The following is a 144,179-nucleotide window of genomic DNA, read 5'->3' as shown; positions in this document are numbered from 1 at the left end:
GATTATGGAGTAGACTGGACATAAACGACACACTTCAGGTGTCACTGTCTCCCATCAGCCCCAGATGGGTCTATCTAGTTGCAAGAAAACAAGTTTAGGGCTCCCACAGATTACAATGTAATAATAGAGATAAAGTTCACAATGAATGTAAGGTGCTTGAATCATCCTGAAACCATCTTCTCCTCCCGCACTCTGGTACGTGGAAAAATTGTCTTCCATGAAACTGGTCCCTGGTGCCAAAAAGTTGGGAACCACTGCCCTGTAGGATCGTCTCCAGTTCTCTTTGCCTCTGTGGATTAATAACATTTTAATCTTGTTATCTCCATTTTAGTGGAGTTTTTGAAATAGAGATGATAAACATGTCTGGTCATTTTATGTTTAATTAGAAGTCCCACATTAATCCCTGTTACCCTTAAAAATCTGTTACCCTTAAAAATGAAGGGCTCAGTTTTCAAATGAAAAATTCGCTCTCGAGGTCTATGTCTTCATTATACCACTAGAGGGTGCTGCGACATCTGCAAGATGAAACGCCTGGCTTCAGAAGGGAACTGGGCTGATAGATGTTTTAAAGCCTTTTCTCTCGTATGGACAAAAAATATGAGCTTAGACATGGTCATTGTGTTTTTTAGGAACTATTTTTTTTTATTAGAAGTAGAACACTTTTTAATAATATCTTTGGAGCCTAAACCATGAATGAATATTCTTACAAATATTTGCTAGATACGAAATCTTAGCTGAGTCACTTTACTTTTCTAAGCCTGAATTCTCTCATCTGTAATAAGATAATATATAATATATCTCATGTTTTGTAGGAGTGAAGTATTTATTACATTCCTCGTAGGGACAGAGTGCGTGTACAAAAAAATGCTAAAAATGACAACTTCATTAGAATAAAGAAGCTTTTAAAATGATCACTTCAAAGGTCAAGGTAATTTCTGGCACCATTTTGTTTAAAAATGAATTATTGGTCAGGCGCGGTGGCTTATGCCTGTAATCCCAGCACTTTGGGAGGCCGAGGCAGGCGGATTGCCTGAGGTCAGGAGTTTGAGACCAGCCTGGCCAATATGGTGAGACCCCATCTCTACTAAAAATACAAAAATTAGCTGGGCATGGTGGTGCGTGCCTGTAGTCCCAGCTACTCGCGGGGAGGCTGAGGCAGGAGAATCGCTTGAACCCGGGAGGCAGAGGTTGCAGTGAGCCGAGATCGCACCACTGCACTCCAGTCCGGGCGACAGGGTGAGACTTCGTATCCAAAAAAAAAAAAAAAAAAAAAAAAAACAAATTATTTCTTCTCACTCTCATGCATATTTCACTTGCATGGTAAAAGAGTTTTTAAAAAATAAGGTGAAACAATGACTACATTTTCTAAAAATTGAAAATGATTTTCTGTGAATGTGCTCTGGAGTCTGAAGTGTTCTGTTGCCAGTGAGTCACTCGAACTTGATCTCTAGAAATGGAATAAAATCTTGTACGCTCATTAGGTCACACCATAAACATTTCTGGGGGTATCTGGTCAGGTCTCACTAATTTCTCCTTCTGTAGGTTTTACCTGTGATCCTCAGAGACTATGCATCTAACATCTGCATTTTTACGATGAGACACTGTCTTAAGGTCTAGTTATTTAGTTCTTCCTTAAGTTCCCTTAAAACCATAGTATCCTTGAGGTAAAAAAAAGAAAGAAAGAAAAAGAAATGATGGTATCCTTACAGTAAATTCCTTAACCTGCTTACCTCAGCTTAATTTGGATTCTATTATTTAAAACCAAATGAACTTTAATGCAACGAACTGTTAATAATAAATTATTTTAACAGCACCAGAATTTCTTTTAGAGATGGAATTGGTATTGTCTGGGAAAAATACCTTAAAAAGTAGCTTAGAGTTTATGGTAAAATCCCTAAGGAATAACTTGGCAAGAGAGAGTGAACTCCTACAAAAGAAAAGAGTGGGAATTTGAAAGTGGGGAAGGGCAACACAATTTATGTGTTTGTATGTACTTGGGTTCCACATCTGGATCAGGGAATAGAACCAGACTAAGTTCCACATCTAGATCTGGAAGGATTGGACAGTATGAATATGTACATTCATTCCATATATGTGGAATTTTGATAGGAGAGTGTACATATAGATAGATATGAATATAGATATAGATCAATATCTACAAGCTATATCAATGCAAGAAAAATGAAAGGTGGACCCAGAGAAGGCCAAAGATCACTATAAACCAGCTTCCTCTCCTATATCTGGAGAGAATTGGAGGGATTTAGAGCTATGACTACACACATGTGGTTTTACTTTGATTTCAAAAGATAAGCTACTTATGACATTGGAATTACACTTCTAGGACAAATTTAAATAAATCAACTTTGTGGTTTAAAAACATCAGCTGCTGGCCAGGCATGGTGGCTCACGCCTGTAATCCCAGCACTTTGGGAGGCTGAGGCGGGCAGATTACCTGAGGTCAGGAGTTCGAGACCAACCTGGCTAACCTGGTGAAACCCCATTTTTACTAAAAATACAAAAAATTAGTGGGGTGTGGTGGCAGGCGCCTGTAATCCCAGCTACTTGGGAGGCTGAGGAAGGAGAATCGCTTGAACCCAGGAGACAGAGGTGGCAGTGAGCCGAGATTGCGCCATTGCACTCCAGCTTGGGCAACAAGAATGAAACTCTGTCTCAAAACAAAACAAAAACAAAAATATCGCTGCTGATGATTTATAGCCATACCATAATTTCATCTAGTTCAATTTATTTTTTCTAAATGCTTCAGTTAAATTTAACTCTTCAGCAATGATCTCACATCTCTGTGTGATTGACCAAACCAACTATCTTCTTTCAGCACATGTTTACTGAGCACCTTCCAGGCACTAAATTTAGGCTAAATGTTATTTCCATTCATAGATATTAACATCTAGCTGGAGAAATAGACTATCCACTGCAACGACAGCAAGTAATTTCAGGTTGTGATAAGTACCGTACAAGAAGCAAATAGGATATAACTTTTTTCTTTTCTTTTTTTCTTTTTTTGAGATGGAGTCTTGCTTTGTCACCCAGGCTGGAGTGCAGTGGCACCGTCTTGGCTCACTGCAACCTCCATCTCCTGGGTTCCAGCAGTTCTCCTGCCTCAGCCTCCCAGGTACCTGCCACCATGACCAGCTAATTTTTGTATTTTTAGCTATAGAGATGGGGTTTCAGCATGTTGGTCAGGCTAGTCTCGAACTCCTGGCTTCAGGTGATCCACCCACGACGGCGTCCCAAAGTACTGGGATTACAGGCATGAGCCACTGCGCCCATCCTAGGATGTAAATTTAAAGAACAGGGCTGGGTGACCTATTTTAAATGGAGTGGTCAAGGAAAACTTTTTGATGAGCGTGAGATGCGCCCGGGCATGGAAGGAGCATTGCAGATGGAAAGACAGGATGAGTGAAGGCTCTGAGGTGGGAAAGGTCTTGAGATATTTGAAAGTTGGAAGGTCACCTTTCAGAAATGCCCTTCCCCTTAGTCAGAGGGGAAGAGTAATCTGGTGACGAGTTGGGAGATGAAGCCCTTCCCAGAAATGTTTCCATCCTAATGAGCAATTAGATCACCCCTTTAGGCATGGTGGTAGACACCTGCTTTTGTTTGGTTTGTTTGTCTATCTTTAAAGCACTGTTTACGCCAGTCATACACACTTGCTGTAGACATTACTTCTTCCCTGTGTCTCCCAGAACACAGGCTCAGACTTGAAACAGTTGACTTTATGCAAAATTTGGTACCTATCTTTTGTACCAAATGGACTTTTATTTGGCTATGTCCTGAAATGCATAAGAAAACTGCTACCACAAAACCATATGCACTTACTCTGCTGAGGTTGCAAGATGAAACATGTTCCAACATGTCCTTATTCCTTTTCTGCTTCCAGAAGCCACATGTGAAAACTGACCTCGTTGTGTTTTAGACACACCTCATAGCTCCTGGAAACACTAAACATGAGAACGATCACACCATAACATTCTCTGTTTTCCATGAGACAGAGAGAAATTACTAGATGAAACTGAAGTCTTTGCTACAAAAGGGAAATTAAAGGGATCCTCTATGTACAACAATAACTCATTGATGGAAAGGATGTTATTTGGCTTTTAAAGCAATTTTATAACAGTTGGCTTGCAGAAAAGCAAAGACATTAAGAATCTCAAGTTACTAAAAGGAAACCTTATTCTTTGTGTGGGAATGTTATCACCACTTCCTCAATGCCTTACTGGAATTTTTACTATCTGATATATGGTAGTGGAAAAAGGGCTTTTAGATAGTAATCAAGAATTCTGGGTCTGCTCCAAGATATGTGATTTTAGGCAAGTCTTCATTATTTCTGAGCCTCATTTTTTCCATCCATATAATGAAAGGCGCAAATTAAATGTTTTCTGAGATTTCCTCTGGTTCTAAATTTGACGATACTATGGAAAAGCAGGGTGAAGCAGTAAATAGAGAGTTAAGATTGGATTCAGCAGAGCTCATTATGAGTTTCAGCTTTGATCACTTAGTAGTCATTTGAGAAAGATTTTTAACCTTTCTAACGTCAGTTTCCTCATCTCTAAAACAGAATGGCAAAATTAGTACACAATTTCATTACAGACAATTGAGGTCAAATGAGATGTCAGCTGTGAAACTTTGCAAACTGTAAAAAGTCAGTATAAATGTGAGTTTTATTACACAATTAATGATGATGATAAAAATTAAAATGAACAGTACTGATAAGGTTTGGATCTGTGTCCCCATCAAATCTCATGTTGAATGGTAATCCCCAGTGTTGGAGGTGGGACCTGGTGGGAGGTGATTGGATCATGGGGGAGGATTGCTCATGAATGGTTTAGCACCACTCCCCTTGGTACTGTTCTCATGGAAGTGAGCGAACTCTCATGAGATCTGGTTGTTTAAAAGTGTGTAGCACCTCCCTCCTCACCCTCTTCCTCCTGCTCTGGCCATGTAAGATGAACCTGCTGCTCCTTTGCCCTCCACCATGATTGTAAGTTTCCTGAGGCTTCCTGAGCCATGCTTCCTGTACAGCCTGCAGAACCACAAGCAAATTAAATCTCTTTTCTTTATAAATTACCCAGCCTCAGGTATTTCTTTGTAGCAATGCAAGAATGGATTAATACCAATACCAACCAACGTTTACTTGTTATTCTAAAGGCTTTGCATATGTGGTCTTTTAATCTTCACAACAATCCTATAGGATAGTATGATTACTATCACGATGTTCCAGAGGAGGAAACTGAGGAACTGAGGAACACTCAGTCACCCGCGAAAAGGCCACACCCTTAGTGGCCAGCAGAGCAAAGCAGTTGACTGCAAGTCCCAGCTTGGCTTCTTGATCAGCTCTAATCCTAAAAACCAGATGCAAAGGGACTTTATAGACTTGATGTGACCACAGATGCTGATTAGCTCCACTCCTATAATTTCTTCAGTTATATCCTAAATGGAAAAACATATACTTTTTTTTTTTGGTAAAGTTATCCCAAATGACTTATCTATTCACAACCCAGCAGCATGCAGCACAATATATACTTAAATTTTTCCTAAATGTTATATGCTGAAAGAAATCAGAATGACTGTCAAACAAAGCTCCTATTCAAAGAGATAATTCTGGAGGGAAATGCAGCAAGCTTAGACATACAGCTTCAAAATCTAAGAAAACCAAAAACCAAACTCAACAAACAAACAAACAAAACCCCAAGAAACTAAAACAAGTGCCCAAGTTGAAGTTTTTGTATGTACATCTTTAACCTCTGTGAAGCCATCCTACTCTCCTCTCTCCTCACCTCTGCCCCACTCCAGGGAAGCACTTAGCAAAAATGTCCGTGTCAATCCAATTCAAGCCTCCTGCACAAAGTCTGTGCTAATGACAGGCATGATTCTATGGCAGAATCTCAAAAACAGCAGACAACAATTTAATTAGCACTAAGTCAATAAATCTGCAGGTACCCAGCAGGTCAGTAAACCATAAGTCTCTAGCAATTATCAACCAAAAGATTATTCCCATACAACCACAATGCCCAACATTTGGCAATACCCAACATGGAACATTTATGATTTTCTAAGACTGACATTTGATGCACCAAAATTAATTCTGCTAGAACCCTTGATTTAGAAAGAAACAAATAGATATCACACAGAGGAAAACTCCAGTTGACCAATGGGCAAATAATAGGCAATTCACAAAATAATTTCAGAGCCATTTTGTTAAGTTTTTTTCTCAAAAAAGCAACTGCATGAATATTTTACACAGAAAAATATTAATCCTAGTGGGAGTGGGTTGAACTTGTGTTACTCATATATAAATTATATATAACTACTCATCATATAATTCCCCCACTTGAATAATTGCCTACCTTAAGCAGCCCTTGGAATCTGCCCCCAAATCTCATTTATGATTTGAAACGCTGCTTTGGGTTAAGAGGTGATGGAAGTGCTCTGATTTCAGAATTTGTGAGTTTTGATCAAAGAATCTAATGAGATAAGCCAGATAAATATGCGTCCCAGGCTCCCAGCTTCACTGCCCTCAAGACACACACATCACCCCCAGACATGCATTAGACTCACAGCAATTCAAATCCAACAAAGGTAGCCCAATGCTTGAGGACTTTACCCATCACAAGTCAACATTGGATTTCTCCCTGCAAGGTCAATAAAATAACCCCACATTTTCAAGAGTGGTAGGCTGGTGGAATGCTATTTTTCCTGTGTTCTCATTGGATTACTCTTGCTGACCAATCCTTTTAGGGCCTTCACTGTCGACTCCTGCTGACTTTGCTCATCAGTATGGATTAGGTTTGGCTTTGAGTGATGGAAAACTCAAAATTACATTTTCTCAAACAAGCTAGCAGCCAGAGCTTAAGTAGGTGTGGAGGGGCTGCTGCGATGTTCCAACATGACCCAGAGCCCTTCCGTCTTGTTCCTGGGCAGGGCCTGGAGGCAGCCTCATGGTCCAGCCTGGGAAAAGCCACATTCCAGGCAGCGGGCTGGAGGAAAAGATGAGGAAGTGGGAAAGGGCACACGCATGCACTATCTTTAGAAAAAAAGGTCTCTGTGAGGGTTTGAAAACGTGTCCATGAACCCCTGGACATTCCATCAAGAAATGGGGAACATGCACCTTCCACTCAAACCCGGGCAGCCCTTCAGAGCGTGGCAGAAGTGAAGCTGTGTGATTCATCAGGAAGGTAGGAAATGAAACCTTTGCCATCTCTCTTAGGATACTCATGCTAAGACCCTTCATCTATCCTGTAAGAAGTCTGACCACCATGAGATCTCTACAAGGAAAAGATACAGCAGAAGAGAGATGGGAAGGGAGGAAGCTCTCTGAAACACCTATGTGTCTCCACCCTAATATATGCAGCAGTGCAGCAGTTTTCACCGATGTTCAAGCTTTTGTATGTGTGATTTAGTAAAACACAAAGTTAAATTCCAGAAGACATACAACTGTCAAGCTTTACAGATACCTACATAGACACTGAGCACTAGCCCCAGTACCATTTGCTTTGGGCAGAAGTTACTCTTACAATGTTTCTTTTTTGCCCAAGTCTTTCCAGATCCCTTTTTTGGAGAATCATTTTTATAAAAGTAATATGTAAATCATGTAAAACCTTCAAAAAGTATAGAACTGTGCAAAATGAAAAACAAGATTATTTTCCTTCTAAACCCCCATAAAACCTCAGTTCCCTTTACCTACAGAGAACTGCTATTGACAGTTTCTTGTGAATCCTCTCAGAAATTTCATTCGATGTCCAGACTACATATGGATGTCTCTAAAAAAATGCCAAACAACTAATGTGGTATGCCATAAATACTGCTATAAGCCTTCTCTCTTTTTCTATATAAAACATATTTTGGAAATTTTTCCATATTAGCAGGTATAGATAAAACTCCTTTCATTCATATGCAAAAGTTATACATGTTTAAATTGCAAGATTTAATAAGTTTTGACTTCTGGATAACACTCATAAAACTATGACCACAGTCAAGACTGAACACATCCACCCCCACCAAATGTTTTCTCACGCCCTTCCTCCTGCCCCACTGCCTAAGCCAGGCAATTGCTGACTGATCTGCTTTCTGTCACTTGAGATTGGTTTGCAATTCCTAGCATTTTATGTAAATGTGATCATACACTAAGTATTCTTTGTTTTTTGCTTAACTTCTTTCACTCAGCCTAGTTATTTTGGGATTAATTCATGTTGTTGCATGCACCAGTAGTTTGTTTCATATTTTTTCTTACTAGTATTCCATTACATGAATACACCACAAGTTGCTTATTCATTTACTTGGTGATAAACATTTGGCTTGTTTCCAGTTTACTTATGATATATAAAACTGCAAGAAACATTTGTATATAAGTCTTTGTATGAACATATGCTTTCATTTTTTTTTTTTTTTTTTTTTTTGGTTGCTAAATAACAAGAAATTGAGTGATTGGGTCATATGGGAGAAAGATATTCAATTTTTGAAGAACCTGTTAAACTGTTTTCCAAATTGGTTGTACCATTTTACCTTCTCACTGGCAGTGGATGAGAGTCCCAGTTCCTCCCTATCCTTACTTTATGGATATAGCCTGTCCTTGGTAGGTTCAGACTTTTAAATTTTAAACATTCTAATAAGTATGTGGTCTGAAATCACCTTAATTTTCACTTCCCAAATGACTAATTATGCTGAGAATCAGCTCACTTGCTCATCTGCCATTTGTGTAGCATCTTTGGTAAAGTGTCCATTCAAATCTTGGGCCCATTTTTAAAGTGCATTATTTGTTTTCTAATAATGTGTTTTTGAGGTTCTTTATATAATCTGAATGCTATGTTTTTGAGCTTCTTTGTATAATTTTCATTATCTTAACACCATTCTTCAAAGACCAGAAGGTATTTCTGATGATGCACAATTTATCAGCTTTTCACCTGTGGGTTGTATATCTAAGAAATCTTTGCCTAACCCAGGGTCACAAAAATTTTCTTGCATGTTTCCTTCTAGGAATTTTATAGTTTTTGTTTTACATTTACATGACATTACAAATAGGCCTTATTCACTTTGAGTTAATATTTGTGTATATTGTGATGTATGAAATGAGGTTTTTTAAAAAATAAAAATATGTAATTTTTCCAACACCATTTATTAAAAAGACTATCCTTTCTCCACTAAATAGCCTTTGCAGCTTTGTGAAAAAACAAATGACTGTATGTGTGGGGGCCTATTTCTGGACTCTGTTCTTTTCCATTGATCTGTCTATTTTTATGCCAATACTGCACTGTTTTGACTACTCTAGCTTTAACATTCCCCTTGAAGTCAGGTAATGTAAGTCTTCCAACTATGTTATTTTTCAAAGGTGTTGGCTTTTTAAGATAACTTATATTTCCTTATAAAGTATGTAAATTATTACATACATTTACTAGTACATTTTAACAAAAATTTCTGCAGACTGCATTGACTCTTTAGATCAGTTTTGAGAGAATTGGCCAGGCACGGTAGCTCAGGCCTGTAATCCCAGCACTTTGGGAGGCTGAGGTGTGTGGATCACTTAAAGTAAGGAGTTCGATACCAGCCTGGCCAACACGGTGAAACTGTCTCTACTAAAAATACAAAAATTAGCTGGGCATGGCGGTGGGCACCTGTAATCCCAGCTACTCAGGAGGCTGAGGCAGGAGAATTTCTTGAACCTAGGAGATGGAGATTGCAGTGAACTGAGATCGCTCCAGCCTGGAGTGACAGAGAGAGACTCTGTCTCAAAAAAAAAAATTTTTTTTTGAGAGAATTGACATTATAATACTATTGAGTCTTTTGATCTACCAACAAAGTATATATCTCCATTTATTTAGACCTTTAATTTCTCTCAGGAATATTTTGACATTTTCAGTTTACTCGTCCAGTACATCTTCTGACAGATGAATCCCAAAGTATTTGACATTTTTGTCACTATTGTAAGTGGCTTTTTAGAATTTCAATCTCCAGTTGTTGCTAGTACATAGAATTGTAGCTGATTTTTGTATAGTGACCTTATATCTTGCAACCTTGCTAAATGCACATAGTAGTTCTAATAGTTTTTTTGTAGATTTTTACCGCATTTTTAACAAAATGTCATTAGTGAATTGAGAGTTTATTTTTTCCTTTCAAATCTGAATGTCTTTTATTACATTTATTTATTTTTCCTTATCATACTGATTAGAACCTTCAGGACAATGATGAAGAGAAGTAATAACATAAAGCTTTGTCTTGTTCCTATTCTCAGGGACAAAGCATTCAGTCTTTCGCCATTAAGTAGGGGTGAGTCTAGGTTTTTCTTGTCTGATAAAGGTAAATTCTTTATCTGGTGGATGAAGTGCCCTTCTATTCCAAGTTTGTTGAGAGTTTTTATCAGGAATAGGTGTTGGATTTGTGAAATGCTCTTATTGCATCAATTGAGATGATAGTATGATTCTTACTTTTTAAATTGTTGATATATCTACTTACATTGATCAGTTTTAAAATGTTAAACTAACTTTGCATTCCTGGGAGGGGAAACTCATTGGGTCATGATCTGTTATCCTTTTTATATATTATTGGATTCAGTTTAATAAAGTTTTGATAAGAATTTTTGCATCTATATTTATGAGGGCCATTGGTTGGTAGTTTCCTTTTCTAGTCATGTTGTTGTCTGGTAGGAGGGTAATGCTGGCCTCATTGGATGAGTTAAGGAAGAGTTCTATCTCTTTCCTTTTCTGGGAGAGTTTGTGTACAACTGGTGTCACTACTTCTTAAACATTTGGTAAAATTCACCAGTGAAGCCATGTAGACCTGAAGTTTTTTGTTTTTTGTTTTTTGAGGAAGGATTTTAATTGCAACTTCAATGTCTTTAATAGAGAGCTATTCATATTATGTATTTTGTGAGTGAACTTTGCTCATTTGTGTCTTTCAAGAAATGTGTACATTTAAGTTGTTGAATGTTTGTTAGCCTGAAAGCATGAAGTTTTTAGAACATTCTTTTTTTTTTCTTTTCTTTTTTTTTTGATACAGAATCTTGCTCTGTCTTCCAGGCTGGAGTGCAGTGGCATGATCTCGGCTCACTGCAACCTCTCTCTCCTGGGTTCAAGTGATTCTCCCACCTCAGTCTCCTGAGTAGCTGGGACCACAGACACACACCACCAGCTAATTTTTGTATTTTTAGTAGAGACAGGATTTCACCATATTGGCCAGGCTGGTCTTGAACTCCTGAGCTCAAGTGATCCGCCCACCTCAGACTCCCAAAGTCCTGGGATTACAGGCATGAGCCACCATGCCCAGCCAGAACATTCTTTTATTATCCCTTTAGGATGTATAGAATCCATAGTGATGTTACCTCTCTTATTCTTGATATTAGTAATTTGTGTCTTTTCTCTTATTTCCTGATAAGACTGGCCACAGATTCTCATTTTAATTTTTCTCCTTAACAAAACAGCTTTTGGTTTTATTGATTTTTCCTCATTGTTTTATTGTTTTCTATCTCATTGATTTCTATTCTTTATTATTTCCTTTCTTCTGCTTACTTTGGGTTTACTTTGCTCTTTTACTTCTTTCTTCAAATGGAGGCTGAAGATACTGAATAAGATGTTTCTTCTTTTCTAAGGTAGGTGTTTGGTGCTATAAAATTTCCGCTAAACACTGTTTTAATTGCATCTCATAAATTTTATTTTTCAAATATTTACCATATCTTTTTGGGATATTTTAATTGTATTACTTAGTTTCCAAATGCCTGGGGATTTTCTAAATATCTTTTTCTTATTTATATCTAATTTATTTCCATTGTGATCAGAGACCATTCTTTGTAGGATTTTAATCTTTTCATATTCATTGAAATATAATTGATGGCCCAGAATATGATCTATCTTGGTAAAATTTCCATGTACACCTTGAAGAAAATCAAAAGATTTCTCTCCAAAATGTTGAGGATTATTAAGTTAAAAAGATGGAAAGCTCAGGGCAGCAGTGTGCCACAGCGTCTGTGTGCCTGACAGCAGGACAGCAACCCTTCCTTACCGGAGATGGTACTTGTTTATCAGCCTAGAGAAGGTACCAGCAGGCACCAGAAGAATCAGGGAACAGATTTTACCATCTTCCCACATTTTCCCCCCTTTCCCACAAGACTGTAACTGCTCCCTGCTTTGTCTTTTAACTGTAGTGGACACAGGGCTCTTTATTAACATACTATTTAAGCAAGGCCTCTTATATCTACTAAGCTAGGGACAGGGGTTACAAACAAGTCCAGGGCAGAGTTCCTTCCCTCAAGGAGTTCACAATATGTGTGAGAGACATGTACATTCACAGTGGCCATGCAAAGTGATAAGTGGCTTTTGAAAAGGTAATGTGTACCCTGCTATGGACCCTGAGGGATGGCAGAATGACAGACAAAGCAGAAGATTCCAGAAAATCTCCAAAATAATGGAAACTTTGACTCAGCCCAGAAGGACCTCCTCTTAGCAAATCTCCTAGAGGTCATTCTGTTTAGAGTTGCTGTCTGTTACATTTTCTTCAGTCCCTTTACCTAATGTCTCCTTCAGCTCCCTTAGCCTTGGCAAAAGGCAGGGAAAGAGGAGAAAGGCATTTCCATCAATGGAGTCATTTTGCATCACAGGGCACTACATGTGCTGATGTGGATAGAATGGTCCTTGTAAAAATACCCTAAGAAGCTAATATCCAGTCAGATACAGGGAGTCCACAGCAATTTAGTGTCCATACTTGTTTCAGTAAAGTCTGAAACCAGGTACGACATATGAAGTCCACAGCCTCCATTTGTGTACACCAATGCCTTCCTTCCACAAAGCAGGTACTTAAAGTCTGAAACCAAGTACAACATATGAAGTCCGCAGCCTCCATTTGTGTACACCAATGCCTTCCTTCCACAAAGCAGGTACTTAAAGTCTGAAACCAAGTACGACATATGAAATCCACAGCCTCCATTTGTATACACCAATGCCTTCCTTCCACAAAGCAGGTACTTAAAGTCTGAAACCAAGTACGACGTATGAAATCCACAGCCTCCATTTGTGTACACCAATGCCTTCCTTCCGCAAAACAGGTACTCAGTGATCGTTTGCTGCTTGGAATTCCTATCATCAGCTGAGGTGAATCAAACAAAATCACTATTCAGAGACCACTAACCCATGAGGCTATAAAGTAAGTCCATTGATTTTTGTTCATCACCTAAGCTTCCACAATGGAAATTAATGAAACTGAATTTTAAATGAATGAATTTAAAATGAATGAAATGGACATTAGTGAAATTATCTCCTTTGGGAAGGTTCACCCAACATAAGCTGCAACTTTGGAAATAAAATGGCAAAGATAACAAAATAGCTGTACTGGTTGTGTGAAAGCAGGCAGAGGAATGAGAAAGAAACAGGCTAACTGCAGAAGGAGACAGTGCTGATCTTGTGCCTGTGCCAAAAAGGGCATCCTCCCTGGCAAAAAAGGAAGGAAAAGAGGCTGAGAGCTCCTTATGCCTTGAGTGGATAAAGGCGGCACAGATTATCTTAAGTGGCTCCAGAACTAAGCAGCAAGTGGAGGGGCTCAGATTGGGACCAGTTCCAGCCAAAGGGCTCTTCATCACCGCCAGCTGCCACACAAGTGGCCACTTTTGGAAACAGGCACCTGATCAGGAACTCCCTTCCTGCAACCTACTTCTCTTTTGCACATTGAGGAAGTATTCACTGGGCACCCATCATGTCTTGGGTGTTTTGCTTTGCCTGAGGGACATGCCCTTGAACTGGAGTTCCCCTCAGCCTACTTCTGGGTTAATGTGAATTTCCTCTATTCAGTACATCCAAAACAACATATGGACATGAAATGGATAGTGGGAATAAGAATATAGCTGCCATAGGCCGGGCATGGTGGCTCACGCCTGTAATCCCAGCACTTTGGGAGGCCGAGGTGGGCAGATCACTTGCGGTCAGGAGTTTAAAACCAGCCTGGCCGACATAGCAAAACCCTGTCTCTACTAAAAATACAAAAGATAGCAGAGCATGGTGGCATGCACCTGTAATCTCAGCTACTCGGGAGGCTGAAGCAGGAGAATCACTTGAACTCAGGAGGCGGGGGTTGCCAAGATCGTGCCACTGCACTCCAGCCTGGGCAACAGAGCTAGCACTGGTTTCAAAAAAAAAAAAAAAAAAGGAATATAGCTGCCATTAAACTTGGTTTGTTTGCATTGAAATGCATTTACTGATCTCATGGATGGTGGCTGTATCAGTCCATTTTCACACTGCTGACAAAGACACACCTGAGACTGGGAAGAAAAAGATGCTTAATTGGACTTACAGTTCTACGTGGCTGGGTGGGGGAGTGCCTCAGAATCATGGCAGGAGGAGAAAGGCACTTCTTACATGGTGGTGGCAAGAGAAAAATGAGGAAGAAGCAAAAGCAGAAACCCCTGATAAACCCATCAGATCTCATGAGACGTACTCACTATCTCGAGAACAGCACAGGAAAGACTGATCCCCATGATTCAGTTACCTGCCCCTGGGTCCCTCCCACACACATGGGAGTTCTGGGAGATACAACTCAAGTTGAGACTTGAGTGGGGACACAACCAAACCATATCAGTGGCTTTTATAAGAAGTAAAAGGAAGGCTTTAAACTTAAAAATAATTTACTAATAAAATATAATTTTATTAATTTTGCAATTGGAGTTCCATTGCTAAATAGTTTGAAAATCACTGATCTATGCAAACCTCCTGCCTCATGTAAGAATCTTCTTCCAGCAGGCTTTATCAGTCAGTGGTCATTGGTCTTGTTCCTGCAGTGACAATGTAGCCCTTCTGTTTTCAGAGGTTCTTATAGAAAATTTTCCTTTTTGCCTTTGTTTCTTCATGTGTGGATTATTGCCATCCTGCCACTCATTGTGGTTTCCATGGAATCTTGTGGAGGTATCTGTTTTTTGGCTCATACACCTGTTATTACAGAAGCTCCTCTACTTTTATGATCTAATTAGGCTCTGCAAAACAAAGAACCAAAAAACTTAGTGGCTTAAAAGTAAAGCAATGTATTATATCTCATGAATTTGTAAGTTGACTAGTTAGTTTTCCTGATGGTCTTGCCTGGGATCATTGGAACAACTGCATTCAGGTGGCTGATGAGCTGGGGGCATAGCTGGGGTACCTTGGTTCTCCTCTATGTGATCTTTCCTTTGGTAGTCTGAGCTTCTTTGTAGCATACTGATCTCAGATTAGTTGGACTTTTTACATGGCAGCTGACTTCCAAGAAGGAGAAAGCAGAAACTGCCAATCTTAACTCCTGGGCTCAGAAGTTCCAGAGCATCGTTTCTGTTACATTCTTTTAGGGGCAGAAATCAAAGTAAGTAAAGCAAGTTACAAGATCTGGCCAGGTTCAAGGGGAAAGGAAATAAACTTCATTTCTTAATGGAAGGAAATGGCGCATGCAACCAGTGGTAGAAGGAATTGTTGGTGAACATGTTTGCCTACCACCAACCACACCTTAAAAAGTTGTAAATAAACCAATTTGTCCCACATAAGTTCTTATGGCTACAAGAGGCTTGTGATTGTGGTTCCTCAGTGCATTATCATCCATTAGGACAGTGAATTGTTCTTCTAAGAGCTTTACAATCAGAGCCTTTTCCTCCTTGATAATGTAAGTTCCACTTGGCATCTGTTTCCAGACCGGATGAATTTTCACTATAATGAAAATATTCTGGGTAGGCATCCCCACTTCAGGGTGAGTGCCACTTGTGTTTTGAGGAGTTTTCTAGCAAGCAACTTGTAGATGCAACTTGGCCACCCAACTGAGGTCACAAATGGAAGCTGAATTGCAGCCTTGTTCTACTCACAAGTCTTGTTCCCCTATATGGGATGGAGTCTCCCAACAAAGAACAGCTGCCCCATCTGTGTTGGACATGTCACCACTGACTTTTGCTTGTGATGGACATGTCACCACTGACTTTTGCTTGTGATGGACATGTCACCACTGACTTTTGCTTGTGATGGACATGTCACCAATGACTTTTGCATTATGCAGATCTGAAAAGACCTGGGCACCTACAAGTGTGCCTGGCCACCCTAGTGCCTGGCTACTTTTATCATGCTGAAGCTTTGGATAATCTTCCAGGCTTCTTCTTCATTAAATTTTGCCACGCTCACTGTGGTTTTTTGTTCTGTTTTTTTTGTTTGTTTGTTTTTTGTTTTTTTTCATTTTGGTAGTTATTCTTTCTCATCTTTTGCTAAAGATGATTTGAGCAGCAGTTTTGACCCATTGCTTTGCCATACTGAATTATTCCCATAAGCCAAAGAGAAATGTCTTATGCACACATCATTTTCTTAAAATTTTTTCTAATGCCGTATTTCTGCTTTTGTTTCATTTGTGATTGTCTGCTTCTTCAATCTAGTATTTTTTTTTACCAGCTTTATTGTTTTTGCATTTATTGGAGACACTGGAGTAAATGTTGATAAAGTACCTAAAAACTAAGTGTAAACATAGCAAGTACACACTAGAATAATGGCTAATGCCTGAGGCAAAAGTATATTTGAACTAAAAGGATGGTGCATAATTGTTACTGCGTGTCTTGTTAGCAGACGGTGTTGATAGGTTTTTGCTCTGGAAAATAGCTTTGCGCCTGTGATGGCTTGTAAGTTACAAGTTTTTAAGTATGAGAATTTCCATCTATAACTAGAAAGCTTTGGAGAATAGTCAGGTTTTAGGAGACACCATAGCATTTGAGTCACTGTTATATAAGCAAGTAATTGCTTTTAGAGTGCTTAAGCAGGCATGCTTACAGTCAATTTTTAAAGTTATTGTGTTTTTGTAAAAATAACAGTTTAGGAGTCTTGAGAACCTTAGTGAACATAGTTAAGCCACCCCAGTCAGATGACAGTGTATCCTTTCTCTGAGAAGAAGATTCTACACCATTTATAGCAAATAATCTTTGGAGTAACTTTCATTGTAAAGCTATTTTTCCTCATTATTGCCCATCTCTTTTCATGCTACAACAAAAGCTCATCCTCTCTCCTAATTTCAAGTGTAACTAGGTCTGGCATTGCTCTAAAGGAGCCACATTTCTGGTTTACTAATTACTCTCATGAGATCACCACTCACGGGAACCTTTATCCTTTCTTCCTTGGTGCCCCCATTGGTCCCAGAACATAATTCTGTGACACAGAGCACAATTCTGTCTTCATTCTTTTGCATTAGTGAATGTATTTGTTACACATTTGCCTGCTTTTTCTAGATTGTATGTTCTGTTGAGATGGGGCTGTGCCTGTCATTTTTGGATCCCCAACACCTAATTCAGTGTCTTAATAAGTGCTTAATAAAAATCCACTAATAAACATAAGTGTCCTTAACTATTTCTCCTAGCTTTCTATTGTACCACTTACTCCTCAGTTCTCTGGCTGTCTTTTAGGTGCTCTCTTGGCTCCTGAGAAGTGGAATAGGTCCAGTTGTATATTTTAGTGTTGACAGCTATTTTTAATTTGACCAGTGTTACTTTATAAATGAGGATTACCAGTGGCTGCTCCTTTCAACAATACTTCCATTGCAATTGCATGCTGAAAGAATTGCTCACAAACAGAATCTCATTTGTTTTTCCCTATAAGTTTGTGACATAGCCAGGTTTGGAAGAAAGAGGGTCTCTCGCTACAACTTCCTGGTGTGTGACATTGGAAGTTCCTTCTCTGTGGGCTCAAATTTCTTGTCTTTAGTGAGAAGTTTGTATTAGATGATCTCTGTTTTCTCCCAAATTGAATAGGCTCCTATTCTGTTGAGGTTTCACGTACAGAAGAACTAGGACTTGAATTTATCTTCGTCTTCAGGCTCCTGGATCAGGGATGTTTTCATTGCACCAATCAGCTCCTTTTCCTTCCTCCCTACATTGTGTTTATGCAACCAGAAGCAAATCAGCTTTGGAAGTGTGATGCTGTGGCATTTTCCACTAAGACTCTGTATTAGTCTGTTCTCACACTGCTAATAAAGACTTACCCAAGATGGGGTAATTTATAAAGGAAAAAGTTCTAATTGACTAACAGTTCTGCAGGGCTGGAAAGGCCTCAAGAAACTTACAATCACAGTGGAAGTCAAGGCAAACATGTCCTTCTTCACATGGCAGCAGCAAGGAGAAGTGCAGAGCAAAGGTGGGGAAAAGCCCCTTATAAAACCATCAGATCTCATGAGAACTCACTCGCTATCACAAAAACAGCATGAAGGTAACCACCCCCATGATCAATTACCTCCTACCAGGTGCCTCCCATGACACATGGGAATTAGAGGAACTACAGTTCTGGATGAGATTTGGGTGGGGACACAGCCAAACCATATCACACCCCATTTTCCTTTTCTTAATCTTTGATAGCCACATTTGCTTAGAGCAAATGTTCTTTTTCCTTTCTTAAGTTTCTCCCCTTTTTGCAGTATTCTGCTTTTCCTCTCATTTCATTTATGTTTTTGTTATTTTTCCAATTCATGAATTGTCCTTCAATTAAAAGCTTATAAATATTTTCTGCAAACTTCCTGAATATGGCTCTCTATTTCATCATTCAAGTCATTGATGGAAATGTAATGCTTAAGATTCCAGAATAAGTGAAATAAAGCTGCCTGAAAGACTGTCCTTATGCTACTCTTCTACAAAATATCCTGCATTTCACCATTCCTGCAACTCCTCTCCGTGTGTTTCAATACAGCTGTGCAAAGCCTCACCGGTGACAGGGAGAAGTTGCATTCTAGAGTTGCCAGTTGTTCTGAAAGCCTGGGAAGAAAGTGAACAACGAAATTACTGGGATAACTAGATAAGAGTTTTACAAAGGGGCTTGTACCAAAAATGAAGTGTAGGTACTTGTGTGTGAGACCATGAGGGTGTCTGAGAGGCGGTTGTTCTGAGGGTGGGAAATTGTGGAGAGAAGTCTTGGCAGGAGATACACATTCTGCAGTCATAAACATCAGGAGGAGGCCGGGCGCAGTGGCTTATGCCCGTAATCCCAGCACTTTGGGAGGCCAAGGCAGGCAGATTGCTTGAGGTCAGGAGTTCAAGACTAGCCTGGCCAACACAGCAAAACCCCATCTCTACTAAACGTACAAAAGTTAGGTGGATATGGTGGTGGGCGCCTGTAATCCCAGCTACTCTGAGTCATGAGAATTGCTTGAACCTGGAAGGTGAAGGCTGCAGTGAGCCAAGTGAGCCACTGCCCTCCAGCCTGGGCAACAGAGCGAGACTCCATCTCAAAAATAAATAAATAAATATCAGGATGGTGAACAATGCCCTGGCATCTCACTGGAAGGCTAACTAAAGAGAAAAATAAGGACTCGGGGCAGAATCCCAAACAACTCTGACTTTTTTGAGAAAAGAAGCCCACGACAGAAGCTTGAGCATGAGCAGATAACTGCATTCAGCATCTGTTCTTTCGTTCATTCAACAAAAATGTACAAAGCAATTTTTAGGCCCTGCGAATTCAACAGAGATAAGAAAAGCATGCTTGCTCTCCTCAAGTTTGAATTCTAGAGGGGAGACAAACATTAAACATGTAATCTGCCTGTGTACTTAATCACTGTTTGGATGAAGAGGCACAGAACTTGCATAACAGGTCATGGCAGAGCAGCTGGAACCAGTCTAGGAGATTTAGGGAGGACTTCCTGCATAAGCGAGGTTCCATTTGACCTCGGAAGGGTGAGTAGGCATTACCTAGGTGAAAGGAGAGGGTGATCATGTCATGTACATAAAACTGTACTGTATGTGGAAAGGAGAATGAAGCATTCAAAGGACCCAGAGCCCAGTAGGTTTGAAAGGCAGAAAGTGGGCAGGAGAACAACTTGAGAAGGGGTTGGTGAGTTAGGATGAACATGCAAACTAAAGATTCTTCTCTTTATCCTATGGGCAATGGGGTATCTTTAAGCAGGAGAATAACATGATCATATTATGACTTTAAAAGGCCTGTGTGACTGCGGTGTATTATATCATGTATTATACCTCTTTATGTGCACTTCACAATTAAGTACTACCTAGAGGAGTACTATGAGTATTGTGCTGAATAGACACCTATTCGTGATGAAAGAAGGAACAGCAGGCCCTAAACTGGCCTTAGTTTCTTACAGCTTCCTCTTGCTTCTACCAACATTGAGGTTTCTTAGCTATTTTCTTTCTTCTTCTTCAGCCAATATTGGTTGAAGAGAATTCCATTTGCAACTATATCCTTAGCAACATATGCACTCTTTGTTAAAGTAAATGCATTTCTTTCTTTTTATTTTCTGCATAGACATAACACATAGTCAATACTCAATTTTCTTTCCTTTTAAAATAATTATTTATTGAGCATCTGCTGGTTCCAGGCATTACACTTGTCTTTGGAAGGAGCCGAAATCAACAAAATTCACTTCAACACAAAGCAATAATTGTATTTTATGAAGTCTGTAGGCAGCACATATTTTTAGGAACTCTCAAAGTGTTTTCCAATAAGAATTGAATTGCAAATGACAATTAAGTTTTTAAAGCAGTCCCCAAAATCTTCTTACTTTGATTGTTGTTACAAAAGAACTAGTTCAAGTTCCTTTCTGTGTGTGTGTGTGTGTGTGTGTCTGTGTGTGTGTGTGTGGTAAAGAGGTTGTGTAATGCTGCTCCTTTTCCACATATGGAATTTACAATCAAAGTTTTGACACAGACGGGGGTTATCTTTGATCTTCTTTGATTTCCTGTCTTTGCTCTGCCATGCTCTCATGTATACATGCTATATATGTCATGGTGGTATGCTCTCTTTAGACCCTAGGGATTCAGCCCTCTCCTGCAGCCTGACCTTGGAACCCCCACTTCCTTGCCTACGTGTAGCACTGCACTCAGGACTGGCCCATTGCCTGTAGATATATTGTCCATTTTGACAAATACACTCTTCTCACCTGGTGTGAAAACCACATAAGTGGCTGGGACCTAGGTGGGATTCTAGAAAAGAAGGAAAAAAGGAAGGAATTTATAGTCTATAGGGAAGGCAGATATGAACCAATCACCTAATTACAATTGAGATGCATATAATAAGTTTAGGGTGCTCCAAAGGCATGTGATGCCAGGATTGGCCAAGTCTTGGGTATAGAGGGAAGCCATCTCTGATGAAATGGCATTTAAGATGACTCAAGAAGGATGAATGGAAGTCTTTATATAACGTAGAGAGATTCCTATCAATCCATATGAACTCCTCTCATTCACATGTGACCCCCTGGTTCCAGCTGTCCTGGGCCTCCATCGTCACCATCCCCACCGGGCCAACTCCAGGACCAGCACACTGACAAGGAGTCAGCGACCCTGAGTTGGGAGCCCCCAGCATACTCAAAGCCCTTTGCATCCGTGTCTATAGCCTATGACCTTCTGATTCAGAATCAGATGAATCATATCACCCAGGTGTGATATCGTGTGGGTTCAGAATTGCATGTTAAGAAAACAGGCTTAGTAGTCCAGCCACCTTGGCTTCAAGTCTTGACCCCACCTAAGAAGCTGTATAACCTTGGAAACATTGCTTAACCTCTCTAAGCTGCAATTTCCTCATCTATAGAGTAGGGAGGGAAAAAAAGTGTGCCTCATATTGTTGTGTCAGTTAGGATGATTTGACTGCAGCAAGCAGAAACCTACATTTAAATTGGTTAAAAAATAAAGAGATGCATTATCTTATAGAAAATGTAATCTACCCCAGGGATGGAATAGCAGATCCCTGGCTGCATTTCTCTGTGGCTCTCTTGGTCCATCTTTCTACACAAAGTGTAGGTTTCAACCTCAGGCAAGTAGCAAGATGGCAGCTATAAAAATTAGATTTAGGCACAGTGTGCAACAGGGAAAAAAGAGAAGCTCCGCCTTCTCACAGCTCTCTCCTAGGAACGCATCCTAGATCTCTGGTACACGTCCCCTCAAGGTCCTGTTAGCCAAAAGTTCGTCATGTGCTTGTTCCTGAAAGAGAAATTGGCCAAAGGAATGGGAGGACCCTCAGACAAACCAGAGCCATTGTACAGCGGAGAAGGAGGCAACCTGCTTCTGGGGAACAAGGTCAGGGGAAGGTGGAGAACCAAACAGAATTGGGTACTATAGAGAGAAAAACAGGGTCGTGGATGCTGGGGAGGGTCTGCTGTAGAGTGTGGGAAGGATTCAGTGAGAATTGCTCATAAATTGCTTATTACTGTGCTTGACTTATATAAATAATTAATCATTAGCTTGGTAAAAGGGCAAACTCAAAGGAAGCTCCTGCAGCTCTACAGGGACCAAAATAACTAGTGCATCATCTCCACGTAGTGGCCTTTGCTGTCACAGTGTCCTGTGTACCTCCCCAAGAATGTCCCATTCTATAACAATAGGCCTGGCAGTTGATGGGTACCTGGAGATGGGGGGTTCCACTTCAAACGATCCCTAGTCAACCCTGTGGTGTGCTAAGGTCAGAATAAGTCATCATCTGGTAGCTGTCCGTCCCCCAGGGAACACATTTCAATGGAAGATACCTGGGTCTCCTTCAGGTTGTTGCAGAGCTGACATTCCAGAAACCAGAGGGCCTCTTGGGCCCTTCAAGGTATCTGAGGCCACCAACCTTGTGGCTTTCTGCTTCTAGCTTCCCTCTTTTGAAAACATCCACACCACACTACATAGCTCCCTGAGACACCAAGAGCACCCGCCAGGGACCCAACAGGAGCTCCAGTAACTGATCCACTGCGACAATGAGCCCGCCTTCCTTCTTTGAAATGCAAGCTCCAGAATTCTTTAGAACCTTCTCCCAGGCAAACCTAGGGAAATTCTAAAGGAGAAAGCCTGGTGTGGAAGGGGTGGGGGGTGGGTGTTAGTTCTGAACCATTTTAGTTCTCCTAAATGTGGTCTGCATGACTTCAAAGCCACGGCCCCCTCTTTGGGTCTTGCCCAATCCTCTCTCTCAGCAGTTCTCTTCTGCCTTGTTTTTCTAACCCATTTGGCGCCTTACCTTAGTTCCCATTCACTGTTTGGCTCCTGGGATTGCTGTCCCAGTTTGAAATGTTTATTTTGGCCCTGACTTTGCATTCTTTCAGGGACTTGATTTTCAGTATTTACCTATCTGTACATTGCACAATGACTCCCAGAGAGAAATACCTCCTTCCTCTGGCCCACCCTACCCACAGACTGAGTGTGAACTGTGGCCAGGCTCCCCTGAGGCACAGATGAGTCCATAACCAACAAGCATTCCTCCTTTCCTTCTCCTTTGTGAAAGTTGCTGTTCCTTAAGTGCCTTGCAGAGGCAGGAGAGAGGCCATTGGAGGGAACTGATTCTATCTCCTATGGGAATTACTGGTACCCGTTACCCACTTAACACTTCAAGTTATATCTTAAATATATGTTTGGTTTTTAGAAGTCAGGAAATGTAACAATACAGAATGAAATATTTAATATTTGGGGTGCAAGAAGCCCCAAGCTGATGTTAGTCACTCCTTCCTGGGAGATGGAAACTCCTCACATCCACTGGGAGCTGTGTCTTGTCCCCACCTCTTTCCTTATTCAACTTTTGGATACACAGATCCTATACATGTTTAATTTTTTTTTCAGTGGCTTTTGTGGTTGTCGTAGTGGGCATCAAAGGTATGGAAGAACATGGGTGTCCCATTTCTTGTGTGATTTGAGGGTTTGGGTAGTGAAATACACATTTGTTCTAACCAACGTTGCTTCTTCACTATTTCTTTTAAGTTGTTGCAAAAAGCTGGCATATGGAACTATTGGCTTTGAATTCTAGCTTAAACATCCCTGCAATTACTACTTTTGTTTTCTCAGCTTCACTCAGTAGAAAAACTCCACAGAATGAAAGACATGGAGGGAAATAAAATTAGATTTAAGCAGGGCACAGTGGCTCACGCCTGTAATCCCTGCACTTTGGGAGGCTGAGATGGGTGGATCACTTGAGGTCAGGAGTTCAAGACCAGCCTGGCCAACATGTGAAACCCTGTCTCTGCTAAAATACAAAAGTTAGCCAGGCACGGTGGTGAGTGCCTGTAGTCCCAGCTATGCGGCCGGCTGAGGCAGGAGAATCGCTTGAACCCAGGAGGCAGAGGTTGCAGAGAGCTGAGACTGCACCACTGCACCCCAGCCTGAGTGACAGAGTGAGACCCTACCTCAAAAAAACAACAACAGCAACAACAACAACAAAACCAAAAACAAACAAAAAATAAAATAAAATTAGACTTGAGAAAGCGATCAATTAGATTTTAAAGTAGAAAGTGACTGATGTCTTGAATTTTAGGTATCAATCTAGGTCCTGTTCCTTCCTTATACTTTGATGTGATGAACATTTATGAACCGCAGATAAGCAAAACCAGCTGCTTGGTATGGGGAATATTCACCTACTTTACCTCTGTGACAGACATTTTAAAATGTAATGAAACTATCAAGCTTAATAAACTATCAAGGCCATTAACAGGTGACGTCTGGTTATATACATGAACCACACGAACCTGAGTCAGAAATGCATATAAACTTTTGTTTGAGTTTAGAGGCTCTAATGATATGGAAACATATATAAATAACCATTTTTCTGTAGTTCCCACCAAGCCTTTACAGAAAAAGTTACCCCAACTCCTAAACCCCCAAACAAGAGCTTTTGAAATAATTTATGCAGACAGTTCTCTCAATAATTGTCAAGCCCAGATCATTAGTAGTGAGTACTCCAGTTGTTTTTATAAGGCTGATAAATAAAAGGTTTGAATCAACACACAAAACTTCCTAGAATGTATAAGATCTGTGTAACTCTTATAACATAAAGGGATATAATGATACTACAGAAAACCAGCAAAGGAAACAGACTCATTTTGGGATCTCATTTAATGTCCACATACAAACAGGGACACTGTCATGACTATTCTCAGGAAAATTCCCATGAGCCAATGAACGATTTTCCAGTATCTGCTCAGGGCTACGGTCCAGTGATAACGGGTGGTACATGAGGTGATAGGTTTATGTCAGTGTCAAGTTGATATTGACATTAGTTTGCAAGTTTATTTCAATGAGGTGGCCTTCAAGTTTGAGAGTAGGCACATGCTTTGGGTAGGATGTTCACTTTCCATCCCAGAATGATGATAATTTTGTTATCTCAAAAAATTGAATGATTTCTGGAACATTTATCTGTTTACCATGGCAAAACCAGGAAATGTGTCTATTAACATTCAAAATAAAAAGCATATTTGTAGCTAGAAAAAAAAAAAAAAAAAAAAAAAAACAGAAAAAAGCAGAGTTTCCTAAATTGAATACCTTTCAAACATTTATGGGTTCTTTATTTAATCTGAACCACTGACAATGGTTAGTCAAGTGGCATAGCCCTTTTTTAATTTTCTGTTTGAGAAGCACAGACTGAGAGGAGCCAAAAGTCTGAGAAATTTAAAATTACTATAAAACTGCCATCATTTTTCTTAATTAAAGAGTAGGCTAGTCTGATTCATAGAGACAGGCCTGAATTGGAGAACCCTGTATAAAAAATGCGATTTATGGCAGAACTTGATGGGATAGGAGAATCAAATTAAAAGCCTTAGAGAATTTTTAAAAAACTAATAAAAATGAATCATTTGTAACTCACTTATTATTTGTATATAAAGGCTACTACGAGGTTGGTTTCTCATGTTGTTTTGGAAAAAAGGCATTTGCCTTAGCATTTAAGTAGACTAAACATGTCGCTTCGTTAATCATCACTAGCAGTGTGGTCTGCCTGGAATGACTCCAAATTCCCAACTAATAGAGTCCAAATTAATAAACTATGTTGGCTTTGCCAATATTATGCTGGTTAGAGCTACCTCAGTTGCTGGCTTTGGGGAGGGATTTTTTTTTTTTTTTTAACATTCACAGAAAAAGAATGTACCAGTGTGTAACAAAATGGTTGTACATTCTTGCTATGGCCACCAGAGGGCTATGCACCATTACAAATACTCCAGGCCTCGCTACTGAAATGCAATTACAGGCAAGCAGTGTGGGTATCCTCACTGGTAAGAAAGAGAATCTCCAGCCTGACCCCAGACCTGCTGAATCAGAACCTGCAGCGATGTGATTCCAGGGAATTCATGTGCACATTAAAATTGGAGAACTTCCAGTCTGGGCGTGGTGGCTCACATCTGTAATCCCAGCACTTTGGGAGGCTGAGACCATCTGAGCCTGGGTGGATCATCTGAGGTCAAGAGTTCGAGACCAGCCTGGCCAAAATGGTGAAACCCCATCTCAGCTACTGGGGGAGGCTGAGGCAGGAAAATTGCTTGAACCCAAGAGACAGAGGTTGCAGTGAGCCGAGGTCGCGCCACTGCACTCCAGCCTAGGCGACAGAGTGAGACTCCGTCTCTTCTCTAGGTTTTGGGAAGAAAATATTTTATATTTTGTATCTGATCAGAATTTGAAGATATAAAAACTGGAAGCATTTGTCATCCAGTCTCAAGCTCAGTTTCTTGTCTCCCGATTTTTCCTATCAGCATTACAGCCCAAAAACTCTTCTTTTCGTAAAAAAGCCTGCCCTAAAATGTTCCTTTCGTGACATGTTCTAATCCCATCAATTACTGTAGCTGTGAATATTTATTTTGTCTAACGTATAGATTTTTTGGAGCTGAAAGAGTTCTTGAGTATTATCTAACACTAGTCTAAATTTTCTATTTTTACGGGAGAAACATCTGGGCAGGTAATTTTCAGAAAACGGTCCTTTGAGTGAAATTCTCTTCCCCTTCACACCCAAATCCATTTGCTATTCAAGAGTCAGGACCCACAGTGGATATAGACAGGACTCTGTGTCTCAGGAGCTGCCCTCCCTCACAGAAAGAGGTGGTGTTGAGCCGAATGAGCTGGAGGCGAGAGCAAGGCTTGCCAAGCCATGTGCACACTTCTTGGGGGAGAGTGTCCACCCGGTCCTACCTGAGTGTGCCAGGATTCCCCAAGGGACACAAAGATTTGGACAAGTTTTTCCTGTCCTTAGCACTGGGAGAGCCTAAGATAATCCTGGGAGCAAGGATGCTTCCTCTAAATGCCTCTGAGACACCTGAGCCATTGAGAGGATGTGTCCCCAGTTGTGTCATTTTCTACACCCAGGCTCACAGGAAGGAGATCCCTTTGCCTGAAAGTTTCCTGATTTTTAGGGTACTACAAAGAAAAATAAGCCTGAGCTCAAATAGGCCAACAGAGAAAAATAATAGTATATTTAACTTTGTTCAGAAGCCAAAGAGAGGACAAATCAATGCAACCATCAGATAACACAAGCAGTGGCACAGACCTGGTGGCGCAAATAGGTTCCTAAATAAAAAGTTAAAAAGAACCCTTAAGAACAAAACAACAGAACAACAGGTAAAAGAAAAAGACTTCCTAGAGCTTTTGAAAACCTTACCATTTCAGTGGAGGAATTAAGAAAATGGATGGTGATTGATGAGAATGGAATGAGTGGCCTGGAAGGTCAAGTACAATCAGCATCACAAATCACAGAGCAAAATACAGAGGTAGAAATCATAATGGAAAAGGTGAGAGATTTGGAAAATGGAAGCAGGATACCTATCATTTGAATAACAGACCTTGTAAAAGAGGAAGAATGAATGCATGGAGTAGAAGAAATAATTTTACACAATGTAGGAGAAAGTTTTCCTAAGCCTGCCTTCAAAGTAGAAAGGCTCAGAACTCTTAGCTGAATTCGTAAGAAAAACACACAGGTGGGCATATCTTGGTCAAATAAATTTCCAGGGGTTTTTCTTTTTTGGAAGAAAAAAAATAAAACTGTCATTGGACTTCTCAACTGCAACTCGGAAAACTAGAAGACTGTGAATTTGTAAATTCATGCAGCTGAGAGAAACCCCCAAGAATTTTATACTAGGCAGGCAGTTGTTCATCTGTTAAGGTGAGAGAAAGGACTATGATTTGTATATGGTTTGTGCCCTCCAAAATGCAAGTTGAAATTTGATTTTCAAAGCGGTAATGTTGGGAGGTGGGGGCTAGTGGGAGGCGTTTGAATCATGGAGGTAGATCCCTCATGAATGGCTTGGTGCCATTATCTAGGTAGTGAGTGAGTTCTTGCTCTAATGAGACTGGATTAGTTATAGGAATGGATTAATTCCTGAAGAGTAGATGGCTATAAGGACAGGGTGCCCCTCAGGTTTTGCCTCTTCTCGTGTATCTGCTTCCCCTTTTACCTTCTCCACCATATTGTGCACAGCACAAAAGCCCTCACCAGGAGCCAGGGTCATGCTCTTGAACTTCCAAGTCTATAGAATTGTGAGCTAAATAAACCTCTTTATAAATTACCCAGCCTCAGGTATTCTGTTATAGCAACACAAAACAGACAAAAACAAAGATATTTGAGAACATGCCTTAATTCAGAGAATAAATCATTGAGTACCCCACCTGAGGTAAATACTTGAGAAAAGGAGCTTTCCAAGGACCAAATGAACTGGATCAGAGGCATCGGATGGGGGAAGGTAAGCAGAAAAGAATGGGAGATGAACAACGTGTTGGCCCTATAAATATGTCATTAAATAAATGTTCATGGATAAACATACAATGTGTTATGTAAGTCCCAAATGTGGACCCTCAGAACAAAAAGATAGTAAGTGAAAATCTGATGTATTCAACTATTTTAGCAATACATCGGAATTAAGAATGCAAGAGGAAGTAAAATCATCTCAAAGTTTAATTAAGGGCTGGGGGATATGAGAGAAAACAGAAACGGGGAAAATGAAGAATTCTAAAGATTTCATTCCCTTAGGTGGTGAGCAAAATATGAAGGAATCAAGAAGAAATCAGTAGAAGAGACAGTGGAACTCAAAAGGAGACATAGCATCGAAATAATAGGACAATAGGGTCATTTGGTCTGATTTAGAGAACAGGAGAAAGCCAGGTCATTAACTGAATGGAATATTATTATAGAACTCCTCAATCAACAAGATAAGATATACAGCAACACAAGCAGACCAACAGAAACAAGAAGGGAAACAGAGGAATAACAATGTTAAATAGTAGCCATAAAGTAATAAGAGAGGTGTATTTATTTAATGTTTTCTTTCTTCTGTATTATTTGGGTTCATTTTAAGCTCAAAAATTTAAAATTTAAGGCTATGGGTGGTTTTTTTGTTTGTTTGTTGTTGTTGTTTTTGCTAAGTATGGCTTTTATTGCAATATACAAGTGTTCATGTACAGCATTTTCCTTACTTTGTAATTCCAAATATTTTCTAAAGAGTTAGAACTTCTAGGCTGGGCACAGTGGCTCATGCCTGTAATCCTAGCACTTTGGGAGGCTGAGGCAGGCAGATCACCGGAGGTCAGGAATTCGAGACCAGCCTGGCCAACACAATGAAACCCTGTCTCTACTAAAAATACAAAAATTAGCCAGGGATAGTGGCGCATGCCTGTAATCTCAGCTACTTGGAAGGCTGAGGCAGCCGAATCGCTTGAACCGAGGAGGCAGAGGTTGCAGTGGGCTGAGATCGCGCCACTGAACTATAGCCTGGGTGATAAGTGAGACTCTGTCTCAATAAAAAAAAAAAATGAAAAAAGAAGTTAGAACTTCTTTTGACCCATAGATAATTCAGCTTATTTTTAATTTTTAAAACTTTGATTTTTGAGTGTGTAGAATGACCATTTTGCTAGTGGTGTCTAATTTAATTGTGCTATGGCCAGAGATTGTTGTCTATATGAAATAGGTTTTTCAAATATTCATTGACATTTGCTTTGTGGCCCAAAATATAATTTTTATATGTAATGACCTTTAGATCCAGCTTATGTTTTCTTGCCTGCTTGATCTATCAATTGCTAAAGAGGTACATTGGAATCCCCCACTATCATGGTTGGTATGTAAAATTCTTCCTATATTCTCCCAAATTAACCTTTATATATTTTGAAGCTATTTTATTGAATTTGTATAAATTTAGAATTGATACATCTTTCTGGTGACTTGAAACTTTCATGAGCATGTAGTAATCTTCTTCATTGTCATTAATGTTTTTATTTCTGATGTCTATTTTGTCTATTATTAAAATAATTATCCTACTTTCATCTTCATAAATATATCTTTTCCTATTAAACCTTACTGTGTTCTGAAGTGTTAAGTTTACATCTTCTAAACAAAATATAACTAGATTTCTTTTAAAAAATCTAGTCTTTGAACTGCAGATATTAGTCCATTTATACTTAATGTGATTGTTATTATTTTGTATTTTCTAATTTTCTCCTTAGTTTATCTCCCTTTTACTCCTTTCTTGCTCTCCTTTGGATTAAGTTTTTGTTCCATTCCTTAGTATTTTCTTAACAATAAATTATTTCTGTTTTTAGTAATGACCCAGAAAATATAACATGCATGTTTATTTAACAAAATGTAAAGTTAATCAACATCTTTACCCTCCTCCCCAAAATTAAAGAGCCTCAGTTTTTTTCTCCCATTTTCTTCTCCTCCTGACACTTATGCTATTTTTCTTGTACAGAAATTTATGTATATATCTTAATTTTTGTGGTCTTATGAACATTTTTATCATAACCTTATCAGTCATATAAATTTTGTTTATTCACATTCATGGATCGTAGACTCTTTCTGAGATTCTTTTGTTCTCTTCTGAAGAAATTACTCTGGGGGGAGTCTGTTCATCATGACCTCTCAGTTTTTGCTTCTCTAAATTTGTTTTTCTTTGTCCCTTGTTACTAAAAGAGAGTTTGGTTACATGCAGTTCTAGCTGAATATATTTTCAGTACTTTGAAGATGTTATGCATTGTCTTCCTGACCTTCATTGTCCTTGCTGTCAATGGAATTGTTATTTTGTTATAGATTTTGACATATGCCCTAATTTGCCTGCCATAATTCCTATTTATTTCTGTGATACTCTCCCCCTGTTTGGTTAGCACCCCTTTCATTCTCAAGAGTATCCTGGTTTGGCTGGGTGCAGTGGCTCATGCCTGTAATCCTAGCACTTTGGGAGGCTGATGCAGGCAAATCATGTGAGGTCAGGAGTTCCAGACCAGCCTGACCAACATGGCAAAACCCTGTCTCCACTACAAATACAAAAAAATGAGCTGGGCATGGTGGTGCATGCCTGTAGTGCCAGCTACTAGGGAGGCTGAGGCAAGAGAATCACTTGGACCTGGGATGCGGAGGTTGCAGTGAGAAAAGATTGTGCCACTGCACTCCAGCCTGGGTGACAGACTCCGTAAAAAAAAAAAAAAAAAAAAAAAAAAAAAGTATCCTGGTATCCTGGTTTGGTCAATAAATTTGGCCAATAAATTATATAGTTAACCAATTGTTAAGCAGTTTATCCTTTCCCTCTGGATACCTTTAACGTTTTTTGTTTCGTTTTCTTTTGTTTTAAATAAACTTTGGTGTTCTGCAATTTTATTGTATGTCTTGGTGTTGAATTTCTTTTAATTTACTCTCTTTGGGATTGCTTGGGCTTCCAGAATCTAAGACATGATTTTTCTAGCAGTCCAAGAAAGTGCTCAATCATCATTATCTTTCAAATGCTTACCTTTTCTCCTTTTTCTCTGTTCTCCCCTTTAGGAAGCATTAGACGTGCTTTAATGTTGACTGATTTTACTCTACTCTCTATGTAGCTTAACTGCTCAGATTTTCCATTTCCACATTTGTCTGTGCTATGGTCTGAGTAATTTCACCAGCTCTGTTTTTCCGTAATCTATGATGTATCCAGTTATTGAGTTTCCAGTTTCCAGTTTTTCATCTTTAGATATTCACTCAGTTCTTTTTCAAGTTGATCTGGTCAATTTTCATTATCTATTATTAGTTGGTCGTTCTTTCAATTTGTCTTTTTCCTTTAAATATAGTACACATGCTTATTTTATATTTTTAGCAATTCCAACACCTATTGTTTTTGTCTATCTGAATCTACAATTTCTTGTTTCTGCTGAGTCTCACGCTTAACGCCGATGTGCTCCTTCCTCATTTGTGGGCAGGAGGTCTGGTTTAAATGGTGAGTTTTCTTCCACTGGTGTGGGAACACTATCACCTTATGGGCACTACCAGTTCAGGACTACTAGAAGTTTAAACATTGTCTTCCAGAACATACAGACAATAGAAGTTCTGGCCTTGCAGACTTGTTAGTATGATCTTGTGGTTAGAAATTTTCACGGGAGAGTTTTCTCCTGCCTTCTTCTAGTCTCACCACAACCAAAACTAACACAAGCATGTCTGATCATTGTTTTCCTCTTCAAGGCAAGTTCTTTCTTAGTTCAAACTGTGTGTGTCACCTACAGAGGTACAACTTTATGCAGTGAGTCTCATAGGTGGCCTCTCTGGATGTTCAGGCTTGAGGGCTTGAGGCTTCATCTCTTGGTCCCCATGTGTGGCCTGTTGTGACTAAGGCTCTAGGTTACCAGGCCACCCAGATATCTCCAGGCGAAATTCCAGTGCAAGTGTTGCTTCTTGGATTCAATATTTCTTGTCATTTCTGAACACGAAATCCCTTACTTTTCACCAGCTAAGTCATGTAATATCTATCTATCTATCTATCTATCTATCTATCTATTTATCTATCTATCTGTCTATCCATCTCTCTATCCATACACATATATTTATGTAAATATACATTTAGCATTTTAAAGTGAGATATACTTTTAAAAGTTTATTTGAATATCTTATCTGCCATATTACTAGAAATTGAACTGGTCGTGTATGTGTGTGTGTGTGCGTGCATATGTGCACAAAGCTTGTTGATTTGCTCAAGGAAATATTCATAGTCCTTCACAGTGCCTTATCTTAACATGTGAGTCATCTCACTGCCTCAGCTGGGCTGCCTCACCCTCCTCTATCTTATTCTGATACCCTGAAAGTGTTCTAAGATAGATTGATTTTTCTCATATCTTGTAGTAAGAATTCAGAGACTGCTCTCCAGTAGGCATGTAAAATTAGAATAACATGCTTCAGTGCATTTCTGGAGTACAGAATAATTTTATAATACTAACTAATGAATGGTGCAAAACACAGAAATAAAGGCATGAAAGAAAACGTAAGTACATGTCAGTAAACGAAAACATAGAAATCGCTAAGTCTTGTAGTGTACTTGGTTATTGATCATTGATGATTGATTGTGATATATATTAGATAACTAAAATTACACTCAATGTAAGATCATTTGATGAGCACTTTAAGTAATGAAAAGGATCTTCTGTCTAGGTGTGCTACATATATTCAAGAAATGTCTCTCAATTCCTATAGACCCACACTCAATGGCAATTAAAGCAAAATAGCAATAATTTCTTTAATAAAGTAATTAAGTTACACTTAAGGCTTTGTTCCTTACTCTGAATTTTCTTACTGTTTCTTCACAATGTTCTAATTTTCAGTCACTTTCTATCTAAAGCTACAACAGAGTCTTCTTATCAAGCTAATGGTGCCATCTGTTTTTAAAAATATAGTTCTATGTGTACTGCTCTGTCTTAATTTCAAGGAAATATTTGTTAATTTTTCTCCACTTTCTTGAATCACGTGTTCTAATGTGTTTGTCTTTGGATGACTTTATTCAGAAGAAATTTATAATTTTTCTTTGAGTTTTATTAAGTATTATTCTGCAGATTTATTTGCGTTCCATCATTTCATCACATGCCTTCTATAATTAATATTCCAATCTAGGAAATTAGGGAAAGACTGTTCAGGAATAAAATCAAATTATGTAATTATTCTGGGCAAGTTTTGATTTCTTAACTGATGTGTTGAATGTGTGCCAGGATAATTCACTGAAACATTAAAATGTGTTTCTTCTTTCTCCCCTAGCTTTCAACGATAATGCCAATCCCTTGCCTTTGGCACTTTTAGCAGTGCAGAAAGCATAAAATAATGGACAATATTGCTACCTCTCTTTTTCAAAAATTGGAGCTCACTGAGGACAATATGCTCTGTGCCCATAGGGAGAAGAAAAGGAAAAGAAAGAGAGAGAGAGAGAAAGGGAAGGAGGGAGGGAGGGAGGGAGGGAGGGAAGAAGGGAAGGAAAGAAGGAAGGAAGGAAGGAAGGAAGGAAGGAAGGAAGGAAGGAAGGAAGGAAGGAAGGAAGGAAGGAAGGAAGGAAGGAAAGATTTTTGTTGTTACTGCTTCTCTCTCTCTCTTTCTTTTTTTCTGTAGGGAGATCATGCAGTCCAAGTGCACTGGAGACCCATACCGTAATCTTTGATAGCACTTCTAAGGGGGACTTTGCCATGTATAACTAGACACCTGGGCTCCTTGGCAAAGGAGAAAGGTAACTCTGCTCGGGCTGAGAATAGCTCACTTCCAGGGACCACAGGCTCAGAGAACTATGTGATCATGGCAACTCTGCCGGGTTGAAGAACACATGTGGGTCCTCCCTTTTGAGTGCCCTATAGACTTCCTGGGCTCTCTGTATCTCAGAGAGGACAGGGGCCTTTGTAATGATAGAAGTGGAATTTTCTGCTGGTCCCTTTCAGAATAGGAATCCTAAATCACAATTACTTTAAGTTAAAATATAGGAATCATTGCATTACTTCTATATATGAATTTAGGTTTGCAAATGCATATTCTCTACAAATATCTGTTAGAGAATAGCAACACCCATTCCCAGGTTGGCCGCATACCATACTGGCCCCATTGTCATAGGAAGTTGTGAAGATCTTGAGACAAAGATACCTGCAAAGCACACAGATTTCTACCCATCTTTGAGGAAACATATGTGAAAATCTGTGTAAAGTGCTGGAAGTAATTATTATTTTTAAATAAAATATGTGTCACATATTATTTAAAGGACTTGCAGTAAGAATCTGCATGGAACAGTGCTGGGGTGTCATAGTTAAAAATTGCTTTAGAGTTTTACATAACTGAATTTCCAAAATAGAATTTTATATTACATTTTTAAAATAATTCCAGAGTCTCCTGGAAAATGTGCTCTGAATCTCAAATGTCACCAATTTCCCTGCACTCTATGAATTCTTTTTATTTGCCCGAATAGATGAAATTACCAGTTTGTTTGAAACATATTGTACACTAGATACAATTTCATATACAAGATAATTTCTGTATACATGAGAGGACTTCTGGTTTCTGGTCTGACATGTAAAGAGCTTGAAAGTTATTGCTCCTTAGCTGGGTGTGGTGGCACGTGCCTGTGGTCCCACCTACTTGGGAGACTGAGGCAGGGGGGATCATTTGAGCCTGGGATGCAGAGGTTGCAGCGAGCTGAGGTCATACTCCAGCTGCACTCCAGCTTAGGCAACAGAGTGAGACCTTGTCTCAAAAAAAAAAAAAAAAAAGAAAAGGAAAGGAAAGAAAGAAAGTATTAATCCTGTCTTTACAACAAGGGAAAAAACTGAATGAAGTGAAAATCAACTCTTCTTATTTCCATCAAAGAACTGAGGCTGCAGGGTCAACTGCAAGCCCTACAACTGGAGAGAAAGGCAGACAAAGAGAATCACAGCTTCCTGGAACAGAAGCCCAGGAGCAGAATAAGCCTGTGGCTGGAGCCAGTATCCGTCAGAATGCTGGCACTGGTAATCGATGAATTGCTGGAGGCTCAATGGACCAGCCTGAGAGATACATTTCTGGGGGCCCAGTCTTGGGAGGGGCACACTTTCAAGAGTTTTACCTCCAGGACACCTAACAGGTTGTCACTGTGAAGATTAAGAAAAAATCCCCTTGTGCTTCTTGCAGCTGGGACAAACATATAAACCATTTGAAATATACCCAGATCCTCTGCCTCCTGGGTTCAAGAGATTCTCCTGCCTCAGCCTCCCGAGTCACTGGGACTACAGGTGCCCGCCACCATGCCCAGCTAATTTTTGTATTTTTAGTAGAGACAGGGTTTCGCCATGTTGGCCAGGCTGGTCTCGAACTCCTGACTCAGGTGATCCATCCGCCTCAGCCTCCCAAAGTGCTGGGATTACAGGCCTGAACCACTGCGCCTGGCTCCTTCTGTTCTTTTTAAAAAGCCCTTCCCTCCTCAAGAGAAACATTTTACCAGAGTCTAACCAATCAAGGAGAAGGAAAATACCCAAGTGAGGCTCACTAGAGGACTGAGACCTAATCTTAGGAGTATAAACGCCTCTTCTCCCCCCAACACCTCACCACCACATCAACAGAGGTTTTATATAATAGCAGGGGAATATAGCTGAAAGAATTGCAAGCCTCAGACCCCATTTAAGGAGTCTCTAGACAAAGACCACTGGGGAGACAAAAACAAGGACACTAAGGGAATGTTAGCCACTGACACCACAGCTATAGCAAACAGTAAACACAGCCTAACTCCTGGCCAAATCAACAGAGAAGCTCAGGTTCAAGGCCTGTCTCAGCTGTTTGTACTCTATGCAGATGAGAGCAGCTTCCTAACTAAGCACTCAAGGACTATCTTGGAGATGAGAGTGGAGCCCCTAGGTTGATCATTTCTCCAATGTTTGGGTACAAGCTACACACAGGCTACAGCAGTAATGGCATGCAGAATTGCAAGAGTCACAGAGACACGAACCATCTTGAAGGACAGACACAGAGCTTCAGAATCACAGAATATCAGTGCTGACAGGAATCATTTAGTGCTGGTCCAACACTCACATTGCAGATGAGAAAATTGAGCTCCAGAAAAGATGATCTTTGGCTGGGCACGGTGGCTCACGCCTGTAATCTTAGCACTTTGGAAAGCCGAGGCAGGTGGATCACATGAGGTCAGGAGTTCAAAACCAACCTGGCCAACATGTTGAAACCCCGTCTTCACTAAAAATAAATAAATAAATAAATAAAAATTAGCCGGGCGTGGCGGCAAGCGCCTGTAATCCCAGCTACTTAAGAGGCGGAGGCAGGAGAATCGCTTGAACCTGGGGGCGGAGGTTGCAGTGAGCCGAGATTGTGCCACTTCACTCCAGCCTGAGAGGTAAGAGTGAAACTCCATCTCAAAAAACAAAAACAAAAACAAAAAACCAAAACCAGAAACAAGAACAGCAACAAAAAACCATGCAGGAGTCTTGGGATGTTATCTTAAAGCGAAGTTTATTTTTCATCTCCCACCATTCCTGTATATTTTCCTGGGGTGGAAGTTGTTTCCTGATCTCTGAATGAAGAATATATTTACTTTAAATCAGATGCTTCTCAATGTAGTAATTAGTGGCAAGGCCTATAGAATAAGCAAAGTTTCAAATTTGACTTAGAGTAAAATCTCACACTGTCCTTCCTCCCATTCATCCACCCAACACGGGGTTCTGCTGAGGTCTGGAATCTTCCAGTGGGTAAGGAAGGCCGGTCATTTCTCTCTTTGCTCCTCCTCCCACAGAAGTTTCTCACCGTATTTGGCTGATGAAGGGAAAGCAAGAAATAGGAGGAGATGGAAAGTTTCTACTTGAATGGTAATGTTTTAAGATGGTTTCATGCACTCCTAGTGTGAAAACTATTTTAAGTCCAAATCTGTCACAGCTGCCCCAGTACTTTTGTGGGGTTTTCTGAGAACCTATCCTGAGGGTCAGCAAATGTCTTCTGTAAAAGGTCAGAGAGTGAATATTTTAGGCTTTGCAGGTCACACAGCTTCCGTTGAAGCTACTCAACTCTGACCTTGTAACGCCAGTGAACGGGTGTGGCTGTGTTCCAATAAATCTGCAGTTACAGTAACAGCCAGCCAGCCCAGGGGCCACCGTTTGCCAACCCCTGATCCATCCAGTCTCGGGCGTTCAAGGTCCGTTGGCTTGGGCACATGGAATCTAGTTCGTGGTTGCTGAACTCCCCTTACCCCTGTAGGAAAGAACAGAGCAGCTCTAGCTTCTCCCCCACTGGAGCCTGGTGTTTTTCTAACGGCCACTTGAACAAGTTCTGGAATACATCCCCATTCCTTCTCTTCATCATGGGCTCACTACATCAGTCCTACAGGAAACTCTCATGAATTATTTGCCCCCCAACCAAAGACTCTGGGCATCTGGCTGATCCTTCTCCTGGGAATTCACTTTAGTTTGCCATCAAGTTAGCCGGCCAGTTTGGAATCTCAGATCCGCAGGCATGAGTCAAATCCAAGTCAGCTGCATCCATCTAGATTCAGGGATGTGAATTTTCCGTGGGTTCCTTTGAAGGCCCCTCTCTCTGCTCGAAGTAAGGAGCAGGCATGGTGGGTCTCATTATACTCCAGCAGCCTTTGCCAGATCATCTCCACAAACCTCTTCAGTCTCCAGCAACCCGATCCCTCTCACCCTTGCTGTTGGTGAATCTCTAACTTGCTTCAAATTTCTAGGTGGCCGGGTGTGGTGGCTCATGCCTGTAATCCTAGCACTTTGGGAGGCCAGGGCAAGAAGATCATTTGAGACCAGGAGTTTGAGACCAGCCTGGGCAACATAGGGAGGCCGCTATCTCTTCAAATAATAAAAAATAAAAAGAAAGAAAAATTAGGCATGTGGTGCATGCCTGTAGTCCCAGCTACCCAGGAGGCTAAGGCAGAACGATTGCTTGAGTCCAGGAATTCAAAGCTGCAGTGAGCTATGATTGTGCCTCTGCACTCCAACCTGGGTGAGAGAGTGAGACCTTGTCTCTGAAAAATAATAAAATCAAATAAAAATGTTTCCATGGGAGAGAAACATGGCATCTATTGTACTCGCACCTCAATCAAACCCAGACAGGAAGTGCCGTTTTCACATTGTGTGAGTAAAGCACCCATCACAGGACTGTGTTTCATAACTACCGGCTTTCTTGCTGCTTGTTCCTCCATCTGAATTTCAGCCCCCGCTGCCTGTGTCTCAAACTGGGATCACCAAGCTCTCTAAAATAACTTTTAATTTTTATTGTAACAAGAATCTAAAAAATGTGACAAACACACAGCACAAGTTAATGCATGCATATTCATTATCACAATGATATTCACAGTCTCCGTCTTTCCCCCATTGCACACGTTTACGTGGTGGGGAGAGGCTGGCAGAAGGGGAGAGGACAGATCTGAGGGGACAACAATGTGACAGACAACTGTGGGGAAAAAGGAAGGCTTTGGGGATGGGGAGGACAGGGCAGGCTGTTGCAGTGGAGACTTTGGGGAGCAGGAGCAGAAAAGAAGAACTTTGGGATGTTTGGCTGTATGTGTAATGCACTCATTTAAATCCCTTTCAAGAAAACCTCAAAAAAACATCTACATTACGCTTGGAGGTTTCTGGAATAGTCTGCATTTTTTTCTTCTTTCTTTGTTATTCTTGTTGGCTGGGAAGGCTGGCTGTAGCAGGCAGAGGTTGGCTTCAGGTCAGCCCGCCTTTATTCAGGCTGCATTCCACGTTGTTGGATAAATACAAGTATGGTCAGTTGATTTCAGTTGTACTAATCACCCATCATCTTCAGGTGGGGTAACTGGATGTTCTCATTTACCCAGAACAGTCCCTATTATTGCCTTTTGTCCCAGCATAATGAGTAATAACATCCCCTTTCACTCTCAGTGCACACTACAGGTGCACACCCCCACATCCAGCTAATTTTTGTATTTTTAGTAGAGATGGGATTTTGCCATGTTGGCCAGGCTGGTCTCGAACTCCTGACCTCGAGTGTAAGCAATGCTATATTCTCTGCTTGCATAATTATCTTGTCCTGTTTTGGATAATGGATGATACGGTCACTCTTCCTTTAAGTGACAGCTTTTGCCTTTACGGCAGTGCCTCTCTCTGCTTATCTGGCTTAAGACTAGAGAGTATCTTATGGAAAAAAATAGAAGTCACTATTTTTATTAACAAAAACAATTTGTGACTTGGAAGAAAAATTATTCGGGGAGGCCGGGCGCGGTGGCTCAAGCCTGTAATCCCAGCACTTTGGGAGGCCGAGGCGGGCGGATCACAAGGTCAGCAGATCGAGACCACGGTGAAACCCCGTCTCTACTAAAAATACAAAAAATTAGCCGGGCGCAGTTGTGGGCGCCTGTAGTCCCAGCTACTCGGGAGGCTGAGGCAGGAGAATGGCGTGAACCCGGGAGGCGGAGCTTGCAGTGAGCCGAGATCGCGCCACTGCACTCCAGCCTGGGCGACAGAGCGAGACTCCGTCTCAAAAAAAAAAAAAAAAAAAAAAAGAAAAATTATTCGGGGAGTTAGTAACACATTTGATCCCCATCATCTGGAGATGTGAGGAATAATTTAATCAGCCTCTGTTGCAAAGGAAGTAGCCCAAATGCTTCTCTTCTTCCCCAGCCTGGATATACTTTAACATCAGTGACTCAGGGAGCCTGTTCTGCTCACGTTGCTCCACACACGCAGTTCCCTGCATAAAGTGCTCCTGTCCCTCTCCTTCCCGACCAAAATATTTCTGGGAATTTCCAGACTTTCACTTTTCTACCAAACAAGCCTGACTACATCAGTACCCCCAAGACATCAGCTACATGCTTCACTTCCCACTCTCTCCTCTTCCCACGTCAGCTGCCTACTTGAAGGAGCCACATTCTTGCTGTAGCGGATGGAATCCCAAATCAAGCCCAATGTCTGCGCAAAGGTACTCTCACCCAGTTCTCCCAAAGCCGCCCTTCCTCAATGGAGTTGGGCAGAGCTGGCCTCCAGGGACAGCTGCAGGGAAAGACTCTCTCTTGGCCAGTTTGTTACTGAGTCTCACGGCAGCATGCCTGTGCCTGTGCTCAGAGTCCTTCATTTGCTGGCCCTTAATCCTTATTTCCACTGGGGTTCCAACCAGGCCAAAGGACTAGATAGGAAACCATATAGCCTCTGTTCTCTGTCTCCCATTTCTCTTCCTCCTTTTGATCAAAACAGACCTTCCAATTGTATCACTTCATTCACACAGATACCTGATGAAGGAGATGTAACCTTTTAGAAATACTCAAAATCAGCCTATCCTATCATAGAAGTCCTTTTTAATCATTAGAACTGTTTGAACATAGAATTACATGCTGGTTGGGTCATGGTTTGCCCACGATACTGGTGATATTCTGGGAGTAACTGGATCCGGGGCGTTAGAGAGGGTGTCCCTTCATTGGGTGAGAACTTAGATGTGAAGGCCACCAGGATACCTGCAATTCTGGGTTGGCCAGAATTCTAAAATTAAGTTATTTACTCTCCATTAACAAACTCGGAGATATGGAAAAGTAGACTTATTGTATATTGATTAGATCTTGATATTTATAAACTGGAAAATGAGAATGAACAAATGATGCGGTTTTTTTTTTCTTTTTTTTTTTTTTTTTGAGATGAAGTCTCACTCTGTCACCCAGGCTGGAGTGCAGTGGTGTGATCTCAGCTCACTGCGACCTCTGCCTCCTGGGTTCAAGTGATTCTCCTGCCTCAGCCTCCCAAGTAGCTAGTACTATAGGCACACACCACCATGTCCAGCTCATTTTTGTATTTTTAGTAGAGATGGGGTTTTGCCATGTTGGCCAGGCTGGTCTCAAACTCCTGACCTCGAGCGTAAGCAATGCTGTATTCTCTGCTTGCATAATTATCATCTTGCTCTCTTAACTAATATTTTGGCTTGCGACAAGACATTCCTTTTGGGCTCTTTATACTCTTGGCTCGTTGACTCAGACCTGAATATCAAACCCTCTTAGACCTGCACTTTATAACGGAGCAGAGGCTGTGTGCAGCGGGGTCTGTGATGAATGAACTCAGCCCCTCCTGTGTGGCATGCATGTGGCAAGGTGCCCGGTGTGCAATCACTCAACTGCCCTGCCTTCTCCACGGAGGTGGGGTTGTCCAGGTGTTTTATCACGTCCTTGTTTCCGGTCACACACTATTCATCAGGAGGGATCACTAACAGGATGTATACCAAGTCATGACTAATACTCATTCCCCCACATCACCTAATCTTTTATTTGGTTGCTGTTGCCATAGGATTAGCATTTCTTACCAGGGCCAGAGGCCTGCTGAGTGGAAGAGCTGATGCATTGGTGAGGAAATGAAGTTGCAACAAAGGCTACTACGTTAATTCCATTTGTAGAACACTTAGGGCTCTGGAGAAGCAAAGAAAGCCAAGAAAGTCTAAATAATTTTTGAATGCTTAGTAACTCCCTCACATTTAAAAATATAACTTTACTTAAGCTGTAGATATGCAAACCGTATGTGTTTTCCACATCCATTCCCTCCTCTGGAAATGAAGGATTGGTATACTGTTCCTGTGCTCTCCCTCCACCAGACAGTTCAATGTGCACCCAAGCACTATGCACATGGAAATAATGAATTCTAGAAAACGTAACTATCACACCAGCATGGTTTAAATGTGTTTCTGTATACACATAGTTGCATTTACCCAGCAAAAATAATAGCCAAATGTTTAAAAAATACATTTCCTCTCATATGCAAATAAACTAGGAGAGTGTGCTTGCTCTGATGGGGCACGGTGACAGTGACTTGAACTCTTCCAACTCAGCCAGATCTGGCCAAGTTGCACGCTGTTGCCTGCTCCTTCACTGCCTTCCTGAACCTTCCCTGTTGCATCCCTCCTTTCCCTTGTCTATTTCTAAGTCCGATCCTCCAGTTTTTATCTTCGTAGGGTAACATTTTGGAATTGTGGAACTCTGGAGAGAAGCTGCTCCACAGAAAGAGACAGAAAGAGAGAGGTTCCCTTTATCTCTGTTACCATCTGTCTTTCCTTTCCTGTTTTTCCTGTTTCTCCACCCTTGCTATCTCTTTAAGACCTTTAAAATGATTTTATTAAATCGAAATATACGAGGAAAATGCATATTGTGGTTCACTACACGTGCAAAAAGATTGAATCGTTAGCCACCTGGTAGGACTAAGAAATATTACCCTGCATTTTTTTCTTCTCTGCCCTAAAAGTTTCTATTGCCGTTTGGGTTACAGCACAGGGTAATGCAATGGGCACTGGAATTGGTCTTAGAAGATCAATGGTTGAATTCCTATTGAGGCTGTTACTAGGTTTGACAAGTCAGTTAGCCTCCTAAGGATTTCTTCCATGCTTACCCATTTCATCTGTGTCATGCAAATTTAAGGTACATGTAAATACACTCATAAATACACACATAAACACTTGTAGATAGACACACATATTTTAATGGAAGTATATAGTTCCTACAATCTTCAGTTCCTTTTTTTTGCTTTGTTCAGTGTAAATTAATAGACATTTACCTTGCCCCAAATTTTTAACTACCAGAGTAGATTTTTTTGAGGATATAAGGTTGTTTTACATTTTGCTTTCAAATAAATAATCAACTGTAGGAAAAGGAGATTTATTGTGTGTATAAACATGTGTTCTCCATGCAGGAGATATCAGATGTATGCTAACTCTTTTGTGTAAAGAGATCATGTCTAAATCCCTTGAGTGGCTGTTCAGCTAAAGTTTAGAGTCTCTTAATCTCGTATTTGATGCTAAACCAAATAGGCCCTTAGGGAAGAATTAAGAATAAGCCAGACAGTATAAAATTCTTATTTTGTTAAAGTTGAATAGTATTTGTTGCATTAGGTATAACCAGTGTAATTACTATGAGGGTTAGTTGAGTACACTCTCTGTACACATACACTCAAATGAAATGACCTAGGTACACAGAAGGACTAAAGGGATTAAATATTTCTATCTTATTATTTGACATTGAGAGCACCGCCCTTTTGTTGAAACAAAATGTCATTCAGATGAATAGATAAGGTCATGCCTCCGACATCACGATGAATCTAAATCAAGGGGAAAAATAAGTTGAGTAACAAATTTTTGCTTAAATGCCATCCAATTTTATTTTGTATTTTTGAGTCTTGGATTTTGCCCACAGAAACATTCTAATATTGTTTAAGTAACAGGGAATAGAAAAGGTTAATCAGTAATTAGCAAAGCTTTAAAAAAGTGAAAATGGACATGAGTCCTAAGACACACTATGATTTTTGCTTTTTGTTGCTGTTGTTGTTGTTGTTGTTGTTTTTGCTTTGTCTTCTAGGCTGGAGTTCAGTAGCATGATCATAGCTCATTGCAGCCTTGGGCTCCTGGGTTCAAGTGATCCTTCCACATCAGCTTCCTGAGGAGTAGTGGGGGCTACAGGCATGTGCCACTGCATTTGGCTAATAAAATTTTTTTTTTTTTTTTTTTTTTTTTTTTTTTGTAGAGCCAGGATCTTGCTGTGTTGCTTAGGCTGGTCATGAACTAACACTGTGATTTTTTAAACATGAGCTCTCCTTTGGGTTGGCATCATGATAAAATAAAATATGTTCTTTATTCTGAGGAATATAATTATTTATGAACACGTTTTTTTTTGTTAAAACACAGATTTAGCCTAAAGCCTAAGTCAAAAGAAAAACAACTTAAATATTCCTCCATAAGGCTAGTAGTTGGTAATTTTTTTTTGAAATGGGATCTCACTCTGTCACCCAGGCTGGAGTGCAGTAGTGAAATCTCAGCTCACTGCAAACTCTGCCGCCCGGATTCAGGCGATTCTCCTGTCTCAGCCTCCTGAGTAGCTGGGATTACAGATGTGCACCAGCACACCTGGCTAACTTTTGTATTTTTAGTAGAGATGGGGGTTTCACCATGTTGACCAGGCTGGTCTCGAACTCCTGACCTCAAATGATCTGCCCACCTCAGCCTCCCAAAGTCCTTGGATTACAGGCATGGGCCACCATGCTTGGCTAGTTGATAATCTTTTAAGGTGAGGTTGCATTTACAGTAATCAGTTGTGTTTACTGCCTTTGACCCACATTTTGTTTTCAGGGATTCGGTGGAATTTGTTCTTATATTTATTTGTGAATAAGATTACATATTTCACTGTTTCCCCTTTCTTCTCTTTGGCTGTTGCTGTGCTGCATGCTTTAGTAATTATTACCAAGCCCCACCCTCGCTTCCAGATACCCAGGTGACTTGTATTTGGTTCCGCAGCTCTGGTAGGGATGCGCTGTCTCTCCCAGATGCTACACAGGGTGCATTGGCTATGCGCGGGCTGAGCACCACCTGACTGCTGGTGCTGCAGCCCCTGCCACCCTCTCTGGCCCTGCTGGACATCACTGCCTCCAACTAGCTGCTTTCACTGCAGACATGCTAGAGCCCATATAGCAGATGCTGAGATACTGGAACCTCAGGGTTGGGGAGGAAACGCCGAGCTGCATAATATGCCTTGGAAAAGTGGGAGAGATTTCTTGCCTCCCTTTGAGGGCTGTGCTCCATTAAACTGGTCTAGAAGTTTGGGCATAAAGTTTATACTCAGGTGATCCGCCCGCCTCGGCCTCCCAAAGTGCTGGAATTACAGGTATGAGCCACTGTGCCCAGCTTTTTAAAATTATTTTTTGTATAGATAGGGTCCACCTGTGTTACCCAGGCTGGTCTCGAACTCCAGGGCTCAGGTGATCCTCTGGCCTTCACCTCCCAAAGTGCTGGGATTACAGGCATAAGCCACCACGTCCGGCCGGATTACTGATTCTAATCCATTGCATATAGCTATAGGTTCTCTCCTCTGTGCCTCAGTCTCCCCATCTGGAAAGCAGGGATAATAATAGTATTCAACTCATAGGACTTCTGTGAGGCTTAAATGAGTTAACAAATGTTTTATGCTTAGAAATATATTTATATAGCAACTACTATGTAATTATTAGCTATTATTATTTTCCCAGCTTTTTCTAATTCATGCTGTCATATCCTGGATTTCATTAGACAACTTAGTAGTTTCCACAGGTGACCTAAATTTGTTTTTATCTTTCTAATTTTTGCCTCCCTACTTCCTGTGTGAGGATTATTTTTTTTTTTTTTCATCCTTCCTGCTTTTGTTGAGCACTTTTGCAAGGATTCCTGACATGGTTGGTTTCTCCGTTCACATAGCTGCTGATCTCATTCAGTTTTTCCTCCCTGCTCTGGGCAAATGGGAGGGTAGGTGGTGCTTCAGGGGCAAATCAAGGACGAGCAGGAGTGAGTCAGGATCCAGGTGAGAGGATGTAGAAATAAATGATCCTGGAAGAGAAGAAGAGGCGGCGGCTGAAAAGAGAGTTCTCGATGCTCTCCACAGCCTCCTCCAGATTCACGGATGGAATGAGGCTTTCAGGACCCCTTGGAGAGCCCGGAAAGGGAAGTCCAGCACTGCGCCCAGCTCACGCAGATTCGGCTTCAGTGCGCTCTGGGCACCCTCAGCTGCCGTTGCTCTCCAAACGCCGCATGCTTCTCAAATTCTGGGCCTTTGTGCAGTTGTTTCTTCTTCCTGGATTGAGCCTCACTTGTCTCTTTGGGAAAACCATACTCCACCTTTCAAGACTCAGCTCAAAGCTTGGGCTTAATCATCCCCTAAGAAGTATCCCTTCCTTCCCGGTGTCCCCCTCTGGTCCCTGTTTCTTGGCCCTCTGTGCTCCCCTCTCATCAGGAGCACAGAACTTAGCTTGGGCTCTTGTGATGATGCGGGGATATTTCCCTAATGCCACTGGGAGCGCATGCAGGCTGGGACTTGGCACCCCTGTCCTAATAAAGGGTTTGGGACATGGTACTTGCTCAGCGGTAATTACATGCTGGATTCAATGAAAGAAGAAGAAAGATAAAGAGATACTTGACAAGAGGAGAGATTGCCAATGTGAAAAGAAAGGGCAATGGGACGCTGGTGAATTCCAGCGTAGTGAGTGGCTCGATGTTATAAGAGGTGAGAGTGGGAGGAGGCAATGGGAAGGTTGAATTCAATGGCTTTCCTCCTGTGAATGAGAGGAAAGGGCCTTTCACTGAGAACTGGGCCACTCGACTGGGCCTTACACTGAGAACCTATGTCTGCCTGGCTGGCGCCCTCCTCCACCTAACCCCCCACGGCTTGACCACGGTTGCGGCCAAGTCCACCACTCTCCATTCACCCCTCCTGATTGACCCTGCCTCTCCCAGTAGCATGAGGGGTGCTGAGAATGGTGTGGACCCAAGTATGTAAAAGCATGCCTGGCACAGTACATCATGCCTGTTACCCTAGCACTTTGGGAGGCCAAGGCAGGAGGATCGCTTAAACCCAGGAGTTTGAGACCAGCCTGGGCAACATAACGAGACCTTAACTCTACTAAAAATAAAAAATAAAAAAAACTTAACCACATGCGGTGGCACACAACTGTAGTTGCAGCCACTTGGGAGGCCGAGATGGAGGGATCTCTTGAGCTTAGGGGTTTGAGGCTGCAGTGAACTAAGATTGTGCCACTACACTCCAGCCTGGGCAACGGAGATATCCTGTCCCTAAAAAAATAAAAATAAAAATAAGATAACATTTGAACAAAAAGCAGTACTGTGAGAATCAAAGGCCGGCAAGCCCAGCTGATGTCCCTGCCTGCTGCAGGCCTGTTTCCCCACCCCTGGGCACCCTCCTGGATGATCTGCCCTGCTCATAGCAGTGGCTTTAGAACCCTGGGCACCGTGCCAGGGCTCCAGGTAGCCTCACTGTTCAGCCGCAGTGTGGGACCCCCACAGCCTCACCCTGGCCTGCGGCCTCAGGTCCATGGCCGTGGAGCCCACTTAGGAAGGGCTGTGCCACCTCTGTGGAAACTACTCTTTTTTGGGTCACAAACCGTATTCCACCATCAGGGTCACCATCATCTTCTCTCAGCTGCCAGAGTCTTCTTTTTGGAAGTGCCTCAAAGGAAAGATGAGGTCAAAGAAAAAAAAAAAAAAAACAGAATAAAATAAAATAAATGGAAGTGCTGAGCCATCGGTGCCATTTCTGAGCCAGCACTTTTTTTAAAAAAATTTTTTATTTCTAACCTATTCTGTTGAGAAAATGTGACTTTGCAAAGACTGGAGAGCGAGATCTCTGGAAAGTGCTTCCAGTGCAAAGCTCCCATTTTTCATGTCCCTGAATCATTATTTGTAGATTGACCCCATGTGCCAGGGGCAGGACGCTGCCTCCCATTGTCCACCTCTGATCGGATGCTCCCTTCCTTATGGAGGCTGCCGGGGCAGGCAAGGGTTTCCTTTCACTTGCTCCCAAGGAGCCCAGAAAGAGTGAACCCATCACAGAGCAGCAGAAAGTTTCCATTTGTTTGAAGAGGAGAATGTTGGACTCGCTGGATGAAGCCTTGCGCCAAGAGCCCTGCCCTGTGCCCTGGAGCGGAGCTGAGTGACTCACCGCCTGTTCTCTGCTGGGAGCGGAGGACCCATGAGGCTTTCCTCCCTTTCTTTCACCTGGTGTGCAGTTTTGCTCACGGCTTCTCTCCTATCCTCTGACTCATCGACCTTGACAGGGAGGGAGGGTTACCCGGAGGCATTCCATGAGGCTGACTTCAGCAGTCACCTCCGCCCTGGGCCACAGGGGCACTGGGGACACCAGTGCATGACCACTCCCGGCTTGCTGCTTTCCTTCTCACACCTACTTTCTAAGGGTAGGCTGTTTTCCCAGGAACTCAGCAAGTCATACCTTTCTCAGAGACTTCTGCAGAGCAGCAAGACAAAGCTTACTCAGTGGCACCCACAGACCAGGAAGGGTGGGTCCCTGGAGCAAGGCTATGGGGATCGTGCTGCACTGTTTGTGTCCTCTGTAGAGCAACAGGACATTTGCTCGCTCCCAGGCCCCTATGTGGTGAAAACAGGCTGCCGAGGGAGCCTCTGCCTTCAGCCAGGCTTGGAAGAACACCAGGAAAGCAAAAGGTGGTGGTGGGGACCTTCTCCATGTTCATGAGTCCACGCTGAAAATCCCAGTATAGATATGAAAAAAAGAGCCCTCTTACGGGCAACGGAAAGGTTAGATTGATTCAGAGAACACAGTGAAGCCTACTGATTTAAGATGATGCTTTGAATAGAACACTTAAAACTTAGGTCTTTCCTTAGCCTCTGAGTTGTGTAAACCAGATGATGTGGGGACTTTGATGTCCTCCAGTTTCTTTCTGATTTGAAATGGAGCTAATGGTGTCTCCTGCCACCTCCCAGAAGGAAACAGAGGAAATATAAACACTGAAGTGGTGGTGGCATCATAGTAAAAAAAAGTCACGAGGGTTCAGTTCACTAAAGCAAGACTTGGAGTGACCTGATAAATGGCCAGGAAAGACCAGCTGTGGGAAATAAATTCCTCTCCAGACTTTAGCTGTTGGAGTTAGGATTTCCGGTTTGAAGCTTTACTTAGGAAGGTGAGTAGGCTCAGAAAATGCACAGCCGCCTTTGAGAGCTGGCCACCCAGACAGGGCGGCGGGCTCAGCTAGATAAAATTCCTCTGGATTAGGGGAACTCTGGGGGAGGGATTTGAATAGTGGAAATGTCTCCCCACTCATGGAATAATGGGTTCAAACAAAGAGCAGGTGGAAATCAAGAGAAGGCCAAAGAGGGTGAGAGAGAAAGATAATGTGAGAAGAGGAAAGATGAAAGGACCACTATCTACAGCAGAGGGCTCATTGTCAGGGAAAACTCATGCTAAAATTCAAGAAAACCCCCTAAAGTAAGCTGTTTGGCCATCTTGAGAAAGGCTTAGCCTCTGGAAGCAAAGTATTAGCTAAATACAAAGACTTGGTATAGTCTGGATGTGTGTCCAAGCCTCAAGTTGAAATTTGAACTCTAATGTTGGGCATGGGGCCCAACGGGAGGTGCTGAGTCCCGGGGGCAGATCCCTCATGAAGAGATCGATAACCTCCCTGCAGGGGGTTGTGAGTGAGTTCTCTATTAGTTCCTGCAAGAACTGGTTGTTAAAAAGAGCCTGGCACTTCCTCTCTCTCTCTCTCTTCTTCCCTTTCCGCATGATTTCTGCGCCCGCTGGCTCCCCTCTAACTTCCACCAGGAGTGGAAGCAGCCTGAGACCCTGACCGATGCAGGTGCCCAGACTTGGACTTTTTCAGGCACCAGCATTGTGAGCCAAATAAACAATTTTTCTCTATAAATTACCCAGCCTTAGGCCTTCCTTCATAGCAACACTAAATAGACTAAGATAACCCTGTAGATATTTCAGAAGGATGGTGGTAAGGAGAACATGACAGAGACTCTTCAGGAATCTTGATTGCTAGTGGTGACTATTGAAGATCTTACTCATTCATCTATTTGGTCATAGGATCTCTTGAGGCCAGAAGTTCAAGACCAGTCCAGGCAACATAGTGAGACCCTATCCCTACAAAAAATTTTAAAAATTAGCCAGATGTAGCGGCAGGTGCCTGTAGTCCCAGCTACTCCGGAGGCTGAGGTGGGAGGATCACTTGAGCACAGGGGTCTGAGGCTGCAGTTAGCCATGATTGAACCACTGCATTCCAGCCTGGGCAATAGAAGGAGGCCAACATTTCTATAAATAAATAAATAAATAACTTTAATCGTAAGTTAAAAGAACAGTTGCATCCAGTCATTAATAGTTCATCCTGTATCTTCCCATATTTCCCCAAGTCAAGGCCCTCACATCTCCTACAAAGCACAGAAAAAGCCAACTCAGATGCCACCCTGTAACCATCAAAACAAGGGGGCATGTCAGACTCCACCTGCCTAGATCCCAGTGTGAGCTAGCCAGGCTGGGAAGGGATCAACCTTGGTGCAGGCCCTTGGCTGGGTCTGGCTGGGGTTTGAAAAGAGTCATCCCATCCAGTCCCTTAGAGGTTGGGCTGAGCCAGTTGTCCAAGCAGATAAACTTCCACATTCTGCCAAACTGCTCATATGAAGAATGCTAATGGGCTAAAACTTGACAGGAAAAATAAATCTGTGGATCCCCAAGCTCAGTGCTCAGGTAAGATGATGGGACTGCAGCCATGATAAAGTTCTCTAACATCTGTGCAAGGGCAGAAACCTTCACTGCTAAAGAGACAGATGCAGTAGTCATTGATTTTTTTTTAAGGGAAAATAGCCTTAGGAGAATCATAAAACTGGAAATGACATGAAAGATGACCTTCTAATGTAACCCCTGGGCTGAATTTTTCCAAAAAGATATTATAGTAGAGCAATTATTTTTAAAAATTGTATTCATAAGTGATTACAAATACTGAAGTGGTGCTCGAGAGACAAAAAAATAAAAGCTGCAGTTTTAATCAGGCTTTTAGGAACTCCAATTAAATCCTACTCTTGGGCAAAAGCCAGCTCATGGTCTGGAAATCAGCCTTGGATGCTCATAACAATACGTTCCCATTCCCACCACAGTCTGCGTTTCCTTGATCTCTACCACATCAACTCCATCCTACCTTATGCTTTGAAATCTTTACCCCTGAAAAGATTCGAGGAAGAGCTGGGGACCACAGTGGAGGCCAACCATAATATCAAAAAACCCCCAAAACCTTTCTTCTCCACACACGCTACCCCAACTGAAGGATGGTACATGGGGCCTTGCAGTATAGGAATTTAGAGGGAAATGAAGGGGATTTTAGATGCGAAGGCCAATAAGATGAAATATTTGGTGGGAAGGTAAACAGAAAGCAGAATTTTGTAAAAAAACAATGTATGACATGAAACAAAATATTTAAAATATTTCATATCACCTCAGTGACTCTCTCCCAAAGGAATCACAAGAAATCCTTCCCCCAAACCCACATACAAAATACACACAAATGTGTAAAATTAAAATGATAAAGACTGGTCATGCCAAGTCACATAGAAGAACTGGAACTCTCATAGGCAGCAAGCAAGTATATATAATGGCACAACCACTTCGGAAAACTATTTGGCAGGTTCTAAAAAGTTAAGCTAACACCTACTTTATGACCCAGTCATTCTACTCCCATGTGTTTACCCAAGAGAAAAGAAAGCATGTCTACACAGAGATAACACAGAAATATTGTGGGTTCAGTTCCAGACCACTTCAATAAAGCAAATACCTCAATAAAGCAAGTCAAAAGTTTTTTTGGTTTCCCAGTGCATATAAAAGTTATGTTCACACTATGCTGTACTCTCTTAAGGGTGTAATAGCATTATGTCTGAAAAAAATATGCACACCTTAATTTTAAAATATTTTATTGCTAAAAAGTGCTAACGATCATCTGAGTCTTCAGGGAGTTGTAATCTTTTTCTGGTGGGGGGTCTTGCTTTGATGTTGGTGGCTGCTGACTGATCAGGATGGTGGTTGCTGAAAGTGAGTGTGGCTATGGCAATTTCTTTAAATAAGACAACACCGCAGTTTGCACCATTGATTGACTCTTCTTTTTATGAAATATTTATCTGTAGCCTGTAAGAATGTTGTGTAGCATTTTGTCTACAGTAGCACTTTCAAAATTGTAGTCAACTCTCTCAAATCCTGCCCCTGCTTTATCAACCAAGTTTATGTAATATTTGAAATATTTTGTTGACATTTCAACAATGTTCACAGCGTCTTCACTAGCAGTAGATTCCACCTCAAGAAACCACTTTCTTTGGTCATCTATAAGAAGCAACTTTTCATCTGTTCAAGTTTTATTTTGAGATTGCAGCAATTCAGTCACATCTTCAGGCTCATTTCTAATTCTGGTTCTCTTATTGCTTCTACCACCTCTGCAGCTACTTCCCCACTGTAGACTTAAGCCCCTCAAAGTCATCTATGAGGGTTGGAATCAACTTCTTCAAAAACCCCTGTTAATGTTGATATTTTTGACCTGTTCCCATGAATAAGAATGTTCTTAATGGCATCTAGAATGGTAAATCCTTTTCATAAGGTTTTCAACTGACTTTGCCTAGGTCCATCAGAGGAATCACTATCCATGGCAGTTACAGTCTTATGAAATGTATTTCTTAAATAATAAAACTTTAAAGTCAAAATTACTTCTTGATCCATGGGCTGCAGATGGATGTTGGGTTAGAAGGCATGAAAACAACATTTATCTCCTTGGATATCTCCATCAGAGCTCTTGGGTAACCAGCTGCATTGTCAATGAACAGTAATATTTTGAAAGGAATCTTTTTCTGAGCAGTAGATATCAACAGTGAACTTAAAATACTCAATACACCATGCTGTTAGCAGATGTGTTGTTACCAGGCTTTGCTGTTCCATTTGTAGAGCACAGGCAGAGAAGATTTAGCATAATTTCTCAGGATCCTAGGATTTTTGCAATGGTAAATAAGCATTGGTTTCAACTTGAAGACTCCAGCTGCATTAGGCCCTAACAAGAGAGCCAGCCTGTCCTTTGAAGCTTTAAAGCCAGGCATCAGCTTTTTCTCTCTAGCTATAAAAGTCCTACATGGCATCTTCTTCCAAGAGAAGGTTGTTTCATCTACATTAAAAATCTGTTGTTAGTGAAGCCACCTTCATCAATGATCTTAGCTAGATTGTCTGGATAACTTGTTGTAGCTTCAATATCAGCCCTTGCTGCTTTCATTTTGGACTTAGATGTTATGGAGATGTTTTCGTTCCTTAAACCTTATGAACCAGCCTCTGCTTTCAACTTTTCTTCTGCAGATTGCTCATGTTTCAGCCTCCATAGAACTGAAGAGAGGGAGGGCCTTCCTTTGAATTAGGCTTTGGCTTAAGGAAATGTTGTGGCCAGTTAGATCTTCCACCCAGACCACTAAACTTTCTCCATCTCAGCAATAAGGTTGTTTCACTTCTTATCATTTGTGTGTTCACAGGAATAGCACTTTTAATTTTCTTCAGGAACATTTTCTTTGCATTCACAGCTTGGATGTTTGGTACAAGAGGCACAGTTTTGGCCTATCTTGGCTTTCAGCATACCTTCTTCTACCTATGGCAGTATAGCCTTATTAAATGTATTTCTTAAATAAAAAGGCTTGAAAGTTCTTATTATGAAACTAAGCTTCATCATTTCTAGCTTCTGATTTAAAGTGAGAGACATGTGACTGTTCCTTTCACTTGAACACTTAGAGGTCATTGTAGGATTATTAATTGGCTTAATTTTAATATTGTTGCATCTTTGAGAATAGGGAGGCCTGAGGATAGGGAGAGAGATGGGGGAACAGCTGGTCAGTGGCGCTCTCAGAACACACACAGCATTTATCCATTAATAATATAATATGAGCATGATTTCTTATGCTGCAAAACGATTACAACTGAAAGCATCAAAGATCACAGTGATTACAGATCAGTGTAACAGATGTGAAAGTTGATCGTAAGAATTGGGTCATTCTTGTCATACCCAACTAAAACAGAGCCCAGAAGCCAGGGAGGAAAAGGCACTCAGGGTACAAAAGATTGTTCCAAGAATGCAATTCTCTGCAAGCCTGACTGCTGTAACTGTTTGTGGTAACCTGAAACCAGTATTATCTATACCTCTGGCGATGACTTGCTGCAACTCTAGGACTAATTTCACCCACTGCCATTGCTCACAAATCAGAGTTTGCAATCTCCCCAAACACATACTAGCACCAATAAACTTTGTGAAAAAGCAATATGCAGCATTTCTTCTTTTTAATAAAACTTCTAACCTTCTCTTTGTTTTGTGGACATCCTGGAGACCACCTAGTCTGTGTGTATGCCCTAAACTGTAATATTTTTCTTCCCAATAAAACTTTAAATTTAGAGAGTTGTCTCTACATTTTTATTGTGACCTCAATGCAGACATAATAATAATGAAAAAGTTTGAAATATTGTGAGAACTACCAAAATGTGACACCAAGACGTGAGGGTAGCATGTGCTGTTGGAAGAATGGCATCAACAGGCTTGCTCAATGCAAGGTTGCCACAAATCTTAAATATGTGAAGAGCAATAAAGCAGAATGCAATAAAATAAGGCATGCCTATACAGAGACTTGTACGGAAGTGTCCCTAGTGGTTTTATTTATAGTAGCCCCAAACTGACAGCATTCAAATATACACCAAGAAATGATGAATACAGTAAACTATGGTATATTCATACAGTGGAATACCATTCAACAATAAAAAGGAATAAACTTCAGATATACATGACAACACAGGTGAGTTTCAAAATGTTTAATGCCAAATGAAAGAAGTCAGACAAAAAGGATATATATTATATGATTCTAATTATATCAAATTCTAGAGAAATACAAATTAATGTATAGGGAAAGTAAACATATCAGTGGATTTCTGAGGATGGGTTGGCAACAAGGCAAGAGGGAGGAATTATAGAGAACTACAGGAAACCTTTGTGGATGATGAAAATTAGCCAGGCATGGTGGCAGGCGCCTGTAATCCCAGCTACTTGGGAGGCTGAGGCAGGAGAATCGCTTGAATTGGGAGGTAGGGAGGTGGAGGTTGCAGTGAGCTGAGATCACGCCACAGCACTCCAGTCTGGGTGTCAAGAATGAGACTCCATCTCGAAGAAAGAAGAAGAAGAAGAAAAGAAAAGAAGAAGAAGAAGAAGAAGAAGAAGAAGAAGAAGAAGAAGAAGAAGAAGAAGAAGAAGAGGAAGAGGAAGAGGAAGAGGAAGAGGAAGAGGAAGAGGAAGAGGAAGAGGAAGAGGAGGAGGAGGAAGAAGAAGAAGAAGAAGAAAATGAAAATGTTCATCATCTTGATTATGGCAAAGATTTTATGGGTGTATATGTATGTCCAAACTTATCAACTTTTTATGTATCAAGTTTATTTACACTTACACATATGCTCTTTATTATGCAAAATAGCTGTTAAAAATAAAAAGTCCCTCCCAATCTTGTCCATCTTGTAGACTTCGAATTATCCTTCAAAATTCACCTTCAAGGCTGGGTGCGGTAGCTCATGGCTATAATCTCAGCACTCTGGGAGGCCAAGGTGGGTGGATTGCTTGAGCTCACGAGTTTGAGACCAGCTTGGGCAATATGACAAAACTCTGTCTCTACAAAAAAAGAAAAAAAAATTAGCCAGGCATGATGGTGAGTGCCTGCAGTCCCAGTTACTCATGAGGGAGGCTGAGGTGTGAGGATGGCTTGAGCTCAGGAGGTGGAGGTTACAGTGAGCAGAGATTGTGTCACTGCATTCCAGCCTGGGCGATAGAGCCAGACCTTGTCTCAAAAACACCACCAACAACAAACAACAAAATTCACCTTCAATACAACTCCCTCTGTGACCTTTCCAGTTCCTCTTCTTATCCACCTCATGAGCCAAAATTTGCTTTTTCTTCCTGTGTACTCTCCTTGCACCTTAGATCGCATTTCCATCATAGCACATATTTAAGTCACTAATACTTTTTGTGTTGCCTTTTCTTTTTAGTTACACTGGAACCATTCCTGTTGATGTTCCCATCAGCATTAAGATGCTTAGAAAAGTTTATGATAAAAATAACATCCTAAAGATTATATGACAAGCACCTTAAGCTTTTAGGCAGAAAGGTACAATAGAAATCTCATAAATAAGTCCTAAAGAAATGCTTAAAGCTAATGTTTCACTAAAGATAAGGCAACCGTCAAGACATCCTTGTAATGCCTGGCAGAAAGCAGAGGGAATCATGCAGTTTAATTAGCAAAACAGCAAAAGGAATAAAGAGACTTTGTCTTGTTCTTGTTTTTTTTTTTTTTTTTTTTGTGATTATCTTTAAAAGTGGCTCCCCTTCAGACTGTCTTGTACACTTCAAACATTGATTAGAAATTGAAAGCTATGAAATACTTCATTTTCTGACTTATGTTCAGTCTAAAAGCCAAAGAACTCTATGAGGCTTCCACTTATACTCTAGGACTGGGAGAAAGAATATTGTAAATCCGAGATCATTTTTTTCTTCATTAATCTAAATCTTTGAGGTGATCTTGGAAAGACCAACTAACTTATTCTATTTCAATTTTTCCATCTACCAGTCTAATGAATTAAAAGTCAAAAGACAGGACTAGACCATCACCCCTTATACAGGTAAATCAACCCCTTGAACTTCAGTTTCCTCATCTTTTAAATGTGGACAGCAGAACTTGCTGCCTGGATTACAAGGTGAAAATACTTTAAAAACCTAAGGCATGCCCCAGTAATTCCTCTCCTAGGTATATACCAAAAAGAGATGAAAATAGATGTTTTTTTTGTTGTGTTTTTGAGACAGAGTTTCACTCTGTCACCCAGGCTGGAGCACAGTGTTGTGATCTCAGCTCACTGCAAACTCCGCCTCCCGGGTTCAAGCGATTCTTGTGCCTCAGCCTCCTGAGTAGCTGGGACTATAGGCACCTACCACCATGCCCAGCTAATTTTTGTATTTTTTGTAGCGATGGGGTTTCACCATTTTGGGCAGGCGGGTCTCAAATTCCTAGCCTTAAGCAATCTGCCCATCTTGGCTTCCCAAAGTGCTGGAATTACAGGTATAGCCACCATGCCCGGCCGAAAATAGATGTTCATACAAACACTTGTATGTAAATGTTCAAAGCAATTTTATTCATGACAGCCAAAGAGTGGACAACCCAGATGTCCATCAACTGATGAATGGACTAACAGGCTACCCTGTTCCTTTTTAAGGAGACTGGACAGGTGGTACACAAACTGAGACTGAGAGTCTTACCTGGCTGTAAAAAGTGATTTGGGAAATCTTTCTGAGGTTATCATAGCTCTTAATAGCTGCACAAGGTTACAAATTTCTATCAACGAAAAAAGCAATGACTGAGGACGTTGTTTGTAGTTGGGGACATTAAACAGTGATCACATTATAGCTCAGTAATTGACAAAGAGAAAGCATGACTTCTCACTCCAGGATTCTGGCTTGTCGTGTTTCACTTACTTTTGAATGCAGACCAATTTCCTGAGGAGGATTATGGATATGAGAACAAGTCAAATAGTAAGACTTACATATTTCTACCTCTTATGTGCTACTTTTAAAAAATCGAATTTTAGCCGACCTCAAGATCCCAGATTTTACACGGAACTAGATATTACCAACTTAGCCAGAGGCCTAATAAGAGGTTCTATGGCCTTTTGCCATACCCAGTAGCCTCAGCCCATTCTCAGAGATTTTCAGTTCTTGTTGATGGCCCTTGGAGAGATGGTTGGATTTCTTGTCTTAACTCCCTCTGATCTTTCTGGATAATGGGAGCCAGGGAAAAGGCATGGCAACCACAAATCTGCCCCGTTGCTGCCAGAAAGAGTCCATTGCAGGCAGCCCCCAGCTCTGGACATAGAAAATATTGTCAGTCACAGCCAAAATAAACAGTTCTCCATCTGGGAGCCCCACTGAACGACAAGTAGCTTTTGATGTCGACATCACTCCCCCAGAGAGCTATTTGTTTGGAGGCTGAGGAGACAGGGAAAAGCTTCTCTGCCAAGATGCTGTGCTATCATGTTTTTACTTCCTGCAATGCAAGCTTCATGAGTCTGGGCAGAAGCGATTACCCTGGCACTTTAACAGGAAAGTTGCTTCAGAAACCAGATTCTTCCTGGCAGAACTCAGACATGCCTTTATTGGAGCTGATGAAATAATCAGCCCAGGGTTTAGTTCACTCTGATAGACCCTTCCGACCAGAATTAAGAAAGAAACTAGGTCAAGGTCTGGGCCCTGCCAACTGTAGCTGTCAGGAATACTGGAGTAGGTTCCATAAGTTCTCAGGAATTATTTTGGAAACCCGAATTCCTGCTATAAAAACATAACATTAGGAAACATCTCAAAAAGAAGGCATCCATGATCCGTGGCCAAGAAGTGTGTCTTTTAAAGCCGATCCAAATTTGGGGAAACCTAGAGAGCGTTTAACCCTACATACATGGAATATTTTGCTCATGGACTTGTGTCACTATTCCCTAAGAAACACTGACAAACTTTTAAGTTATCTGTGTGTGTCTAGCATGCCTGTGTTAGTTCATTTTCACACTGCTGTAAAGATACTTCTTGAAACTGGATAATTGATAATGGAAAGACGTTTAATTGACTCACAGTTCCACATGGCTGGGGAGGCCTCAGGAAACTTACAATCATGGCAGAAGGCGAAGGGGAAGTAAGGACTTTCTTCACATGGCGGCAGGAGAGAGAAGTGTAAGTAGGGGAAATGCCTGATGCTTATAAAACCATCAGATCTCATGAGCATTCACTCACTATCATGAGAACAGTATGGGGGGAACCGCCCCCATGATCCAATCTCCTCCCACCAGGTCTCTCCCTCAACACCTGGAGATTACAAGTCAAGATGAGATTTGTGGGGGGACACACAGCCTAACCATATCAATGCCTTTCAGCACCAAATCTTGCTAACCTGAGACCCCTGTAAGAGGTTCAGTTCCTAGTAGTGTAGGGACAGCCTCAGCATAAACCTGAGGTGGCTCACCAGGCTGGCGTTTCATTAACACTCAGCCTCAGTTTTTGTTTTTTTTGAGATGGAGTCTCAGTCTGTTGCCCAGGCTAGTGTGCAATGGTGCAATCTCAGCTCACTGCAACCTCTGCCTCCTGGGTTCAAGCAATTGCCCTGCCTCAGTCTCTTGAGTAGCTGGGGCTACAGGCACATGCCACCATGCCTGGCTAATTTTTGTATTTTTAGTAGAGATAGGTTTTCGCCATGTTGGCCAGGCTGGTCTCCAACTCCTGACTCAGGTGATCTGTCCACCTCGGCCTCCCAAAGTGCTGGGATTACAGGTGTGAGCCACTGCACTCGGCCCAGCCTCAGTTTTAAGGAGAAAAATCTTTTAATACAGATGGAAAAATAAGCAGCTTGGGAGGTGTGAGGACTCGCTCCCTTTCTGTCCTGGTAGTTTAGTGTAGAAAATGGAATGTGATGTTTTGTAGCAGTCTGGCAGCCGAATGGTACTATGCCTTTTGTCCACATGTCCTGCTAGAAATTGGACACCATACTGACAAACCTGAGGTGGGGGTCACTTGGGAAGGTGACTGTGGAGGCACAGCCACCTGCCTGCAGGTTTGCTGCCTGGGAGGATTGGGGGTGCAGCAGGTGGGCAGAAGCAGAGACTGCGGCAGGGCCTGGCAGGGGCTAAACTGGGTAAGCACCTCGGAATCCCCCACATGCCCACCTGACTAGCCCCACAAGACCTCTAAGCAGTGGGGCAGCTTGGCATAGTCCAGGCTTGGATGGAGCAGATCATCCATATTCTCCCTCCAGGATACCGGAAGGGCTTCATCAGCCTGGGACTGCCTTTAAGGTATTGCAACTGAAAATGGTTTTAACAAAGTTTGTGTGCATGTGCGACACACCTCATTGCTACATATTGCAGAGAGGTAGATAGTGTTTGGATGACATGCCCAAGAAAACAGAAAATGTCTCCGTGAACCTAAGTGTTAATGTCACCAGTAGAGCACTCACTACATAGTCACTCTTGCAGTGGAAGCCACTCAATATAGGAAAACTAAATACCAGCTTTAGTGCAAAAGACAGAGGCTGTGTGGATCCTGGGGTGATGACCAGGGCACCATTCATCAGAAACAGAGGTGAGGCTGTGCTGGGGTGGACAGAACATTGGGTTTGAATACAGAAGACCTTGGTTGCAATCTGAGTCCTGTCGCTAGCCAGTCATAAGGACGCTCTGGCAAGATGCTTTGTCTCTCAGAAGCTCCCTGTCATGCTGTACAGGTGAGGATGTTGTATGACTTTAGAGGGTTGTTGGGCGATAAGGAACATGAAAGCGTTTTGCCAACTGTAAAGCTCTGTATCATTTGTGGAACATCGTTCTTCTTAAGCGGTTGACACAGTCATTAACTAAAAACCAGGCATCATCATAAATGTCCTCAACACACTTATTAAGCACCTACTGCATACAATGCAGGGGACTAGGGAATGAGGAAGCAAGCGGTGTAGGACATTGTCACTGCTCTCGATTGTCCTACAGTCTACTCAGTGAGAAAGAATATACTTACGTTCAGATGTTTAAAAATCCGCCTGCCTCCCAGGTTCAGAGGGATGCAGTAGTGGACGATGGCAGAGGAGAAAGGGACACTAGCTTTCTTAAGCAGGGGAGGACTTTTTTATTTTTAGTAGTTTTTCTTTTTTATTATTTTTAATTTTGGGGACCACATAGTAAGCGTATATATTTATGGAGTACATGAGATAAATATTATGTGCAACGTGAAATAAGCATAAGCACATCATGAAAAATGAGGTGTCCATCCCCTCAAGCATTTATCCTTAAAGTTACAAACAATCCAGTGACACTCCCTATTTAAAAATGTACAATTAAGTTATTATTGACTATAGTCACCTGTTGTACTATCAAATAGTAGATTTTATTCTTTCTGACTTTTTTTTTGGTCCCCTTTAACCATCTTCACCTCCCCGCTGCATTAAGCCCCCTGTGACCCTTCTCAGCCTCTGGTAACCATCCTTCTACTCTCTATATTCTTGAGTTAGGTGTGGCTTGAGTCAAACATTGAAGGACTGGCTGGGTGTGATGAGTCATGCCTGTAATCTCAGCACTTTGGGAAGCCAAGGTGGGCGGATCACCTAAGGTCAGGAGTTCGAGACCAGCCTGGCCAACACGGCAAAACCCCATCTCTACTAAAAATACAAAATTAACCGGCCGTGGTGGTGGGCACCTATAATTCCAGCTACTTGGGAGGCTGAAGCAGGAGAATTGCTTGAAGCTGGGAGGTGGAGGTTGTAGCAAGTTGAGATCATGACACTGCACTCCAGCCTGGGTGGCAGAGTGAGACTCCATCTCAAAAAAAAATAAAAATAAAAATAAAAATTGGAGGGCAGGCAAGATGCTGATGGGTACCCGGTAAACACTGGGGTATACACATGGAGGTACAGTGTACTTAGTAGAGAATGGAAGGCATACAGCCTAGACTCTAGTCCTGAATTTACACTTCACTTATCAATTCACTTTTCCACACCTTAATTTCTCTTAAAATAGAGATTATCTGTTTAGATTTCCCCAATATATCAGAGGAATGTTTTAAGAAGGTAAAATAATATTTCAAACAACAAGAGTTTGAATCTTGGAGCAGAGAAGTCAGGTAAACAGAGACACTCTTATTCTGTCATTCATAGTTTTCCAACATTGTCATCAGACACCAAACTAAAATCTTCTGTTCAAGCAACCCAGGGAGTCTTTGAATGACAGGTCAGTGGCATTAATGAATTCCTTTCTCAGTGTTCAGACCACAAGGATCTGTGAATGAAAATGAGACAGAGGACCCGGATGTAATGCCAGTCTCTGTTTGCTAAACTGAGTAGTATCCATTTACAGAAACACAGATACCACGCAGAGCCAAGCTGTGGCCATTATCAGGGCTTGTATTATGCTCTTAACATCACTGCAGGAATATTCACTGTCTGTCTCCTGCATTATTTCTTTCCCTTCCAGATAACCTTAGAGTTACCACAAAGGAAACACTCCAGACCTCACTGGGCCTGTCCTACTGAAGGTCATGATTCCAACCCTCCATCAAACTGCTACCAGAAGCCTGTGCCCCAGTGAAAAGCCATTTTATGGGAGCACCTGTGACAGGTGTTATTTAGAAATGGTTATCTTGGGCTGGATGCTCACACCTCCAATCCCAGCACTTTGGGAGATGGAGGTGGGAGGATGACTTGAAACCAGGAGTTCGAGACCAGCCTGGGCAACATAGTGAGACCCCCAAGCTCTACAAAAAATTAGTCTGGTATGGGGGCATGAACCTGTAGCCCCAGCTACTTGGGAGGCTGAAGTCAGAGGATCACTTGAGCCCAGGAAGTCGAGGCTGCAGTGAGCTATGATCATATCATTGCACTCCATCTGGGCAGTGGAGCAAGGCTCTATCTCTGAAGAAAAAAAAAAGAAATGATTATCCTACCAAAAGAATAAATGGCTGTCATTGCCATTTCACGTTGCTCTTGGTTTTCTTCATTTTGACTTTTTCTCCAATGAACTGTTGACTTTTCAGAGATAAAACAAAGCGTTGCTGGGTAATAAGGCAGGGCCCAGCAGCTGGCTCCAGCGAGGCCTATCTGCAGGATGAAGGCTGCGATCAAATGTGTGACTCATGGTTGGGAGGCGGCTGCCAACCCCGGCTGCAGGGCACAGCTGGCACTGGCCGGGAAGGCACGCTGATCTGCACCCTTGTCTGCTTCCTGTGCTAGGATCGCAGCCCCCACCCCACCTCATTCCCCCAACCCTATCTCCACATGGGATTGTTCCACTGGCTGTCACCCAGGGAGCCCCTTCTTTCTACCCGTGTTCAGATGAGTACTCGAAACAGCACATGACTCATGTTGTACTCAGCCAAGACTAATAGCATCAGGCTTTTATTGTTCAAGAGCTGACTCCAAGTTCCATGAACAATTTCAATGAGTGGAGTCCTTGTTGCTTACATTGCCGCTCTCTAAAGTCATGGAAAGAAATGACCACACTGGAGCCACAGAAAAGCCAAGGCACAGAGTAGCACAACCTTGCTCTTCCTTAAACACCATCTCTGGAAGCTCATTCTGAAGCCTTTTCCTTGGAGAACCAGCCATAGCCACTAGGTTGGGTTTGCTGCAAGGGACCAATACAGAGCTTGTCAAAGAAGTGTTGAGTTGCAAATGCAAAGACCAGCAGAGTCACTCCAGGGACTAGTAAGGTCCTAAGGGTGAATTTTATCATTAACTCAGGGCTCTGCTGCGAATGCTAACTGCATTTTAGAGCAAGCCTCAGGATTTCCACCTGGGAAGAAAAACAGTCTGTATCTCTCAACGAAAATTAAATGAGTTGTCCTAAGACCAATAAACAAGGACCAAAAATAAGGGATCATTAAAATGTTGATGAATTAATGCTCTCCAAGCAGTGTAAATGATATTTTAACACCTGGGTAAAAGGTGATGAAACCTGTCAATTCTCTGACTCGGGGGAGAAATCAAGTCACTTCTTCTCTTTAAGAAAGTTCCAGCTAGGTGCCGTGGCTCACGCTTGTAATCCCAGCACTTTGGGAGGCTGAGGCAGATGGATTAGCTGAGGTTGGGAGTTCGAGACCAGCCTGATCAAAATGGAGAAACCCATTTCTGCTAAAAATACAAAATAAGCCGGGTGTGGTGGCACATGCCTGTAATCCCAGCTACTCGGGAGGCTGAGGCAGGACAATTGCTTGAACCCTGGAGATGGAGGTTGCGGTGAACCGAGATTGCACCATTGCACTCCAGCCTGGGCAACAAGAGTAAAACTCCATCTCAAAAAAAAGAAAGAAAGAAAGAAAGAAAATTCCTCTTGACATACTGCTAAGTGAGGAAAGCAAACTGCTCTCCCATCTCAGGCATGGTAACTTCTGTGTAAGAAAGAAGGATACACTTGCATCTGCTCATCTGTGCACAAACACAGGAAGGATCAAGCAGAAATTGGTGAGTCCGATGACCACGGTGGGTGGCTGCTCACAGGGGAAAGGAAGGGAGAATGGCATGGAGTAGAAAGCATGGAGGATTGATACCTGCTCTGAGTATCCTTTTTTTCTTTTTCTTTTTCTTTTTTTTTTTTTGAGACAGGCTCTCTCTGTCTCTCTGTTGCCCAAGCTGGAGTGCAGTAGCATCACTGCAGCTTTGATCATTCAGGATCCAGTGATCCTCTCACCTCAGCCTCCTGAGTAGCTAGGACTATAGGTTTGTGCCACCATGCCTGGCTAATTTTTTTGTAGAGACAGAGCCTCTCAATGTTGCCCCAGGCTGGTCTCCAACTCCTGGCCTCAAGCAATTCTTGGCCACCCAAAGTGTTGGGATTATAGCTTTGGCCTTCAAAAATGCTGTTACAGGCATGAGCCACTGTGCCCAGCCCAGAGTATACCTGTTGGAGAGTTTTATCTCTGAGTGCCATGTTAGGGTTTGCCTACTCAAATAAATAAAACCAACAAAGCTGAGGGGTAGGAAAAAGAAAATCTGTTTCTCTTTTAGGAAAACCAGAACTTGCTTATATCATCGTGGTGATGGGAATGGCCAGTAAATAAAGGATTTAAATAAAAGCCTCAATTGTTAAAGTCTTTCTGACTTTTTTAAGGAATCTGCTATAAGTTCTGAAATTGAACTCTACACAATCTAGAAAAGAGGAAATGGTTATAGCTTCCTCATTCCTGGAAATCTTTGAGAGTAGACATACAAATGTCTGTGTAATCCTAGTAAAGGAAGGAAGGCAAGATTATCCTTTAAGGATTGTGGGAAGTCATCAGGGCTGAATCCATGCATATGATATTAAATTGGTGCAAAAGCTATTGCTGTTTTTGCCATTAAAATTAATTAAAAAGTAATGGCAAAAGCCACAGTAACTTTTGCACGAACCTAATAGTGCAGGTAGTTTGTCTCCGAATCTTGTGTTCTCAATTCCTGCCTTGTCTTCTCTCCTTAGACCTCCACATTCAATTCTCTCAACCTGTCTCCAGGTCTGCTCTGCCCTGATAAGGTAGCAAAGCAGAAGTCTGCAGAGTAAGCTTGAAGTTCATTACAGTGCACGAACATCTTAACAATCTAAGCCCATCTGGTGTCTAGGGCAGTATTTTTTTAGGGAATAGCTGTAATCACCTCTGGTATAGGAGCTGGAAATATTCAAATTTAACATTTAGAATATGTGACCAATGTCTATGTTCAAACCCCACTGGGATAATCCAGTACAAAGTCAGCCTGTTGACACGCAGAAAAATCTCGAGTAAACGTGACTTTCCTTCCCCAGTTCCATAAGCTTGGCATGGATGTAGTCAAGTTCTGGGAGAAAAGATCCAGATCAGACAAGACTGAGTATCCTGGATCTGGTAAGGATCCAGATTGGTCACAGATGTTCTGGCCCAACCCCAGAGTCCCCTAAACCAACAATATCACTTTTGAGTGAATTTGGACTCTTTTTCTGAAACCCTAGAATCCATCGGGCTACCTCCTGACCACTTTCCTGGGGTGCAATTCCTCCCCCAAGGATGTCTTTTACAGGGAGGTTGCCCCATTGCCTGCATTAATCAGCATTGGAAAAAAAAAAGAAAGGGTAATTTGTCAAGACAATCATCCCACGGTACTTGTTCCAACCATTTTATTCTTGCCTTTAATTTTTTTTTTTTTTAAATTTTCAGCAATGACACCAGCTGGGTTAAACTTTGATTTCTAATAAATAAATTCCATTCACATCGCCCTCTCTTAAAAATGGCAAGTTGGTTTTATGTTACAAATCTACTACTTTTAGTGAGATTTGGTAAGCTAATCTTTAGATCTCCAAAGATTTTCAGATATTCAACAGAGCAGAAAAGGGCTGCCTCATTTATTGACTGTGTATTTTAAGAGCAAATTTAGAACTCACTAACATGTCTTCTCTTTAAAAAATCTTTATAATTATTTTGTGTACATGCGTACATCTCAAAAGAGTTTTTTCAGCCCTAAGCTCTTGGAAACCATGAAGTGTTATACAAAGTGGTAACTACAGCTCCCCAGAACCAGTCTTTTCAGATCTGAGCCATATGTTATGATAAATAAATAATCCCTAAAGCGCTTATCTGGCTTCTGGCAAGGATGTAACTATTTAGATATGAGGCTTTATAATGCCTACATTTAAAAAAATTAGAAGAAAAATGATTCCACATCTTGGCATGAAAATGAGAATGGCTTTCAAACAACAAAAATTACATATGTGGAAAACATAATGGGGGTGACTTCACTCAGAGTGGGAGAAAGAAAAACTGGAGATTTAAATACCAGTAGTTGGGTTCAGAGCCAAGAAAAATGGGAGATGAACTCACTGATAACAGGAGTATTAAATTGCCAGATGCCCTGCAACTGCCCTTGTACAAAAGTCCCTGATTATTTCTGAACCCCAGTCCTGCAGAACAAGCTATTGTTTCTGGGCATAATGGATTTCATGCTAGAGCCTTCTGTGAGATAAAGCCATGCAGCCTAGGTGTATTTTGAAGTAACAAAAAACCAGTTATATTGAACCTCTGAATTTAGTGTGACTGAAGTTGTTTGCTAAACCTAGTATTTATAGCCACATGACTAATCATTTATGGAAAAGGCCAATCCATGGAGAGGAATGGGTGGCAATCATTTCCAGAGAATTTGAGGAAACTAGGTTTTAACACTCCATATTTAAATTTCACCAATGGTAGAGATTTAAAAATGCCCTATTGTATAGAGTACCCTTGACATAACTAACTCCATCTTTGAATAAGTCTCCATTTTATGTTTCACAGGGCACTCTGCCAACAAGGATGTTTTGTTTAATAAAAAGATAAAGACTGCATCCAATCAGATAAAGACACAAACGAGCACACTCATCCATGATCAGTTCTCACCAGAGGACTCTGTGACTTTAAAATGTCAGACTTTCAGCAGCTCAAAACGCAGCTGTCTTAACTGACACTGTCTTGCAGTCACTCACGATACGAACTTAGCATCTGCTTCTGCCACCTCAAACACTCTTCCTTGCAAGACCGACCTGCTTCCGCTGGACTGGTTCCTTAACCCTTTCTCCTATCTCTTTCTCCTCTTGATGTTCAATGCTACTTTGTTTATTGTGGAATGTTTAATCTGTAACGTGTATATTGATTAAGCATACTATTATGTGTGATTTGCCATATTGACTGGCTTGTGGAGTGGCTCAAGCCTGTGTGCCTGCGGCTCTGACTACCAAGAGAACAGGAGGTACTAAAGAGAATTGCCTCCTTGGGAATTCCATGTAACTCCTGGCTTTTGTGACTGAATTAGCATCAACAAAAGCCTGACATTGTGGAAAGACACAAGCATGTGTGGACCTCGTTATTTTTAACCTGGCATCGCTCATGACACCTATCTTCAAAAAACGTTTTTTTTTCTTTTTAAAACTGCTATTGGGGCATTATTCAATGTCTTCAAACAAAGAATCCTTGACAAATTTCCTTCAGAACCAAGCACTGGGCAAAAATTTCTTCCTCCTGACGAACTCTTTCCTAAAATTGCACACAAAAAAGAATTCTGCAGCCAGTTTTCTTTTTCTAGGTTGGTGGGCAGCTCAGAAGTAAGTTTCATATTTAATTGCTCTTATTCCTCTCATTCAGAATTTATTGCTAATGTTTCTTCTTTATCCTTTACTTTTTGGTTCATGTTGGTTCTTAAAACTGTTTTTACAACCTCGTTTTTTTTTTCTCAAGTGGGTGGCATAAAAAAAGTTGCAATTAATTTAAGAATTAAAAATGTGGCTCCTAAGACTTTCTTTCTTTCTTTCCCTTCTTTCTTTCTTTCTTCTCCTTCTTTCTTTCTTCCTCTTTCTTTCTTTCCTTCTTCCTTCCTTCCTTCTTCCTTCTCTTTCTCTCTCTCTCTCCTTCCTTCCTTCCTTCCTTCCTTCCTTCCTTCCTCTTTCTTTTTTTTTTGATAGCATCTCACTCTGTCACCCAGACTGGAGTGCAGTGGTATGATCTTGGCTCACTGCAACCTCCACCTCCTGGGTTCAAGCGATTCTCCTGCCTCATCCTCCCGAGTAGCTGGGATTACAGGCATGTGCCATGACACCCGGCTAATTTTTGCATTTTTAGTAGAGACAGGGGTTTCTCCATGTTGGCCAGGCTGGTCTCGAGCTCCTGACCTTAGGTGATCCACCTGTCTTAGCCTCCCAAAGTACTGGGATTACAGGTGTGAGCCACCACACCGGGCCTTATTTTCTAGTGGCACTGCATTCCCCTGGCAGAATATTTGCTCCTCCCTCTCCATTGTTTATTTACTTGAAGTGAAAAAGGACAAAAAAGCGAAAGACAGCAAATTGAGGGCAGAAGGTTTGCCTGGAAATTTACCAGGAACAAAGAAAGACCTGGCAAATAATGCCCCCTGAAACAGGTCCTAGGGAGAAATATTATTTCCACGTTTGCAGACTCTCTTTCTCTTGTACAGATGGGTTGGGAGCTGGTTTTGGTTCAGTTCTTTCCTCAATACTCAGGAAACAATTGAAATTACAAATGTGCCCCAGGTGCTGTCTTCACCACCGATGCATGGAAATATGAATGTGTTTACATGTGGTTAGGGGCTGGAAGGTGGAACTCACAAAAGGATTGAAATTAATATGCAGAAGAGGACCTGGGAGAGTTCCCTATCCTTCCTGCTAAGTGCATCCCCAGGTTTCTAAAACATTCATTCAGATCTTTCTATTTGTTTTAATTTGTCCAGAGTTATTAACAAGATTTTAGAAATTAATTAGTTATCTAGTTGGAAGATTACCCATTAGGTAGAAATACAAGAGTCTTGGGGCTATTTCTCTTCAAATAGGTAACTTTTGACTTTTGTGCATGTATCTAGTTTTGAGGAGGAAAGATCTGATGTCTCCTAATTTTCTTTGTGTGTTTTTAAAGGCATAGTAACAAATATTAACTATAGTAAGTAGTAGGTGCCAATAGATGTGTTAAATGAGGTTTTAGAAAAGGAGACTTGAAGGAGGCCTGAACGGCAGAGGGAGTACTGGCCTGGGAGTTGAAACACCTGAATTCTATTCTTGCCCTGCCAATATCCAGTACAGTAGGAACAGTGGGCTGTTTGCCACCTGGCATCCCATGCATTCTCTACCTCCTCCCTGCCCCTGGAGGCTGATCCTTCAGACTGCATCACCCAAGGTCCCTTGCTGTCTGGCATCCTATTAGGTTGGAGATGACAGATGGGAAACAGCGACTCCATCTCTGGCTGTAGAGATCTCAGTGCAAATACCTCCTGTATGTTTCCCTGTCCCGCTGTTCTGGCTCTTGCTTTTGTCCTTGTCACTCTTTGTTCTCATAACCCTGATCACACCTAGCTAAGTGGTCCCTTTAAGGTCTTTTCATCTGAGCCACCTGGGGTGGACTCTGTTTTCAGGCACGTCTCTGAATGATACAAATGGCAACCAGCTTTAGCAAACTGGAAATGGGTTTGAATTCCAAACCACTGGGATCACAGCGACTGTGTCTGGATTCTTTCCAGGAGGCTTCCAGGTGGGAAGAGAAACAGGGAAGATTAATTGGTACCCACTTGCCTGGTCCTTTGTAGACTGCTGCTCTATCTCCTGAAAAGCGTAAGACCAAAGACAGGTCCGTTTTACCCACCAAGCATATTAATGCACTCAGGCACTTAAGGATAAAGGGCTTTGCTCATGACTCAACCAAAAAAATTTTTAATGGAGTTTTCTTCTTCTTTTTTTTTTCTTTAAATAACAATTTGACAAAAGGGTGAAGAAATCCTAAACAAGGTATGGAGGCCAGTGTCCAGGCTGCATTCTGTTCACAGAACTGTCCTCAGGACGTTGCATGGAGCTAGAAATGTACATAATTACGGAAGAAAACAAGGAGGACTTGGTGCAGAGAGACCAGTGTGGACGGGCAACAGCATCCTTAGGCTTTCATATTTATATATGGTATATGTATTTTCTATATATATATTTATATATTTTACATCCAGGTATACCAGTCATCTGTACCATTTCCCAGGGAGACATGGGCGCTTCCAAGGCAAGACAGGAAAGGGTTAGGCAGGGAAGGGGCAGCGACAGTGCAGGCTGGGGCTTGGCTCACAAAAGCTGCAGGAGCTTCAGCGACTGTAAAAGGGCCCCGGGCTCCGCGGACGCCAGGTACTGGCAGCAAAGCCAGTCCTCCAGCTCCACGCCCCGCCTGCGATCCACCGCCTTCTCCGCAAACTTCATCATCATCAGGGCCCGCTTCATGTCGATCCAGTTGTGCAGCGTGCCGCACAGCGCCTCCTCCGAGGTGCCCGGCTGCTGCACCAGCTCGCGCCGGGGCCCCCACAGCAGGCACTGCAACACACGCTTGGCCTCGCCGATGCGGATACGCTTGATGGGGTCGGCCTCCAGCAGCAGATGTGCCAGCTGCTGCAGACCGGGTGAGTAGAGGGACAGCGCAGGCAGCGGCGGCAGGTCCTCCTGCCGGTAGTCCCGCTCCCGCAGCTGGGCGCGCACCTCGAACGGGTTGGGCTGGTGCAGCAGCTCGTAGATGAGGATGCCTGTCTGGAACTCATCGAACTTGCGGTACTGGGAGGCAGACACGATCTCGGGGGCCAGCCGGGCCTGGCTCTTCTTCTGCTGCAGGTTTGGAGTGCCGCCTGGCTTCTGCTTGGCCTTCAAAAAGTTGCTGATGATGAGTCTGGGCAGCTGCTTCTCCCGGGGCCCTTCTGGGGAGGCGGGGCCGGCTGCGGGGCTGAGAGTGCCACCAGCGGGCAGGGCGGCAGAGGAGCAGGGAGGCGCGGCGGTGGCGGGGGTGGGCCCAGGGGCGGCCTGGGGGGTGCAGTGCACCAGCAGCAGGTTCTCCAGGCACAGGTCCCGGTGGATGATGCCGTGCTCCTTCAGGTGCTCCAGCCCGTTGCAGAGTTGCAGAAGCAGGAAGCACACGCGCCGCTCGTACGCCTCGGGTTCCGCCTGGTGGCTGGCCGCCGAATCCCGCACGAAGTCGGAGGCGGTCTGATGCGGCACCTCTCGGGTGATGACGACCACGCAATCCTGCTCCTGGGCAGGGGGGTGTGCGGGCAGGGTAGGCACGGGGTCCTTGGGCGCGTCGGGGGAGGTGAGCATGCTGGAGGGCACCGAGGCGACGAAGTGGCCGCAGTCCTGCTGGATGTTAAAGTGCACGGGCACGGACGGGCTGCAGTAGGAGACTGTTTTGGGCTCAGGGGTTTTGCAGATCTGTGGGGAGAAGGAGAAGTGAAATCAAGAGTGGGGCCCATGGTTCTGCCCAACAAAGAGTGTGGAACATTTGAGTATCTATGTGCAATAAACCTATCCACATATGCTTGAGGGTAAGAGCAATCCATACACATGCTAGAAGAAAACATGGGACAGAAATTTTGGGGCCTTGGGTTGGGCAAATATTTCTTAAATACCACACCAATAGCATCGTTCACAAAAGAAAAAAAATCACAAACTTAACCTCAAAGTTCTAAACTTTTGTGCTTCAAAAGGCACCATTAAGAAAGTGGAAAGACAAGTAACAGACTGGGAGAAAATATCTGCCAAAATGTATCTGATAAAGGACTTGTTTCCGGAATTTGTATATAAAAAAACCACTCTTTTACAACTCAATAATACAAACAAAAAAGGATACAGAATCATAGCATAGAGAAAAAAGAAAAAAAAATGGGCAAGAGATATGAATAGGCAATTCACCAAAAAAATTTGTAAATGGCCACAAGCATGTGAAAAGATATTGGACATCATTAGTCATCAGGGAACTGCAAATCAAAACCACAATGAGATATCAGTCCATGCCCACTAGAATGAGTTCTAATAAAAGACAGTTCCTAGCGTCTATGAGGATGAGCAGAAATGGGAATCCTCACACATTGCTGGTGGGAATGTAAAATGGGGCAGACCCTTTGGAGCAGTTTGTCAATTTCTTAAAAAGTTAAACATAAAATGACCATACGACCCAGTGAGTGGGGTCCCTGCTGAGCAACACACAGTGTGGTAGGGAGGTATTGGTAGGAAACATCCCTTTGTGCACAGTGTGGACAAATTCTCACAAAGCCGAATAGCATTTATAAGAAAGCAGCCTCACTTCCCACACACTTTTCCTCCAAGGTGAGTCACAGCAGCTGAAAGAAACCAGAAAGTTCTCCAGGGAAGAGGGGACCAGAAGGAACCCTCAGAGGAACCCCAGGGCACCCTCTGAGATGAAGGTAGGAAAAACAAGATGGAAGATCTCAAGCTCCTCTGTGGAAAGGGCAGCTGGGGATCCACACAACTGTGTCTTTCTCGCCTCCTCCATCTCTTCTTACACAAATGACAGTGCCAGCCGCCTGGGGACCTCTAGCAATCCTAGTCCACATCTGGCTGCCACTCAACTAGAGAGTCTTGAACCAGCCATAATGGCCCTCTGTCAGGCCTCAATCTCCCTGTCATTACCCTGAAAGGGATTGAAGTCTCCCTTCTCAAATGAATATTATGATGCAACCTCACCCAGGCTTTGTAGAAAAACAAAGATCAGATGTGAGAAGAAAGGCATCTCACATCTACCCAAAAAATATTATCCTGCAAACACTCCCAAAATAACCCTGCCTTCAGCCTGCAGTGTTGGAATGATGACGAAGCAGTGTTTTTGAAGTGCCTCAGTGCTTACAGGCGATACTTTTAGAAGTTCTATTGCAAGCACCTTTTCACGGAGATTTATTTATATTGCAGCTGTACAAACCTTCTCAGCATGAAACCTGGCATACAAGAGCTCAGCCTCCAAGAGATGTTTTTAAAGCTAATTGTGGGGAATGGTGGGTAACACATTAATTTAGTAATCTATTATAAAAGCAGAATGGTAATAAAAGGGAAAGACATTTACCCCAGACATTGCTTCCTATTACACTAACAAAAACGATTTTGAAATACATGTCTAAAAGGCATTGTTCAGGCTCTTTCTTATTCTGGCCTACTCAACAGTACTCGGTTTTTATTTATTTTTTACTTTTTGAGACAGGCGGGAGTTCAGTGGTGCAATCACAGCTCACTGCAGTTTTGACCTCTCAGTTTTAAGCAATTCTCCTGCCTCAGCCTCCTGAGTAGCTGGGATTAGAGGTGTGCACCACCATGTCCAACTAATTTTTGGAATTTTTGTACAGACAATGTTATCCCATGTTGCCCAGGCTTGTCTTGAACTCCTGGGCTCAAGTGATCTTCCCACCTTGGCCTCCCAAAGTGCTGGGATTACAAGCGTGAGCCACGGTGCCTGGCCTGCACTTGGTTTTTAAATGGCAGGCTTCTGGAGCACTATTAAACTAAAGGAAATTTGCGGCAATGGAGGGGGTCCTCAAAGAAAGCGTCTTGCATGTATGCAGCTGTGTTGTCAATGGAGATGTGGGAAGGACATCACTGTTACTGTCTCACCCCTAACACATACAGATCGGGCTCTTGCATGTGCAAGGACTGTGCCAATGGTGAGGGCTCCATGCAGCATCCCATTCAATCTCATTAAATCCAAGGAGGAAGATGCTATTACAGAGGAGGAAACTGGGGCTTCCAGCGGTTAAATTATTTGCTCCAGACTATACAACGTAGAAGTGTTCCAGAGGTCAAAAGCACGGGCTCTGCAGTGAAAAAAGGCCTAGGTTGAAGTATTAGCTCTGTAACTGTTGGCAAGTTACAGGGGATTTTCATTATTTACAGAAGTTATGTTCTATGAAGAAGCCATAAACACTGAATTAGTGAATAGAGAACCATTGCTTAGGGGAAATACAAGGTAAGTTTCCTGGGAACTTCTGGTCACAATATTTTCATTAACTCACCAGTGTTCAACCTTGTTTCACATGTGCTTCTGTTTAGAGATACCTTGTTTAATACACATTACATGTTTAAAATACATTAACACGTTACATGTACATTAACATACATTAACATGTTAATATTCATTAACATGAATTCACAGGCAACAGCACTAGAGCTCATCCCTGAACAAAGCTTATTTAACACACACGTTTTTATCCGTGAGGCACATCCCAGCCTTGTGGTGGCTGGGTACACTAGACAGCACTTCAGCCCTATGCTGGGACAATTTTATTTTATTTTATTTTATATATATATATTTTTTTTGAGATGGAGTCTCTCTGTCACCCAGGCTGGAATGCAGTGGCACGATCTCGGCTCACCGCAACCTCTGCCTCCCAGGTTCAAGCGATTCTCCTGCCTCAGCCTCCTGAGTAGCTGGGAGTACAGGTGCCTGCCACCACACTCGACTAATTTTTTGTATTTTTAGTTGAGACAGGGTTTCACCATGTTGGCCAGGCTGGTCTCGAACTCCTGACCTCAGATGATCCAGCTTCAGCCATTTTAAACAGCAAAATCAACAACATGTAAACCCAAAAATAAAATTCTAAGGCCTTCCAACGATCTGAAATGGACCCTTCCTCTCAGCCAAGGGCATTCCAAAGTTAATCTAAAAAAATGAGTTCAGGCCATGATGGGAAGGGGGAGCTGGGCATGCCTCATGCTACCCTCCTCCCTGTTAGAATTACTGATAGAGCAGACTCTTCAAGTCTGAAAAAAATATTTACAATTTGTTCTCACTGAAACCTGCTACCTGGAGGCTTCATCTGTATGATAAAGCCTTGACTCCATAACCCCTTCTCATAACCCAGACATTCCTTTCTAAGGATAATAACTCAACCAAGTGCCAATCAGAAAATCTTTGAATCCACCTATGACTTGAAAGCTTCCCCTGGCCCCCTCAACTTCCATGTACATCACACATGTATTGATTGATACCTATGTCTCCCTAAAATGTACAAAACCAAGTTGTGGCCCGACCACTTTGGGCACATAGTCTCAGGATCTCCTGAGGGCTGTGTCATGGGCCACAGGTGACTTATATTTGGCTCAGAATAAATCTCTTCAAATGTTTTACAGAGTTGGACTCTTTTCATTGACAAACAAAAAGCACATAAATGTGAAAAACAAGACACTAAATAGACTGCAAAAAAACGCCCTTGCTTCCAGGATGAGGGCTGAAACAAGATGGGAGACTGTCGCCTCATTCCCCTTCAGCTGGAAACATGCACGTTGGGTGATACAATTTGGCCATGTCCCCACACGAATCTCATCTTGAATTGTAGTTCTCATAATCCCCACGTGTGGTGGGAGGAACCTGGTGCTGTTCTCATGATAGTGAGTGAGTTCTCATGAGATCTAATGGCTTTATAAGGTGCTTTCTCCGCTACCCCCCACTTTTTTTTTTTTTTTTGAGACGGAGTCTTGCTCTCTTGCCCAGGCTGGAGTGCAGTGGCACATCTTGGCTCACTGCAACCTCCTCCTCCCGGTTTCATGTGATTCTCCTGCCTCAGCTTACCGAGTAGCTGGGATTACAGGTGCCTGCCACCACACCTGGCTAATTTTTGCATGTTAGTTTTTAGTAGAGATGGGGTTTCACCATGTTGGTCAAGCTGGTCTTGAACTCCTGACCTCATGATCCACTTGCCTCAGCCTCCCAAAGTGCTGGGATTACAGGGATGAGCCACCACACCTGGCTGCTTCTCCCTTTTTGCTTGGCTCTCCTTGCTGTCACCATGTGAAGAAGGACGTGTTTGCTTCCCCTTCCACCATGATTGTAAGTTTCCTGAGGCTTCCCCAGCCATGCTGAACTGTGAGTCAATTAAACTTCTTTCTTTTATTAAATTACCCAATCTTGGGTATGTCTTTATTAGCAGCGTGAGAACAAACTAAAACATCAGGTGACTTATATTTTTCTTTGCCTTACGCATATCCAGAAATCACTGGAAAGTGCTTCGAGTATTGATTTTGGAATTACAAATAAATTTGAGCGGGTAGATGATTTTGCAAACACAGAATCCATAGATAATGAAGATGGACGGTATTTATCTCAAAGCATGTTTTCTCCTCTGAATGACAGGGGCAGGGATAGTACTTCCTCGTGGGGCCATTGTGAGGATCAGATGAAATGATGCAGGCATGGCTCTCAGCGCCAGGCCCAGCCCAGGGCCAGGCCCAGCCCAGGGCGAGCACAATGGGAAGGGTTGCTATGGTGACTGCTCTTGCCATCTCGGCTGTAGCCCTCTGGTGGTGCGGAGGCATCCAGAGCTGGCTTGCAGGTATTGTGCAAACCCGAAGAGCACAGCTGCCCAGGGGCCTGGGAAGAGTTTCCATGGCCCCTTTTTCTCAGGGGTATGAAAGGCCCGGGCCCAGCAAACACTTGAGACCTGGAACTCCAGTCAGGCTGCTGACATTTTGCACAGAGATGTAAATGAAGGAGCAGAGTAAATGGCAACTGGGTTGGATGCATTTCAAAATCAGTGCAGTGGGCCTTTGGCAAGACCCGCAGCTTCCTCAAAGCCCAGCAACGGAGAGGGCTGCGTAGGGCGCATGCTAACCAGCCCTGTGAGTGAGCTCTGGGCCCTCGCCGGAGATCATTCTACAGTACTGGATGGGGGAAGAGGCGGTGGCGGGGGGAGTGGCTGCTTCTCCATCTCCATCTCCCTACTCCCCGCCCCCACCCTCATTTCATTTTCAGGGGGCCCTGCACTCGGATTTTTAGCTCTAGAACTCTACATAGACCCTTGGTTCAGCTCAAGTTTCAAACGTTTTGCTGAGCCAGGACTCATTTAAACTTTGGAGTCAGGGCCTCATTCACAGGCGAAAGTCTGGGCTAAATCATGTCTGTGAAATAAAAAAGGCCCAGCAGCTTAAAACGGGTCCCTAATCACCAAACTAGAATTACTGTCTAGATGGCTGAGAAATGAAACTGCTTCGAAAACGCACACACAGCTAATGGTTTTTTTGGTTTTTTTTTTCCCTGTCACCTATTCATGCGGTGGAGCTACAAGAACCAGTTTTATCTCCTCACTGCTGCAGGGCGCTGAGCCCAAGGTAGTAGGTTCCAGTATCAGCAAGGAGCAGGTGTGAGCCTTCTATTGTTAACTGGAACTCCGCAATCGCAAATGAGGCTCCGTCTGCCTTCAGTGCCGGCTCCCTGCTTAACATGCGCAGATGAAATGCGCTCAGTCTCAGACAGGCAGCAGCTCGCTGGCTGGGAAGGGAGACCCACTCCCCCTCTTGCGGATCCCCAGATGACTGTATTTCGTCTAGACTGGAGAGCTAATGAAGTGGAACAGCTGCCCGTGCGAGATGATGCTCCAGGGCCCCCACGGCCCACCCCCCAGTGACCAGGCCAGGCACATTTGCAAATTGATACTGTTCCTGGTAACCTCGTTCCAAGAATTACCATCCTCTGCATATTGGATGCTAGTCTCCAAATTTCCTTTTTCACGTGGCACAGAGATGGTCCTTGAGCTACCAGTCTCCAGCAAATTCAAATAGGAAACCCCTGCAGCTCTTGTTTAGAGGGCTAAGGCTTATCTTTTGGTTTCTGTGTGGCTTCTATTGCTAATGAAATAAGGAGCAACACTTGTTTTTAACATTCTTAAGGAAAATTAAATTTATTTTGTGTTGTTTATTAGAGAATGCAGCTAATTCTGCATGAATATATGGGGCCCTAGAATCCAAGCTGCACAGCACAATTATTTACGGATGTGAAAAACAAAACTGTGGCGGGGCACGGTGGCTCACACCTGTAATCCCAGCACTTTGGGAGGCCGAGGCAGGCAGATCACAAGGTCAGGAGTTCAAGACCAATCAGGCCAATATGGTGAAACCCCCATCTCTACTGAAAGTGCAAAAATTAGCCAGACGTGGTGGGGGGCGCCTGTAGTCCCAGTTACTCAGGAGTCTGAGGCAGGAAAATCGCTTGAACCCGAGTGGTGGAGGTTGCAGTGAGCCAAGATCACACCACACACTCCAGCCTGGGCACAGAGCGAGACTCTGTCTCTAAATAAATAAATAAATAATAAAAAAGTAAAAACAAAACCGTTTGTCCCAAGGGCTCCTTCTTGCAGAAGGATCACCTCATTTTCTATCCCATGAGCAAGAGAGATTCAATCCCTTCCACCAGGCTTTTTCCTCTTCCAAATAGAAAGGCCAGCTCTCTCTTGATACTGAATAATATTATTCAGTACATATTATTTATAATAATACTATTACTACTACTATTGGTAATATTCAGTACATATAAATAATAATTATAAATATATAATGAACATTAGTATTACTACTATTAATTATAATTACTATATATTATTTATATATACTGAATAATATTATTAATAGTAGCAATATTATTACTTAAATATTATTTAATGTTATTTTTTAAATGTTAGCAATATTATTTTAGAAAATTGTTGGTAAGCAAGCTGCCCCACCAAGGCCATTTCAAATTAGCTTATTCTTCGCACTTTTCTAACTGGAAGAAAAAGGATGTCTTAGGACAGGGGATGAGAGAAAACAGCTCAGGGTCTCCCTCCTGACTCCCAATAAAAGCCTACATTTATAGAAGGGCCAGGGTCTCAATAGGTAATCAAGGAACAGCAAAAGATGAGAAATAGGGCCACAGGAAGGACTGGAGTTCATGGTAGAGACCCCAGTGGCCCAAATGGGTGCAAATGACTCAACTAGTTCACACAGAGCTGCACTCTGACAGGGCAACGCAGTGCGGGTAGCAAGAGGCCTGAACCAGCATCAAAGGTTAAAGAGCTGTGCTGCCCTCAGCTAGTCACTTAATGTCTCTGAGCTTCATTTATCTTAACTGGTAGGGACATAACTTAGGCTTTGGAGACAAACACGCCAGAGCTCAAATCCTTTCAGTCACCAACTAGCTATGGGCAAATTACTTAACTACTTTGAGCCTCAGATCCCCCATCTGTAAAACCTACCTAACCTGTAGGATTACTGTTAGGATTAGAGGTAAGAGTCTAGTTGTAGAGTGAAGGCTCACACAAATGATATTATTACTATTATTGTTTAAGATGATTCCTAGGTCGAATGCTCCTTCTGGATCTAACATTAGAAGAACGACCTCATTATCCATCTCCCTCACTACATCATAGCTCTATAAGGAAGCTTATATTCACCCCTACATACTCAGATTATGGCAAAGTACCTGGCATATAGTAGACACTCAATAAAAACCTGGTCAATACATGAATAAACTCTCTGTTGCACTAAAAGGCAACTGTTTTCTTAATTCAGCTAAAGCACAGAATGTGTCTTATATTGATACTACAAATCTCATTGCACCATGTCCTGGGGCAGAGAGAGAGTGAAATTGTTGAGCACTAAGTGTTAAAAGAATGCTTAGGGGTCAGGGGTGGTGGCTCACACCTGGAATCCCAGCATTTTGGGAGGCCAAGATGGGTGGATCATCTGAGGTCAGGAGTTCAAGACCAGCCTGGCCAACATGACGAAACCCCATTTCTACTAAATATACAAAAATTAGCTGGGCATGGTGGTGCACACAGATAATCCCAGCTACTCGGGAGGCTGAGGCAGGAGAATCGCTTTAACGTGGGAGGCAGAGGCTGCAGTAAGCCAAGATTGTGCCACTGCACTCCAGCCTGGGCAACAAAGTGAGACTCCTTAAAAAAAAAAAAAAAGAAAAAAAATCTTAAAAAAAAAAAAAAAGAAAAAAGAATGCTTAGGAATCAACTCCCCTCCTAATGCCCAGACAGGAGAAATGACTTGCTCAAGCCACAGTTCTGCCCAAGCCAGCACCAGCCAGTGGCACAGCAGAATGGAAAGAGGGAGTGGTACCTACTTTCACAGCATAGGTGCTGCCGGGGTCCTCAGAGCAGGTGGCACAGTAATAAATGGCATCCCCCGAGTCACAGCAGGGTTTGTTACAAGTCAGCTTGAAGAGTGACCAGTTATTCTCATTGAAGTGGAGCTCCTTTTTCTGGCCGCCCATGAAGAGGTCCTCACATTTGGCTACAAGGCGGGCCAGGGACTGGGTGTAGAGTCCCCCCAGCTTGGCGTAGGTGCCCTCCTTGCTGCTGATGTTGCTTAGGAGACCGTGCAGCTGAAACTGGGTGCTCCCGGTGGAGGCTTGACTGGACACACTCAGCTGGGAGGACGAGGCGGATGGGGTCCCTTTGCACTGGAGGCCAGGGCTCCCACAGCCACCTCTGTTGCCCGCCAGCCCTGCTGCTGGAACCCAGTGGCCACTGCCTTTGAAAGCTTTCTCCAGAGGATCAGAAGAGGAGAAGACAGCATGGTGGCGGTTCCCGGGGCTCAACGAAGAGCTAAAGTGAGACTCGTCGTGGACGTTGGTTTCTGAGTGGCTTAGATTCAGTTTGGGGCTTGCTGTTTGGGGCTTGGGGGAGCCTTGGGTCCAGAAGAAGCCATCCGGCGAAGAGGCTGCCCGGCTCACTATCTTTTTCTGGGGGAGTGGAGGGGGTTGCCGGGGTCCACTGGGGGACACATCCTCAGTGGAGCCTGAAGGAAATGGAACAGGAGCAAAGAGCTTCTTCCCACTGTTGGTGGGCGAGTGAGCCAGCTCAGACGAGGGACCTGAAGAGGAGAGACAGAAACCATCAGGCCAAGCAATGCCACTCAATTCCAGGATCCTGCAGACTTTTTTTCCTTTATTTATTTATTTGGTCAAAGCAATTGATTTTATTTTACTTCTTTTCTATTTCTCGAATAGACAATATATGCACAGTGGAAAAAGTGAAAATGCAAAAAAGGTATAGATTGACCATTAAGTCTTCCTCCTAGCATGTCCCTCAGCACCCAGCCTCTCTTATCAGAGGAAACCACTGCCAGTAGTGTTTCATGCATCCCTCCAACAATCCAAACAAATGTGCACACGCACACACACACACACACACACAATTACATAGAAAAGAGCAAAGAGCGGCTACTGTTTGGAATAATGCTTTTCTTTCACATCTTGGAGAGACTTTTTAATCAAATATGCAGATCTATTTAATTATTTTAAACAGTCTTACCATAATATATCATCATATGTAAGTATCATAATTTATTTAACCATCCCTTTTTGATGGACACTTAAATTGTTTCCAATATTTTGCAAACAATGCTGCAACAGCAATAACAAACTTGAACATGTGTGGTTTCAGTGGAATTTTTTAACAGTCAGGTTTATAGAGGGTGTAATTGACCAATGGTAAAATTCTCCCTTTTGGCTGGGCATGGTGGCTCATGCTTGCAATCCCAGGAGGCCGAGGTGGGCAGATCACCTGAGGTCAGGAGTTCGAGACCAGCCTGGCCAACATGGCGAAACCCCCATCTCTATTAAAAATACAAAAACTAGCCAGGCGTGGTGGCAGATGCCTGTAATCCCAGCTACTCAGGAGGCTGAGGCAGGAGAATCACTTGAACCCGGGAGGAGGAAGTTGCTGTGAGCTGAGATCGCATCACTGCAATCTAGCCTGGGAAACAAGAGTGAGACTCCATCTCAAAAAAAAAAATAAAAATAAAAAGATAAAAAAAAAAATTCTCCCTTTTTAGTATGCAGTCACTGGAGATTTCACGCATACCCTGCTGGCTTAGTGAGTAAGGCAGGCCCACAGAGATTTTAGAAAGCAGGAAGGTCATGATTTTAGAAAAAGGAAATGGATCTTAAAGAAAAGTGAGTCTTTTCAAGGCCCCACAGTTTCCGGAGTGGTGCATACGGATAAAGAGTCTGCCTGGGCAAAGGCTCACTCAGGGCCACAGGTGTCTGCCGGGCATGGGGACAGTCAGAAAACCTTTCTAGGTAGCGCACAGAATGGTGAGATGAAGGTCCAGTCTCTACAAAGGTGAGGGCTGACCTCACTCTTGGCATCAAGATATAACATAGTGGCTTCACAATGAAAGAAGAGTTTAAGTTTATATATATATATATATATGAGATATACACTTTTATATATATGTGTGTGTGTGTATATATATATGAGATATACACTATTAGAGCCAAGGGCAAACTGAAATAATACTCATTTCCTATATTCTCAGGACAGCTCTAAGGTGTTATCTGCTATTTTAATAACAGCTTTTAGGGGGATAAAAGAAATAATAAATCATATTCATAGTCTGTAAAATGCATCCTATTATCTTGAGGGTTAAAATATGAAAGAAATATGGCTTGCAGACTGGGTGTGGTGGCTCACACCTGTAATCCCAGCACTTTGGGAGGGTGAGGTGGATGGATCACTTGAGGTCAGGAGTTTGAGACCAGCCTGGCCAACATGGTGAAATCCCATATCTACTAAAAATACAAAAATTAGCTGGGCGTGGTGGTGCGTGCCTGTAATCCCAGCTACTAAGAAGTCTGAGGCAGGAGAATCGCTTGAGCCTGGGAGACGGAGGTTGCAGTGAGCCAAGATTGCACCACTACACTTCAGCCTGGGTGACAGAGTGAAACTTCATCTAAAAATAATAATGATAATAATGGGTTGCAGCCCTAAGAAAATGCGTACTTAGGATGTGTACCCCTCATTGAGTTCTCCGTGCCACATCACCCTAATGGCAGAGCATGGAGTGTCTGTATGCCTTTCCACACCTTGGCAGTGGGGCCAGAAAACAAACAAACAAAAAGGCAGAACAAATGCATAGGAGCAGACAAGGGGTAGAAGGCCCCAAAGGAAGCAAATTATGAGTCTTGTGTCACCGCACTCAGGTGCACAGGACATTTCCAGGGCTTCTCCTGAACAGTTAATAACCTTCTAGCTCACACTGAGCCCTTCTCTGCTTTCTCCAACCCAAGAGGGAGCAGAATAGACCCCTGAGGCTCAAACACCAGTTGCAAGCCGCTCAGATGAAGACTGGGTCTCCCTATTTCTGCTGCTGCACAGGGAGGAGGGTCTCTCTAGGGAGCAAGATGGATGGCCATGGGCTGACATTCATGCCCCAGCCTCGGTGACCAAGGCTGCATTAGTGAGCGACGGCAGGGCAAAACCTTGAATGCAACGCTCACAGGAGGACAAACTCAGCACATGCAACCTGTTGAACACAGGAGCTGAGAACCAATGGGTTCAGGCAAAGAAAAGCGCTGGGCAGCTGAACAAGACTGTGGGGTCTCTGCACCAATATCCTCCTGGGCTCTATCATCTATCATAAACTCAAGAGGAACTGGGCACGGTGGCTTATGCCTGTAATCTCAGCACTTTGGGAGGCCAAGGCGGGAGGACCACTTAAGCTCAGGAGTTCGAGACCAGCCTGGGCAACATGGCGAACCCCCAACTCTACAAGAGATACAAAAATTAGCTGGGCGTGGTGGTGCACACCTATAATCCCAGCTACTCAGGAGGCTGAGGGGAGAGGATTGCTTGAACCCAGGAGGCAGAAATTGCAGTGAGCCGAGATTGTGCCACCACACTCCCACCTGGGCTACAGAGTGAGACTGTCGCAAGTGAAAAAGAAATTCAAGAGGGGAGCGCCGTGTTTCTTAAGCTCCCCTTGCCCACTTTCCCATCTGCAGTAAGCAATCTTTGTTTCCCTGTGGTTCATCAAGATCATAGGGAGTTGTCCTTCCCATTTGCTAATGACAGGCGGGGCCCCTGGCAGCAAGGCTGAGTGAATGATTTACACCTCTTCCAGGAGGGCTAAAGTTAATAATAAATCAAGCAGTGATGGTGCAGTCTGGACCAGTCACTTTTATATGCCCACGAATTTTCCCCTCAATAGTCCGAATGGAGGATGCACAAGAAATAGCAAGCCAGAGGAAGGAAGATCCAGATGGCAGTGATTTCAGCAGGTGCTGAAACCCTGCAGTCCACAGGTCTCCCCATCCCACGCTCCCCAGGAAAGCAACGGGGACAAACGGAGGCTAGGGCAGATGATTCACTTCCTCTCCCTCCTCCCTCTAGCAGAAGAGGCTGAGAGGAGGAGGAGGATCACTTGCCATCTCCTAGATAAAAAAGGGAGGGCAAGACCACCTACTTATGGGGCTCTCAAAGGACTGTAAGCCTCAACCACCAAACTCCCAGCCTGATGAGCAGGAGAAAAGGGAGTCGTGAGCACACATCCACTTCCTGACCTTTCTGCATTCTGGGCAGCAGAAACCGTCACCAGCGAGGCGTTTGATTCTCAATTTATCATCAACACGACAGAAGCTGAGGCTGGGGGATGGGAGGGGGGTGTGATCAGAGCCCTGGTCAATGCTTTCATCAGTACCCTCAGAGACAAGGACAACCTGCCTACGTTCAGGACTCCTTCCCATCCCCAGTCCAGTTGGTCAGGGAGGTTCATAACAGATTGGTTTCCTGGCTGGTCTCTTCTTTAGACCTTAGGCTTATCTCCCCATGTCTATTGGTTTTGTCTTCCTCGTCTTTACTACAAGGCTCTCCTGATGCCACCAGTATGCCCCTTTTTGCTTCTGCCCCAATTTGAGGATGAGCAGTGGAGTGAACACTTCCCCAGCTGTCAGCCTGCCCCGCCTGAGTTTCCTCCTTTAGAAAATGGCCAATGACATCATTGTGAAGGCCCCTTGCAGCGCTAATAGTCTATAATTTCAGCTACTCTCTCCATTTTCAACCTCTCTAAACATGCATTTTATCTCAAAGCTGCCCCTGAAATCAAATAGCTCTAGGCAGATCGTTATCTTGCTTCAATTGTTCTTCCTTCTATCTCTAGTTCCCACAAATTGCCACTGGTATATTTTTCCAATCTGTGAGGAGACCAGGGATCTTTTAGCAACATAATCAGTAACACTTCTAATTCCCTAGATGACCAAAGAGAATCAAGAGGTTCTGCTTTAGACTGTATGGTAGGTCTCAGCACAAAAAACACTTCGTGTGTTCAGGCAGCTGGAAGGAAGCGATTTTCTCCTTCCTTCTGTTTTCTCTTGCTTTCCTGTGGGAGCTGTTAGTCAGTGACTTTGATCAGATCTATACCCTTTCACTACTTACCTATCATTTACTGGGTAAATCTGACAAGGGATACTATGTATTAGGAGGGAAGCTTGACTTCAAGGATTAGCACACGCGCTGATTAATTTTTCTTTATTTCTTAGATGGCTATGAGTTTGGGGCACCAAACTCAGTACTTGCTGCATTATGCACATACTCATCAGGGGCTAGCACTGCATACCCAAACATTCCCTACCCACGCCCTTGCCCAGCAGAAGTAAAGGCATGTAGCTACACAAACCTCATCAGGTGAAATACAGCTCCCTGAAATGTGGACTTTACAGGGATAACTGGGCATTATCTACACATATTACGATTTTTTTTTTCTTTTGACGAAGTGTTGCTCTTGTTGCCCAGGCTGGAGAGCAATGGTGGGATCTTAGCTCACTGCAAACTCCGCCTCCCGGGTTCAAGTGATTCTCCTGCATCAGCCTCCCAAGTAGCTGGGATTACAAGCACCCACCATCATGCCCAGCTAATTTTTTATATTTTTAGTGGAAACAGCGTTTCAACATGTTGGCCAGGCTGGTCTTGAACTCCTGACCTTCAGGTGATCCACCCACCTTGGCCTCCTGAAGTGCCAGGATTCCAGGCGTGAGCCACTGTGCCCGGCCTATTATGATTTTTGTATTCAGAAAAGATGTGCCTGGTTCTATGACAAGCATACTACATTCCAACCTAATGCATCCTTCCTCTGAGCTTACAGATCCTTAAAGCTCTCCAGGTGTGGAATTACAGCTGATGAGAGGTCAGAATTCACTCTTGGAACCCCCACCCCTGCCTCACCACCTCCAGGCCACTCCAGGCCTCTGAGGATCCTATAGTTTCTCAGGTATTAATATTCTTGGGGATACTTTGAAATAGATGCCAACATGCAGCCCTTGTAGATGAAACTGATTTCTCCACTACATGGCAAATGGTAGCTGTCTTCTGTGGAATCTGAAGGCACTCCTAAAGACCTCCTCTGGCTGATTATCTTGACTCGTACCTGGGGAACTATCTCTCCATAAACACGGCCTTAGGCAACACAGCAGCTATGTTCTTACTGTCTGCAGCAGCTGCCACATTCTGGATTAGGAAAGCCGGGAAGAACACGGAACAAAAACACCCTGACACCTAAAGTAGTTCCAAATTCACAGGCAAACCACTGGTTCAGAAAAGTCTGCCTAAAAAAATCCATCCACAACTTTAGCCAACAGCCCATATTCTTGGATGTCCCATGGGACATGAGACTAATTCAAACACATCCTGGTTTGATGCTGGTGTTGGACTGCTGTTTCCAAATTCTGCCTTACAATTAAGGGTGTAAAATGGGTAAGAGGGGAGAACATTTTTCTGGGACCTTGGCCTATGTCTCAGTTGCCTCGTTTGTAGGTTTTTAATAATTTTGCATGCTAATTGGGCCAGAGGGCTCCGAACCCCAGGTCCTAAGTTTTCCTTCCAATTTCCAATTCTGCATATAAAGGAAGTTCCTGGCTATACAGTACAACATGCTCCATGCCTTTAGTGAATGTGCTTCAGGGAAGAGAAAGCGTTTCTAGTGGGAAACTACATATCACGTATGCTGCACTGGATGGGATCTTAAAAAGACCAAGGGAAGGTGCACTAGTTTGGTGTCATTATATTTAGAAAGCAGAGACGAGAAATCAGGATTTCAGTGGTTGGGAAGAACAGCTTAACCTCTCTGCAGAAATGCAGGCCAGAAGTTCAAACATGGTACTCTGAGGTTTTCCTTATTATAGAGTCCTCTCTTCTCGCTGGGTTTTAATAGGCACTTTCATTATTCTCTGCAGCCAAAATGAGAGCTGAGTTGACAGAGGAAGTGGTCAGTCCCGTTTTGGCTCTTTCTGCGCACAGCTCTGCTGTCTGATAGCAGCTGCGTCAGAACAAATGCGGAGGCAAAGAGCAGTGTCCCAACTAAGTTTCCCCAAACCTTTAGCTTTTGTGTTTGACCATTCTCCAACTTTAAGTAAGGTAAAGCAAGTGGAATATGGATGGAGAAAACTTCACCCATACCCTGTGCCCTGTGGCCCTAGTGCAATTCCCTCATGTGAGAGGTGCGAAAACTAAAGCCATCTGCATGGGCACCTTCCAGTATCACCCAGGAAGTGGCTGTCATGCAGGTTTCTGCCAACCCCAATTAACTATTCCTGCATCAGAGAGTATGAAGGGTGGGGCCGAGGGATGCTTTGGCTTTACATGGACTTGTTCCTCTGAAGGCAAGTGTTGCAACCTCTTATTTGGTTCCACAATCAGAGCAGGCTCAACATTAAATATAGAAAAAAAACAAAAACAAAAAGCAAAGCAGGCCGGGCTCGGTGACTCACGCCTGCAATCCCGGTATTTTGGGGAGCTGAGGCAGGCAGATCACCTGAGGTCAGGAGTTTGAGAACAGCCTGGCCAACATGGTGAAACCCCATCTCTACTAAAAATACAAAAATTAGCTGGGTATAGTGGTGTGTGCGCCTGTAATCCCAGCTACTCAGGAGGCTGAGGCAAAGAATCACTTGAGCTTGGAAGTGGAGGTTGCAGTGAGCTGAGATTGCACCACTGCACTCCAGCCTTGGTGACTGAGTGAGACTCTATCTCACACACACACACACACAAAAGCATTTCTTTAAAAGAAACCTTTGCTTTTTTTCAAGAAACTAAACGTGTTCTGAAACTGGAAGCAGGTTATTAGCATTTTACAACTGGATGGAAAATGTGGCATTTGTGAGGAGTCTCTCCAGACCACTTAATCATCCCAGGAAACAATAATCAAGATGTGAATGTGATTTACATGCGAAAGAAGAGAAAGCTCTGCCTCACTTTGGAAAACAGGCTCTCGGTACCTCGAACGCCCTGCCTACAGCTCACATGTGGTCCTGGAATTGTGATCTTTCAATCTCCTGTTATAACATAATCATTAAGGGTTTTCTTCCGAGTTAGTAAAATTAAAAGTTAATTCAAAGCACTTTCCATGCCGGGCGCAGTGGCTCATGCCTGTAATCCCAGCACTTTGGGAGGCCGAGGTGAGCAGATCACTTGAGGTCAGGAGTTTGAGACCAACCTGGCCAACATGATGAAATTCCGTCTCTACTAAAAATACAAAAATTAGCCAGGCATGCTGGCATGCCTGCAGTCCTAGCTGCTGAGGCAGGAGAATTGTTTGAACCCTGAAGGTGGGGCTTGCAGTGAGCAGAGATTGTGCCACTCCAGCCTGGGCAACACAGCAAGATTCTGTCAGAAAAAAAAAAAAAAAAAAAAAGCACTTTTCAGATGCTGTGATGGAAAGTACATTGACATTTTTAGAGGATACTTTGGTAATATCTATTTAAAATACACATACAGTTTGATATGTCAGTTCCATTTCTTCTAAGGATTTATCTTATAGATTTGCTCACCAAATCATGTGAATGTATGACACAGAGTCTTACTGTAAGTCTTGCAAAAATCAGCCTAGACATGCATCAGCAAGAGAGGGATTTATAGCCAATTCATACAATGAAAAAATAAGCAGCAATTTTGAAAAACGAGGCAGTTCTAGGGGTTCTGATTTGAAAGGCCTCAAGATATGTGAAGTGCAAACATGTGTAGAACTGAATTTTATATTTGACATATGGATACACATTTTTGGGATGATACAGAAAACAATCTTAAAAGTGATGGTAGGAGCTGGGACGGGGTGTCAGAAAACTGACTTTTCATTTTAACCTTTCTCCATTGTTTGAATTTTTATAAGAAATGTATTAACTTTATTGGAGCAATAATATATGATTTAAAATTCAGTTTAATGAGGAAGGTTTAAGTTAGGTTGAAGCTTCACTTCAGTGATATTATGGCTTAGGCCACAGAAAATTTTTTTAAAAATAAATGTTTTTTTCCTTTGGGGCACTCCTATCCCTCCCCACCCTGTTCCTGGCTTGATTTTTCTCCCAGCACTCACTGCCCCTCTGACCAGTAGCTACTTTACATCTTATCTTTCTTATTGTCTATCTCTCCCTACCAGAATGTAAGCCCCTTGAAGGGACTGGGAATTATTTCCATTACTGAAACTTCAGCATCTAAAATTGTACCCAGCACAGAGTTTACACTCAACAGTATCTGTCAAATGAATGACTGAATTAATATACATTTTTAAAAAATTTGCCAGTAGTAGTCAGCTTATTGAGAAAAACCAGCTGACTACCGTCAATATATTTAATTAGTCTTCTGTATCTCTGGTTTGCCAGCTATAAAAATAAGAATGATGTCACTGCCCTGGTTCATGTATTCATGCAAGTGAGAATATCTATATGAACTGTATTTTCAGACCTCTTATCTATTGCTGGTGCCAATGGTTTCAGTTCAACAGAGAACTCTCTAATCTCCTCTAATCTCCTGGCATTCAGAAATGTTTGCTGAACTGTTGAACTGAATTTTAATGTTATCCTACATCAAAGAGGGAAATTATCTCAATGAGACATTAGGTTTGCATATTTACAAGTAACCACTTAAAGCAGAAGGGTCTCCTGATGACCATTTCTGATCATCATTTCCCTCACACATCCAACCATCCATTCCCTACAAAAACCTTCCCCTTGGCAGCCTTCATGGATCTGTCCTGACACATGCAGTCTGTCCCTCCTAAACCAAGCATAAACCAAACAACTGCTTCGACAAATTTTCCTTGCACTGAGTTGACTGGCTGTTCAATTGACTTGGACAAATGGGATAACAGATGCACTGGAGGAATATGAAATCTGATACAAGTATAAAGAGGTGAAATTAACATTGATACAAAAGTGGCATTTTGCCACTGTAACATTTAGAACAAACACCTGTTTTAAAAATGTAACAAAGTTAGAGATTTTGATTAGGTTTTCCTTACACAACTAAAACCATCCCCCCCCCCCCATAAAACTTGAATCACTAACTTTAGCCATTAACCCTGATACAAGTATAAAGAGGCAAAATTAACATTGATACAAAAGTGGCATTCTGCCACTGAAACATTTAGAATAAACACCTGTTTTAAAAATGTAACAAAGATAGAGATGTCGATTAGGTTTTCCTTATACAACTAAAACCTTCCCCGCCCTGCCACCACCCCCACCCTCCACTCCTTTGCCCCTCCCGCCATAAAACCTGAATCACTAACTTTAGCCATTAACGCTATTACATTTCCAAGAAGTTTACACAAACTACTATCATGATATGCCCTGTAATGACTTTTTCCTCCACTCATTCAGGGCAGCCTATACTGTGGATGGAAAAAGTCAATGAAACACAAAGTTTTCACTAGTGGATTCTTACTGACAAAATAAATGTAGAGTCTAATGGTATCTTTTGGCTTAATGTATAATATTAGAAAGGCAGACACTACATGCAAGTTTCAAAGAACTTCAGTGTGAACTGCTTCTGCTTCTATTTGGATCTAATCTCTCAGCTTAGGTGCTACATGCCAAATAGTAACTAAAGTTGCAATGGATAAATATTTCAGTTACAAGATAAAAGTGAGTTAAGGACCCATGGGACTGGAAGATAATTGTGCAATAACAGATCTAAGCTGCCTTGGTAAGCGGTGAGAAGTGAATGAAGGATTTCTCATATTACATGACCAGTAGTTCTGTATATTCTCCAGATTAATGATTAATGTTTAAAAGACATCAAAAAGAAAAGAGAGAGAGAGAAAGAGAGAGAGAGAGAGAGAATGTCATGCCTTTGGTCTTTTGCCAGTTTCAAAACATGGTTCCGGGTACAGAGCCATGCCCAGGGGCAGAAGATAGAAAGGTTGGCTCTCAGGGGCCAGAGTTCAGTGACAAGGTACATATCTTCTTGTTGACCTGGGAGTCCAAGTTTTGAAGTGCATTTCCACTGAACAACTAGCTTGTGATAAAGGAATACCATGGCAATGCATTCATTTTAATTCATGTTATTCAGAAATGAACATGAGAAAATGTCTGAAGAGGTTTCCCCATTGAACTCACAAACCTCCAGCATTGAAGTCACAAACCTCCAGCAGCTCTCTGTCTCCCATCTGCACAGATTGCTGTGAGAGTCATGTACAATTCAGCCCCTGCTTCCCACCAAGCTCATGTCCCATTTCCCCTTGCCGGTGTCTATTGAAGCGCGTCAGACTGGTCTCATCCTTCTCCCACGTGCACTGCCATCCCTGCGGCTTTGTTTCTCTTTTATTGTTTTCTGAACCTCTAAAGCCCTCTCCTCCTCAGCCGCTATCTCCCCAGTTCTGGCCACATTTCAGATATGATCTCTAAGTCACATGTTCTCATAAAGTCTTCCCTAAACCCTCCATCAGCCTTCATCGATTTCTCTCTCTTCTGGAAGCCTTTACAAGAAGCACTCATGTTCTGGGCTGCCCAATTTCCTACCGTATCCCATTCACCCATGTGCCATGTGTTTTAACCCTATCTTTCCTAGTTAGTTCTTAGGAACCCTGCGAGCAGACATCATGATTTACTGGTTTTGAGAAACAAAGTGGTGAAGCCATGAAGTCCAGTTCGCCTGACACCCGCTGGCTGGTGGCTGATGGTTCATTGTAGATCACTCCCCAGAAGTGGTTACAATCCCCAAGAGAGTGGATCAGAGCTGACCAGCACACGGGCTCATGGTCGAGATGCCGTGCACTCTATGGAATAATCTGCCTGTTGAATTTGTTGGACAATGGGCTGGGAAAAGGAAGAAGATAAGAGCCTAGAAAAATCTACAGAAAAAGAAAATCTGTTGTTGCTACATTCCTCCCAAATCAAGACTAAGATATTTCCTGTTTTTAAGTAAGAACTGTCAGAGGTTTCTCCTCAGAACACACCACAGACTGCTTATAACACACACTTTTGTCTCAGGCAGTACCTATTGTTTAGGCGGAAAAATGTTGCTGACAGTAAATTTGCAATAGAACCTTCCACTGTGTCATTGCCTACTGAGAAGAAATACTTTCATAGAAGTGAAAAAGGAAGCCATGTGAGTACAAGTCTAAATTCAACATGCTAACGCATGCCTGAGAGAAACACAGGAGAGGACACATACACAAAGAATGCTGAAAGGGTGAGAGGGTTTAAATATGACCCATCCAGGCCACAACTATGGAAAAGCAAGAGTTCTTTTTTAGGGATATGCCCGATGGAGGACAGACCCACCCATAGGCTTTAGAGCTTAATCCAAAAAGCAGGCTAGATGGTAGCCTAATGAAGTCTTCATGCTTAATTCAGCAAACATTATGCAAACATCTGCGTGCATGCACATGTAGATGCAAAAGAGAGAGAGAGAGAGAGAGAGAGAGAGAAATGTGTGGTTTAGGACTAATCCTGAGGACAGAAGTAGAAAGCAGGCCTGTACATAGATGGCTCATTATGGCTCATTACCCAAGCGAACAGGAGCCTTTCAACCTCATCTTCCTCCCACCATGTTGCCACGTCCACACACTTATAATTTGGAGAGGGCAATATGGATGGGTTGGCTTGCCATATATTCAGTAGATAATTTACTTCAACAGCTCCCTGGAAGAGTCTGCTTCATTGAGAAAGCAGGACCAAGACAGTAGTCCTTGCTCAGCCCTTCCAAATCCTGCAAGTAACCCACGACTGGTCTGGAAGGTCCAGGAGAATCTAAGCCTCTCCGTCAAGGTCAAGTTTGTTACCTCCATCGCTGCAGGTCCTGGAGTCTGAGGCCAGGCTGTCCGTGGAGCCGGTGGTGAAGCTGACGTGGACACCCCTGAAGGATGGACTGAGGCTCTCTGCAGAGCCCTGGCTCACTTTTTCCAAATCAGAGCTGCTCTTGTTCATTTTTAAAAGGTGCCTGGAAAAGGTAGGAACAAACAATACAAATAACTCATTCAGTTTCCATTCAGAAACCAGGCTGATGGATCATGAATCTACCATGCTCTTGAAACTGGCCAATGTCAGCAAGTTTATTTTAAAAAAAAAAAAAAGGTTTTGGGGAGAAGGTAGAGGTTCTCTTCTGAGTCCTTATGTGCAAGAATGGCAGGAGACTTCCTGAGACTCCTGAGAGGTTAGGAGAAGCGAGTCTATTAAATTTAAACAAGCACCAAAATTCTTATATGGATGGAATTGCCTTCACATTCTGACCCCATCTGCCAAAACATTTCTGTCACCTATTATATCCTGTGTAAAATCTCTACAAAGAAAAATCAAGATATTATCATACACACCAATGTATAGAGATATATAGAGATGGGGTTGTTTTTGCAAGATGCCAGGACAAATGAATTGCAAACTAGGCCTTTACAAGTGGGATTTCTTTTTTTACCTGGTACTCTTTTGCTAAAGCTTCAAAGGGTCTAGGTTGTTTCTTGGAATTAAGGAAATCTTTAAATGTGAACCAGACTTCCAGTGACATGCTTAGATAGAACCAAGTTGACATAACCCTTATTCCAGAACAATGGAACCAACCTTTGCTTTTCTATGAAATCTTTTGTTGCATCTCTAAATAGCATCACCGACAGATCAAGGACAGAAATACCAACTTCAAGAGAAAAACACTCGCATTGGAGAAAACAGTTCTATTATTAGGTTGGACGTTTAGCTTATTGATTTCTCCTTCTCACTTTCCAAGGGCCACATGAATATTCATTTCTGGTCTGATACTTTCATCAAGAAGGGAGACAGATCACACCAGGTCCAGCTCTTTCCCTGTTGGTGGAAACCCACATTTGTCTGAACTGATATTTCCTGATGACATTCCTGTTCCTACTACAGCAGATCCATATCTCAATATCTGCTATGGGAAATATACAATACAGTATTGATTTGACATCAGAATGGCCTTATTTCATGCACATGACCTTACAGTCAAGAATTTATTGGCTGTTCTTTGTGTTCAATATTGCCAGGCCTTGTTTTAATTTTCATAGGCACAGGAATCCCTTGTTTACTAACAGGAGGGTTTAAAGTTTGTTTGTTACCACAAAAAGTGCTCCTTAGAAAACACGTCCTTCTCCCCACTCCCAATCCTTAGAATTGCATTTTAAAAATGTGTTAAAGCTGTCAAATAAAGTGTGACAGTGACGGCAACGTTACGATGGCAACGTTACAACTAATCTTCACCTTTGTATCTCAGTGTCACTGTGGGAATCTTGGAAATATCACTTCCTTAGGAAATGCTATGGCAGTAGCTGATCTTTATCTAACCTGCTGGCAAAATAAAATCAAAGACAGTTTCATACAATATTCTTATATCCACATCAGATCCACCACTAATAGTTTTCTCCAAGGGAAGCCAGGATATGAAGTCATGCATAACAACTCCTCAGTCTAGGAGAGAAGTCAGCTCTGTGGTTATCCCACTACGTTGCCCCCTCCAAAGTGGTCTCTAGAGTTTCTTGGTCTTCAGGCCCAGAAAATCACTAAGGGAGAAACTCCAGCACCATGGCTACGGAGCTGGCCCAGCTTCCCATTCCACAAACTTCATGAAATGGATGTAAATAGACAAAACGAAAAAATACATAGATATGTGTATGTATGAGCATATATATTCATATACATATGCGCGCACACACACACACACACACACACACACTCTTATTTAAAGTAACAGCCACGATTAAAAGAAAGAACACTTCTCAGGTGCCAGATACAGAGGGAATGCCACACACAGGCAGTACAAGGGATACTTCAATACTAAGTGTATGTTTACTATAGGTTTCAGTAGACGTTCTTTATCAGGCTAAGCATGTTTATGTCTATTTCAAGTTTTCTAAGGTTTTGTATTTCAAAATCACTTTTGGCTATTAGGGTTTATGAAATGTCTTTTCTACATCTATGGGGAAAAAATTGTATCATGTTTCTCCTTTACTCTGTGAATGTGATGAGTTATGTTAATAGCTTTTCTTAATTAAGCCATGCTTGCACATGTTGTATGAACTTATTTTACTACACATTGCTGGATTCAGTTTTATTAATATTTAGTTTAGGATTTTTACATTTACATTCAAATAGAGGCTAGCCCATAATTTTTCTTTCTTGTCCTGTCCTTGTCCAATTTGGACATAAAGGTTAAATTAGAATTATAAAATGACAGCTGGGTGCGGTGGCTTCCTCCTGTAATCCCAGCATTTTGGGAGGCAAAGGCGGGCAGATCATTTGGGCGGCAGGAGTTCAAGACCAGCCTGCTCAACAGGCCAACCCCATCTCTACTAATCATACAAAAACTTAGCCGGGCATAGTGGCGTGTGCCTGTAATCCCAGCTACTCAGGAGACTGAGGCAGTAGAATCGCTTGAACCTGGGAGGCGGAGGTTGCAGTGAGCCAAGATGGAGCCACTGCACTCCAGCCTGGGTGACAGAGTGAAACTGTGTCTAAAAAAAAAAAAAAAAAAAAAAAAGAATTATGAAATGAATTGAGTAACTTTCACTTTTTCAATTATCTCATGTAGGTTTTTCTTTTTTTTTTTTTTTTGAGATGGAGTCTCACTCTGTTGCCCAGGCTGGAGTGCAGTGGCCGGATCTCAGCTCACTGCAAGCTCCGTCTCCTGGGTTCACACCATTCTCCTACCTCAGTCTCCCGAATAGCTGGGACTACAGGCGCCCGCCACCGCGCCCAGCTAATTTTTTGTATTTTCAGTAGAGACAGAGTTTCACTATGTTAGCCAGGATGGTCTCGATCTCTTGACATCGTGATCCGCCAGCTTACGCCTCCCAAAGCGCTGGGATTACAGGCGTGAGCCACCGCACCGGGCCTTATCTCACGTAATTTTTATAAGATAAGCATTATGTGTTCTCTGGAAGATTGCAAAAACTTGCCTATAAAACCATCAAGGACCAGTTGCTGTATAAGTGAGATCAGTAAAGATCTGGTTCTGATAAACCTAGGACCAACATTTTCAAGACAGAGACCCAAGAAACAGACTGGAGGATTAACAAGTCAATTCATGGTACTCACACCAGCTATTTATGATGTGAAGAAAGAAAGAAAGTAGAGCCATATCTCATACCATAGAGAAACATGAATTTTCAACAGAAAAGAAACACCCATTAAATTTTAAATTCATCAGAAAAAATAACAGAGAAAACTTTATGAACTTGGGGTAGGAAATAACTTTTAAAATAAGGGCTAAAAACAGCAATATAAAGAAAAAGATAAATCTGACTACTTTAAAACTTAAAACTTCTGCCTGATAACATAAAAGGCACCGTTAAAAAGTGAAAAAAACCAAACCAAAACAAAAAAAAACAAACCTTGGAGTGGCCAACTCACATCTTTGCAACCCACATAACTAATAAAGTATTGGTATGCAGAATAGAAAAAAAGTGCCTATAAATCTAAGAAACAGACAAATGACCCCATATTTAAAGTGGAAATGAACAGGCAACTCACAAATGAAACATGAAAGGCCACTCAACACATGAAAAGATGATTAAATTTATGAATGATCAGATTATAAATAAAACAGGATTTCATTTCATACCCATCAGATCGGACTGGCAATATCAGATTTTGTTAAACATCTAAGGAACTAGGAACTCTCTCACACTGTTTGTGAGACTGTAGATTGGTAAGCTCCCACACAGGACGACAATGTGATGAATCTTGCGAAGTTAAATACACACATTCCCATAATCCAATCACTCTGTTTTTGGGTATATATATTCTCGAGCAATGTCACTTAAATAACTAGGAATGAATGAATGGCTAAGTCACTTGAGTGGGTCACTAGCAGTTTATTGACCAGCAGTTTATTTTAACAAAATAGAACAGAACAGAAAATATGAAAATATATAGAAAGGATTTGTGAAACTTCGTTTTGTAAAACTTTTGTTTCAGATGTGTGTGTTTGTTGGGTCATGATATTAAATATATTTCTTACTGTTGGTCACGGTTTTTAAAAAAGGTTAAAAATTACTGCTCTAGAATATGAGTCAACAACCTTTTCCTTAAAGGGCCAGATGGTAAATATTTTAGGCTCATGAACCATAAGGACTCTGTTGCAACTACAGAACTCTGCTGTTGTAGCTGGAAAGCCACCATAGAAATTAGTGGCATGAGGCCAGGCGCGGTGGCTCAAGCCTGTAATCCCAGCACTTTGGGAGGCTGAGACGGGCGAATCACAAGGTCAGGAGATTGAGACCATCCTGGCTAACACGGTGAAACCCCGTCTCTACTAAAAAATACAAAAAACTAGCCGGGTGAGGTGGCGGACGCCTGTAGTCCCAGCTACTTGGGAGGCTGAGGCAGGAGAATGGCGTAAACCTGGGAGGCGGAGCTTGCAGTGAGCTGAGATCCGGCCACTGCACCCCAGCCTGGGCGACAAAGCGAGACTCTGTCTCAAAAAAAAAAAAAAAAAAAGAAATTAGTGGCATGTTTTCTAATAAAGCTTTATTTACAAAAACAGATGGCTGGCATGTGGGCAATCAGTTACTGGTTGGTCTTGACCAGCCTTGTCCAGTAGAATTATAATGCAAGTCATACATATAATTTAAAATTTTCTAGTAGCCACATTTAAAAAATATAAAATAAATGGGAAAAAATAATTTTAGTAATATATTTTAACATCATGTATTCAAAATATTGTCATTTTAATCTGTAATCAGTATAACCTATATCAATTATTAATGAGATATTCCATATATTTTTTTCATTCTAAGTCTTTAAAATGTGGCATGCATTTTATATTTACACACATTGCAATTCTGACTAACCACATTTTAAACTAGTGGCTACCACACTGTGCAGTACAGAGCAAGAGAAACTCTTATAAGTGGAGAAAGGTGTTCACAATGTTACAAATAGCAAATAACCTTGTAAACTGTTAAACCGTGCTTCAACAAAAGAATGAACACATTGTGTATAGTCTTTTAGTGGGATGCTTTATAGCAGTCAAAAAAAATGAACTGGATTTTAGGGTAGCAATATGAAAGAATATCTTAAAATGCTGAGTATTAAAAGTAATTTACTTTTAAAAAGCTCAAGTAAAGTGTGATGCCATTTGTATACAGATTAAAAACATGTAAGGATACATACAGATTTTATGGAGCATGTAATAAAATGTAAATAGTACTCATCAACTTCAAGACAGTGATTGCTCTGGGTAGCAATGGGAGGTTGAAATGGGAATTGGATAGGGAGGGATCTTCCACAGTAGCAGTAATAGTTTATTTTTAAAAATTCTGAAGCAAATGGCAAAATGTTAATATTTGAAAAATCTCAGGGAACACCTGCAGGTCAGTTAAATTATTATCTGAACTTCATTGCATGCTTGGAATATTTGATACACTAAAAATGAAAATTTCTAGTGAGAAAGCAAATCACAGGGCCTGAATGAGGGCAGGGGGTGACTGCTCCTGTTGATCTGTTGTTGTGCCTCTGGGAGGCAAGGAACACACAAAATAACACAGTGGGATTTCCATCAGACCCCTGAGTGGGAACAGGTAGTCTCAACGAGGGTTGGTTTCACTACAGAGCACCGCTGTGGCTGGAAACAGTTGCATCATAGACCTAACTACTCTTTTAAGACTTGGGAGTTAACGCTTCTGTCTATAGTTATTATGAGGCAGAAGTCACCGCTGTCAAAACTCTCATCAAGTGAATGCAGACAAAATTAGTCTATCCCTGTAATTACAGGATAAATTATCCGCAGGGTGTGTGTGTGTGTGTGTGTGTGTGTGTGTGTGTGTGTGTGTGTGTATTAGGGAGGAAGGGAGCCTCCCAAAGTGGACTTTGGTAAATCTTAGTTTCTAAGCCACAAGTGGAATTTTCATGACTTTTGGGATCTAACCGCTGCTTCTTTACTGGAAAAGCTCGAGAAATCCAGGTATCCTGCCAGGTCACTAAAACCCAATAGGTGACCAGGCATGGTGGCCCAAGCCTGTAATCCCAGCACGTTAGGAGGCTGAGGTGGGAGGATCACTTGAGCCTGGAAGTTTGAGACCAGCCTAAGCAACATAGTGAGACCCTGTCTCTATAAAAAAAGAAAAAAAGAAAGAAAGAAAGAAAAAGAAAATCAGAAATCAGTAGGCATTTGGAATGCTCTGTTGTAAATGGGGATATAACATGTCTTCTAATACACATGTACGTGACCCTTTTGCTTAATAGCAAAATCTTAAGGCTGGACACAATGGCTCACACCTGTAATCCCAGCATTTTGGGAGGCAGAGGCAGGTGGATCACTTGAGGCCAGGAGTTCAAGACCACCCTGGCCAACATGGTAAAACCCCGTCTCCACTAAAAACAAACCAAAAACTTAGCTGGGCATGGTGGTGCATGTCTGTAGTCCCAGCTACTCAGGAGACTAAGGCAGGAGAATCACTTGAATCCAGGAGGTGGAGGTTGCAGTGAGCTGAGATGATGCCACTGCACTCCAGCCTGGGTGACAGAGTGAGACTCTGTCTCAAAAATAAAATAAAATAAAATAAAATAAAATAAAATAAAACCTTACAACGGATGACTCTTTCCTATGAACTACATTAAAAAGCATCTGCCCTGGAAACCTGTACAATCTGTACTTTTTGAGAACTGCCACTTTAATGAGGGCATGAGCAAAACCACATCAAATTTAAAAATGAAAAGGAAGCTTGCCATCAAAGCACAGACTTACAATCAAGTTGTTTTTGTGTCTTTACACTGCGTGTAAAACAGACTTCTTAAGAATCCCTGGAAAAGGCTTACTATTGCAAAGGTGACTTCTCCGAGCCCTAATGGATTGTTCTATCAGACGTGAAGCCAAATGACAATGAGTGTACTCAACACGGTATAGCAAGGCTACTTCGTTTTTTTAAAGGCACTTTTCCCTCATTAATAATACTTTGATCTGTCTTTCACAAAACTGGTGCAAACCATCTGCAAAATACTTCCACGGACAAAAACCTCATACTCCAGTCTTTTGTCTCTGGTTGGTGAATAACATTCTTATCAGCTACAGTGAGAGTACAGTCTCCACAGATGTCTTCGCTCACGTAGTGTGATAAAAGCCGTCTTGTGCTTAACCTCAAACTTCCTTTCTGCCTCCCACTGTTGATTACATACAGTCCAGGCGGGCAGGGTGAAATGTACAGGCCAGTGGCACAGCGTCCTCGGAGCCCCAGCCCTGCAGCTGCTGCCCAGTGTTTTGAGAATAGCTTTTCCCTCCATTGTCCTTAGAGAGAGAGGTCTTGCCAGAGTGGTCTCCATACTATGTTGGTAGAAAGCTGGAAAAAAAAGACTCCAGCCGGAAGAGCCATCTGCTAGACTTCCTCATTTGTAGGAACAAGCCTCATCTAAAAATACCCTTGAAGCTTTCAGAATGAGAGCTTTCAGAATGCCCACAATCCTTAACGGATGCCGGGCCCCAGTGTGCAGCAGAGAGTGAATCTCAGACTTTCCGTGGCTGCTAGAATCCTCATATGACAGCAATATTCAAAGTGTGATTGAGGCCAATTTTCATTCTCACTGCCCCTGACTTTTGTTCGGTGCACATACATTTGGCCGAGAGCTTTCTGCCACTGGAGCGGAACCTTTGAAAACCCACATAGTGCCAGCGTGCAGTTTCAGACGGGCTCTCTAAATCCCAGCATGCATTCACACCACTGGCTCTTGGGATTGGTCAAATGTACTAGTAAGTTTAGCCAAAGGATCTGGAGAAGATCTAAAGGAAAGTTTTAGAGAATCAAATGAATGCTCTGAAAGCACGAACAAGCTTTTAAAAAGTCTATACATGCTTTTTCAATTAAGAAGAAGAAAGGAAAAGACTGGTTTTAAACTCAAACAACCAATAATTGTCTTAATCAAAGACTTGAGAACCTCTTACCATTCTAGACTCGGGCCCGTGGTGCCGTCCTCATCAGTGAGGCCTCCCCGGCCTTGTGACCAGCTGGGACAGTGACTTCAGGGTCCCAAGGGGCAGCCCTTGGGTGTGAAGAGCGAGCTTCAGAGGCAGCTGGAATGCTTCTCCAGGCTGCTGTGAATTCACCAGCTCAGAGCTCTCTGTTTCCCTTCAGTTCCTCTCTGACTTTTCTATAAAATGCACTTCCTGCAAAAGCACAGGAAAACAGGGACGGCTCTGCCTCTCTGACCTGCAGCTTTCAATCTCCAATTGTCTTATTTGGCTCCATGATTCAAAGCAATTCAAATATGCTCTAGAATACAGTAAGTTTCTCTCCATTTATTCTCTACTATTTAGCCACTCACTAAAGTCAAAATCGTTAAGCAAATCAAGTTTTCTTGGTGGATAAGAACACCCTGTTTTTAACTTACCATATGCCTGTATTACCTGCGGTGGATCTTCCTCCTTGTCTATCCTCAATACCTTTCCCAGACTTTTCAGCATTAAGTCTACTTTGTGCCAAGTACTGTTAGGTGTTGGGGATACAATGGTTAACAGAACTGACAAGATCCCTGTGCTTGAACAAACCTACAGACCTAGAAGAGAAATATTTATCAAGCTCCTCTAGTGAGAGACCAATTAACATCTTCTTTTTAATTTTTTTTTTTTTTTTTTGAGGCAGTCTCACTCTGTCACCCAGGCTGGAGTGCAGTGGCATGATCTCAGCTCTCTACAACCTCTGTCACCCAGGCTGGAGTGCAGTGGCATGATCTTGGCTCACTACAACTTCTGCCTCCCAGGTTCAAGATATTCTCATGCTTCAGCCTCCCGTGTGTCTGGGACTACAGGTGCACGCCACCACACCCGGCTAAGTTTTGTATTTTTAATAGAGACAGGGTTTCTTCATGTTGGCTAGGCTGGTCTCGAACTCCTGAGCCGAAGTAATCTACCTGCCTCGGGTTTTCAAAGTGCTGGGATTACAGGCATGAGCCACTGAACCCAGCAAGCCACATCTTCAGAGGATATTTGCAACCTTGGTAAAAGCACCCTGACTCAAAATCTTTGTAAAATACTGTTCTCATAATGATGGACGATCCTGTAAGAGTCGTACCTGGCACTCCTATAAGGATTCTCTCTAGCTTGGCCACCATGTTGGATTGACTCAGGTCCTCTGCAGTGGCAGAAACACACATCTCAGATTTTCTTTGACAATCTCAATTTCAAATATTCCCCCTATAGTCTATTCCTTCAATTGTATGCATTCCAACACATTCCTAGATTTCTGGTTTAGAAAACAAAGTATCACCATTTTGGTTAACATACTGCTACTTCCCCTCCTAACTCCTCTGTTCCAAGCAGCCTCGTCTTTGTCTTCTGATTGTCTCCAAAGCACCAAAGTGCTCCTTCTTTTTTAGAGAATCCTAAGCATGGCTCCGAGGAAATGCTCCTGTCTGCCTTTCAAACCATCTCCATCCTCAAGACCCAGCATCAGTTTCACTTACCTACAAATTCCTCCCCAACTATTTCAGTCTTCTCTGACCCTTCTCATCCTTCTGGAACTCACACTGCACTGAGTCTGAATCACATCACTGAGCATTTGGTTATAACCCTGGTTAAATTATTCTAATTGTTTGATGTGAAATAGACTTGTAACCATCCCAAAATTATAAATGGTTTGAGGAGCTGTGTCACAGTCGAGACGTGCTGGAACACAGAGTCATTATTAAATAGTTCTTGATTAAGTTTATCTGCCTCTGTTTTGAGGCCACGGTGACATCTGGGAGAATAAATGTTTCTTTTAAGAAAGAATTACACTTGCCCAGCAAAACTTGCAAAAGGCAGGAACACAGAGCAACTGATAACCATCAAGAATACTGGATTCAACAGCTGAAACTTCCTCATATCTACTTGGTTGGTGCAAAAGTAATTGTGTTTTTTGCTATTACTACAAAAACACCCGTTCTAACATATTCTGAATTTTCACAAATCTTGTAGTTTTAAAATGCTTTTTTATCCAGAAGAGAGGATGAGAAAGGCAGATAACTAAGCTGGGGAGGTTGCTATTATTATTATTATATTTATTTTTTTTTTGAGACGGAGTCTTGCTCTGTCACCCAGGCTGGAGTGCAGTGGCGCGATCTCGGCTCCACCTCCCGGGTTCACGCCATTCTCATGCCTCAGCCTCATGAGTAGCTGGTACTACAGGCGCCTGTCACCACGCCCGGCTATATTTTTGTATTTTTAGTAAAGATGGGGTTTCACCGTGTTAGCCAGGATACTCTCGATCTCCTGACCTCGTGATCCACCTGCCTCAGCCTCCCAAAGTGCTGAGATTACAGATGTCAGCCACCGTGCCTGGCCAGTTTCTATTATTTTTATCATTGGAGATTTTTGATGAAGATGCTAAGGGAGCTATTTTGCAAATGCCTAAATGCCACCTGAAAAAACTGATAGGGCCAATCTGCTCTGGGGGGATGTTTTCTCCCCGCTGATTTATTAGCATGCATAAAAATAGGAAATCAGTTTCATCTTTGGTCAGATGACCTTTGTGGTCCCCAGGGTGCAGGCCTGTTCATTTGCATTTTCAGTTAATGCACTAGTGACTCTTCTGAAGCTCTGCAAGTTTAAAAGCCCTTTGTTTCAACTTCACACTCAGTAGAAACCATTTAACACAGGAATAAAGTCATAGTTACATTAAAAGATAGGAAAATACACACACACACAAACACACACCACACAAACACACATACATGCACACACACACATTTGGGTTACTGGTTGGTTTCAGTCAAGGATAAAAATTCTTAAATTGGTCAGATGGAAGTCTGCCCTGACTACATACAGATATACTTTAGGATGAGAGATACAAACAGTTTTTAAAGATGACCATTCAGATTTCAGAAAAGCAAGTCTTTTATTTGTGACCCCAGCCTACACAGTGGTGGAGTTTTCCAAAGAAGCGCTGGGCTGCCTGCTGCAGGAGTGAGGATGGCAGACGTTTAGGGGTATACAGGTGCGGAGGTTTCAGCTGAGGCTGCAGACAGGGAGAGGGAGCTGCTGTTGAGCAGGTAAGAGAGTGATGAAGAACTCATAGCTTGGCTCCATCACCCTTGTACAGTACACTTTCATCTCTAAAATGATCACCTAAGAACAACGTGTTCCAACTCATGGCCTGGAGAGTCAAGGAGGAAACTCACATCTGTTCACACAAGAGGAGCAGATGGGAAGAGAAGGAGATGAAAAGAGAAAAAGTGGGAACTAAAGACAGAGTAACTGCAATCCACAAAAGGGCCTCTCCTACCAGCTGCCTTGCCTATAGGCAAGCACAGTGTCCCAGGGCCCTCAGGAGCTACTGGGAAGAACAATGATGCTAGCGGTTGAATAACTTCCTAGACGGATTTCAAAGTCACCAAGGATGGCCAATGGTGTGCTGGTTAAGAGCATGAACACTGCTGCTTCACTGCCTGGGTTCGGGTCCTGACTCACTGCTTACTGGCTGTGTGTTTTGGAAAAGGCCCTTAATCTCTCTCTGTTTCAGTTTCCCATCTATAAAATCTGGATAATGACAATACATACCCCATGCAGTTATGAGAAAGATTCAATGAGTTAATATTTATAAACTGCTAAAAACAGCACCATGTATATAGAAAGTGCTGGTTAAATGGATGGATGGATGGATGGATGAATAGATCAATGGGTGGATAAACAGGCAGACAGAGGACTTCTGCAGTCTCCAGTAAACTGAGTGTATTAGTTTGTTCTCATATTGCTATAAAAAAATACCTGGGACCGGGTAATGTATAAAGAAAATAGGTTAATTGGCTCATGGTTCCACAGGCTGTACAGGAAGCATGATGTTGGCATATGGTGGGCTTCTGGGGAGGCCTCATGAAACTTACAAACATGGCAGAAGGCAAATGGGGAGTGAGCACTTCACATGGCAAGAGTAGGAGGAAGAGAGTAAGGGAGGTGTCACACACTCTTTTGAACAACTGGATCTCATGAGAACCCTACCATGAGAACAGCACTAAAGGGGGAAATCTGCTCACATGATCAAATCACCTCCCGCCAGACCCCACCTCCAATACTGGGGATGATAATTCAACATGAGATTTAGGTGGGGACACAGATACAAACCATATGACTGAATAATCTTTTTGCTTCGACAGAAGCAGAAATCTTCAGATAGTCTAGAGGTTCACCCTACCTTGATGTCTCTACTTTTACTACAACATTTAAAAGATCTGCAAGGAAAGATAAATAGAGTGATGCTTTGAGGACATGCATTATTCTAAAATCACAAGAAAGAGTTGATTTGTCCATTGACCAGACCTCATTTTGAATTTCAAGAACTAGATAATTTATACTATAGCTCTAGATCCAGGAGTTGACATATTCCTCAGCTAATCAGGTTGTTTAGCTCTATCACTTCCCTTTCAGTATATGAAAATCTAGAAAGAGAACAACCTATTTAATTACATCAGCTTGCCTTCCCCTTGCAAAAAAGAATCTCCCATGAGTATCCTTAGCCTCCTAGAATTTTCCTTTCTCCCTTCACACCATCTCCTCATCCCCCAGCACACACCTACTTTGTTTAGTTAAAACTACTTTGTTTAGTTAAACAAAAACACTAGTGAGTTGTTACCCACTTGTGAGTCACTGCAGTCCTGGGCCTGATCGATTCCTATTGAAATCCCACCAAGATCTACTGTGCTTGACCAGAATCTTTGTGTTTCTAGACTAATGGTTTTGGTGACCTTGCTTTCAGAATTCTCAGACCCCACTTTTCTTGATTTGGTGAATATTTCAAATTCACTTTGTTGACCCAGCTTCAGTGTATTTTATAATAGACTTCATTTCTACCCACCTAGCTTGGGAGGTTATTTGGACCAAAGCTCTTAGGATGAGCTACTTTGCCATTCTTCATGCTGGGGCAGACTTTTGCCCAATAAGGACCAGACACCATCACAGGTTCTCTCCACACTCCCTGATCAATTCTTCACTCTCTTATCTGTATCTCAACAGGTCCAGCTCCCAGACTCAGTTGACCTCCCCATTCTGGATATCCCCAAGCATTTTCCATCCTCATTCCTGTACCAGGCAGCCCAGTGCTTCTCCAGGAAAGTCCACAACTATGCAGATTGGGGCCACAATTAATTCATACTAGCTCTCAGGGCTCCCTGGTAATGCTTGTACTTGACCCAAATCAGCTGTTCCAAGCATTCGTCACTTTTATTCATCTTCTTAGTCACCATACTCACCTCTCAGGTAAGTCCTCTCTCTATCTCTCCATGACTCATAGTTTCTTTTCCTGTTAGTTCTTAAGTGCAGAGAAGTGAGATGATCATATGTCTAATTAATGATACATTTTTACATTGGTCTGCATTATTTTAGTTTTTCCCTTCATCTCTAGCCCTACTCTAATTACCCACTTTCCCAATATCTCACTTTTAGGTATACACACTATATTTGGTATATCTGTTTATTTGTTGTATATCTTGAGTTTTTCTTTGAATAAAGATTTTATACCTGCTTACAAAAAATCCATTTTAGCTTTAAGGGCATGCATAAGCTGAAGGTGAAGGAATGGAAGAAGATATTCCATGTAAATAATAACCAAAAGAGAGCAGAGGTGGCAATATTTATATGAGACAAAATAGACTCCAAGTCAAAAATGGTTACAAGAGACAAAGAAGGGGATCATTTAATAATAAAGGGGGTAATTTATCAAGAGGACATAACACTTGTAAATACATATTTACAAACATTATAGTATCTAAATATAAAAGGCAAATATTAATGAACATAAAAGAAGAAATAGATAGAAATATAATTATAGTAGGAGACTTCAACACCTCATTTTCAACAATGTGATTGATCAACCAGACAGAAAATTAATAAAGAAATACTGAACTGGAATTAAACTTTAGACCACATGGAACTAAAAGGCATATATTGAACTTTGCATATAACAGCAGCATTCTTCTCTAACACATAGGGAACATTTTCTAGGATAGACCATATGTTAGGCCATAAAACAAGTCTTATCAAATTCAGGAAAATTGAAATCATATCTAGTATTGTTTCCAACCACAACAGTGTGAAATTAGAACACAATAACATGAGGAATTTTGCAAAAATCACGGATATGTGAGAATAAAACAACATGCTCCCACAATAACCAGTAGTTAAAGAAAAAAAATCACAGAAATTAAAAAATTATCTTGAGAAAAATTACAATAGAAACACAATATATCAAAATGTATAAGATGCAAAAAAAGTAGTTCTAAGAGGAAATTTTATAACAATAAATGCCTTTGTTAAAAAAGAGAGAAAAAGCCGGGCGCTGTGGCTCACACCTGTAATCCCAGCACTTTGGGAGGCCAAGGCAGGCGGATCACGAGGTCAGAAGATCGAGACCATCCTGGCTAACATGGTCAAACCCCGTCTCTACTAAAAATACAACAAATTAGCCAGGCGTGGTGACAGGCGCCTGTAGTCCCAGCTACTCGGGAGGCTGAGGCAGGAGAATGGCATGAACCCGGGAGGTGGAGCTTACAGTGAGCCGAGATTGCACCACTGTACTCCAGCCTGGGCGACAGAGCAAGATTCTGTCTCAAAAAAAAAAAAAAAAAAAAAAAAAAGGAGAGAGAAAGATCCCAAATAAATAGTGTAACATTATATAACTCAAGGAAGTAGAAAAAGGACAAAACCAGTGTTGTGGCTTATGCCCGTAATTCCAGAACTTTGGGAGGCCAAAGCTGAAAGACTGTTTGAGCCTAGGAGTTTGAGTCTGCAGTAAGCTATGATTGATCCACTGCAGTCTAGCCTGAGTGACAGAGTGAGGCCCTGTTTCAAAAGAGAAGAAGGGGAAGAAGAGAAGGAGGAGGAGGAGGAGGAGGAAGAGAAGGAGAAGAAGAGGAAGAGGAAGAGGAGGAAGAAGAAGAAGAAGAAGAAGAAGAAGAAGAAGAAGAAGAAGAAGAAGAAGAAGAAGAAGAAGAAGAAGAAGAAGAAGAAGAACTAGTAGTGGAAGAGGAAGAAGACCATCATTAGAACAAAAATAAATAAAATAATAGAAAAGCCACATAAGGAAAAAAAGTCAATAGAACTGAGAATTGCTTCTTTGAAAAAAACAGGCAAAACCAACAAACCCCTAGATAGACTAAGAAAATAAGGAGTGAAGACTCAAATAAATAAAATCAGAAATGAAAGTGGGGACATTGTAACAGATGTCTCAGAAATAAAAAAGATCATAAGGGACTATTATGAACAATTATATGCCAACAAATTGGATGACAGAGAGAAAATGGATAAATTCCTAGATTCAATATTGAATCAGGAAGAAATAAAAAGGTTGAACAGACCAATAACAAATAAAGAGATTGAAGAAGTAATTAAAAACCTTCCAACGAAGAAAACCCCAGGACCAGATGGCTTCACAGTTGAATTCTGCCAAACATTCAAAGAACAATTATTACCAATACTTCTTAAATTCTTCCAAAAAAGTAAAATAAATAAAGCTAGAGGGAATACTTCTAAATACATTTTATGAGGCCAGCATCACCTTGATACTGAAGCTTGACAAAGATACCACAAGAAAAGAAAAAGTACAGGCCAATATTGCTGATGAATAGTAATTCAATTCTCAATAAAGTATTGCAGACTGAATTCAACAATACATTCAAAAGATTATGCAATGTGACCAAGTAGGATTTATCCCTGGCATCCAAGGCTGGTTTGGCATATACAAATAAATCATTGTGATATGTCACATTAACAGAATGAAGGATAAAAACCACATCTAAATTGACACAGAAAAAGCATTTGACAAAGTCCAGCATCTTTTCTTGAAAAAAACTCTTAACAGCTTGGGTATAAAAGAAAAGTTCCTCAACATAATAAAGGCCATTTATGAAAAACTCACAGCTAATATAATAAGCAATGGGGAACAACTAAACGTTTTTCCATTAAGATCCAGTAGTAGGCAAATACACCCACTTCTACCACTTCATATTCATCATTGTATTGGAGGTACTAGCAAGAGTAATCAGACAAGAAAAAGAAATAAAAGGCATCCAAATAAAAAAGGAAGAAGTAAAATTATCTCTATTTACAGATGACATAATCTTGTTTGTAGAAAATCCCAAGAATTCTGCCAAAAAAAAAGAACTAAAATGAATTCAGTAAAGTTGCAGGATAGAAGATCTACATACAAAAACCAGTAGCATTTCTACACACAAATAACAATCTAGGTGAAAATAAAAAATCAAGAAAACAATCCAACTTACAATGGCATAAAAAATTAGGAATAAACTTAACCAATGAGGTGAAAGATTTGTATACTGAAAACTATAAAACATTAAATGCAAGAAATTGAAGAGGACATAATTAAATGCAAAGATATACCATGTTCATGGATCAGAAGAATTAATATTGTTGAAATGTCCACACTACCAAAAGTGATATACAGATTTAATGCAATCTCTATCAAAATTCCAATGGCATTATTCACAGAAATAGAAAAAACAATCCTAAAATTCATATGGAACCACAAAAAAACCCTTCAAATAGTCAAAGCAGTATTGAAAAAGAAAAAAGAAAAGATGAATTTGGAGCCTTCATACTTCCTGATTTTAAATTATATTACAAGGCTATAGTAATCAAAAAGAGTATGGTAGTGGCATAAAACCAGAATCACAGAGCAATGAAACAGAATAGAGAGATCAGAAATTGATCCAGACATATATGGTCAACTAGTTTTTGACAAGAATATCAAAGGGGCACAATGGAAAAAGGATAGTCTCTTTAATAAATGGGTCTGAGAAAACTGTATTTCCACATGAAAAAGAATGAAACTGAACCCTTACCTTATATCATACACAAAAATGAACTCAAAATGGATAAAAGGCCTAAATTTAGGACTTGAAATCATAAAACTATGAGAAAAAAATAGGGGAAAATCTCTTTGACATTGGCCTTGACAATGATTTTTTGAATATCACACCAAAAGCTCAGACTACAAAAGCAAAAATAAATAAATGGGACTACATCAAACTGAAAACCTTCTGCACAGCAAAGGAAACAGTCAAAAAGTGAAAAGGCAACTTAGGAACTGGGAAAAAACGTTTGAAAACCACGTATCTGATAAGGGGTTAATGTCCAAAACTTATGAAGAATTCTTACAACTCAATAGCAGAGCAATAAGTAGTCACAAGTGGGAGAGCTTCCTCTGCTTTTCCAATTCAGGACATTCCCTCTTAAAATGACCTGGTCTCCCACATCTGTAACATCTGTCTTGCCACCCCTCTCTTCCAAGCCCAGGGCACTTTTTCTTCTCCTCTTTATTTTCACATCCACAGCCCCTATGGCACTTACCTTTACCTTCTCCTCTAAAATACTGACCTTGCCTTCTTTCTCTCTGCATTCCTGAATTACCAAACTTTCTCCTCTTGCCTCCTCTAGAAAATCTTACAGGCGCGGGTCTAGACTTAGCCCCCTACATCATCTGTCCTGGTGAATTCTGTCAAAAGATTTTCGCTTTCTGCCTTTGCCTTTCCTCATCTCTCCTCACATATACCTTCTGAGCTTCTCCTAACAGTTCCTCTATTGACTTATTCTTCCCATTCTCTAATTTTTGTAACTTCTTAGCAATGTCTGGCCAACTCTTAGTAACAAAGTGCAGTTTTAATATTCCTTGCCCAAAGGGGCTTTCTGGGTCTAAATCTGCATATTTTCTCATTTGTTCTCTTAGTCTATCTAAGAATCTCATAGGTCCTTCATCCTTTTCTTGTTGTATGTTAAATACCTTGGAAAGATTTTGGGTTCGGGGTGCTGATTCCCGAATCCCCCTAATTATTATTTCCCTTAAATCTTTCATATTATCTCAGTGGGCGGCATTATTGTTATCCCACTGCGCATCCTGAGCGGGGAATTTGTAATCTGCTGCCAGAATATTTTGGCCTGGAGGATGTTCACATTCCCAAATTGCCATAGCAGCTCTGTGGATTATATTTCTTTCTTGCCCTGAAAAGAGGATACCCAGAATGGACATTGAGCATTTACAAAGTCAATGTCCCCCTCACTGAGGAACTTCCCTCAAAGGAAAGAACGCTGAAGTTGACTCCTTAGTGGGGGAGGAAAGTGAGGATTCTGAATATCCTTTTTACATTGCTCTATCTCCCACTGAAGTCCTTTCTTTAAAGAAGGATATTTAGGGCCGGGCGCGGTGGCTCAAGCCTGTAATCCCAGCACTTTGGGAGGCCGAGACGGGTGGATCACGAGGTCAGGAGATCGAGACCATCCTGGATAACACGGTGAAACCCCGTCTCTACTAAGAAATACAAAAAAAAACTAGCCGGGCGAGGTGGCGGGCGCCTGTAGTCCCAGCTACTCGGGAGGCTGAGGCCGGAGAATGGCGTGAACCCGGGAGGCGGAGCTTGCAGTGAGCTGAGATCCGGCCACTGCACTCCAGCCTGGGCTACAGAGCGAGACTCCGTCTCAAAAAAAAAAAAAAAAAAAAAAAAAGAAGGATATTTAGAATGCCCAGATTCCTGGAATTCCCAAGAATCTGGGTTATATGGTAGGGGGGAAATAACATGGAAGGGCCTGGAGTGGCAGTCAGGTCTGGGATCAGGTCCGGAAGGGAGTCCAGGGCAGCAGCAGCTGCCTGGGGAGGTGGTGGTGGGTTACTAAGAAACGGGGGAAGGTAGTCTAGAGGGTCCCATTTCTTATCGGATGAAGCAATCTCTGACTCTTTCTTGCTCTCCCGTCCCCCTTCACCTGTTTTCAGAGGGTAAAGAACAGGTTCTTGCCACCAGCATAGAGCATAATCAATTTCTTCTTGTGATACAGGACTCTTGTCATTAACATACATTATTAAAAGTTGACAGACCCAATCTTCATCTGACCCAAATTTTGGCCAAAAAACTGCTGGCTTGGGGATTGGCTTTTTAGTCCAAATGAAGCAACACTACTTAACCAACTACTGCTTCTTTTTGAATTTAGTTATTTCATTATCTTTCCAATCTTTAACGTAAGCCCTCAAGAACAACCAGGGGGAATCTGATCACTTGCATCTTTCTTCACTCCCGATTTACTAGAAACATTTCCCATATTGAATGCTGGGTACACTCAACTTCTTAATTCTGGAGACTTCTTGTCTATCCTGTTTTTCCCTGGCTTGTTTAAATTCTTAACCTCACACACTAGAGGTTTCATTTTCCCTGGGAAGGATCTTAACTCCTCTTCCCCCACCCCCAGAGGTTTCTTACACTCGTCACTCACTTTGTCCTACGTGACTGCTTCCCTCATGGGAATTTAGGCTCCTCTTAGCATTGGCATGCCAATATAAACCCCACGGTGGGATCCACCCTAAACTTATGAGGCGGCCATGGAACCACAGGTAGGACCCACCCACTCCATCCAGCAGGACTTGCCACCATCCACACAAACACCACCACATGGCTTGCGACAATTCACACACACTTTCAACTTCCAGAATATCTGGACCACCAAGGAAGTACTTTATCATGCCCTTGTGACATTTCTTACCTTGTTCTGTGCACAGAGTTTACCTGGTTGCCACAGCAGTGCAAGCCTGTCCATCCTTTCCTGGGTTGCTGAGAGTCTAGGTGTATTCATTACAACAGGTGAGTTCTGATTCCCAACCCCTGAGGCCACCTCAGCAAGGCACTGGGGCACCTCCCCTGGGGGAAAGATCAGAGACCCTGCCCCAGAGGAGAATGGGTGACCCTGGATGAGCCCCCAAACTGTTGGAAATAAATGCTTACTCCTCAGTGCCACAAAGAAGAATCGGCATTCAGACAAAAAGTTTTCTCAGTACTTTCTGCAGAAAGGGTGCTGCCCATCAGCAATCCTGCCACGAGAGCACACTGAACAAAGAGACACAGGAATATTCACCTCTTACATGTAAAGTCCCTATTGCTGTGTCCTGTCTCCATTGGCTGGAGTTGGACCTCACAGTCTAAGCTTAGTCTGACTGACTAACAATCTAAAACTTTCCTAAATAGGTAAAGACAATGTGGAACAAAGGAAAAGAGGAAGTTGCTTATGTAAAGGCTTATAGAAGCAATAATATTTCCAAATAAGGAAGGGACATAAGCTGTGAGCTGGGACATGCCTGAGCAAGCCAAAACTAATATTGTAGTTAAAGTATAAAGATATATATGTGCTTATATATATATACACACACACATATATAATACGCTTATCCTTTTATACCTAATGACTATGTAAGGTTTAATGAAGAGTTATTGCAAAAAGCTAGTCTTTAAGAGAAACTATTAGTTCTAACACTTAGGATTTATTCCTTAATAAAAAGGAAACTTTGAAGAGGAACTTTTTACTTTTCACAACGTTGAAGATTCCAAAAATTTTAAGAGTTGTTTGCCAGGACAGTGGAAGAAGACAAAATATGTATTTCAGAATAATACAACGGTATATACATACAATGGAATATCACTCAACTTTTAAAAGCAAGGAAATTCTGACACATGCTACAAGATGGATGAACCTTGAGAACATTATGCTAAGTGAAACAAGCAAGGACAAAAAGACAAGTACTGCATGATTCCATTTATATGAGGTACCTAGAGTAGTCAAATTTAGAGACAGAAAGTAATGGTGGTTCCCAGAGGCAAAGGGAAGGAAGAAATAGGAAGTTGTTTAAAGGTGGAGAGTTTCAGTTTTGCAAAATGAAAAGATATATGGAGACTGATTTAATATACAACAAATGGAAAATACTACTAAACTTTATACTTTAAAATGGTTGTGATGGTGAATTTTATGTTATATGTAACATACATACATATTTTATGTGTATGTTTACTTTTAAAAACTACATAAAAGGTTAAGAATGCAGTTTTCCTTAAAAAGAGACATAGCGTTATTTTATGAATCTGTTTATATTTAATTTATATTAACTATATTGTGCTATAGATTTCATTCTCGCAGTTATTTCAGTCAATACCAGTATGAGGTTCACCCATGTTTCTGGACATATTTCTAGTTCATTGCTTCTGACTGCTATTAAATAGTTTATTTCATAATCATAACATTTTACTTACCTATTTCTCTAGAGATGAATACCTGGACTTGCTCTAACTCCCCGCTACTATAATGTTGTGACGAACTTCCTTGTTTGTGTCCCCTTACTGACCTGTGTGAATATATACTCAGGAATGAAGGTTGTGGGGACATGATGTAGTCTCATACTTAATGTAATAGCTGTTTAATAGCCTTTTTCCTGTATTTTTGCTGAAATTTGGTATTATCCCACTTTGTAATTTTCACCAACCTGATTAACATAATGTGCTATTTTACTGTTAACTTTATGCTTCTCTGATTATTAATGAAGTTAAGTAGCTCTTCAAATTCTTGCCCTGCATTTAGCTTTTCTCTCCTGTTAACCGCCTATCCATGTTTTTTGCCTGTTTTGCTACTGGTTTCCGCATATTGTTCTGCTTGAATTACGAGAGCACCTTACATGTTAATCCCGTCTCAGTATTTGATACACTGCTTTAATTTCTCACCCATCTATTAACTGCCGATGGCATCCTCCGTTTAACAGAAATCCTTAATTTGATGAAGTCAAAGCCATCATTTTATGGCTTACTCTTCTAAGGTCTTAAAAATGCTGTGAATGTTTTTAAATTTGCTGTTTGGTCTTATTTTTCTCATTTGGATCATTATTCCATCTGCAGTCCACTTTTACTACACTATATGACACTGTATGGTAGGATTTCAATTTTGTTTTTTTTTGTTTTGTTTCGTTTTCCCCATATGGTCAACCAGTGTGTCAAAATCATCTCATAAGCAATCTGTACTTTTCCTACCAATATATGGTCATGGCTCCACCTGCAACAAGTCTTCAATATTTAGCGATCAAATGAGTGTCAAGATGGAATCTCAGACTCTGAACTGTAAGGATCTTGTCTATTCTGCATGCAAAGTCTTCCTTATCTTTCTCAGGTTTCTGCTTTTTGTAGGAAACACAGACAAGCATCGAGAGTGTTTGAGATCTTCACGTCTTGAAGATGACATGAATGTAGAGAAGATATTTTGAAAGATTTGAAGAAAGGATACCAAGGAAATACGACAGATCAACAAATGTCTCTGTCCTGGTTTTCTTCTATTTTCTCCTAGGGAGACATGATCTGTTTTCAATCAAGCATCTCTATAAAAACGATGGTCTATCTTTTCACCAGTGGAGAAGATTCAGAAAAACTATAAGTAGCATATGTTATGAAAACAATAGTTTTGTTTTCATTTTCCCAATTTAAATTTATGTTACATCACTGAATTTTCATTGTTAAACTATCCCTCCCAAAGATTCTGACACAGCTCCCGCATCTGCCACCTCACTCCCCAATCCTGGACACTGAAAATCAATACAAATCAATGAAAATCAATACACTGGGCACGGTGGCTCACACCTGTAATTCCAACACTTTGGGAGGCCGAAGCAGATGGATTACCTGAGGTCAGGAGTTCCAGACCACCTGATCAACATGGAGAAACCCCACCTCTACTGAAAATACAAAAAATTAGCCCGGCATGGTGGCAGGTGCCTGTTATCCCAGCTATTCGGGAGGCTGAGGCAGGAGAATCACTTGAACCCAGGAGTTTGAGGTTGTGGTGAGCTGAGATCATGCCATTGCACTCCAGCCTGGGCAACAACGATGAAACTCCATCTCAAAAATAAATAAATAAATAAATAAACAAACAAACAAACAAATAAAGCAACAAGCCAAAGAGAATAAGGCTAAGCGGGCCGGGTGCAGTGGCTCACACCTGTAATCCCAGCACTTTGGGAGGCCAAGGAGGGCGGATCACCTGAGGTCAGGAGTTTGAGAGTTTGAGACCAGCCTGGTCAATGTGGTGAAACCCTATATATATATATATATACACACACACATATATATATATATATGCACACAAAAACTAGCTGGACATGGCATGCCCCTGTAATCCCAGTTACCTGGGAGGCTGAGGCAGGAGAATCTCTTGAACCCAAGAGGCAGAGGCTGCAGTGAGCTGAGATCACGCCACTGCACTCCAGCCTGGGCAACAGAGTGAGACCCTGTCTCAAAACAAACAAACAAACAAACAAACAAAATAAGGCTAAGTGAAAACACATTGCTTAATAAGATTTAAGGATAGAAACAGCAAATTGAAGGCCTATAAAGGAAAATAATCCTTTAAATAACGGGTAATAAACTTAATAGTAACTGTTACTTACTAAAATGCAGAGTTCCAAAAATGGTTAAAATTCATGGGACATTCATAATCACTCACTAAGAGGAAACAAGACATTTTGGCATTTCAGTCTAAAATCAGAGTCTGTATTCAAAGAGAATGGCCATCATCTGCCAAATAGGAATGGCACAGTGTCCCCCCACCACCCAAAGGTATAGAAATTCTTTTTTTTTTGAGACGGAGTTTCGCTCTTGTTGCCCAGGCTAGAGTGCAACTGGCATGATCTCTGCTCACTGCAACCTCCGACTCCCGGGTTCAAGCGATTCTCCTGCCTCAGCCTCCCGAGTAGCTGAGATTACAGGTGCCTGGCACAATGTCCAGCTAATTTTTGTATTTTTAGTAGAGACAGGGTTTCACCATGTTGGCCAGGCTGGTCTTGAACTCCTGACCTCAGATGATCCTCCTGCCTTGGTCTTCTAAAGTGCTGGGATTACAGATGAAAGCCACTGAGCCCAGCCGGGAATTCTTAAACTCTTGAATTACTAACAAAAATGGCTATGAACCACTGGAAATTTTGCATTTTATTTTTATCTTTTTTTTTTTTTTTTTTTTTTTTTTTATTGAGACAAGATCTGATCTTGTCACCCAGAATGGAGTGCAGTGATGTGATCATGGCTGACTGCAGCCTTGACCTCCTGACTCAAGCAATCCTCCCACCTCAGCCTTCCAAGTAGCTGTGACCACAGGTATGCGCCACCGTGCCCTACTCATTTTTGTATTTTGTTTTAGAGGTAGTGTCTCACTATGTTGCCCAGGCTGGTCTTGATCTCCTGGGTGCAAGTGATTCTCCTGCTTCCCTAAATGGCTAGGATTATAGGTATGAGCCACCGTGCCCAGCCACATTATGCATTTTAGAAGATAAATTTTAAGTTTTATGGCGGAATCAGCAAATATCCAGCATATGACATGTATCTGCACCCCCACCTCCCTACAACCTGGAGACACCACGAATAGATGATGGCCAGCTTTCCTGATGCATGGGCTCCAAATGATCAGAATTGGCATGGAGGATGCAATCAAGTGTCCTCATGGTTCAAGAATATGCAGTCATAAAATCTTACCATCCTTTTGATCTGTACGTATTATAAGAATTACAGGTGGATCACCTGAGGTCAGGAGTTCAAGACCAGTCTGGCCAACATGGTGAACCCCATCTCTACTAATAATACAAAAATCAGCCAGGCGTGGTGGCAGGCACCTGTAATCCCAGCTACTCGGGAGGCCGAGGCAGGGGAATTACTCGAACCTGGGAGGCGGAGGTTGCAGTGAGCTGAGGTCGCGCCACTGCGCTCCAGCCTGGGTGAAAGGAGCAAGACTCCATCTCAAAAAAAAAAAAAAAAAGAATTATATTAAGTGATGCCACCACTCTGACTGCTTTTAAAATTGGACTCTGCCTCCTTTTCTTCTTGACCTTCAAGGTCATAAGATCATATTACTTACTACTGTGTCAATTTATCTCAACTGTTCTTGTATGTATCTAGTGGGGTTTTTTTGTTTGTTTGTTTTGAGATGGAGTCTTGCTCTGTCACCCAGGCTGGAGCACAGTGGCGCCATCTCAGCTCACTGCAACCTCCGCCTCCTGAGTTCAACCGATTCTCCTGCCTCAGCCTCCCGAGTAGCTGGGACTACAAGTGCCCGCCACCATGCCCAGCTAATTTTTTGTATTTTTAGTAGAGATGGGGTCTCACCATGTTAGCCAGGATGGTCTCGATCTCCTGACTTCATGATCCACCTGCCTCAGCCTCCCAAAATGCTGGGATTACAGGCGTGTGCCATGGCGCCTGGCTATATCTAGTGTTTTTTAATATCATGAATTTTGACTGCCATGTGGAGCTCATAAAGAGCAGAAGCTATTCTGAAGAGCTTTCTACAACTCAGGAACATCAAGTAATATCACCAGCAGCTATGTGTTTAGGTTTTAGACTTTAGAAAACTTTTCACAGCACACGTATAAATTGCTATGAAATGGCTAAAAACCAAACTACTGGGAAGTCGGGGGGAACATTTAACCGTGATAGGTACTACTGGAGAGAAAATATCTGAGAATAAAAATGTTTAAAGTAGCCTTTGGCCTGGAAGCGCCCCTCGTCATCCAACAAAGAACAGCTGTTTATATAAGTCTGCCTGTCACAGAAGCGCAGACAAGAAGCCGTCCAGTGCATCGGACTGAAGCTAATTAAAGCAGGGAATTTTACAGAGTTGTATGGGAACAGTATAAACACTCCTAACGCCCAGCATTTTCAGGGCTCTGCCCAAAAGTCAATAGAAAGAAATAATGAGCAATGCAAGCACACAGGATGCAGACCCTGATCTTTAAGCTCTGAAACCTGTCACTGCAGAAAGGGACACAGGGTATCTTTGTAGTTGGTCTATCAACCCCGATAGAAGGAAATGTAAGATCTTTAATGAGGACGTTAACAATCCCGAAACAACAACAACAAACATTCTTTGTGCCACTAACAGAGAAAATTTCCTACCAATTGGTGAGTTTCACGACCAATTATGCAGATCAAAAGTAGGCTGGCCATTCTGGGAACAAAGTCCCTCTGACAACGTGAGGGACAGAGGGGGACTGACCACACTGCCTAAGCTTGTATTTTGCAATGCACCTGAGAAAGCACGGAAAATCTATTCTCAGAGAAGCAAAACCACACCTTGGAATTCCTTGTAACTCTCTGGTGGAAAAAAAGGTGTTTAGATGATTACTACCTGAGAACATTATTTTGGCAAGAGAATGCCGGCTCTACACACCTGCTCAGGTTGGAAAAAAAAAAAAAGCAGGGTAATAGAGACCAGCAGCAAGAGTGAAATGTATAATCATTGGAGAGTAATTAATCCATGAAAGGATGCATTGTGCCCACATGGTGTTTGCCCACCTTGAATCTTTAATAATGATTAACCTTGGCCTCTTAGCCTCTTTAACTCAAGGTGGTAATGTTCTATTGAGTGAGAATAGTTGCAGAATTACGATGGGTCCCCAGTGAAATATCAGGCCAGGAACTATCACATTTGTAGTTCACTCTGGCTTGCTTTTTTAAAAGAAAAATCAGTAATTCGCCATTGAATATCTACTACATATCCAACTCTGTGCTGAGGTATGCTATGGAGAAGTCAAGGAAGAATGTATGAGACACATCCCTGCACTCCCACGAGTTTATAATTTCTTGAGGAGATGCAAACGTGGACCCATTTTAATGTAATAAAAGATACACTGTGTTAACAGCCAAACCAGAGGCTTGAACAGAGTACACGGGCAACCTGGAAGTCTGGTTTTAGGATACACTGCATTCAAAGCAATTTGCTTTTTTTCTTCAACATTTCTTGAGCACCTGTTATGTGCAAAGCAAGGAGTCAGGTGCCTTTCTGGAAAATGAAATAAACATGGCATTGTCTCTGTCTACAACTGTCCATTTAACAAACATTTCTTGAGCATCTACTACATGCGATGCTTTGAGTTCCACCTTAGGAGTTGCAGATGGTTAAGCAAGCTCTTTACCTTCAAAGTGTATCTGGCCTATTTTGTAAAAAATAAAAGTTTTTTTTTTTTTGGTTTGTTTGTTTGTTTTTTACAAGCTTGTACTAATCCTGATCTTGGATCAAGTTGAAACAAACACAGTTAAGGGAGAGGACTATAAGGCACTCCTGGACACAGAGCTGAGCTTACCTTTGTGTTCCCTAAACAGAACAGAGGATGTGGTGAGAATCCAGGTCCTATAAGAACCTGTCTCGGCCGGGCGCGGTGGCTCACGCCTGTAATCCCAGCACTTTGGGAGGCCGAGGCGGGCGGATCACAAGGTCAGGAGATCGAGACCACGGTGAAACCCCGTCTCTACTAAAAATACAAAAAGTTAGCCGGGCGCGGTTGTGGGCGCCTGTAGTCCCAGCTACTCGGGAGGCTGAGGCAGGAGAATGGCGTGAACCCGGGAGGCGGAGCTTGCAGTGAGCCGAGATCGCGCCACTGCACTCCAGCCTGGGCGACAGAGCGAGACTCCGTCTCAAAAAAAAAAAAAAAAAAAAAAAAAAAAAAAAGAACCTGTCTCAACAAAGGGAATCAAAGCAGGGGTCGAGCTTTGACAGTCATACTGCACAGCTGCTGATTTAATTCTTACCAACTCAATCCTGAGGATCGTTAAGGAACAGAACCCCAGTAACTGGCTTTTTAGCGCCTTGCACAGAGCCTAATCAAAAGTAGACAATTAATAGATAGCTGATAAATTAAATAAAGAATCTCTCATTGCCAGCCTTAGTCAAGAATGTAAGCTCAAAATTAGAAAGTCTTGTATGTTGAATACATATCGCTGTCAAATCAGTAATTTTTAAAGAAATTGTAGAACAAGACCCTAGGAATCAATTTCAATGGTCCCTGCTTACAGTATCATTAGATGTCCTGTGTTTCAAAGTTCCATCCCCATACTTATGGGAACAGGCCAACTATGAATTTGCCCCTGGCATGGGACAAAATATAAACATGCATTATTGGTACATATGCTTTGTTCTGTTTGCCATACTCTGTGTATCTGTGGGGGCTACTAAAATACGGCCAGTATTTATTCTCCCCTGACCAACTTGACCTCCAGCCTACTTATTTAAGTTTTGTCAAAAAGGCTAAATACAGTCCATGACGATTCTCTAAATATAGTGCTTCCTAATACAAACTGTGATTTTCAAAATGCCACCCAGAAAAGGCAGTTATGCATCAAGAGTATGGGATTTCCTAGTAAAACATTGCCACCCAACTGTCATCCATTATAGTAGAAAGGGTCTGTAGAAGAAAACATTGGAAGCTCTAATCAGATTGGATGTGGAGACTGGAGACAAACACTCGTCTCACTCATGCTACGCCCATCCTCCTGGTTCATGCCCAGAGACCATGTTTCAAGAGAGACCACACAGTGAAGTCATGTCAGTTCCTCTGGTTAGTGATGTGGCCATCTCTGCGGATAGAAACGAACTCCACTCATGACACTGTCACTACCTGTCTACTGAGAAGCAGCTCAGGAGGAGAATTAAGAGTGAGCACAAGACCAGGCGCACAAGACCAGGCACGGTGGCTCACACCTGTAATCCCAGCACTTTGGGAGGCCAAGGCAGGTGGGTCACTTGAAGTCAGGAGTTCAAGATCAGCCTGGGCAACATGGCGAAACCCCATCTCTACTAAAATACAAAAATTAGCCATGCGTGGTGGCGTGCCTATAATCCTAGCTACTTGGGAGGCTGAGGCAGGCAAATAACTTGAACGCAGGAGGTGGAGGTTGCAGTAAGGCAAGGTACCACCACTGCCCTCTAGCCTGAGCAACAGAGACTCTGTCTAAAAAAAAAAAAAAATAAAAGAGTGAAGGGAGCAAAAGCCCAAGAATAGATTTAACCTCTGCTCCCCAGCAGCCCCACAGAAGAAGGGGTGAATTTAGCAAGTAGTGGGTTAAAATTCAAATTGGCATGAGTGATAACTTTAAAACAAAGACATCAGCTGGGCGTGGTCGCTCATGCCTGTAATCCTAACACTTTGGGAGGCTGAGGCAGGTGGATCATTTGAGCCCAGGAGTTTAAGACCAGCCTGGGAAACATGGTGAAAACCCATCTCTACAAAAATATAAAAATTAGCGGGACATGGTGGCATGCACCGGTAGTCCCAGCTACTCAGGAGGCTGGGGTGAGAGGATCACCTGAGTCTGGCAAGAGGAGTCTGTGGTGAGATGGCACCACTGCACTCCAGCCTGGGCAGCAGAGTGAGACTCTGTCTCAAAACAAAACAACACACAAAAAACAAAGACACGGCCCACTTTCTTGGGGAAATTTTCTTTTGATTAGTCTCACCTGGGGCCAGACCATTAGACACTGAAACCACATAAATCTGTCTTATTTCTTAGTCGCCTGTCACCCTCAATTCCACCTGGGCTCAGGCCTCTTCTTCTAATTTGAGGTTTCTTTGTGAAACGCTTGTCTGCACTAACCAGATGATTCTCTTTCAACTAACCTGGTCACCCAAAACTCGTTAAGTCATTTAAAACTGGGTTTGCATCTGTGAAAAAGCAAAAGGCAGAAAGCAATTTGGTTCTTTCTCATCTTAATTGTTTCCCCAGCTCTGCTGTTCTTGTTAATGTTGGCCAGGCTGGTCTCGAACTCCTTACCCCGAGTGATCCACCTGCCTCGGCCTCCCTAAGTGCTGGGATTATAGGCGTGAGCCACCATGCCTGACCAAATAGCCATTAAGTCTTAAGCATGACATTTAAACTAAGAGTCCACCTTTCTTTCCTGAAGTATTTTTGTTTCCTAACCAGCAGTACTTGTTGATCCTCATCTTATAATTCTGCCTTATACTGGGACAGGGGTGACCCAGAGACTCTGTGAGATCCATCATTCTCAGTAAGTGTGACTTTGCGGGTATAAAATCTTGCCTTGACAGCAACAGGAAGGAAGTATCCAGGCCTTGCCATACCTGCCTGGGGAGGAGGGTTGGGCATCCACTTAAACTCCTCCAAAGAAGAACTGTTCTGTGCATGAAATGAGCATGGAGAGCCTTTGTCCTGCAGGACATTCCAGCAAGAGGTTTTTCAGGAACACGAATGGGAGTTTACAAAGGTCAGTATCTCAAAAAGACAGATGAACTACTGCCAAACATTCAACACAGGACTCCAAGAAGCCAAGTCATTCTTAACATCTATTTTTTTTCCTCCAGGTCAGAATCAGTTTTGCAAAATAGGGCGATAAACAGAACAACAGGTAAAAGAGAAAATCATTCCCTGTTCTTCCATAATGGCCTAAGGAAGCCGACAATCTGTCTTTCTCACACCACGTAATTGGAAAGGAACAGAGTCCCATATGAAGCAACCCCTTTTTCTAGAGGTTTAAGCATAGGTAACGCACAGAATGAAGCTGATCATTAGAAATAGGATCTATTTCACAAAGGGACCCATGTGAAGAAATCAAGTTGACCTTGTATGTTGCCTGAAGACCTTCCACGTTTTTCTATGTTGGAAAACTGACATCAGCCTGCCATAATTACCAGTGTGTACTGGAATTGGTGCCGGATCAACTGCTGGCTGCATTCTCACTGACACTCTGATTTGCCAACACCCTGACCTACTAGGTTGGAAGACTCTGGGGTTCCTGGCACTATCCCCAGGGGAGGTACGGAGTTCCAGAAGTAAAAGTCAGCATATGTTCCCAAGCCTGCCCTCTTATCTTCTCACAGGGAGATTCCAAAGATAATGTCGGTAATGCTTGAGAAATGAAAATGCTTCCCCAAATGAAAATATATTCTAGCTTATTTTAAATAATATAAGATGCTGTTCTTTTTCTGTGTTCTCTTAAGATAATTTTATTTTCTAGATTTTTTTTTTTTTTTTGAGACAGGGCCTTCCTCTGCTGCTCAGGCTGGAGTATAGTAGCACAGTCACAGCTCACTGCAAGCTCCGCTTCCTGGGCTCAAGCCATCCTCCCACCTCAGCCCCCAGAGAAGCTGGGATGACAGGTGTGTGCCACCATGCCTGGCTAATTTTCGTATCTTTTTTGGTGGAGACTGGGTTTCACCATGTTGCCCAGGTTGGTCTCGAACTCCTGGGCTCAAGCGGTCCGCCCGCCTTGGCCTCCCAAAGTGCTATGATTACAGGCAAGAGCCACTAACTCCAGCCCTTCTTTTTAATTCTTGTTTCTCCTCTAACTTGTTTATTTTTTAAGAGCTGAAATCTTGAACCTCCGATTCCCACCGAGCTTGAGTTATATGTAATCTAAGGGTTTTATCATAACAAACTGGGCCGAAAAAACTCTGATCTCAACCCAGATGCTAATTAAAACCCTACCTGAGTCATGTTGCTACGGTTACTGGGATTTCTCCAAGCCCTGAGATTCTTAAAGGAGTAAACTTTAGTTACTTCTCCAAGGCTTAGGGTGGAGTTCCTGGGATTGAGCCATGCTAGTTCCTATAAGGTGTGGGTGTCATTGTGCAATCAACAGCCCGGGTGGCTTTTGCCTACATCATAACTAACCTTTGCATTGGATTCCATTGTTTGTCTCATTAGAGGCTTTCAATAGCAGGGTGTTATCGAAGTACTATTATCATCTCATTTTAGAGAAGAGACTCCAGACACTCAGTTTAGAGACTGACTGACTCTTCTAGAGTAGAGACTGGAGACTCAGTCACAGTGAGTGGCGTATGCAAGGTCACTCTATTTGTAAGTGAGAGAGAGGGAATAGGAACTTGGTCTAGTGCCAATATCTGTGCTTTCCACTAATTTACCCAGGACTGAGGCAGGCAGATACAATTTAGACGTTTTACTCTCATGCTCTGCTCAATTTCCATGCTCCTTGATGTCCTATAGGTTCAGGAGGAGCGTAGACTTAGGATTCTTGCGGGTATGGCAGGAACCTTAGGCTGGTTACTCTAGCTCTCCATCTCTGCTTTGTCATCTGTAAATTGGGGCTGGCAATTCCTACCTCTTAGGGCTGTTCTGAGGATGAAATGAGTTGTTATGTCTAACTCTTTTAAATCCATGCCTGGCCCATAGTGAGTGCTGTATAAACGGAAGCTCATCTTAGCTGCTGAATCCCTCATTCATTCGGGGAGTTCACGCGGCTGCCAAAGAGTCTGCAATCACCTCAGGATCTGGAAGACGTCTGTTCTGCATGGTGGGCGGCCAATGCAATTCCAGAACAAAGTAGTGGTCATGAGAAAAAAACCCACGTTAGATCCCATCAGTGCCTGAGACGCCTTGATGTTCAAAGTCAAGTGTCCTAACTGCTTCTCTCTGTGGTCAATTTCCTTGTTTCTGACATCAGCCCAGAGGCACATCAGCTGAAACAGAACCACTGGAAATGACATGACTCAAGCAAGTCTGTTCAGAAAGGCTGTAATTTTTTGAAAAACAGTAGGTTTCTCCTTTTCCTAACAGGAATCAGTTTTGTTCTAATCGAAAGAAATTTTTTTCCCCCAGCATTTAAGTCCCATCCACAGCTCAATAGCTTAAAAAAAAAAAGACCATTTATTTTTCTTGAGCCTTTAAAAGGCACTTTAAACTGGTAGGAGATAGCAGGGAAGCAGTAGAGAAAACTGAATTTCAGCATGCTAACACGAAACTACATTTTTTTTCTCTAAAAACCCATGTCTGAGGGTTCCTAACCATGTGTAAAGCTTCCTATTTTCTGCTTTTGGCCCCAAGACCTAATCACCATTGTGGTAACAGTTTATTGGACACACATTTATTTGGCATTAACTGTTTGCTTCCCCAAATCTTTTTTTTTTTTTTTTTTTTTTTTTTTTGAGAAGGAGTCTCGCTCTGTCTCCCAGGCTGGAGTGTAGTGGCGGGATCTCTGCTCACTGCAAGCTCTGCCTCCCAGGTTCACACCATTCTCCTGCCTCAGCCTCCTGAGTAGCTGGGACTATAGGCACCTGCCACCGCGCCCGGCTAATTTTCTTTGTATTTTAAGTAGAGACAGGGTTTCACCGTATTAGCCAGGATGGTCTCGATCTCCTGACCTTGTGATTCGCCCGCCTTGGCCTCCCAAAGTGCTGGGATTACAGGCGTGAGCCACTGTGCCCGGCCTTCCCTCCCCAAATCTTTAAAAAACATTTTTTAATATTTTTTAAATCTCCCTAAATCTTATAGCATAACCTCCTTTTGCCCTCTTTTGCATGTTTAAATTAAATGAAAATATTCAGGACTTCCTGGAAAAAAAGCCTACTGAAGACACTTCAGAGAACTGGGCAATAAAAAGAGGACCAGACTATAAAAATGCAGGCACCAAACAAATGGCAACAGCTTGGTGGCGCTTCTTGGAAAGATTGATTTCAAATCACCAATCCCAAGCAGGGCCCCACATGTAGGCTTTTTTGCTGGATACAAAGAGGCCACAACTCCTGCTCTCCTGCTCTCCCAGGGCTGCACTGGGACCCTGGGGGAAATTTACATAAAGGCACAAGGGCCTTTGGGCAGATTCTGGGGCCCGGGTCTGAAAGCTTTCATGAGGGCAAAGGTTTCTGGAAGAGCCCTTTGCCCTGCAGAGAGAGTCCCAGGCAGACAATGGTACTCACCTCGACTTTGGAGGTGGAGGAGGAGGTGAGAATGTCTCAATCCCACTTCTGTCCTTGGGGAACTCAAAGGCAAAAGAGGCCGATTTGCTCATCCCAGTCCCAACTTTGCTGTTCTGCCCAGAGGAGCCATCTGTGGGGTGGAGACGGTGCCAGGTCGTGGAGTTTGAATGGTCCGTGGGGCCATTTTTGGTCTCTCTTCCCCAGCTGTGACTCAGCAATTCCTGCTCCACCTCCTCTTCTTCCTCTATCCGGCACTGACGACTCCAGGTGCCTGCCTGGAACCTGGGCCGCCTCTGGTCCAAGGCTGAGGTCACAGGCTGGGGACACCTGGATGGGTCACTGAGAGTGACACCGTTGGTCCGGCAGGGAGGAATGGGGTCAGCAGGGCCTCGGGATGGAGGCTGGGGCCCAATGCCGCTGCTGCCAGAGCTCCCATCACTGAGGTCAGCCAGCGGTGACACCGGGGGCCCTCCGGCAGATGGTGACACCGGGGACCCTCCAGGGCTACTCTTGGACAACTTGGGGGGAATGGCGGGCCTCTCCTTGGGCTTGCTCTCCTTGGCACTGTGAGCATGGCTTTCCCTGGAGCTCAGCCCCTGCCTAGCCAAAGTCTCCTCTTCACCCACCTCGGAGTTCTGGCTCCCAGGCCCTGGCGGCCACTGCACCCCCACGGCAGAGTCAGGGCTGCTCAGGTAGATCGTCCGATGGTCCTCTTCCGGGTGGGCCGCCATGACGGTGATGGTGGCTGCCACCTGGGGAGTTGGGTCTGGGCTGTCCTGGCCCCAGCCAGATGCTGTTTTCTGGGCCCAGGCATTACCTGTCCATACCTGGCCCTGGCCTTGACCCTGGCCTTGGCCCTGCGCAGCTGCTGCGTGTTCTGTCTTGGCCTGTGGCTTGGAAGGCAACGGAGCTGCCTTCTTCCTCTTGGTACTCTCAGCATAGATGGGTTCAGGCTGTGTAGCCTCCCTGGGGTGGGCCGGGGGCTGGGGCTCCCCCGTCAGCCCAAGGCATCTGCTAGAGGCCACCCCTGGGCAGCCAAGGTCCTGCTGCTTCTCTGGGGTAGGTTCCTTCATGAGGGAGCAGTAATCACTCTCGAGATGGGGGACGAAGGGGTTGCTGGCGCCGCTGCCGCTGCCACAGGCGAGGCCGTCAGAAGAAGTGGCAGCCTCCGAGGTGAAGGACGCTTTCTTGGGGCCCAGGCAGGATGGGTGGGCAGTGGGGCCCTGGCTACAGCACTCCTTGGGGAAGCTCAGGCCCCGCTTCTCCTGCTCTGTGGGCCCTGCACACTTCCCCTGCTCCCAGCACGTGGGTGAGCCGTCCCTGCCACTATGCCTGCCCCGGGAGCCTGCAGCCTGGGAGGCAGCCTTGGCAACAGGGCTCCCAGGGCAGCAATCCAGAATGGAGCAGTACTCTCCGCCCTCGCTGTCCCCGGAGGGCGAGCACCTTTGATCACCGTCATCCTCCGAGGGCAGGGATTCCCGCAGGGGCCCAGGACCCTGGTGACAGCCAGATGTGGTCCCAGCAAAGGCAGCCAGTTTCTGGCGGAAGCTCCCCTGGGTGGAGGGCCGGTCTTGGTAAGGAAATGAGGGTTTTTCTTTGTGCCCAGCCTTGTCGTCAGGGAAGCTCACTGGGTGGAAAGCAATGTTCCTCTCGCCGCGGGGCTCAAGGTTGTGCAGGCCAACCATGGTGTAAGCTGGGGGACAGCGAGGGGAGTTGCCGTCAGGGGAGGTAGAGGGACCAGCAGGCTTCTGTACACCTCGGAAGCTGCCCAGGTAGACAACGGGGGCATCCTCCTGCTTCGGGAGGGGAAGCTTGCCGGGCGCTCGTCTCCAGATGACCTACACACAAGCCCAACGCAAAAAGACTTATATTAGAACTTGTCATAGAAAAAAGAGAGAGAGGAAAAGTGAGAGGGAAGGGCAATGATACTGTAGATTGTCTTCTGTAGTGCAGTGCAGGGGCGCTGGGGCCGGGGATTCAGTGCACGCCCACCTTCTGATCTCCCTACGGCCCTGTGATCATTGCTGGGGCACCCGCTGAGCCATTTGTCTTCCCAGACACTGAGCCGTGCTTCCCACCCATGGATTGTAATGCTTTTGGCTTAAGTCTGTGAAGTAGGAAAAGAAAAATATAACTCTGAAAAAGGACACTTTACCTTCTTCCTCCCTTGCAACTTCTCTCACCCAGTGGAAAATGGAGCTTGGGGTTTTGTTTAATTTTTGCTTTGAGTTTGTGAGTTTTTTGATAACCCAATCACAGCGCATGCCTGAAGAAATCGAAGTCGTTAAGTGTTTTGAAAACACACGGGACACACTGGAGCCAGGCGCCGTGGCTCACACCTGTAATCCCAGCACTATGGGAGGCTGAGGAGGGCAGATTGCTTGAGCCCAGGAGTTCAAGACGAGCCTGGGCAACATGGCAAAATCCCATCTCTACAAAAAAAATACAAAACCTTGCTGGGCGTGGTGCTGTGTGCCTGTAGTCGCAGCTACTTTGGAGGCTGAGGTGGAAGGATGGCTTGAGCCCAGGAGGCGGAGGTTGCAGTGACCCAAATCATGCCACCACATTCCAGCCTGGGCGACAGAGCCAGACTCTGTCTCAACAAAAAAAAAAAAAAAAAAGAAAGAAAGAAAAAAGAAAGAAAAAAGAAACACATTGGGTGGGTGGGTGTGGGCAGAACAGGAGAGTGAGGGGTGGTTTCTGAACTGGATCAGGGTGAGCGGTGGCTTCTGAACTGGATCTGGGCTTCCTCGCTTCTTTCTGTGCTTTGCTTCCAACTATGCCAGAGGTCCTCTTTCTCCCACCTACAGCAGTGACCTCAGCCTGAGCCTGTGCGAGTGGTTGGACTCGTTGGGCTATGAGACAAAGATGTGGACTGGTCAATACCACCCCTGAAGTCACCGTTTCCTCCTCCTTCTGGTCTAAAGTCCTCCCTTACCCCCACTTTTAGAAGCAGCCTCAAAGCAGGGCCTGCCTCTGGCTTCTTTCCCAGGTGGTTCTGAGCTTAAAGAGTCCCTGGCTCAGGTTGGTGAAGGCTGAAGGTATTGAGAATGGCCTGGAGAATGGGTGTAATCAGTTTAGGAAAAAACAGAGCAGCCCGGAAGGGGACATCAAGTTCATCGCAACCCAAGGAAATGCCTTTCCTTAAGGAAGCCTCCCCTGATTTAGAATTGACGTTAGCTTTCATATATACTCACAGCCTTCCTCACCTACTCGCCATATTGGTCAAGAAAACTAGAACAGGCAGAGAGGTCAAACAGGTAGCAAGCAGTTCCTAGAACATGTCTTAGCCACATAGCTTCCTAAATGTGTCTAAAGACAGCAGATGCCAGCAGCCCTGGGTTATGTGCCCTCTGACTTTGTAAAGGTTACCTGTAGAATGAGCAGAATGGTCTGGCCTCTAGGGTGTAACTGTTTTTAGTGACCCTAGAAAAAAAGCTGGTAAAATCCAAGCTTCAAAATTGGAAACAGGAGTACTGGCTGGGTATTAGATAATATTAAGGAATTACTGCTAATATTTCGAAGTGTGGAGCCAGGTATGGTGGCTTACGCCTATAATCCCAGCACTATGGGAGGCTGAGGCAGATGGATTACTTGAGCCTAGGAGTTCGAGACCAGGAATTTAAGACCAGCCTGGGCAACATAGTAAGATCCGATCTCCACCAAAAAAAAAAAAGTAACCAAGCATGGTGGCATGCACCTCTAGTCTCAGCTTCCTAGGAGGCTGAGGCAGGAGAATCACTTGAGCCTGGGAGGCGGAGGTTGCAGTGAGCCAAGATCTCAATGCTGCACTTCAGCCTGAGCAACAGTGAGACTGTCTCAACAAAATAATAATAATAAAATAAAAATTAAAAACTAAAAAAACAGGCCAGGTGTGGTGGCTCACACCTGTAATCTCAGCACTTTGGGAGTCCGAGGTGGGTGGATCACTTGAGGTCAGGAGTTAGACACCAGTCTAACCAACTAACCAACATGGTGAAACCTCGTCTCTACTAAAAATACAAAAATTAGTTGGGCATGGAGGTATGCGCCTATAGCCCCAGTTGCTTGGGAGGGTGAGGCAGGAGAATCGCTTGAACCCTAGAGGTGGAAGGTGCAGTGAGCTGAGATCACATCACTGCATTCCAACCTGGGTGACAGAAAAAAAAATTAGTGGTGCCTCACGTCTATAATCACAGCACTTTGGGAGGCCGAGGTGGGCAGATCACGAGGTCAAGAGATCGAGGCCAACATGGTGAAACCTATCTCTACTAAAAACACAAAAATTAGCAGGGCATGGTGGCAGGCGCCTGTAATCCCAGCTACTCAGGAGGCTGAGGCAGGAGAATCGCTTGAACTAGGGAGTCGGAAGTTGCAGTGAGCAGAGATCGTGCCACTACACTCCAGCCTGGGTGACAGAGCAAGACTCCATCTCAAAAAAAAAAAAAAAATTAAGCGTGATGATGGTATTGTGGTTATGTTTTTCATAAAGACTTTATCTTTGAAAGGTATGTATTGAAATGATGTGATATCTGGGGTTTGCTTTAAAATCATAAGGAAGAGGGATCAGTGCGGGGGGGAGGTGAAATGAGATTGGTCATGAGTTGATGGTTGCTGAAGTTCATATTGAAGGGTATTGGGTGCATGCGATTCACTTTGCAATTACTGCTACTTGTGTATATATTTAAAATGATCAATTAAGAAAATTTAAAACTTTTTTTAAAAAGCTTCATTTTTTGTCTGCCCTACACAGTCTGCAAATCACAGGAGGAAATTCTGGGGGACTAGATTAGCCTAAAGGGACAGAGAGAAAGGAGAGCAGCTACAGCGAATCCCAGGCAAAAGCCATCTCAGGGCCAGCTGACAGGAAGCCATCCTGCAGGTTTCTTGCTGGAACAGCCCTCCCTGGCTGCCAGCCAGTCACCAAGCGTTCAAACAGGAGCAGCCCCTGTAAAAATACCACGAGTATTAGTCAGCCTCACCTGCGAGACTTCGGCACTCAGGCCGGCCTCTGTCCACACATCAGAGGCCTCGGAGCTCATCATGGTGGGCTTCACGGCAATTGTGGGCTTGGAGTAAGGTGAGCTGTTCACACCTTCATCTTCCAGGCGGCAGTTCTCAGGCCTGGGAGGCAGGCGCGGTGGAGGGGGCAGGCTGCCCGCTCTGGGCTGGGGAGGGCCGGCCACCAGCTGGTGGTCGCTCCGCAGGCAGAAGCAGTTCTTGCAGGACCCGGGCTTCCAGATGTGCTCCACAAAGTCACTGCACGCAGACATTTTCAGGCTCTCGGGTTTCAGGCGGAGGGTCTGGTGCATCTTGAGCCGACAGGGTGCTGGTTCATCTCGCGCCCGGCTCTCTGGTGTGGTCTTGCGGGATTCAGAGGTGGGTCACAGAGTGGCTTCCTAGAAAGGCAGGACACTTTCCTGATTAGAGATTTGCCATGCCAGACAATGGGTGCACTATCGATTACAATCTCATTATTTGATCAGGGAGGAGAAGGAGGAGAAAAAGGTAAAGATTAGGATCCCGTTTATTTTGTGGCCCTTACCCATCTGTCACAAGGCTCTTAGACATTCTCTGGTGGTGTGGCCTTATCAGAAGCTGTAAAAACTAAACACAGCCTTGTTGCTTTAAAAGAGTACATAAAAGACATTTCAGTCCCCTAAAATCCTGGGTGAGGAGTCCCCTAAAATCCTGGGTGAGGAGTCCCCTAACATCCTTGGAGGTTTGGGGCAGTTATGGGAAGAAATCACATAGGGTTTAAGATGAGAAGCCGGTACCTCATCCATGTATTCCCTGCCACCGGGGGCCTAGAGTCTGGGACGCTGACCCAGAGAAACAAGAACTATCAAGTAGTACAGCAAATAAAAACAATGGCTTTTGGAAAATAACTCACAATTTTTGAACAAGAACTGTGTGAGAGGGGAGGCAGGTCTAGGCCCTGAAATGGTCATTGTATTCCAGACTTCCAACCAGGTGGAGATAGGAAAGGCTGGGAAAGGGGAGAAGTGGGGTGCTGCCCTGTCCTCCAGACCTTGTGGAGAGGTCTGGCATCTTGAGAAATATCCCTTGCTTAATATACATTACTTGACCGTGTGCTGCTGAGGTCCACAATGCTGGGTGCTATAGGCCAAAGGAGCAAACCAATAGCAAGACAAACTCATGGTCAAAGGTGACTGGATAGATGATAAGAGAGAGAAGAGATTAACGAAGAGCTATTTCCCAGTGATGGCTCTGGAGAGAAGGCAATTGGCTTGCTCAAAGAGTTCATTGCTTCTGAGAGTAAAACTGCAAGTGACAGTTTACACCATGGTCCCTTGTAAATCCACCATTGAGAAGGAGCTCAAAGGGTTGCAGTCATTAACCGATTACCTTGAAATCATTCCATCAGGTAGCTGTTGTCCCCATTTTACAGGTGGGGAAACTATGACAAAAATAAGAACTTGCACCAGCCCATAGACACAGAGAGTTTGCCTGTTCTGGAAACAGAAGCCAACTTTGCAGGCGACTCCTCACTGCAGTGGTGATCTGCGTGTTGCTCCTGGCTCTTCTTAGCCTATTTAAAATGAACTGACTTCCCATAAGGAGAATGTTCAAGAGAAAAATCTTCCTTAAGGACGTAAGTTAAACAGGTTCTCATTATATAGGGAGCATTTTGCCTTAGGGTTTGCTCTCCACTTTCCTCCCATAAGGATCTGCCTGAAGTTTGATAATCTCTAAACTGTCAACAGGACTAACCAAGTGGAATGAGCCTGGTAACCCCAAAATCATTCCAGAGTGTTTGCGGGAAGTGCTCTCTCTTATCTCCACGCTCACAGACAGGGGCGTTCATTCAACAAGTGCTGAAGCTATATGTGCCTCTTTTCCCTCCAAAGTGAAAAATGGGTTGGGGCCGGGCGTGGCGGCTCACGCCTGTAATCCCAGCACTTTGGGAGGCCAAGGTGGGTGGATCACCTGAGGTCAGGGGTTCGAGACCAGCCTGACCTACATGGAGAAACCCCATCTTCGCTAAAAATGCTGGGCGTGGTGGTGCATGCCTGTAATCTCAGCTACTTGGGAGGTTGAGGCAGGAGAATCGAGGCAGGAGAATCGAGGCAGGAGAATCGAGGCAGGAGAATCGCTTGAACTCAGGAGGCGGAGGTCGTGGTGAGCCAAGATTGCGCCACTGCACTCCAACCTGGACAACAAGAGTGAAATCTCTTTCTCAAAAAAAAAAATGGGTTGGAAGTGGTGGCTCACACCTATAATCCCACCACTTTGGGAGGCCGAGGCAGGAGGATCGCTTGAGCCCAGGAGTTTGAGAACAGCCTGGGCAACACAGAGATACCCTGTCTTTACAAAAATAATAATTATAAAAAAAATTATCCAGGTGTTGGAGTGCATGCCTATGGTCCCAGTTACTTGGGAGACTGAAGTAGGAGGATTGCCTGAGCCCTGATCACACCACTGTACTCTGGCCTGGGTGACAAGAGTGAGACCCTGTCTAAAAAACAAAACAAAACGAAAGTTAAGAAAAAAGCCCACTGCATCTTTACACTAAATAAATCATCTGAAATAAAAGAAAAGTATCTTTTAGCAATCATCGTTAGGGTCTCACAGGTCCTTTTCTTTAAGAAGACTGTTAGCTAGGTTCTTCTCCTCCTCCAAATACGCCCAAGTAGCAGGTTCCTTCTTTGCCAAGTTCTCCAGAAGAGGTCACACTGGGCTTCAACACGCTGAGGAAACAGCCAGGTTTTATAATCTCAGGCCACAGAGAACTATAGGCTTGTTGCTAAGTTTTGGGAGGCGGAAAAAGCAGAGGAAGTATTCTAGCCTTCAGGAACAGGCAGTAGGTTCCTTCCTGGGAAGCTGATGGGTGAACACTGCCTACACCTTCTAGGCCACAGAAAGGACACTGTCCAGCCCACCTCCACTGCAGGCAGAGGCTCCCATGCCTGCTCCATGGGATGGAGGAAGACAGCTTGGAAACCAGCCCTGTGTGGGCTCTGCAAGTTCCCACAGCTCCTCCTGACAAGGGGCTATCTGAGGAGGTGGGGGCCCAACCACTTCCTCAGGGGCTACCACAGATTCACAAAACAGCAGTTTTGCTTGGCGACATGTTGCCTTCTCAACAGGCAAGTAAGAACACAAACTTGTTATTGGGGAAGGGGCGACGTTGGTACCACAGGCCCTACTTTCTAAGATTCCCCAACCTTTGCACAGCCCTGGGAGTGTGGAAGGATCTGGATTGCTAGCATGGGGGAAGTTTCCTTGAGAATGTCTCACCAGTTTACGAGCACTCTCCGCTCTGAAATTTCAGAGCATCCTCAGCTCTGAAATTCTTGGATGTTTAGACATGCAACTTTCATCACACGACTGCCGGGGATGGACGCAAAGATTTTTAAAGGGAAGTCATTGAATAAGAAGAGAACAAACGAAGCCCTGGGCTTCCCACTGTCATTGACTCACTGCATCCTGTTAAAACTGGTTTCTCAGTCACAGCAAACAGAATTTACCACCGCATGCAGCCAAAAAAAAAAAAAAAAAAAAAAAAGGCTGTTTTCCCGTTGCACTTCTGTGCTTGCTTGGAATTATCTCCTATTTGTTTTAAGTAAAAGATGGTGAGAAACACAAGTGGCACGAAGCCTTGCCTCGCCTTGCCTGGTACAGCAGTGCCAGCTCTCCACAGCATGGGGAAGGCACTTCCCAGCCCACATTCCTTACCTCTGAGGGGAGGCGGCCCCCAGAATTATGCAAATCCCCCCATTTCAGTAGGAGGCTGCAGTGTCAGATTCAAAAAAAAGAGCTCAGCATTCTTTCTGATCCAAGTCATGAAAAAAATGTCTTTGCCTCTGCAAACTTCTGCACTAGATTTGTGGCTACAGTTTGCAAGACTGAAGCTGTCAGATACACTCCCACCCCATTTCAAAAAAGAATCTGAAGAATCAAGGTGGCCAGACCTACAAGATTAAATATTTTGGCCCAAAATACCCCCTCAGACTTACATCAGAAGTTGCTTATGCCTTATCCTGAAGTGACAGAATTCCAGAAAACATTCACCTAAATTTTTTTTTTCTACATTTACAGTGAAATGAATGCAACACCAGAAAAAGGAAAGAAATGTGTGTGGAAAGTGTCTGAACTTCAGCACACTCCACTGGCCAGGGTTGACCAGGCAGAAAGGGGTAAGTGACAACTTTACCACCCGCTAGCCCCCTGCCTCCCCACTCACACAGAGTGTAAATTATGATATTCACCCAACTTTTCCTTTTCTTTTTTCTTCCTCCAGTGCTGTGGAATCTAATCTCAGAGGGAGGAATGCGGTTTTGCACCCACTACAGTCGAAACCACCCAGACCTCAGGAGAGCAAAATAACTGCGGAATTCCCTAGGGCTTCCTGTCAAATTTCCTTCTCAGAAAGGGAAGGGGGAGAGAAGTTGTTCAGGATAGTTCAGGCCAGTGATCAGGAAAGCCTTCTGAACCTGACTCCGGACTGAATGCATGGCAAAACTCCTCGTCCCTAGACCATTGGGTTTTGCTGTCGGCTCTGCAAGACCATGTGCAGGGTGAGCTTACTTGAGAGAAACGCACACACCGTGAGCTGGCGCTCTCCGCTGCGAATGCCCGGCCGCCTCCATGCCCAGCAGAGGATTCTGCGTTCTAAGTGTGTGTGTCCCCGGATACCAGCAAAGGTTAAGAACGTGCTCACAGCATGCGTTTCAGAGGGCTCAGCCAGGGCTTGGGGGAAAGGGCATCATCTCGTTGCCTCTGGAGCCCCGCTGCTGCATACCTGGGAGCTACCCTGGACCCCCAAACCATCCCCCCGGGTCCTGGTCCCAGCAGCCAGGCGGCCTTCCGTCTCCGCCCCTTGACAATACTCTATCGGTGGAAAGCAGTCCTCAAAGCGCTTCAGTCTCCCGCCGCAAACAGAGCAGCGAGACCAGAGAAACCATCCTAACAGTCGGTCCTCCCTCCTGGAACTCGTAGGAAAGTTTCCCCGTTTTAAAGAGCGCGATTCTCGAATGGATCGACAACACCCTCCAGCTCCCCGGTCCTCCCGGCCGGGCGCCTCCCTGCACCTCGGGCACCACCCCGGGCTCACGCGGCCCCGGCGCTACCCACTCCCCGAGTGGCCGCCTGTCACCCCAGGGGTCGCCTGCTCGGCGATCGCAGCGCCCCTCCAAAGCTCCCCTCTGCGACCACGCTCGCCAGACAAAAAGAGGCCGAATTTGGAGAGCGCGTCGCGGGCTCACCTCGGGGCTGCGCTTCCTCTGCCCCTCCGTCGGTCTCCAAGCCGCCCGCCGCCCGGCCGGAGCATTGTTCGCTGAAGGTCTGCGCGCGGTGCGTGCCCGGCCGCTGGCGGGTGGCGTCTGCCTGGGCCCGGCGGCCGGGTGGCAGCTGCGAGCGCGGCTCCGCCCCCTCCGCCTCCGGTGACGCCGCCCGCCCCGGCTCTCGCCGCACCTCCGCAGTCCCTGCCGCCGCCCGGCCCCGCCTGGACAGCGCGCCCCGCCGCCCGGCTCGCGCCTGCCGCTTCCACCCGGCGGGCTCCTACCCCCAGGGCCCCGACTCCTTCAAAGTCTCCACGCCCCGGGCCTCCCTCTCTTGCCCACCCTCCCGCCCCCGACCGCCAGGCTCCGCCCCCAGCCCCAGACTTGGTGCTGGCTGACCCCGGAGCTCAGCACCCGTTTGCACCCGCTCCTCAGTGGGGACCCTGCACAGCCCTGCAGAGGCGAGCTCTAGCGTTCCAATCCTCCTTTGGCCACCATGCATGTATAGGTGCCCGGCATCGCTTCATTCAGCCGGCCCTGCGGGACCCTGGGAAGAGAGGGAGAAGGAAGGGGAAACGAGGAAGTGAGGGGTCGGGAGTGGAATACCAGGTCAGGGTCCGAGGCGGGCTCTGAAAGCCACGTGAGCACAGCGAGCCTCAGCTCCCCCTACCCCTGGGAAGAGGGTGGCGCTGGAGGGAGCAGGGCTGGGAGTCCTGGTGGCGGGTTCCAGGTTCCGCTTAGTCCCTGGACTGCAGGCCTCTGCCAAATTGTTTGACTTCTTTGAACTTTAGTTTTCTGGATGTAGAATGCAAGCGTTGCACTGCAGGGAGCTGGCCTTCTACCATGCTGGGACATCCAAGTCTTCCGCAGCCCAGTAATACACCTGTGTTTACACCGTTTCCAGTAAGTGAGTCATTCACTGAGATAGAACGAGTTCGAGATAGTCCTTGAGCTAAAAACTCTTTTAACTGGGAGTATAATAGCTTAAGACCCAGTCAGTCCTGTAGCTTGACCTGGGTGTTTACTCGGGGAGCCAGGGCTACGGTCACCTCCTAGGGCCATGCCAGGTGGGTAGAATTCAGTGAAATGGAACAGGAAGAGGACCCTACCTCCCCCAAAAAATGCAACACCAGCGGCTTCTCTCACCCTTTCCCCCCTCCCCAGAAAGGCAGTTTATTGTGACTCTAATGAAGGTCCTCTGCCAGTGAGCCTGCGAGCCCCCACCTGCTGAGAGGAGGAAGATGGGCCTCCACCCCCACCCCTAGATCCCTGGCTCTCCTCCTTGCTGCTGTGGGTGTGGACAGAGAGGGAAGATGTGTATTTGAGGTTTGGCTTCTGCGTGAGGAAAGGGAAAAAAGGATCGAGGGAATGCTTCCTCATGTTCCAGTGACACCCATTCCTCCTAAGAGGATAGAATCTGGGGGAAGCTGTAGAGGGATGGGAATGCAATAGACATTCCTTAACGACCTACCCAGCGCTAAGCAACCCTATGAGGAGAGCATCATTATCCCCATTCTACAGATAGGAAAACTGAGGCTCAGGAGGCCGCACAATTTGCCAGGGTTCCTCAGTTGAAAAGTAGTAGTACTAAGGTAGGAACCAAAGGCTGTCTGGCTTTGCTGGTAGGCAAGTCTACTCTGCCACTCCGCCCTCGCCAAGTGCAAGTAGTCCAGCCCTATTCTTCTCTCTTCCTAAGTGAAGAGAAATCATTTGAACAAATACTGGCCGGGCGCGGTGGCTCACACCTGTAATCCCAGCACTTTGGGAGGCCAAGGCGGGCAGATCACCTGAGGTCAGGAGTTCAAGACTAGCCTGGGCAACATGGTGAAACCCCATCTCTACTAAAAATACAAAAATTAGTCTAGTGTGGTGATGGGTGCCTGTAATCCTGGCTATTCGGGAGGCTGAGCCAGGAGACTCGCTTGAACCCAGGAGGTGGAGGTTGCAATGAGCTGAGATCATGCCACTACACTCCAGCTTGGGTGACAGAGCAAGATCCTATCTTTGGTTACACTTCATCAGCATCCGATAGAGCTGAAGGATCCAGACCCTACCAAGACTCAAGAGGGGAAGGTGTTGATAAACAGGTAGGTACAAAGTGGTCTGCACTGGAGAAATACAAAAGTGGCTTCAGAAAGTATGCAATTCATTTACACTGGGAGAGGGCAAACTAAGATGTTTGAGAAGTTCCTGGTTCTCGGGATTCAAGCTAAATGTTTCACTTCTTTCTCTGTAAGAGAGACACTGACCTCACAGAATAAAGGCCATGCTGAATACGTAAAAGAGGCACTTACTTTTGCACTTTATTTTCTTCTCTTTACCCAATTTATTCTTTTTTTTTTTTTTTTTGAGATGGAGTTTCACTCTTTCGATCATGCTGGAGTGAAGTGGCAAGATCTTGGCTCACTGCAGCCTCCACTCCCCGGGTTCAAGCCATTCTCCTGCCTCAACCTCCTGAGTAGCTGGGATTACAGGCGCCCACCACTATGCCTTGCTAATTTTTCTGTTTTTAGTAGACAGGGTTTCACCATGTTGGCGGTGCTGGTCTTGAACTCCGGACCTCAAGTGATCTGCCTGCCTCAGCCTCCCAAAGTGCTAGGATTACAAGTGTGAGCCACCGTGCCCGGCCTCGGATTTATTCTTATTCTTTTTTTTTTTTTTTTTTTTTTTTGAGACGGAGTCTCGCTCTGTCGCCCAGGCTGGAGCGCAGTGGCCGGATCTCAGCTCACTGCAAGCTCCGCCTCCCGGGTTCACGCCATTCTCCTGCCTCAGCCTCCTGAGTAGCTGGGACTACAGGCGCCCGCCACCTCGCCCGGCTAGTTTTTTTATATTTTTTAGTAGAGACGGGGTTTCACCATGTTAGCCAGAATGGTCTCGATCTCCTGACCTCGTGATCCGCCCGTCTCGGCCTCCCAAAGTGCTGGGATTACAGGCTTGAGCCACTGCGCCTGGCCTGGATTTATTCTTAATATATGAACAGGCTAGAGAGGATAATTATAAGAAGAGAAAGCCATACTGTGGCAAGACTTGTAGTTCTGTGGCATGGGGCAGTACTTGAAGGGTTAATTCACTGTGTCTACAAAATAAACTCTGTTCTCAAGTGGTTTGCTGTGCTCACACAAAACAAATGCATTATACTGTAGTTGCTGACATATAATGTGCATCTTCTTAAAAGCCAGCAACATGGCCATAGAGGTGGCTTCATCTTGCCTAATGAAAAGAATCAAAAAACACTTCAAAGGAGCCACTGAGATGCACATAAAATACCCATACTCTTACGCAGTGCTCTACCAGTGAGTGTTAAGTATATGATATCCTCAGTCAAGCTACGGTAAGCTCATGCATTTTCATAAACAATTCTTGCTTGAACTTCCAAACTGTAGCCTGCAATGCCGTGTAATTTGTGTAGACACAGCATTCTGCTTCTAGCTACTTATCAGCCCATTTTTATGACACTTTTAACTGCATGGCGTGGGCTCCTTGATATAGACCAGACCTTGAAGAAGAGCAATTCCCTGTCAGCGTTTTAGTCCAGCAGCACCATTCTGTACAAGAGCAGTTATATTTTAGGAAATTGGGACAAGAGGTTAAGGCTGGGAGTGCTTTGGGGCGAGTACAGTAAGGTAGTTTGGAATTTGGCAAAATGGCAGGATTAGGAAGGGCATGCCATTACATTATACTGCAAAAACACAAGCTGGGGTTTTCGAGAGGGGTCAGGGAGTATGAAGATCGAGCCGAAGAAATCCCACACATGTTATCTCCCCAGCCAGAGAATACGTCTCAAATAATAGAGACATGCCTCTTACCTAAAAGTGAGAAAGATGTTCGGTTTTCTAAATGAATATGTATTGAGTACCTTCTACTTATAAGCACTGCATGAGGTCCTATTGGGAAAAGAAAGACAAGTAAGAGCCAAAAAAAATAAGCTCTATGAGAGGAAGATAAGCCAGGGCAGTGGGGGTTCAAGGGAGAAACAGACAGAAGAAACACAGAAACTGACTTTACAGAGGAGGGGAGCTTTAGAAGATGAGAACGATTTCAATCTGTGGACGATGGGGACTTTCCAGACTGAGACAATAGTATCTGCAAAGGAATGGACGTGGGAGAGGCGGAAGACTTTTCAGAGGTTTTGCATTCTAGCCTGGCTGGATCATGGTTATTGGAGACAGGCCTGGAAACGGAGTGTGGCACTAGAAGAGAAGAACTTGGTTTCCAGGTGAGCCATCAAGAAAGTGTTGACATTTCCGAGCAGCAGAATGACATCACAGAGGCAGTTTTTCATTAGCTTTCTCTGGATCTTGTATCCCAGATGGATTAGGAAGTGGGAGAAGAGATTGGAGACAAGGAGTCTGGCTTAGCATTCCTATCCCTGGTCCAGATGGCAGTTGATGTGTTTTGATAAGGAACATGGCAAGGGAAACAGAAAGAATGGATCGTGTGTGTGCTTTTGAGAGACATGAAGAGGGAGAAATGGGGATTGGTTACTTCACGGATTCACTGTGGGCAATAATCTATTAATGAACAATGGCTTACATTATGGAGCACTTACTCAGCATCAGGCCCTGTGTGCTCAATGATGTACCTGGCTTTTCTCATGTAAGCCTCACAGAAACACTAGGGTAGGTGCTATTACTGAGGGAGAGGAAGGAATCAAAGGTGACCAGTAGAATTTTAACCCCTAGAGACCAGTGGCACAATGGTATCATTCTTACAAACAGGAAAGTCACAGAATTCAGTTTGTGGTCTCTTGGGTTGGAAGTGTGTAGCCACCATTTGGTGAATGAAGTCGTCCTGCCAGAGTGGTGTTTGGAGCCCCCAGAACAAATGAAGGAGTTGGAGGAGTGTTGTAAAGAAGGAGCAAAAGTGATAGGAAGAGGCGAAGAATTGGGGGACCCAGGAATGTAGAAGAATATAGAATATAGGAATATAAAAGAGGCCATGAGAAAAAAAAAAGAAGCACGGCCCCTTCGCTTCCAGACTTTTAAAATGCAGAGCAGTCTAAAGAGAGATCTCTTGGGGAGGACAAAAAGGAAAGAGATGCTATCGCAGGAATTCCACCTTCCAGTTAATTGCACGAGCCAGGGAGTGTCTGAGACAAGCTTAAGCTCTTAGTGACTTTGTTTATAGCAGCAGGAGGTTCCAAAGGACCCCACGGAAGAAAAGAATTAGATGGGAGGACAAATGGAATGGATAAGGTAAGCTTGATAGGGATGCCGATACAAAAAAGTATTTTGGCCAGGTGTCGTGGTTCATGTCTGGAATCCCAGCACTTTGGGAGGCCAAGGTGGGAGGGTTGCTTGAGCTCAGGAGTTCAAGACCAGCCTGGCCAACAAGGGGAGACCCTGTCTCTATTAAATTAAAAAATTAGCCAGGCATGGTGGCGTGTGCCTGTAGTCCCAGCTATTCAGGAGGCTGAGGCAGGAGAGTTGCTTGAGCCTGGGAGGTTGAGGCTGCAGTGAGCTATGATTGCGCCTCTGCACTGCAACCTGGGCAAGGGTGAGACCGTGACTCCAAAAAACAAAGCAAAACAAAAGGGAGTATTTCACAAGGGGAGGAGGGCAACTGCAGATGGGAGAGGTTGGTGCCCTGGAAGTCCTGGGCATCTGCTCCCTGAAAACCAGGCTTGAAGCTGAACCTGCCGTTGTGGCAATTTGGGTCCCAAAACCACCATGGAGAGGACTGGGTAGGAAGGGAAGGAAAAAGATCTTTCAAAAACTTGCTGTGATGAGTCCTTCTGGCTTCCTTCTGTCCTGCTAGAAGATAACGTTCTCAGTAAGCCAGTTAGAGCTTGGTCTAGCAAACTCGCACAGCCCCACTCCTCTCTTTCCTCTCAGAGTGATAATTGGCTCTTTCATTTGCCACCCCAAAGCTTCTCTGAGGTGTGGAAATTCACATATCTTATCAGTTAATCCCTGTCCTGTGTCCCACCTTTTCTAAGAAAAACATATCCAACATCCCATTCTTCTCAGACGTTAATTCTAGTCAGCACTACACAAGATAAAACATTCTAAATAATTTAGAGTATCATCTTCCAAGCACTGAATAGATTACTTTTTTGCCCAAACTGAAAGCTATTATTTAAATAATAACTGCAGATGTCAGAATCTCAAACCACACAGGACTGAGAGCCAAAGGTTCAAGGTTGTTATGATCTTTCTTTTGTACAGAGCACAGATGTCAGTGCTGAAGAAGGAAAACACTTCTTTCCCCTTTGATATATGTATTAGTCTGCTCTCACACTGCTAATAAAGACACGCCTGAGACTGGGTGATTTATAAAGGAGAGGTTTCATGGACTCGCAGTTCCGCATGGGGCTGGGGAGCCCTCACAATCATGGCAGAAGGCAAATGAGGAGCAAAGTCATATCTTACATGGCAGCAGACAAAGAGAGCTTATGTAGGAAGCTCCCCTTTATAAAACCATCAGGGCCAGGCCCGATGGTTCACGCCTGTAGTTCCAGCACTTTGGGAGGCCGAGGCGGTGGATCACCTGAGGCCGGGAGTTCGAGACCAGCCTGGCCAACATGATGAAACCTTGTCTCTACTAAAACACCAGGCGTTGTGGTGGGCGCCTATAATCCCAGCTACTCAGGAGGCTGAGGCAGGAGAATCGCTTGAACCTGGGAGGCAGAGGTTGCAGTGAGCTGAGATCGCGCCACTGCATTCCAGCCTGGGTGACAGAGCAAGACTCCTCCGTCTGAAAAAAAAAAAAAAGTCATCGGATCTCATAAGACTTATTCACTATCAGGAGAACAGCATGAGAAAGACCCACCCCCATGATTCGATTACCTCCCACTAGGTCCCTCCCACGACGTGTGGGAATTATGGGAAAAACAATTCAGGATGAGATTTGGATGGGAACACAGCCAAGTCATATCAATATATAGCTATAGGTAGGTGTGCATTCAGTGACAGATACATTGTTAAATTTTTGCAAACCTCATTTTGTCAAAAGGTTACTGTTATGGGCTAAATTGTGTGGCTCCCCCAGTGTAATCCCCCAGAAAATATATCTTGAAGTCCTAACCCCTAATGCTACAGAATGTGACCTCTTAGAAGTAGGGTCTTTACAGATGTAATCAAGTTGAAATGAGGTCATTAGGATGGGCCCTAACCCAATGACTGGTGTCTATCTGTAGAGAGAGATGAAGACAGACATGTGAGGGGAGTGATGCAGCTACAAGCCAAGGAGCACGAAGGACTGCCAACAAACACCAAAAGCTAGGAGAGGCAAGGAAGGCTTCTCCTCTAGGGTCGGCAAAGGGAGCCTGGCCCTGCTGACACGTTGATCTGGGACTTCTAATCCGCAGAACTCTAAGACAATTTATCTTGTTTTAAGCCACGCAGTTTTTGGTACATTGTTATGGTAGCCCTAAAAAACTAATAAAGAGGTCTGGGCATAGTGGCTCATGCCTATAATTTCAGTGCTTTGGGAGGCTGAAGCAGGTGGATTGCTTGAGTCCAGGAGTTTGAGACCAGCCTGGGCAACATGGTGAAACTCCATCTCTACCAAAAATCCAAAAAAAAGCCAGCCAGGAGTAGTGGCACTGCCTGTGGTCCCAGCTACTTGGTAGGCTGAGGTAGGAGGATCACTTGAGCCAGGGAGGTGGAGGTTGCAGGGAGTTGAGAAGGTGGAGGTTGCAGGGAGCTGAGATCACGCCACTACACTCCAGGACAATAGAGTGAGACCTTGTTTAAGAAAAAACAAAAAAAAAAATCTAGTAAAGCAGTAAAGGTACCAAAACTAAAGTATGCCAGCCAGGTGCGGTGGCTCACACCTGTAATCCCAGCACTTTGGGAGGCTGAGGCGGGCGGATCACGAGGTCAGGAGATCCTGCCCAACATGGCAAACTCTGTCCCTACCAAAAAATACAAAAAAATTAGCCAGGCATGGTGGCGGGTACCTGTAGTCCCAGCTACTCTGGAGGCTGAGGCAGGAGAATGGTGTGAACCTGGGAGGCAGAGTTTGCAGTGAGCCTAGATTGCACCACTGCACTCCACCCTAGGTGACAGAGCGAGACTCCGTCTAAAAAAAAAAAAAAATTAAAGTATGCCAATGATTGATATACACTAATGCTCTTAGTTAGAAAGTTAGTATTTTTCCAAAAATCAACTCATAAGAAAGTACATACAGGAGACATGTTAGTGACTGCTACGGATGCAATGCCAGGCAGTTCACTACAGTAGGAAGGTGGGATGTCCCTTCATTCTCTCTGTGGGGGCTTTGATCTGGCCTACAATGAGAAAGGTCATCCTTTTATCTACAACTCCCTCCTTCTCAAATTTTAGGGTCTATGGTCAGGAGAAAGGGCAGGTTCCTTAGTTGAATGGACATGTGCATGATTAGAAACTCTACCTCTACATTCAGAGAGTATGGAGTGAGACACAGCTCAAAGCCCATCAAGAGACTACTCTCGGTTCACAAACACTTCTAGAGACACTACTAGAGATGCAT

At 43.2% G+C, this 144,179-nt stretch overlaps 1 protein-coding gene across 1 annotated transcript; it reads right to left on the bottom strand.

Moving 5' to 3' along the window:
- Window positions 1-69,386: 69,386 nt before the first annotated feature.
- On the bottom strand, window positions 69,387-135,829 carry PRAG1 (PEAK1 related, kinase-activating pseudokinase 1). Its single transcript, XM_015144776.3, has 6 exons — window positions 135,711-135,829; window positions 130,464-130,880; window positions 125,503-127,340; window positions 92,086-92,243; window positions 79,373-80,124; window positions 69,387-70,917 (listed from the first exon to the last, which is right to left on the bottom strand). The coding sequence occupies exons 2-6, from the start codon at window positions 130,791-130,793 to the stop codon at window positions 69,793-69,795; spliced, it is 4,203 nt and encodes a 1,400-aa protein (XP_015000262.3). The 5' UTR covers window positions 130,794-130,880; window positions 135,711-135,829; the 3' UTR covers window positions 69,387-69,792.
- Between the last annotated feature and the right edge of the window lie 8,350 nt (window positions 135,830-144,179).

Source organism: Macaca mulatta, chromosome 8, assembly GCF_049350105.2.
Source record: "Macaca mulatta isolate MMU2019108-1 chromosome 8, T2T-MMU8v2.0, whole genome shotgun sequence".
NCBI classification, from domain to species: domain Eukaryota; kingdom Metazoa; phylum Chordata; class Mammalia; order Primates; family Cercopithecidae; genus Macaca; species Macaca mulatta.
The sequence above is the reverse complement of the archived record's forward strand: the minus strand, read 5'-3'. Positions and strand labels throughout refer to the sequence as shown.

Coding starts and splice junctions, on each gene's coding strand:
- PRAG1 (XM_015144776.3), bottom strand. CDS start 130,793: ATGCACCAGACCCTCCGCCTGAAACCCGAGAGCCTGAAAATGTCTGCG. Junction 127,341..130,463: donor TGAGTGCCGAAGTCTCGCAG/GTGAGGCTGACT, acceptor GCTTGTGTGTAG/GTCATCTGGAGACGAGCGCC. Junction 80,125..92,085: donor CAGGACCTGCAGCGATGGAG/GTAACAAACTTG, acceptor TCTCCTCTTCAG/GTCCCTCGTCTGAGCTGGCT.